The sequence below is a fragment of the Perognathus longimembris genome, chromosome 2, assembly GCF_023159225.1.
Source record: "Perognathus longimembris pacificus isolate PPM17 chromosome 2, ASM2315922v1, whole genome shotgun sequence".
Classification (NCBI taxonomy): domain Eukaryota; kingdom Metazoa; phylum Chordata; class Mammalia; order Rodentia; family Heteromyidae; genus Perognathus; species Perognathus longimembris.
The window spans coordinates 135,264,710-135,404,057 of NC_063162.1; the positions used below are offsets into that span (position 1 = coordinate 135,264,710).

General features: G+C 46.9%; 7 protein-coding genes, 1 non-coding gene and 1 pseudogene across 35 annotated transcripts in view; 7 read left to right on the forward strand and 2 right to left on the reverse strand.

Annotated features, from left to right (window-relative positions):
- Nucleotides 1-5,582: 5,582 nt before the first annotated feature.
- Garin1b (golgi associated RAB2 interactor 1B) lies at nucleotides 5,583-20,330 on the forward strand. Its single transcript, XM_048337920.1, has 7 exons — nucleotides 5,583-5,887; nucleotides 7,021-7,205; nucleotides 7,971-8,223; nucleotides 10,891-11,012; nucleotides 13,910-13,947; nucleotides 17,893-18,060; nucleotides 19,845-20,330. Exons 1-7 carry the CDS (start codon nucleotides 5,642-5,644, stop codon nucleotides 19,856-19,858), a joined length of 1,026 nt encoding a protein of 341 aa, XP_048193877.1. The 5' UTR covers nucleotides 5,583-5,641; the 3' UTR covers nucleotides 19,859-20,330.
- An 8,432-nt stretch (nucleotides 20,331-28,762) lies between these two features.
- Nucleotides 28,763-51,855, forward strand: Calu (calumenin). 5 transcript variants are annotated; one of them, XM_048340183.1, is made up of 7 exons: nucleotides 28,763-28,849; nucleotides 35,521-35,752; nucleotides 40,273-40,466; nucleotides 44,157-44,323; nucleotides 44,743-44,803; nucleotides 47,196-47,395; nucleotides 49,548-51,855. In XM_048340183.1, the coding sequence occupies exons 2-7, from the start codon at nucleotides 35,532-35,534 to the stop codon at nucleotides 49,650-49,652; spliced, it is 948 nt and encodes a 315-aa protein (XP_048196140.1). In that variant the 5' UTR covers nucleotides 28,763-28,849; nucleotides 35,521-35,531; the 3' UTR covers nucleotides 49,653-51,855. The 5 variants fall into 5 exon arrangements, with proteins under 5 accessions (XP_048196140.1, XP_048196138.1, XP_048196137.1 ...); XM_048340181.1 differs by lacking the exon at nucleotides 40,273-40,466 and adding an exon at nucleotides 40,539-40,732; XM_048340180.1 differs by lacking the exon at nucleotides 28,763-28,849 and adding an exon at nucleotides 30,525-30,774.
- A 1,055-nt stretch (nucleotides 51,856-52,910) lies between these two features.
- Nucleotides 52,911-55,635, reverse strand: Opn1sw (opsin 1, short wave sensitive). Its single transcript, XM_048337921.1, has 5 exons — nucleotides 55,254-55,635; nucleotides 54,846-55,014; nucleotides 54,383-54,548; nucleotides 53,683-53,922; nucleotides 52,911-53,118 (listed from the first exon to the last, which is right to left on the reverse strand). The coding sequence occupies exons 1-5, from the start codon at nucleotides 55,597-55,599 to the stop codon at nucleotides 52,999-53,001; spliced, it is 1,041 nt and encodes a 346-aa protein (XP_048193878.1). The 5' UTR covers nucleotides 55,600-55,635; the 3' UTR covers nucleotides 52,911-52,998.
- A 5,666-nt stretch (nucleotides 55,636-61,301) lies between these two features.
- Nucleotides 61,302-61,373, forward strand: Trnap-agg. The gene has a single exon. It is a non-coding gene; the product is annotated as a tRNA-Pro (tRNA).
- A 6,291-nt stretch (nucleotides 61,374-67,664) lies between these two features.
- On the forward strand, nucleotides 67,665-96,209 carry Ccdc136 (coiled-coil domain containing 136). 23 transcript variants are annotated; one of them, XM_048337922.1, is made up of 18 exons: nucleotides 67,762-67,819; nucleotides 68,516-68,623; nucleotides 70,231-70,488; nucleotides 70,576-70,650; nucleotides 75,580-75,903; nucleotides 78,147-78,258; nucleotides 79,018-79,186; nucleotides 80,465-80,605; nucleotides 80,912-81,064; nucleotides 81,306-81,476; nucleotides 81,971-82,150; nucleotides 83,536-83,730; nucleotides 84,195-84,416; nucleotides 86,078-86,578; nucleotides 86,978-87,199; nucleotides 88,204-88,485; nucleotides 88,991-89,308; nucleotides 95,989-96,209. In XM_048337922.1, exons 1-18 carry the CDS (start codon nucleotides 67,762-67,764, stop codon nucleotides 96,097-96,099), a joined length of 3,600 nt encoding a protein of 1,199 aa, XP_048193879.1. In that variant the 3' UTR covers nucleotides 96,100-96,209. The 23 variants fall into 23 exon arrangements, with proteins under 23 accessions (XP_048193898.1, XP_048193879.1, XP_048193880.1 ...); XM_048337923.1 differs by having other exon boundaries at nucleotides 86,081-86,578; XM_048337924.1 differs by lacking the exon at nucleotides 88,991-89,308 and having other exon boundaries at nucleotides 86,081-86,578.
- On the reverse strand, nucleotides 76,576-76,676 carry LOC125347493 (annotated as a pseudogene).
- Nucleotides 96,210-102,486: 6,277 nt separating the features above from the next.
- Nucleotides 102,487-132,221, forward strand: Flnc (filamin C). Of its 2 annotated transcripts, XM_048340184.1 has the most exons (48): nucleotides 102,487-103,166; nucleotides 107,802-108,050; nucleotides 109,654-109,751; nucleotides 109,885-110,035; nucleotides 110,123-110,241; nucleotides 110,381-110,458; nucleotides 110,574-110,736; nucleotides 110,917-111,117; nucleotides 112,347-112,484; nucleotides 112,808-112,934; nucleotides 113,088-113,224; nucleotides 113,414-113,607; nucleotides 113,709-113,822; nucleotides 114,423-114,566; nucleotides 114,710-114,833; nucleotides 114,962-115,122; nucleotides 115,412-115,502; nucleotides 115,598-115,767; nucleotides 116,260-116,377; nucleotides 116,470-116,732; nucleotides 117,423-118,020; nucleotides 118,857-119,030; nucleotides 119,122-119,284; nucleotides 119,542-119,702; nucleotides 120,698-120,865; nucleotides 120,945-121,068; nucleotides 121,691-121,847; nucleotides 121,921-122,110; nucleotides 122,277-122,300; nucleotides 122,403-122,650; nucleotides 123,052-123,150; nucleotides 123,457-123,556; nucleotides 123,840-123,980; nucleotides 124,290-124,418; nucleotides 124,517-124,690; nucleotides 125,424-125,585; nucleotides 125,664-125,867; nucleotides 126,783-126,935; nucleotides 127,031-127,153; nucleotides 127,288-127,530; nucleotides 127,727-127,996; nucleotides 128,094-128,231; nucleotides 128,463-128,578; nucleotides 129,463-129,595; nucleotides 129,695-129,871; nucleotides 130,056-130,274; nucleotides 130,953-131,162; nucleotides 131,290-132,221. In XM_048340184.1, the coding sequence occupies exons 1-48, from the start codon at nucleotides 102,812-102,814 to the stop codon at nucleotides 131,475-131,477; spliced, it is 8,181 nt and encodes a 2,726-aa protein (XP_048196141.1). In that variant the 5' UTR covers nucleotides 102,487-102,811; the 3' UTR covers nucleotides 131,478-132,221. The 2 variants fall into 2 exon arrangements, with proteins under 2 accessions (XP_048196141.1, XP_048196142.1); XM_048340185.1 differs by lacking the exon at nucleotides 123,052-123,150 and having other exon boundaries at nucleotides 102,488-103,166.
- A 3,081-nt stretch (nucleotides 132,222-135,302) lies between these two features.
- Nucleotides 135,303-138,456, forward strand: Atp6v1f (ATPase H+ transporting V1 subunit F). Its single transcript, XM_048340189.1, has 2 exons — nucleotides 135,303-135,503; nucleotides 137,994-138,456. The coding sequence occupies exons 1-2, from the start codon at nucleotides 135,346-135,348 to the stop codon at nucleotides 138,193-138,195; spliced, it is 360 nt and encodes a 119-aa protein (XP_048196146.1). The 5' UTR covers nucleotides 135,303-135,345; the 3' UTR covers nucleotides 138,196-138,456.
- A 132-nt stretch (nucleotides 138,457-138,588) lies between these two features.
- Atp6v1fnb (ATP6V1F neighbor) overlaps nucleotides 138,589-139,348 on the forward strand; it is a 2,628-nt gene continuing 1,868 nt past the window's right edge. Inside the window, exon 1 of the mRNA XM_048340187.1 lies at nucleotides 138,589-139,348. This exon is cut by the window's right edge and continues 35 nt beyond it. Within this exon, the coding sequence (XP_048196144.1) occupies nucleotides 138,963-139,348 (386 nt within the window). The 5' untranslated portion in view covers nucleotides 138,589-138,962.

A 139,348-nucleotide genomic window follows, 5' to 3' on the forward strand; every position in this document is an offset into this window, starting at 1 on the left:
GCTCCACATTAATGTGTTTTAAATGGCCCCTTCTCTATTTAGGGATGTATCTTGTTCTCATCAGGTAAGCTTTCTATCAATTCAGCCTGAAGGTCTGAAAAATGACACGCCTAACATATTTCTTGCCTCTGCTGCAGGCTGTGATGCACAGGTGTTTCTTCCTGGATTTTTTTCCTTGAATTATTTTTCCTGACTTGATCACTCACTTCCTCAGACCACCTCTCTCCAGTTTGTATGGGAGTGACAGAAGTAATCAGTAAGAATATACACAATTATATTAACTTGGCTTTTTTCTCTATTATAAGCCCACACCTAGACATGTTTATCTACTATCTGACTTAACCACTTTCTGTGTTAGGTTGTCTCTAGTTGATTTATTTGGGGGAAGCACTGGGGGGGGGGGTGTCCTGGGATTTGAACTCAGAGCCTGGGCAGTGTCCCTGAATTTCTTTTGCTCAAGGCTACCCTTCGAAGCCATAAATCCACTTCTGGCTTTTTAGAGGTAGTTTATTGGATATAAGAGTCTTACTTTCCTGCCCTGGCTGGCTTTGAACCATGATCCCCAGATCTCAGCCTCCTGAGAAGCTAGGATTATAGATGTCAGTGGCACCTGGCTTCTAATTAATTTTTGCTATCCCAAAGTTAGTATATACTTAACGTCATGGGGAATAGTTGTGTGATAGGCCATCTAACAGAGGCTGCTAATTGCCCACAGATATGTTTCATAAATGTAAATCCCCAGTTCTAGGTAGGCTCAAGGCCATTTAGCTAAAAGCTACATTTCCCAGCTTCCCTGGTATCTGGGTGTGGTCATGTCTCTGAATTCTGACCAATGGGATGTAAGTAAAAGTGATTATGCCATTTCCAGGTCATTTCCTTAAAAGGAATGTATGTGTGCTCCCCTTTCCTTTCCCTCTTCTCACATGCAAATACGATGGCAGAAACCTGAGCAGCTACCTTGGAACTCAGAAATGAAAGCTCTATTTTGAAAATGGTAGATGATGTACTTGTGAACTACCTAAGAGAAAAAAATTGTAAGAGAAAAAACAAATTTTTACTTTAATTTCTATACCCTTTAGCTATATCCTAAGTAGTAATAATTTTGTGCCACTACCTTTACCTCTTTATTTCTATATTTGTATATATTTGTTTATATTTTTAAATTTATATACAAAACTTTAAATAGTTAAGTAGTGAATGGTTAAATTACTTTTTTTAAAAAACAGCTTGTAGAATTGTTTATTTTACTGTGCATAATGTTTTAAGATTATTTCTGCGTGAGGCACAGGGAGCTCATGCTTATACTCCTAGCTGCTGAAGGGGCTGGGATCTGGAAGATCAGCTGGAGCAGGAAAGTCCAAGAGACTCCATTTCCAAATATATAATACTTTCCAATTATAAGCAAGAAAGTCAATTAAGAGCACAAAGCCCTGAATTTAAGCCCTAGTACTGGCCAAAACAAAGGTTAACTTTTGCTACCACCATATTTGAGTGAACTTGACGCCATTTATAGAATTATACGGTCACATCCTTTCCTCCCCAACATTATTTCTACATTGTTCCATTGTCTTATGCCACCTAGAACTTCTGGAAGTTTTGAGGCCAGTCTCACCTTATTCTTGGTGATTCTTGGTGGATCATCTGCTTCTTCTACTTGGGTATTTGTAGTGGGATGCTTTCTTTCTATCCTAAATATTTAGGGATCTCATGAGACCTATTCTGGCCCCAGTAGTGTCTTACACTTAGAATACAGTTACTTCTGTTCTTTTCCCAAATTGAGTTGGTCTTTTATTGTTTCATAAAATAGCTTCTTTCATGTTATTGACCACTCTGGTTCAATTCCATTAGTTTCCTCTTCTTAGGAGACTGTCCATGTGTTGTTTCAACAGAGATGTCTCATCTATCCTTTCTCTCCAGTGGCTGCATCTCTCCCCATCCTTTGCTGTGTTCTGTGGGATGTTCTTACATCTGTCCACCATGTCACTTACTTGGTTTTCTGGCATAATTCACTTCCTGGGGTTTCTGATGGGATTTTTCATCTGTTCCCTTCCCTCTCTCCAGTCTTTGCTACTTCTACTTGCTTGTTTCACAGAGTTCATTTTACATTTAATTTCCACGAAAGTGCAGATATCGCCATCAAATATTTTCTTCTATTTCCTGTAATTATTCCTCTTTGGATACTGTTATGTCCTTTTCTTCTGACATCCTTTGGGAGACGACAACAATATTTCTCATAAATTCCCTGGTAGATCTTTACTAAGAAATAATGGCTGCTTTAACTTGTAAAAACATATTTACTTTGAATCCAATAACACTTTGTATATAATAATTTTTGTGTCATAGGAAGTTAGCAGCTGGAGTACCTCACAAGGAAAAGGTAGGGCAGCATTCTGTAGGACACCTCAACTTCTTCCACTAAAGTGTCCTAAGGAAAGGACTGCATGAGATTAAAAATAAACTAAGGGGTTTTATGTGGTCCTATTAATTACTGATTAGATAAGGCAGCTGTGAACATTATTTCAATTAAGTAGACAATTTTAATAGGCAAAATGCATTGAAACATTAAGGTAGAACATTAACTAAGTGAACCAGATGATAAAAAGGTTGTACAATAATAATGATTTCATTTTGGCTTTGCATACATTATAATGTGCTCTGAAATATAGGGATATGCTTGTTTTTTTTTGTTTTTTTTTTTTTTTTTTTGGCCAGTCCTGGGCCAGACTCAGGGCCTGAGCACTGTCCCTGGCTTCTTCCCGCTCAAGGCTAGCACTCTGCCACTTGAGCCACAGCGCCGCTTCTGGCCGTTTTCTGTATATGTGGTGCTGGGGAATCGAACCTAGGGCCTCGTGTATCCGAGGCAGGCACTCTTGCCACTAGGCTATATCCCCAGCCCGATATGCTTGTTTTTTAAAAAATGTATGAGAGCTGGAAGTGTACCTTAGTGGTAGAGCATTTGCTTAGTGTGTATAAAACAAAAAAAAATCCCAAGCTTAAAAAAAAACCTTTTAATGTTCTAGAGTATGTGTATTGTGTAACAAAATGTGTTTTAAACAATGATATAGATTTGGACCAATTGACCACAAAAATAATAAAGCTTCATTTTCTGGGCCCCTTATACCTATGTCCCTTCTAAGGCCCTTGCAAGACCTCTAGTAATTTTTGTTTATTTTGTTTATTTGTTTTGTTCTTGTTGCCAGTCCTAGGGCGTGGACTCAGGGTCTGAGCACTGTCCCTGGCTTCTTTTTGCTCAAGGCTAGCACTCTACCACTTGAGCCACAGCGCCACTTCTGGCTTTGATCTATATATGTAGTGCTGAGGAATCAAACCCAGGGCTTCATGTATACGAGGCGAGCACTTTACCACTAGGCCATATTCCCAGCCTCAAGACCTCTAGTAATTTTTATCACGTCTCCCTCTCCTTCTCTGTCTCCTTCCATCTCCTCCTTAACCTTCTCCTATTCCTCTCTTTTTGTTTGACAAGGTCTCAATATGTAGCCCAGGCTAGCTTCAAACCTGAGATCCCCCTTGTCTTCCAAGTGCTAGGATTACAGATATGTTCTAGTATGCATGGCTAGCAATTAAAAAGGAGTGTGTGTGTGTGTGTGTGTGTGTGTGTGAGAGAGAGAGAGAGAGAGAGAGAGAGAGAGAGAGAGAGTGTGTGTATTGGTACTGGGGCTTGAACACAGGCCTGGACACTGTACTTTAGCTTTCTCACTGAAGACTGGTACTCTACTGCTTGAATTACATATTGACTTTTAGATTTTTAATATTTAATTGGCAATAAGTCTTATGTACTTTCCTGCCTGAGCTGGCTTTGAACTGTAATCCTCAGATCTCAGCCTCCTGAGTAGTTAGGATTACAGGCATGAGCCACCACTACCCAGGTCAAATTAGATTAATCACTATCACTTCTATACTATGTGTTCATTTCCAGGGCACCATCTCTGACTTAATCCTTACAGAATGTTAGCACAGGAAAATTCCCAACATGGGAAAACAGACAAAAAGGAATATGTATTCATCCAGCCAGGTAGCTATAAAGGCACTTGGGCAGAAGTAACCTAGATGAGCAGGGGAGAGGCAGCAGATGGCAGAATCAGATGGGGGAGGCCTCTAGCATTTCCCTGACTTTATGATGAAATACAGGCTTGTTCTCACTCTGTCTATATATTATCAAATTTAAAAAAGGTTTATACCATTTGTCCTCAACAATGATACATTATTTAATCCTGGAATTTTGTCCAAAGTAAGATACAATTTCTTCCTGAATGATAGCCTGCTTCCTTTGACCTTGATATAGTCAGGACAGGATTTGTACTGGTTTTTTTTCCTCTAGCTCAGGAGGAAGGGCACTGTCGAGCTATGAGATGGTGGTCTGCTTCCTGATCAAGCAGAGCTGTTCATCGCTCATGGGGTGCTATTCCTCCCAAAGGCAGTGTAGGGGTAAGAAACTAATTACTTTTCCTGATCCTTCAGCCTGACCTCCAAAGGAAATAAATCCTGTAGCAGTAACCAGTCAGCTGGAGTAGAACACGGAGCCAAAGCCAGCCGTCCTACAGCTCCTTCTATAAGCAGAAAAGGCCACTGTCTATAAGCCAGCATGTGGGAGGCCAAGCCAGTGTCTTGGGAAGCACAAGAGGCTATATTTCAGGAAGTTTCCCTTTCTTTTTTTTTTTTTTTTTTTTTTGGCCATTCCTGGGCCTTGGACTCAGGGCCTGAGCACTGTCCCTGGCTTCTTCCCGCTCAAGGCTAGCACTCTGCCACCTGAGCCACAGCACCCCTTCTGGCCGTTTTTCCATATATGTGGTGCTGGGGAATCGAACCAAGAGCTTCATGTGTAGGAGGCAAGCACTCTTGCCACTAGGCCATATTCCCAGCCCTCCCTTTCTATTTTTGATAGGTTGCGTTAGAAGTAAGGAAGGGCTGGGTTGAGGGCATAGTTCAGTAGAGAGCGTTTCAAATAGTGAGCACAGGGCTCTGGATTCAATTTTCACCACTGTAAACAACAACAAAACAAAAACAAAGAGCTGTACACTGGTGACTTATACCTTTAATCCTAGCTACTCAGGAGACTGAGATCTGAGGTTCTTGGTTGGAAGCCAATCAAGGTAGACAAATCTGAAAGACCTTTATCTCCAATTAACCAGAAAAAAAAACAAAAACCAGAAGTGGAGGTGGGGCTCTAGTGATAGAGCACCAGCCATAAATAAAAAAGCCAGAGAGGGAGAGACAGAGACAGAGACAGAGACTGACAGACAGAGAGACAGAGACAGACAGACACAGAGAGGCAGACAGAAAGAGTTGAAAGGCAGGAAGGGTATTTTTTTCTTGTCAGCAGCTGGAGCTTCCTAATAGCCATTTTGCTTCCTGCCTGGCCCATTCCTTTCTCAGCAAGTTCTGGATCCCAGAAAAGGAGTAGGGATATCAGGGCACAAATAAGTCACAGCAGTGCTCTGGAGGAAGAGGGAGGCTCCTCTGCACTTCCCTTTCCTGCAGGCCTGCTGTGGTTTTCATGATGTCATCCATTCATCATTGTGAGCTGATTGGTCACCCCAGGGCTTGGCCAGCTGCCCAAGGCCAGAAGGGAAGAGAGAGATCCCAGGACAACTGTGCAGCAGGCCCCTGAGCATGTGCAGAAATGTTGACATCAGTTCTACCTAGAAAATCTTGGAGGAAATCGAAGACAGTAAAAGTCACAAGATCTTATCCAACCTTCTCTTCCCTCAATGCTTGGGGAGAATTCAGGGGCCTCTTGCCTGTGGATGGGGAACCAAACCCTGGAGTAGGCCTGGGTGTGGAGGAGGGACTGCTCTGCCAGATGATTCATTCTCCAGAATTCAACCTGTTTCCTCAGTCAGTGGTGTTTGAAAGCAACTTTGTCCAGGTACTCTTACATGGCTCAGAACAGCACTCCTTGATTCTTCTGTATTCCCAAACTATGACAATCATCTCCACAAATGGAGAAGAAGCTAGGGGCCTAGAATACAAGGCTTCTTGTAAGGGCCAGAGCTTCTACATCAGAGGAGAATGGTCAGCACTTCTCTGCTATGAGGGGAGGGCTTGGTATCTGAACCCTCAATTTGCTTCATTCTCAACCTGGCACTTGAAGCCAGATGAACAGGAGGCAGTAAAAGCAGATGGCCTTTGGGGTCAGGAACTGAAATGCTGACTGGTGGAAAGAACAGCAGCTGGAGACCCAGAGAAATGTCATCTTAGATTCCACTTCTTTGCTTTCTTGTGGGGAGCAAAACCTGCACACTTGGAACCCATTTTCTTTATTTTGTGTGCTTGGGTTATTTATTTACTTATTTTTTACAGTTTTGTTATGTAGTCCAGTGTGGCCTTAAAACTTTTGATCCACCTACCTCTGCCTTCTTAATGCTGAGACTATAGGCCACCATGCCTAGCTTTCCTTTTTCTGTATTTGGGAGATTTGATAGATCTGAGGATGAAATGAAAACACAGCAAACAAAGGTGCCTGGTCTAACCAGCACTTAGTGTGCTTTTGCAGACAGAACTAGAATAAACTGAGCTATGAAACTGGAAGGGACATTCTCACTAGTTGGAAGTGCAAAAAACAGAAACATCATGAGGATGTTTTTAAAAGAAAAGTCAGTATACAATCCAGGGGAGGAGGATCCATAGATAAACAATAGATGATAAGGATGTCCCAGCTTTATAATTCTTGTGAGCAGTTGATATATGAGATGATGAGAGTTTTTAGGCCAACATAGGTTAAAATACTTGTCAACAGCAATAATTTCTTCACCACTGCTACAAGACATCTGGCAATGCCTGGAGACCTTTCTGGTTGTCACAATTTGAGTGGTGGGGGGGAGTCACTATTCGCATTTAGGGGGTAGAGGCAGAGGATGCTGCCAACCAGTCTTCAGTGCATAGTATAGCCTTCCCTACAACAATGAATTATCTTAACAATACTGAGTTGAGAAATCCTAGGCTAAAAGACACTGCTGCTTCTGTCCAATACTCAGGCTGTGTTTGGGGGTTGCATTATAGGTCAAAAGGAGAAGAAACTGGATAAAAATCTACAAATCCTCCAACACCATGGCCCTTGGGGTGACCTCTTCTGTGCCCTGTCTGCCCCTTCCTAACATCCTCCTCATGGCTAGTGTCAAATGGCATCATGGGCAGAGCCAAACATGGAATAGACCACCTACAGCCCCAAAGATCAATCTAAAGAGGTGAGCAACTTGGATGGGAATGCAGGACAAGTGGGTTAAAGGGCAGAGCTGAAGTGAAGGTTGCGGTGGGGGTGGGGGGTGCAGAAAAAGTGCTTAGCCAGTGGTTGGGATACTTGAAGCACTTATGTACAATGCAGACACATTAAAACATTCTTTAAGATTCAGACTCAGTAGATGTGGAGTGTGGCCCTGGAATCTGCCATTCCTACCCTGTCATGATTTTCCTGCTGGCCCCCCTTGGAACCCACTTGAGGGAGACAGCCTAGGAGTTAAGACACTAAAACTATGGGGTTTTGCCATCTTGTTATATTTATTACCTTTAAGTGGTTGTATAAATGGGTTACCATTCAACATGTCAGTTAATGAGGATAATACATTTTGATCACCCCTTGGGTTTTGCAATTTCCTTCTAGACAGCACAAAGGGAGCTGGCTCATATGTCCAACTCATCCATTCATTAACTTTAATGCCTCCATAACTCTACCTAAAGGAAATCTTAAGGAGCTGGCTTTGAATTTACTAATAGTCTATTAGGTCTGTGGGTTTGCCAAAGATTCAGTGGAGAGGTTGGCCAATGAGGGTTTTCCTGGCCTTCCAGGAACATCTAGAAACTCCTGAGATGGTCAGCAGATCGTTTAAGGAGATTATAAACATCAAAGAGGGTTATTGAGGTCTTCTGGTCTTGAGGAGAGTCCCTTATTTTAATTAAGATAGAGTTGCATCAGAAGCAATGGGGTTGTCAATGTGTCTTCCTGGTGCCTTTAGGATTCTCCCATTGAAGTTTGTGGAGCTGCGGGTCTGTGACCGCCTTCAACGCGTCCTGCGGTTAAGGACAGTCACAGAGAAGATCTACTATTTAAAGCTCCACCCAGACCATCCTGATACTGTCTTCCGCTTCTGGATCCGACTGGTTCAAATTCTGCATAAGGGCCTGTCTATTACCACCAAAGACCCTAGCATCCTTGTCACTCACTGCTTGGTACCCAAGAACTGCTGTAGCCCATCTGGAGACTCTAAGGTAACGTAGCACCATTGCCAGCCTTCAGCCATGGCAGAGATGAAAGGAACACCTTAGACCAGCTCCTAGCGAGCAACCTGGAGAGGCTTTATTGAATAATATTCATAACTATAAAATTCACTGTGTACATTCAGTGTATAGTTATGCGACCATGACCACAGTCCAGTTTTAGGAAATGTCTATCACAGAGAAAACTTCCCTCTTGTCCCTTTGTAGTCTTTCCTTATTTCTATTCCTAGCTTTAGGCAACCACTGATCTGTTTTCCCCTCTGCGAAGTCAACTTACTTAGACATTTCATGTAAATTGAATCACAATAGACGGTGTTTTGTTTCTGGCTTTTTTTTTTTTTGGCCAGTCCTGGGGCTTGGACTCAGGGCCTGAGCACTGTCCCTGGCTTCTTTTTGCTCAAGGCTAGCACTCTGCCACTTGAGCCACAGCGCCACTTCTGGCCATTTTCTGTATATGTGGTGCTGGGGAATCGAACTCAGGGCCTAATGTATATGAGGCAGGCACTCTTGCCACTAGGCCATATCCCCAGCCCCCTGGCTTTTGTTTTAAGTACAATGTTTTACAAGTTCATCCATTTAATGGCATGAAACCAACTCTGGGAAGAGTCACAAACCATTAGTAGTTCATTCCTTTTCATTGTAGAGTAGCAGCACTTTGTTACAGACATACCACATTTTGTTTATCCATTCATCAGTTGATGGACTTTTTTTTTTTTGCCAGTTCGAGGCTGTGATGAATACTGCTGATGTGAACATTTGTGTATAAACTGTTTTGTAGACATGCTTTCATTGGTCTTAGGTAGATGCCATTTCCGCGTGGCTATATGGAAAGTGTATATTTAAACTTTAAAGAAATGGGCAAACTCTTCTCCAAAGTAGTTATTTTTTGCATTGCCACCAACAATGCAAAAGGGTTTCAGTTTCTCCATATCCTCACCACCACTGATACTATCTTTTAAAATTATAATCATTCTAGCAGGCATATATGTGTGTATATGTGTGTGTGTGGTTATCATTTGGATTTCCCTAATGATTTATGACATTAAGCCTCTTTTCATAGGCTTTGCTGTTATTCATAAGTTGTCTTCGGTGAAATGTCCAGTCAAATTGTTTGCTCACTTTAAAACTAGGTTTTCCTTTTTATTGAGTTCTAAGAGTTCTTTGAATATTCTGGACCTATGCCCTTTATTAAATATGTGACCTGCAAATGTTTCCTCCCAGTCTGTCTGTAAATAATCTTCTTCTTCTGTCCTCTTCCTCTTCCCCCTGTACTTCCTCCTCTCCTCCTCCTCTTTTTCTGTGCTGGAACTGGGGCATGAACTCAGACCATGGGCACTGTCCCTGATGTTTTGTATTCAAGGATGGAGCTTTACCACTTGAGCCACAGCTCTACTTCTGGCTTTTTATTTTTTGTTTTGCCAGTCCTGGGGCTTGGACTGGGGGCCTGAGCACTGTCCCTGGCTTCTTTTTGCTCAAGGCTAGCACTCTATCTCTTGGGCCACAGTGCCACTTCTGGCTTTTTCTATGTATGTGGTGCTGAGGAATCTAACCCAGGGCTTCATGTATGGGAGGCAAGCACTCTACCGGTAAGCCACATTCCCAGGCTGCTACTTTTGGCTTTTTGATGGTTGAATTGGTGATAAATCTCTCAGACTTTCCTGCTGGGCTGGCTTCACACTGTGATCTACAGATTTTGGCTGCCTTTGAATGATTACAGGCATAAGCAACCAGTACTGGACTTGACATTGGGCTTTGTTAAATGTTTTTCTGCAGCTCTGAAGATGATCATGTGGTTATCCTTTATCTCATTGATGTAGTATTTTACATTAATCGATTGTTTGGTGTTAATTGAACCTATGATCCTATAATAAATTCTTTTAAAAATTTATTGTCAAGGTGATGTACAGAGGGGTTACAGTTACATAAGGTAGTAAGTACATTTCTTGTCATAAATAAATTCTATTTGTTCATGACATACATATTTTTTGTACATTACTAGATTCAGTCTGCTAGCATTTTGTTAAGGATTTTTGCATTATGTTCATGAGGGATACTGGTGTATAGCGTTCTTGTGATATCTGTATAAAACTCTGTCTTTGGCATCCAATTAATATTAGCCTCATGAGTTGGTAAGGAATTTTTATTACTGCTTTAAATACTTGACAGATTCCAACAGTGAAGCCACTTAGGGCTTTTTGTGCCAGGCTTTTGAGCATGAAGAATATAAACCTGATTTGAGCCACAATATGTATTCCATGAGGGCAGAGATTTTTCTCTTTCTACTGCTCTGTGCCTACATAGTATTCAATAAACAGTAAAAGAATGAATGAAGGAATGAAGGAATGAATGAATATGGGCAGACTGTACAAATGGAGTACCTCTGAGATGTCAAAGGCAAGAGGAAATAAAACATTTTTTCAATGTTTATTCAGTTCTTATACGCTACTCAATAAAGTAAGATTTATTAGTAGGAATGGATTATCTACTAAATTATGTTAACAAGTATCAGTGAAGATACCTTTAGAGCATCAAAGGATATTTATATCAATACATGAGATACAGTTTCAGAATCGTCTCCATGGGCAGTCTGGATCATGATAGTAGGAAAATGCAGAGACCCTGAGGCCTCAACCACTTGTTTGTTTGTTCTTCCTACAGTTAGTTCAGAAGAAACCCAAAGCCTCCCAGCCCAGTGAGAGCCTCATGCAGCTGATGGCCAAGGGGGAGAGCGAGGCCCTCTCCCAGATCTTTGCTGACTTGCACCAGCAGAACCAGTACAGGTACATGACTAAAATCAAGCGGTGGCAGAGGCAGAAGGACCATGAGTTTGGGATTAGCTGGGGCTATATAGCAAGGCCCTCCCAGTGCCTTCCCCACTCCACCCCCCCCCCAAAAAAAATCAGACCAGTCTGAGACATCCCTTCCTACAGGGCAGACAGTCTGGGCCGTGAGACTCTTGCTTGGGGAGCACAGGGAGGGGTGGGCCATCCTGCCACACACAATCTTGCCTTTATCCTTAACTCAGGGCAACACTCCCTGGCACCTTTGGCTTTGGCCTCCTTTTCCATACAGCATGAAAGGCTTGATTTCCAGAGTTTTATAAAGAATGAAAAAAAAGAATGAGCTATTATTATTATTATTATTATTATTATTGCTGGTCCTGGGGCCTGGGCACTGTCTCTGAGCTTCATTTTGCTCAGGGCAAGCACTCTACTACTTGAGCCACAACTCCATGTCTGACTTTTTTGGGTAGTTTATTGGAGATAGGAGTCTCATGGAGTCTCCTGCCTGGGCTGACTTCAAACCTCAATCATCAGATCTCAGCCTTCTGAGTAGCTACGATTACAGGTGTGAGCCACTGATACCTGGCTCAATTTCCCCCCTTTTTACAAGAGTTAAAAACTAGGCCAGAAAGATTATGTAACCTGCCCAAGGCTAAGCAAATAACCAAATAGCACCAAGGGCAGGAGAAAATCTAGGCTTTAGTCCAGAGGGGTTTTTTTGGTTGTTTTATTTCCCCCCTAAGAAGTGCGTGCTCATGCACGTGCGCTGATCCTGGGGCTTGAACTAAGGGCCTGGGTGCTGTTATTTTTTAATTCAGTTATAGTTCTATAGAGAAATAACCAAAACATTGTTTAAAACCCTGCCTACAGACGGGTTCCATATATCTACTTACTTGGCTTCTTCACAAGAGCTTCTGTGCTTATTTTCTAAAGTTATAATCTGTCCATGGTAAAGACCTATCTTCTCCATGCCTGAGGAAAACAAATCCCTGTATGTATAGAATACTTAGTGCTGAGTCTAAAGACTGGTTGGTATGAGACAGGAACTGAGAACACTTAGACTAGAGAGTAAGTACTACAACCAGAAGGCAAAGATAAAGTGGGATTTAATGCATGCCATTTGTTTAAGGGCCCAAGTCACTTCTCCAACTGTGGCCTTGTATACTCTGCTTAACTTTTCTGGGTTTTAGTTTCTAGAGTCACAAAATTGAAATAATATTCCAATTTCATCTAGACATTGTCTGAATCCAATGAACTTGTAAACATCCAGCACTTAATGTACTTAGCATGCTACTTAACAAATTTAGAAGCAGGTATAAGTAAACTCTCACTAAATATTAAGTTGCATTATTAACTATGACTAGGGTTGGAAGTAGAAAAGTGTTAAGACAAGAAAAGGACATTGGGTACCAGTGGCTCATACCTGTAATCCTAGGTACTCAGAAGGCTGAGATCTAAGGATCACGGTTTAAAGCCTGCCCAGACAGAAAAATAAGACGCTTATCTCCGATTAACCACCAAAAAAGCCAGAAGGATTACAGAAATGAGTTAATGGTGCCACGCAAAAATAGTTTTAAATTACTAAGAGACATTTTCGTAATTTGGTCAACATCTCATTGACCACAACTCAGTCCAATGACCACACCCAGGGCAAAGGAGGCTTGGAAATTTATTCTCCTTTAGACACTTGCTCCAATAAAATTAAGTGCTTTGCCTCTCAAGGAAGAAGGGAAAAAGGGGTGATTGGAGGCCTATTGACAATGCTATCTCTAGCAGCACTGATAGCCTTTATGTGGCTGGAAGGTCAGAGGAAACAGCTGATAAAGGATGGAGAAGAGTCAGGCAGATTGAGGGAACAAACTTGTGTAAGGCTGAGGCTCTACCTAAAGGAAGAAGTCTGGTGCACTTAGAGAAATAGAGAAAGACCAAATGTGAAAGAGCAGGTGGTGGTAGACAAGACTAAGAAGTGATTAGGAGCCTGGCCAGGCCAGGTCTGGAAAGCCATGCAGAGGGATTAGTAGTTTAGTGGAGTGGGAGCCTTAGCAGCACTTTTTTTTTTTTTTTTTTGCCAGTCCTGGGGCTTGGACTCAGGGCCTGAGCACTGTCTCTAGCTTCTTTTTTTGTTCAAGGCTAGCACTCTCCCACTTGAGCCACTTCTGGCTTTTTCTGTTTGTGTGGTGCTGAGGAATCGAACCCAGGACTTCATGCATGCTAAGCAAGTACTGTACTGCTAAGCCACATTCCCAGCCCCCTTAGCAGCATTTTTAACAGAGAGGTGACTTGGTTATACATTTTGAAAAGGTCATTCTAGCTATTGCAGTGACAGCCAAGTCTGAGACATACCAGTTAGGAAGGTCAGGCAAACAAGTTCTATTCTGGCATATGCAAAATCAGTCCGAGGGATGCAAGGATAAAGGGATGTCATTGTTAACTCGGTAATTGTTCTCCTCCTCCTACTTCTCTTAAATTACCCAGAAGGCATCTCTGAGTGATGATTTTTTTTTCCTCATTCAGGAAGGCTCCAGTCTGGCTCCAACTGTAATCCACTTTTGCCTATTAGCAATAACACATGACTTAACAGTAAATAAAATACATGGTTGAGATGCAGGATGCAACAGACAGAGTCACATCCTTCCTCCTCAGCAAAATTAGCAGCATGGGCTCTGCTACCTAGTTATCCCATCCCTTTTTACTTCTGGAAATTGAATATGCATTGCACCCACCCAATATAGCCACAGCTGGCCCTTTCCATATTTATAGCTGGCTGTCTCTAAAGCTATTGCATCAGACAGGAAAAAGCAAACTAGGATTAAGGTTTGAAATAGGAGTGTAATGTTTCATTCCTTTAACTTGTCATCTTTATTTCCTTGATCCTGAAATGACTGGAGTTCTAGGAGCAGCAAAAAGATGGAGAACAACAAGAGCAGCTCAGGTAAGATGGGGGACGTAGGGCACCATGCCTTCGAGCCCTGCTGTGCAGGGGCAGGAATCAGCTTGCCTGCAGTTCACCTCCTGATTTCCCAGGAGCCATCAGGAATGCCATCATTCCATGGCATAGCTGGAACCCCTTTGAATTCTTTTGTCACCACAGTCAATCTGGTAGCATATCCTATGTATTTCTTTCCTTAAGATTTTTTTGTTTGTTTGCTGTGTGTGTGTGTGTGTGTGTGTGTGTGTGTGTGTGTGCATGCGCACGCACGTGCTGGTGATAGGGCCTAAACTCAGAACCTGGGAGCTATCCCTGAACCGTTTTGCTCAAGACTAACACTCCACCACTCAAGCCACAGTGCCACTTTCTGCTTTTGTTGGTTAGTTGAAGAGTCTCATGGACTTTCCTGCCCAGACTAGCTTTAACCTGGATCCTCAGATCTCAGCTTCCCGTAATCTTCAGCTAGGATTACAGGTGTGAACCATGAGAGCCCAGCTGAAATGGGTTTTGGTTTTTTTTTGGCCAATCCTGGGCCTTGGACTCAGGGCCTGAGCACCATCCCTGGCTTCTTCCCGCTGAGCCACAGCGCCCCTTCTGGCCGTTTTCCATATATGTGGTGCTGGGGAATCGAACCGAGAGCCTCATGTGTAGGAGGCAAGCACTCTTGCCACTAGGCCATATTCCCAGCCCTGAAATGTTTTTATACTCTTCATTTCAACTCTCCAGACCTCACTGGAGCACAGCTTTTCTTACCTAAAGCTTACAGTAACCATTTGGTTATTTTTCCATTGGTTTGTTCAAGTCACACACCAAGCGCCTTTGTAAGTGCCAATCACTGTGCAGGTTTGGGGGGTTACCATGTACAAAGATGCTGTGCCCCTTTAAGGGAATTATGTGGTAGAGCCACACGGGCAAATACAAAAATAATTTTTTTTTCTTGCCGTTCCTGGGGCTTGGACTCTGGGCCTGAGCACTGTCCCTGGTTCTTTTTGATCAAGGCTAGCACTCTACTTCTTGAGTCACAGTGCCACTTCCAGCCTTTTCTGTTTATGTGGTGCTGATGAATTGCACCCATGGCTTTGTGCATGCTAGGCAAGCACTCTACCACTAAGCCACACTCCCAGCCCCCAAAATAATCTTAAAAAAAAATCTTTCCTCCTACAACATTCAAAGCTCATGCCTGGGGCAACAAAGACTCACAAAGAATGCTGGCTCAGGAGGCTGGATGTCTGAGCAGTCGCAGAGGGTGATGTTTGTGTAAGCTGGCTAAACAGATAACAGCCATCTATCTGAGGGAGCATGACATATCCTACAAGTAGCAGCTGGTTCTCTATACCCAGGTTTTAGTCTACTACAAATCTGCTGAGTCTGGCATGCACAGTCCTAGAAAACTTCCTCAGCATTCCCCTCTCACCAGATTCCTCTTCCTCTGACTCATCACCTTCAACCCCAACCTGCTCCAGTCACACCTCCTCTAGCTTTCTGGTACCTCATCTCTGTCCACTACCTTCCCCCAGGCTCTACTCTATAAAGCCTCTGTCCTAAATCCTATACTTCATACCTGCTTGCCCCAATTTACCTCATTCCTTGTCATAAGCGAGCTCATTCTCTATTTCTTTTATAGGCTTAAGGTTTACATCTGTGACTTAGGCTAAATCCTATGCCTCTGAATTTGTCCACAGAAGCAAGGCCAGGGTACACAATGGAAGTTCAATAAATATTAATATAGCAGTCCACTAATAAATTAGATATCTAGATTGGCTTAGAAGACAGCTAGAACATCGTATTATATTTAGAAATTATACATCCTAGGGTATCATCCAAACCAGGACTTACAAATGCACATATCTACAGATGATATAAATAGAGGACATGGATGCTATATATGTGTATATATGATTATAACTGTGCCCTAAACTCTAGGATAATTAAAACAACACTTGGAAGCTCACATTTAGTTTTAGCACTAAGGAGACAATAAGGAGCAATAAGGAACAGTAGCAACAAGAAAATGAAGGTTTCAATTAAGGCTTCCACGAATTGCTGCTGTTTTGGAATACGCACAATATACGCAGGCCTGGGATGTCAAATACTTTGATTTTTAGAGAGGAACCAAAATATTCATAATTTTTAAATAGCACATTCCTCTGTCCCATTAAACAAAATGAATCAGAATAGATTAAAACTTAGTGTGCAAACAAGATGTAAAGGAGGCTGGGAATATGGCCTAGTGGCAAGAGTGCTTGACTCATATACATGAAGCCCTGGGTTCGATTCCCCAGTACCACATATACAGAAAACGGCCAGAAGTGGCGCTGTGGCTCAAGTGGCAGAGTGCTAGCCTTGAGCAAAGAGAAGCCAGGGACAGTGTTCAGGCCCTGAGTCCAAAGCCTAGGACTGGCAAAAAAAAAGATGTAAAGGAGACCAAAATCAGCCTGGAGGTTGTCACTCTGCTCATCACCCTTGTCCTGAGCAGAGTATGAGCACAGCCACACTTAGACTGACGGCTGTGTGTGATCTGTGACCTATTGCACAACACTTAGACTGATCGGCTGCGTATGATCTGTGACCCATTGCACAAGTGACTCATTTTTTTTGTTTTTACACATATATTCAAACATACATGTACATACCCAAAATGCATGAAATGAAGTTAGAGTCGAGGAACAGAAATAGAAAATATTCTGGGTTTCTGGAACTGGAGAAAACAGCTAGAATTTCAGGATACCTGGCACTGTGAAAACCACTATGTCTAAGATGTTCTCTAGGCTGATTTCTCCTCCACCCCAATACTGGGCTTTGAACTTGAGCCAAGTCCCCAGCCCTTTTTGCTTTCAGTTCTTTTTTGGATAAGAGCCTCTGATCACAATTCTCTTATCTATAGCCTCCTGGGTAGCTGGGATTGCAGGTATACACCACCATGCCCACCTTAGTTTTGTTCTTATTGCTGAAATAGTGTCTTGTGTTTTGCCTGACTGGCTTTGGACCATAATCTTCTTGATTGCTGCCTCTGCAATAGTTATGTTTATAGGCATGAGACACCATACCCAATCAAATCCTCCTATCTTCAATTAACCAGCAAAAAGCTGGAAATACAAGTATGGCTCAAGTGGTAGAGTGCCAGATTTGGGCAAAAAACTCAAGGGCACAAGGTTCTGAGTTCAAGACGTAGTACTAGCACAAAAAAACAAAATGTAGATTCAAATTAATTAGGCCTGAGGAGTATTGCTTGAGACAGTGAATTCTAACATGCTCCCAGGTGATGCCAAGGTTTCAGCCTATACTTTGAATTGCTAGGGTCAAGAGGATAACAACGGACTGGTTTGGATCTTCTGAGTTCAAAGCCATTTCCAGTTCTGCTAGTCAAATCCCCTGAGAAAGTTTATTCAGTTAACCTGTCCCAACCATGGTGGTTCTCTGCTATTGCTGGGACTGCCTTGTTCATATGACGTAATGGTAAGAACATGGACTGTTTGACATTGAATACTGACTCTGCTTCCTCATAATGTTGATCACTTGTAAGCCAATCAACCTCTCTAAGCTTCAGAGATCTCCATAAATGGGGATTATGGCAGTGCTGCCTTTATGGAGATGTTATGAGGGAAAAAAAGAGCAGAATGCATGTGTACTATCTGGGCACTGGTGCCTCACGCTTACAATCCTATCAAGAAGCTGAGATCTAAGGATCACAGTTCAAAGCCAGCCATACAGGAAAGTCCATGAGACTCATCTCAGTCAAAAGAAGCTGTTAGTGGAGGTGTGGCCCAAGTAGTAGAGTGCTAGCCATGAGTGAAAAAGCTAAGAAACACCAGGCTCTGAGTTCAAGCCCCAGTATTGGTGAGTGTGTGTGTGTACTTGTCCAGAAAAGCACCTCTTGCCTGTTGGTGCTACAAGTGTCCTATGAATCAGAATCTAAAAACAAAAACGCATTCTTTTTTTCTTGACCAGAGAGCGATAATCCCTGTGAAGATTGTATCCCTTGCACCCGGGACCTCAGTTGGAGGGACTCGTTCACTTTTGGAGAGTGGGAAAGAGAGAACCCTTCTGGGCTACAACCCCTCTCGCTCCTCAGCACTTTGGCTGCCTGCACTGGGCCCCAGCTGGCCCCACTCATAGGTAAGACAACAGGATGGATCTGGGTACCACCATGGGATAACCTCAGGGCTAGGATCAGATTCTAAGGTCCTGAGGGTGATTCCAGAATGATATGGGCTGGGGAAGGGAGATCCTGACCACAGTGACCTCAACCTTCTTTTCTCCTGTCCTGTTCCTCTTTTTTTTTCTTTTTTGCCTCCAACGGTGCAGAGTGAAACCCTGCAGTGTGGCACCTCCAGAGCGCCGAGAGTTCCTGCTAGTGGCTCTAAAGGGACAGGCACTACTAGAATGAAGCGCTTGCAGCAAGAGCTCTTTCTTTTCTTGCTGTGCGGAGGCCCGAGGGCTTCCTCTGGGGAGCTTCTGCGGGCCCTTCTCATTTTCTTCTCCCTCCCTAGAGCTCTTGATGGCCTTCTTTCTGAGGGGTTGGGGGTACATGGAGGGAAAAGCTAAACTTTCCCTGGGGCTGCAGCCTTTCTCTCTCCATACTCTAAGCTTTCACATCTATTATTCAGTTAACAAGCATTCATGAAGCATCTCCTACATGTTATATCTGACAGATAGAGTCCCTGTGGTGGTGGGGTAATTGGAATTCCTGTTATTGTGCCAATACTAGGGCCTGAACTCAAGGCTTGGAGTTCTTGCTGAGCTTTTTTTGCTCAAGGCTGGTGCTTGTGCTATACCTCCATGTCCATGTTTTTACTGGTTAATTGGAGATAAGGGTCTCTTGGATTTGTCCACACAGACTAGCTTTGAACTGTGATTCTCAGATCTCAGCCTCCTAAGTAGCTAGGATTATAGATGTGAACGGACAGCACCATGCAAGTTTCCTCCCCCTCCTCCTCCTTTCCTCAGTACCTGTGTTTGAACTCCACTCAGCTTGATTGCTTGCTTGGCTGGAGCTCTACCACTCCAGACATGCCTCCAGCCCTATTTTTGATGGTTATTTTGGAGATGGACTCTCAAAGAATTATCTGCCTGGGTTGGCTTTGTACTGAGATCTTCTGGATCTCAGCCTGCTGAGTAGCCAGGATTATAGGCATGTGCCACTAGTGCCTGGCTAATTTAGGATGTAAACTATTCTGAATGAACTTCTCTTTAAGAGACCATAATTAACAACTATTAACCATTATTAACAAGAGACCATTATTAAAAATGGAAAGTTTAAACAATTAAAATAAGTGCAGTGTTTCTTCTATCTGCAGTTTTATTTTTTGAAGTTTCAATTACCTACATCAACTGCAATCCAAAAATATTAGATAAAGGCTGGGCACATGTGGTTCATGCCTGTAATCCTAGCTATTCAGGAGACTCAGATCTGAGAATCATGGCTCAAAGCCAGCCTGGGCAAGAAAGTCTGTAAGACCCTAAACTCCAATTAACCATCAAAAAAACCAGAAATGGAGCTGTGGCTCAAGTGGTAGAGCACCAGCTTTCAGTTGGAAAAAAAAAAAAAAAAGCTAAGGGGCAATGCCCAAACTTGACTTCAAGCTACTAGGACCAGCACAAAAGAAAAAAAAAATCTATATTTGAGAGAGAAATCACATGCATATAGCTCCTACTATAATTATTTAATTATTGCTATTCATTTCTTACCATTCTTAATTTGTAAATTAAACATTATCATAGGTATATATATGTAGGGGGAAAACATTATAGGGCTTGGTGCTATCTAAGGTTTCAGACATTCCCTTGCTCTAGGAATAAACTCCATAGATAAGGAGAGACTACTGTATCTATGAACCCACAGAAGAGTTCCCCAGGTAATGAATATACTACTGAACCCCCTCTTCTCTCCTGTCTCACAGGAAATTTTATATGATCTACCCTCTCACACTGGGGAGAGTCTTATGTAGCTCTCGCCCATACGGCTCTGCAACTTTCAGCTGGGTGGGGGGGTACTCTATCTGGACTGTGGGGAGGAGAAAGCTGCAACTAGGGGAAAACTAAAGTCATGATTGCACGCTGACAGCAGAGCCTTTCCCCACTCCAGCTGTGCCTCCCTCCACGCCCTCACCACTTCACATGAGCACAGCCCATCTCCATCCACTGACCAAGCAGGCACAGGAAGAAGGGCATACTCGCAGAATGGCTGGAACCAAAGAGACAGAGAAAAGAAATATAAGGAAAGCAAACCCTCTCCAGTGGAGAGGCGGACGAGAGCAAAATAGAGGTGATGAGGAAGGTGACAGGAGGAAGTCTGAGAAGAAGACAGACACAAAGAGAAACAACGGAAGGAAACAGAAGAGACGTGGGAGGAGAGAGAAAGAGGACCAGACAAGATACCTATCACTGAGAGATGCCTCATTAAGCTTCTATTTATCTAATTTAAAACTTGAAAGTAAAGCCATAGTAAAACAAAAAAAAGTGTCATTTCCTGTCTGCTCAGAGCCTCTGGAACAAGTAGGAGGTTCTTCTTTGGTTCTTCTTTTCCCTCTCCTTTATTTGTTATTTATATTGTGCCAGTCCTGGGACTTGAACTCAGGGCCTGGGCGCTGTCCCTTAGCTCTTTTACTCAAGACTAGTGCTCTACCACGTTAACCACGGATGCACTTCTGGTTTTTGGTGGTTAATTGGAGATAAATGTTTCATCAAGTTTCCTGCCCAGGCTGGCTTTGAACCATAATCTCCAGATCTCAGCCTCCTGAGTAGCTAGGATTACAGGTGTGAGCCAACAGTGTCCAGCAGACTCTCTACTCTGATTTAAGCTTAATGCTTAGCCTTGTTTGCTTCAGAGAAGAATACACAGGCTCAAAAATACAAGTAAAACTGAGGATCCCAAGTTTTACAATTTAGTGTTTATTAAACAGTGTCTACCAGGTGGCCCATGGACTGGCCTCTTGGTTTAAATTGCGCAATATTTCACATTCAATAAAATCCAGACTCTGCATGTTACAGAACAGCTGGCCAACTTCCATTGGAGTTTTTTGTTGTTGTTGTTTTGTGTTTGTTTGTTTGCTCTGTTTTAAGATATATTGGGAGCCATATGCCAGTGATTCACATCTGTAATCCTGACTCGGGAGGCTGATATCTGAAGATCACAGTTCAAAGCCCAGGCAGGGAAGTCCATGAGAATCTTATCTCCAACTAACTACAAGAAAGCCAGAAGTGGACCTGTTGCTCAAGTGGTACAGCACTAGCCTTGAGCAAAATAGTTCAGGGACAGTTCCTCAGGAGTTCAAGCCTCAGGGCTCCACTGCCTGCCACCCCCATACACATACACACTCATGCACACACTAAGATACACTAGGAAGGTCCTCAAGTGGTTTTTAGACAAAAATGGTTGGAGCGGATTATTAGAAGAAATCCAAGGACTAAACCTAGAAATTTCTAATTCTCAAAGATGATGGACAAATCTACAGAGAACTCAAAAAACTAAGCCCCTCCAAGCCCAATAAACCAATTAGGAAATGGGCAAAGGAGCTAAAGAGAGACTTCACAAGAGAAGAAATAAAAATGGCAAAGAAACATATGAGGAAATGTTCAACATCCCTGGTAGTAAAGGAAATGCAAATAAAAACAACCCTGTGATACCACCTCACCCCAGTTAGAATGGCCTATACTCTGAACTCAGGCAACAACAAATGCTGGAGGGGGTGCGGGGAAAGAGGAACCCTTCTCCATTGTTGGTGGGAGTGCAAATTAGTACAACCACTTTGGAGAACAATATAGAGGTTTCTCAAAAAGCTCAATATAGACCTACCCTATGACCCAGCCATACCACTCCTAGGCATCTATCCTAAACAGCAAACCCCAAGATATCAAAAAGACATTTGTACTTCCATGTTTATTGCGGCACAATTCACAATAGCCAAAATATGGAAACAACCCAGATGCCCCTCCACAGATGAATGGATCCAAAAAATATGGTACCTATACACAATGGAATACTACATAGCGATTAGGAATGGTGAAATATTGTTATTCGCAGGGAAATGGTCAGAACTCGAACAAATAATGTTGAGCGAGACAAGCCTAGAACACAGAAAACAAAGGGGCATGATCTCCCTGATATATGACTGCTAACAAAGGGAGACGGACAGACAGTAGAGACCAAGTCTGTGAAACCAAAAACTGCTTGTCAAATAGTATTTCCCACAGGATTGGGGCAGCGACCCAACAGTATGTAACTAAAATCAAACAATTACTCAACACATAAAGGTCAAAAATTGACCTCTCAGGGGAATACAATAGCTCAAAATCTATGTATGTACGTTCATATAAGACTACTGTCGACATATTGTCTAATATCGACATTGCATTTAAAGCCCTAGGCGAATTTTCTTGGGCGCGGCCACGTGGCTACTGTATATGTTCTTGATACATTGTATATTGTATATATGTCTACCTGACCTAGAGAAGGGAAAGAAAAACAAGGCGTAAGATATCACAAGAAATGTACACACTCCCCTACTATGTAACTGTACCCTTTTTGTACAACACCCTGTCCAAAAAAATTGTGTTCAATTAATAAATAAATTTTAAAAAAGATGATGGACAAGTGTTGATAATAAATCAACAAAAGCACTGAAATGAAAACTAGAGGGGAGGAAGGCCAGGAGAATCTTAGAAACCAAATATTTCCAGGAGAAGGGGATAACCATATAAAGACTATGCTGTTGACAGTGGGCCAGAACTTAGGCTGCAGGCTCTAGCACTGCAGAAGGTTCAGTGTGAGAGTGTGCAAAAAAAATCTGATTACAGGGCCCAAGTGAGAATAAGAGAGAAGAAATTTGGCTCTCTTGAGAGTCTGCATTCGAAAGGGAGTTGGCTAATGAGAGTTAAAGGCTAATGAGGAAATTACTGTTGAGATAATTTTGGGCAAGTATAAAAATAGAACAATGGAACCTCCTGAAACTGTATTAGGAAAGAGGGAAAAGGGTCAGGAATTGATTGGAATATATTGCATACAGGCATGGAAATGTCCCAACGCTTAGGGGTTGGAAGTATGGCTCAGGTGGTACAGCCCAAGAATGGAAGTTATCAGATACCCAGTGGAGTTCCAGACAAAAACGTCCTCTACCAGTAAAACTCATGGACTTCATCCCATATATGTGCCAATTACTCCAAAAGCTACAGGTCTAGTTCAGATCACTATGAACCCTAGAAGTCCACTTGGGATCTTTATTTCACCCTAATCCATGCCAAAATTAATTCTATTTGTTCAGAACCTTGAAATTAAGTTATCCTCCCCCCTCTACACCTATTTCCAACGCCATCATTTTAAATGACTTTTGAAATATATTCAGAATCTGACACTGCTCACTACTTTCATTGCTACTACCTAAACCATGATCACCTCTCGCCTTGATTGTTGAAAAAGTCTAATGCCCTTCCTGCTTCAAACCTTACCCTTCTCCGTTCAAAATCTTCCTAAGTGTTCCTATCTACATTCGGGTAATGCTAACTCTGTAAAAGGTAAACTTTACTACATCAAGTAGCATAAAACAACAGACAGAAGTTTTATTACTGACCAACAAAAAGTCTGAAATTGGTGTTTGTGGTAAGTAAATGATACTTTTAGCAGAAATTTGGATCCCTTCTATCCTATGGCTCTGCTGCTTGCAATACATGATTTATAGGGTGGTCATCGAAAATTACATATGACAGATTGTGTGGTCAGTACTGAAAGAAGTGGACATCATATCTGTGGTCTTCCTTGGTCATAGCTAAATCACACTGCAAGGGGCTGTTGGGAAATGTCATCTTCATTAGCAGGATGAAGAGAACCAGTTTGGTAAATAGCTAATGTCTTCCATACCATCTCACAGTAAAAACTAAGAGTCCTTGCAATGGTGTGAGGCCCTACATGGTGGCCTCCGCCCTTCCCCTACATCCCTGCTATCTCTCTGAACATATGTCATCTCCTCCTCTCCTCATAGAGCTAAATCTGCTCCCAACTCCAAAACATGCTCTCAGCTCCAGGCCTTTGCCTTTGCTGTTCCCTTTTCTCAGAATGTTCTTCACCATATTTATACATTTGCCCAGGGTTCCTCTCTCGTGAGCCCTTCCTAGCTACCCTGATCATTTTTTCCTCTCCCCTTCCCTCTCTTCCCCTCCCCTTTTCCCAAGTGCATGGCTCCTAATTACCTTTATTTTGTGAATCTTTTTATTGTTATTATAAAGATAATGTACAGAGGGGTTACAGTTATATGTCAGGCAATGAGTACATTTCTTTTTGGACAATGTTATCCCTCCCCTTCCTAGTTTTCCCCTCCCATCCCCAACCACAAGTTGTATAGTTCATTTTCAACATAGTATCTAATGAGTGAGTACCACTGCTGAATTTGTTCACCCTTTGTCTCTCCATTTCTGTGCTCACACTTATCCTAGCTACCCCTTTAAGATGGCAACATCACCCCCAATAGTCTCATCATTCCCTGTTCTCTTTCTCTATCTTGTTTTACTCTTGAGCACATATCGGTCTTCCCTTTTGCTATTTAAATTACTTCCAGTGTCTTCTCACCTGTCCCTACAAAACAGAGGATACCACAACAGAGCTTAATCCTGCTGCATCCACAGAGCGAGCCTAAAATGGGACCTGGCACACAGGATGCAATACACTCATTTGTGGTGTATTTGATATCACCACATGAGAAGAGCTAAGACATTTGGAGAACAGAAGCCTTTTGTGGTTGACACGATAATGCCTGCCACAAGAAGTCCTTCAATGCTGTGCTCAGACACAGTTCTCAGGGCTAGATGGACAGGTGTGCAGGTTGAGAGCACCATTTCTTCCCCCCTCCACCTCCTTTCTGCTTTTTTGGTGTTGGTACTAGGGCTCAAACTCAAGGCCTGAGCACTACCCCTTAGCTTTTCTGCTCAAGACTAGTGCTTTACCAATTGAGTCACAACTCCACTTCCAACTTTTTGGGTGGGTTAATTGGACTTTCCTGGCCAGGATGGCTTCGAACCACGATGTTCAGGTCTCAGTCTTCTGAGTAGCTAGGATTGCAAGCATGAGCCACCGCACTCAACATGGGCACCATTTCTTAAGAGTTCCACCCCTAAGTTCTTTTCCTCTGCTGCCTATTCTAACTCTAGGATTCCCATGGGACCTAACCTGCCTTTTTGTCCCCCTCCTAAAATCTACGCATCTTCAGCATTTGCAATTTTTCCTCAAGGCAGTTTCTTGGAAACGATATACTCACTGACAGCAAAGGTCTACTACATTTCCATCTTTAGTTACTTGGCAATATGGGGTTTGAACTCAGGGTTTCTTGATTGCTATGCAGGCATTTTACTGATTAATCCTTTTTTATACTCATTATTTTGAGACAGGGTCATGCTTTCTGCCCTTGCATGCCAAAACAGTGATCCTCCTATTTTATACTTTTGCCTGTTGCATGTACCACCATGCTCAGCTATTGCTTTTGAGTTTTTTCCCCTGAGATGGCCACCAATCACAATCTTCCTGATCTCAGCCTTCTGGGTTGCTAGAATTACAGGTGTGCATCACCAACTCCAACTTAAAATAAAATCATGTATATTTTCTTTTTAATTGATAAATACAAATTTTCTACTTTTATACATTTTTTTCCTACTTCTAGAATCTTTTGTTGGCCAGGCATAGTGCCTTGCCTGTAATCCTAGCTACACCAAAGGAAGATTGATCAGGAAGTTTAATAAAAGCCTGGGCAGAAAGACTTCCAGCCCAATCAATAAGCCCAGTGTGAATGTATGGGATTGTGATCTGGGCTCTATAGGAGACTGAAGGTAGGAAGATTCCGTTTGACTTTTGTCAATGGCAATCTGTCCTGAAAACCAGATTAACTCCAAAAAAGGGCGGGGGGGGAAGGAAGGGGGTAGTGATATTCCTCAAGTGGTAGAGAACCTACCTAACAAGTGCAAGTCTGATTTCAAAACTAGTACCTACCCCCTTAAGTGTGTGTGTGTGTGTGTGTATGTGGTTTGTTTCCATTACCCTTCCCTGAGGTTCCTTGATGGCAGAGATGACTCATCACAGGTTAACTAGCACCTAGCACAGTTCTTGGTTTCAAGGAGGTATTTTTAAAAGGTTTTTAAAAATAATTGTTTATGTCTGAGACTGGGACTCAAACTCAGTACCTCTTTTGTTCACTGACTAGCACTCACCATCTGAGTGCCTCCAACCCCTGAAAACACTTTTTGAAATAGTACTTCCAGAAGCAACCTGTTTGCAATTAACACCAGGGAGAAAATGTCCCTTCCTGAAAGAACCAACCACATTCTTCGTCTCACATAGGCACAACCATTAGGAATCTTCCATGGCCATCCATATTCATATTGCCCTCAGCTCTGGCTCCTCAGATTGTCAAGACCTTCCAGTCCCTACTCAAATTTGCCAGCTATGTGTTCCCTGTAGGTTTACCTTTTTGGACTGACCTCATCCTGAGAATGTACCACTCTCTCTAGTCCCTTCTCATTCTTTTGTTTGTTTGTTTTTGTTTTTCCCAGTCCTGGGCCTTAGACTTGGGGACTGAGCACTGTCCCTGGCTTCTTTTTGCTCAAGGCTAGCACTCTGCCACTTGAGCCACAGCGCCACTTCTGGCCGTTTTCTATATATGTGGTGCCAGGGAATCGAACCCAGGGCTTCATGAATACAAGGCAAGCACTCTTGCCACTAGGCCATATTCCCAGCCCCCTTCTCATTCTTACTATTCCCTTTGATGAATAGTCATTGGAACTTTTTGTATGTGTGTGCCAATACTGGGGCTTGAACTAAGGGCCTAAGCCCCATCTCTTAGTTTTCTCACTCAAGGCTATTTTAGTTCTACCACTTGAGCCAAAGCTCCACTTCCAGCTTTTTGAAGATGACAGTCTTGCAGACTTCCCTATCTGGGCTGGCTTTGAACCATGATCCTCAGATCTTAGCCTCATGAATAGCTAGGATTACAGGCCAACTGCATCAGGCTCATTTGGGACTTCTTTAGTCCTGCTTCAGTCATACCTTTCCTTTTCCTTTTCTTTTCTTTTTTGCCAATCCTGGAGTTAAACTCTGGGCCAGGGTTATCCCTGAGCTTCATTTGCTCAAGGATAGCACTCTACCACCTGAGCCACAGAGGCACTTGCCACTTTCTTCTGTGATTCATTTAAGATAAGAGGCTCATGGACGTTCCTGCCCAGGCTGGCTTGGAACTGCAATCCTCATATCTCAGCCTCCCAAGTAGCTAGGATTACAGGCATGAGCCATCTGCACCAGTGTCCATTCTTTAGTGAGGCTTGCATCATTCCTTTCTATGAAGCCTTCTCTGGCTATCACCAAGTATCCCTGTCTATACTTTATTTGAATATAAGCAAGCAGTAGTTGTCAGGCTTTATCTTGGCACTTAAGAGCCAACTAATTATCTTTTTTTTTTTTTTTTTTTTTTTTGCCAGTCCTGGGCCTTGGACTCAGGGCCTGAGCACTGTCCCTGGCTTCTTCTTGCTCAAGGCTAGCACTCTGCCACTTGAGCCACAGCGCCACTTCTGGCCGTTTTCTGTATATGTGGTGCTGGGGAATCGAACCCAGGGCCTCATGTATACAAGGCAAGCATTCTTGCCACTAGGCCATATCCCCAGCCCCCAACTAATTATCTTTATACTTAACTCTTTTGTGAGTCTACCATTTGTCTCAACTGGATTTATAGAACCTTTATGTGCTAAGAACTCGGTTTTTAAAATTCCATTTGTGTTAAATAAGCATTCCTCAATGGATAGTTGCTTTAATTCCATAATACTAAAATGAATAGGTGAATAGATTCTATGCTTCTTTTCTTTTTTTTTTTGCCAGTCCTGGGGCTTGAACTTAGGGCAGGGCAGAGTCCTGGCACTGTCCGTGATTCTTTTGCACTCAGGGCCACTTCTGTTTATGTGGTACTGAGGAATTGAACCCAGGGCTTCATGTGTGCTAGGCAAGCACTCTACCACTAAGCCACATTCCCAGCTCTCTGTGTCTCTTAAAAAGGATATACAACGGATTCCACCTATTCAGTTCACCTAACTTTTTTTTTTTTTTTAGCATTCGCTGCAGATACAAAGGAGAGACAGATGCCTATTTAAACACTTAAACAGTCTAAAACAGATGGCTAAGCAACCTTATATAGCAAAAATTGTCAGTGTACTGAAGATAAAAAGTACTTGAAGGCAAATAAAGCAAATTAGTATTACGCCCGGTGAGATGGGGAAAGGATTCCGCGGGTCCTATTGACTTTTCTTACCCAGAAAATCCGGAAAAGGCACCTATTTCAAGCAGAGAAACAAAGCCCGTGCAGATGTGAAAAAGAGAGGCAGTCAAGCACGCCCGGACCATACATACATACATGAGGGGGCGTGGTGGGAAACTACAGTGGTATAGTATCGTGTTGCAGAGTCTCCCGCAAGACGCGGACGACGTCGGGTCGTTTCTGGCTGGAAAGTAACAGAGCAATCCAGAGAAGTAAATCAGAGGAGCTGGGGCGGAGGGTGGGGGAGGCAGAGTCACTCGCCGTGAACGAAGACGTGGCGGCCAAGCGGCCGCGCCCACACGCCGCGGGAGAAGGGGCTGGAGCCCGCCAACTGCACACGCTCGAAGACCAGGGCTGGGCGGGAATCCGGTCCACGCAACTCAGCGCGCTCTCGGGGACGTGGCGCTTTCCAGCCAATCCCAGCTACGTGATCTGGGGACCAATGGCTGCCCGGGATCGGTACGCGTCAGCGGTGAGTTTAGTGATGATTGGTCAGAAGGATGCCTACAGGGGCGGATGGGGGCGGGAGAGGAGTCGTTTCCGGCTGGGCGGTGCTTGCGCGCGGCAGCAGAGCCGGTGGGTGATCGGCCGCCACGGTGTTCTGTTGCTGTGGGGCTGTGGGGGAAAAGGTAAGTACCGCGGTGCCCAGCGGCTCCTCCGCCGTGTCCTTCGTTCGCTTGTCTTCTGCCTCTTGGCCTTGCTCCCAGCGCGACTTGGGCCTTCCTTACCCGGGGCACGCGTCTCTACTGCGCTGGGGTCCCTGGCCTGAGGCCTTTTACAACGCCAGGGCCCTCGGCTCGCAACCTGGGATGAAGGCCCGGGCTGGCCTTCCGGCTCGCATTGAGAATCGGGCTGCACTCTGTGCAACTCTAGCTTCTGGCTTGGCTCCGTGTAGAGTACTGATGTGTGCCTCTCTTGCTTGTGTCCTTTCCTCCGCCCCTGAGCTCCTCCATTCAGGGAATCCCTCTGATTGCAGGGTCACTTTTGCCTTTTGAAGGTCGGAGGACAGCAGAGTAGCGATATTGCAGCAGCTTCCCGCCACCTCCCACTCACGGGCTGGTTGGAATCTGCCGGCCCCACCCCAAAGGCCACATCCCGCGATTAGGGGTGCATCTGCCAACAGAGTTGTGTTAGCTGACTTCAGGGAAAGCAGGAGGGAGAACGAATGAAGACCTCAGATCATATGTTTAAAACATCTTCCATAATCTTAAAGAGAAGCTGGAATTTTTAAGTCTCGGTTTGATTGCATTCTTAAATCAGCAATGCGGAACAGTTCTAAAAGGTTTATAGAGAGAGATGGGTTCTTTATAGTTTGTTGCTTCTAACCCCAGATCCTAGTTCTGAGTGTGTGCTTATGTACATGTGCGCTGGTACTGAGGACTGAACTCAGGGCCTTGAGGTCCTTGCTTAGCATTTTTGCTCAAAACTGGCGCTCTACCACTTGAGCCACACCTCCGCTTCTGTGTGTGTGTGTGTGTGTGTGTGTGTGTGTGTGTGTGTTTCTGGTTAATTGGAGAAGAGAGACTTTGGATTTCTCTACGTTGCCTGGTTTCCAGCCTCTTCTAAAGATCTCAGCGTCCTGCTAGGATCACAGGTGTGAGCCCCAAGTATCTGGCAGTTTGACTTTTTGGCATGCTGTGTGCAGTAGTAAAACTTGTCTACAACAGCCATGATTAAGAATTGAGTGGATTCCCCGATTGGGAAATTTGTTTGGCACTAAGGCAAAAATTCCTAAGTGTATAAAAGCCCCAGAAAAGTAGGATTGGTTCCGCCCCCCCCCTTTTTTTTTTTTGGCCAGTCCTAGGGTTTGGCAACTCCACCCGAGCACTGTTCCTGGTTTCTTTTTGCTCAAGGCTAGCACTCTACCACTTGAGCCACAGAGCCACTTCTGGCTTTTTCTATATATGTGGTGCTGGGGACTCGAACCCAGGGCTTCATGTATGCGAGGCAAGCACTCTACCACTAGGCCATATTCCCGGCCTCCCCTTTTGTTTTGTTTGTATGTCCTGGGGCTTGAACTCAGGACCTGGGAGCTGTCCCTGAACCTTTGTGTTCCAAGGCTAGCGATCTACCACTTGAGCCACAGTTCCCATTCTAGCTTTTTGGTCTCATGGACTTTGCGGCTTGGGCTGACTTGGCACCATGATCCTCAGATCTCAGCTTCCTGAGTTGTTAGAATTACAGACCTGAGCTTCCAGCAACCAGCTAGAGAAGTGTTCATCTCTTGATATGTTCCTTAAAGACAACATTAATGAAACAGGAATGAGATTACTTCTAACTTGTTTTTATAGTAGTATTTTCTTGAGCTTGGCTGTGGAGAACCTTAGAAACTGGTAAATAATTCTTTGCTAAAGAATGGAACGTGACCCAAGACAAATGTGTATTTTATCTTGTTCAGTAGGTTTAATTAATTACTTAAATGGTAGTAGTCCTTTACACTGAAGAATTTATGGAGCAGTTCAAATGAGGGACCAGATCTAATTTATAGAAAAGTACATTGCTTCAGGAAAACCCAAATATCTTGATTAAATTCAGCTTCTCAAGAACATTAACAGTAAGTGATCCCACAATTATTCTGGTTGACCAGAAACCCACTGCTTAATGCTAACAAGTGGGAGAAATGGGTGTGGTAGTAAAATTCCAGTTCTGTGAGCTGGAGATTAAGCAGAAAAGACATTTCTCTATAATGCAGAAAAGGAAGCACCTCATTGCTTAAAAGTGCCCACTGGGAACTAGAGGTAACAATCTGATAGCAATTTAGTCAGTACCTAACTGTACTGACAGTTATCCTGTGATTCTAGACTTTAGTACAAGTCCACCAATAGGCTATAAAATAATCTCATTCCTTTATGGTTTGGTAAATCTTTATACTGATAAACATTTAACATTTCTCTAGAGGCAAAGTAAATTTACAGTAGTTCATTAAAACAATCTAATGAGGTTAATTGTGTGCCAGAGAAGTCAGTTGACTGTATGAAAATAAAAATTTGGCTGAGAAGAAAAGCTCTGAGAATAACAAACTATTATTCATGCCTCATTAGTTCTCTAACCAAAAGCAAGCTGTCAGAAACTTAAAAATTTTTTCTGCTACAGAATCAAAAACTTTCTGGCAAGAAAAGAAGTTATAAACTGGGTGTGAGTGGTTCATGCCTACAATCTTCACTACTTAGGAGGCTGATGTGTGAAGATCAAAAACAATCCAAGACACTTATCTCTAACCAGCAAAAAGGGTCTGGAGTAGAAGTGTGCCTCAAGTGATAGAGTGCCAGCCTTGAGACAAAAGGCAAGCAAGAGCATAAGACCCTGAGTTCAAGACCTAGTCCTAACACTAAATAAATACATCCCAAAATTCTGGAAAAGCTTCTTTTTGATTGATGAAGCTATTGCTCCTCAACTGTTTTCACTAAGGTCAAGTGTTGATAGATGAAACTTTAATACACAACTAATTACAATAGGAATTTTATACAAAATGTAGGTATGTATAATGTGCATGCATGAAGTATTTGAGAGTTTGGTAATTTTTCCTTCAGTGCTAAGTGTATAGTTTTAAGATCCTAGATGAAAATACCTATCTACTATGATCACTTACTTGGAATTGGTCTGTATTGGTTCTTTAAAACTTTTATAGAACTTGTTTGGACCACTTTATGATAACAGACTATTTCAAGTTGTCTCCTTAGTTTTGCTCTAGATTCTACATTTTTAGAGGAATTTCTGTATCTCAGCTAATATAAACTATTAGTTTCCTATGTAGTTCTTACTACACTATTTTGCACTTTGTAGATATTAATACATTTTACTGTATTAACTGGTGGTACTTGGCAGCAATGGGGTTTCTGTCTGTCTGTGATCCAACTCCAGTTGGACTGGCTAAAAGCCAGTTACAGGCAAAAGTGTTACTTTAGTTTCACACAGGCACTCACAGATCTGTAGCAAGAGTTCATAGATTTAGGACCTAAGTGCCCTGTAGCCTAGCCAACTTTCCAGTGGCTATTCGTGGCTACATTGTTTTCCCTTTCTCTGGTAGTACTGAGAGGTTAATACTGTTTGCACGTAAAGAATACAGAATCATCAGCAAAAGAAAAAAAGCAAAAAATAATTTGTTTCCATATCTTTGGAGTTCATTTTAGTATATATATTATTTTTATATACATATGAAGAGGCAATTGAGGCATTGCACCTGTGTGTTTCTCTCCTAAGACTATTCTCTTTTGGTCTCACGGTATGTGAGTAGGATCCTGTGTACTTTGTCATATCCCAGTGTGTTTAAGATCTAACTTCCGCATATCAAGAGAGAACTTGTGCCATTTGTCTCTCTGATCTTGGTTTACCTCACTTAATGTAATCTAGTTCCATCCATTTCCCTGCAAATGACATTATTTTATTCTTTCTAATGGCTGTGTGAAATTTCATTGTATCTATGTAGATGCCACATTTTTTGGATCCACTCATCTATTGTGGGGCATCTGGGTTGTTACTATATTTTGGCTATTATGAATAGTGCAGCAGTGAGCATGGGTGTGCAGATGTCCTTATCATAATATCTTGGTTCATGATGCTCAGGGTAGATGTCTAGAAGTTAAGATTCCTTTTCCCCCACATCTCTGCCAGCATCTGTTGTTCAAATTCAAAACACTGGCCAACCTCATTGGGGTCAGATGGAATCTCAGGGCTGTTTTGATTTTCATTTCCTTGCTCTTAACCATCACATTGTGGGAAAGAATACTTTTTTTGAGAATAGACACTGGGCAAGTGACACCCCCCTCTTCCCACTATCCTAGAGGCACTTAGGCATTGAGCCTTTGTGCTCCTCTCCTAAGAATATCCTCCTTTGGCATCCATCCTTGTGTGAATACCTGTAAGAAAGCTACAACTTTTTTTTTTCTTTTTGCCAGTCCTGGGGCTTGAACTCAGAGCCTGAGCACTGTCCCTGGCTTCTTTTTGCTCAAGGCTAGCACTCTACCACTTGAGCCATAGCGCCACTTTATGTGGTGCTGAGGAATTGAACCCAGGGCTTCATGTATACAAGGCAAGCACTCTACCACTAGGCCATATTCCCAGGCCCAAGGAAGCTAAAACTTTTAAACTTAAAAGAAAAAAACCTTTTAAAAAGCTTTTTTTTCTTTTTTTTTTTTTAATATCACAAGCATTTACAAGACCATACTCTCTGAAGATTAAGGGAGGATCTTACCTTACCTATTCGGAGCTTCTGGTGGTTGTCAGCAGTCCTTGGCATTCCCAAACATGTAGAATATATTACTTCAGTCTATCTTTATAACAGGACATTCTCATTCTGTGTGTGTGTGTGTGTGTGTGTATCAAAATTTTCCTTGTCTTATAAGGACACTCATCTTTGGGTTAGAGTCCACCCTTAATAATCATGACATCATTTTGATGTGATTACATCTGTAAAGACTTTATTTCCAAATAAAGTCACATTCATAGGTGCCAGGGATTAGACTTAATGGGAGATGAGAAAGAAATCATGTAAAATTGCAAGTGACTTATTCTCACTGATGTCTGTGGGAGTGGGCATCCAGAGGTCATGTTCTTCTGGGAAAAGAGTAATTAAAATATGAATGTCTAGGAAAACCTCTCCTTTAAAAAAAAAATTTTTTTAAAGGATTTTGGGACTCCTTTTCTACTCTATGTGGTAGTGGAGAATTTGTAGGGTGTTAGACAAGTTTCTGACCCTCCAGCATCTCTGCAGTTTTGTTCCATCGAGTGTTCTAACCTTTTTCTTGTTCATTTAACTCACCTGTAACTGTAGAATCTGATGAGATGCTAGAGTAGGGCGTAGGGATCTGTACTTTGAATAGTACTATTTCAAAAATACTATTCAAGTACTTTGCCAAGTTCTTTTGCCTAGGCATTGGGAAAGACGACTGTACAGAAGATCAAAGAACAATTTGATTGATTTATTTGGTCTTTGGAGGTGATTCAAGGTTAGTCTGTGTGTAAGAGACTAAGTGCTATAGATCTAGGAAGCTGCTGAGTATTTCATTATTTTCTTACGTGATGATCATCAGAATCACCTCATCATCAGAAGCACTTAAAGCTACTAATAATTGGATTTAGCTTCAGAGATTCTAAACTTATATAACTCTTCCTAGATAATTATAATAGCCAGGCAGGTTTGAGGACTAGACTACTGATACAGTACAAGAGCTAAAAGATTGTTTGGGACTGATACCTTATGTCTGCAATCCCAGTTATCAGTGGAGATTCATCTGGACAAAAAGTTCTCAAGACCCCATCTCAAATAAGGTGAACATGGTTATTCACATCTATAATCCTACAGATTACACGGAAGGCAGAGATTGGAAAATCTTGGCTAGCTAGCAAAAAGCAGGAGGCCCTGTCTAAAAATTAACCTAAAGTAAAAAGGGTTAGAGTTATGGCTTGAGTAGTAGAGCTTTGTCTAACATGCATAGGTCCTGATTTTAAAAAAGTAAGGAAGGAGATAGAACAAGAAAGAAGGAAGATAGAGGGAGGGAGAGAGGAGAGAGCAGGAGAGCACTGGTGGCTCTTGCCTGTAAGCCTAGCTACTCAGGAGACTGAGCTGAGGATCATGGCTCAAAGCCAGCCCTGGCAGGAAAGTCCATGAGACTCTTAACTCCAGTTAACCACCAGAAAACTGGAAGTGGCACTGTAGCTCAAAGTGGTAGAGCACTAGCCTTGAGCAAAAGCGTTTAGGGACAGTACTCAGGTTCTGAGTTCAAACCCCATGACTGACCCTCCCCCCCCCAAAAAAAAAGTTGATATCTGAGGATCACAGTTTGAAGCCAGCCTAGGCATGAAGACTATACTATGGAACTCTTATCTCTCTAATTAACCAATCCAGAAGTGAAGCAATGGGTCAAGTGTTGGAATGCCAGCCTTGAACAAAAAGCTAAGGGACAGCACTCATCTCTGAGTTCAAGTCCCAGCATTGATTGGCATGAAGAAGAAGAGGAGAGGGGGGAGATTTAGTCAGGATTTAAATCTAGATCATTTCACTTTAACTCTTAGCAAGTTGGGCAAAAGAATGTTCTTTGGTGTCTTTTGAAGAAAAATTACTTACAAAATAGCCATTTAGCTATAACTTCAGTGTATAATCAGCTGAAACTGGTGAAAATTTCCTACTAAAATTGGAGTTCATACCCTGCCAGATTATTTTGTAGACTAACAGTATTTGATTGTTATAAATTACTCAGACTGATGTCAAATTAATAATTTAACTAAGTTGTGACATTTTGGTTTCTTGCTTTATTGTTAAGCATACTGCCTCTTGTATTAACCTCCTTTCATTTTCTTTAAGATTGGATTATCATGGACCTATGGCAGTTTCTTCTGTGTCTGTCCCTGTGCACAGCCTTTGCCTTGAGCAAGCCTACAGAAAAGAAAGACCGTGTACATCATGAGCCTCAACTTAGCGACAAAGTTCACGATGATGCTGAGAGTTTTGATTATGACCATGATGCTTTCTTGGGTGCTGAAGAAGCAAAGAGTTTTGATCAGCTGACACCAGAGGAGAGCAAGGAAAGGCTTGGGTAAGGTACCAGTTCCCGGGTGGGTAGGTAGAGTTACACTGTCTTTGTAAATCAGCTAATTCATTTTTTCTTTTCCGGTTTGGTTACTTGTAAAGCTGCGCTACATCTTCTGAAAGCTAACCACAGACTTGCTACCACTAAAAATGAATTAAGTACCTGTTTCCTGTTTTCATATATCTTACTACTGAAAAACAATTTGTAACTCATTCTATAAAGCAAAATCATTTTTGCATAAGATTACCCAGATGATATTCATACAAAGACTGTATCATCTTGATCCCAGAACATGGCGGGGAGGTGGGGGGCAGGCGGCAGGAAGACTTCTCATCTTTGCTGCTTTTAATTCTGGAAAACTTTCTGTGACTTATTTATTCATTGTTGCCCAAGCCATATCTTTGAGTGGCTAGTGACTGATATATTTTCTGTAAGGTTTAGAGTCCCCCAAAGTGTCCTTCAACAAAAGCCAAACCAACTTTAACCTTTTAGGAGATTATAGCAAGTAGCCAGGTGTGGTACACACTTGTAATCTCAGGACTTGGGAGATGGAAAGTTTTGTGTTCAGTGCCAGTCTGAGACCCTGTCTCAAAAAGCCAAGTACTAGGGATATAGTTCAATGGTAGAGTACTTGTCTAACATACACAAGGTGCTAGGCTTAAACCTAGGGCCTCATACTAAGTGCATACTAAGCAGGCACTCTACCCATGAACTACATCACCACTCCGAAAAGAAATGGTCTTATTGCCAGAGTTTGAGTTACTAATTCAGTACTGGCTTAGTCATAGTGAGGCTCCATGATCTCAGCAGACGATGTAGTAGAATACTCCCTGGTTATTTCAAACTGGAGGACTGATAATATGTTTTTTGGCTATTTCAAAGTTTTGCTCTTTAAGAAAATACAGGTCAGCCAGGTGCCAGTAGCTCACCCATACAATCCTAGCTACTCAAGAGGCTGAGGTCTGAGGAGAACCAGCCTGGGCAAGAAGATTCATGAGAGTCTTTATTTCCAGTTAAGCACCAAAAAAGCCAGAAGAGGAGCTGTGACTCAGGCAGTGGAGCACGAGTAGCCTTGAGCAAAAAAGCTCAGGAATAACTCCCAGACCATGAGCCTCAGGACCAGCACGTGCGCACGCGCACTCACACACACACTCACACACACACATACACACACACAAAATACAGGTTAATGTTTTTGAAAATTTCTGCTAGTAAGCACTGCGAGTGCAACTTCCTAAACTACACATAAGAAATGTGTATAGTAAGTTGTACCACATAGCAATTTTTAATAATGCTTTGCCATCATGGGTTATGCTGTAAGATATTATTATAGTTTGCTTTGGGAAAGACCTTGCTATAAATTTATTCTTTCCTCTTGTTAACTGCTGGCCAAAGGGTACAATTTTTTATTCTTCAGCACTAATAAAAGTAATGAAAAGATTTTGCTGTAGAGAATGGAAAATGGCCCCTGGAGTGGAAAGTCCATCTAGAAAATATATATTTAAAAAATTATCATTGTTCTGAGATGAACATAGTAATGCATGCCTGTAACCCCAGCACTTGGGAGGTTGAGGCAGAAGGATCATGAGTTCAAGACCAACCTGAGCTTCAGAATGAATTTCAGTTTAATGTTGTAAGTCTGTTAACATTCCAGGCTGAAAATAGAGATAGGTAAAGTTGTTCTTAGTGTTTACATCATGCCTATTAATGTTGTACATGTCCAGCCTGCCTTTAGATCTCTACAAATCTCTTAATAGAAATATTCTTTATTTTTTGCCAGTCCTAGAACTTGAACTCTGGGCCTGGGTTGTGTCCCTAGCTTTTTTGCTCAAAGCTAGCACCCAACCACTTGAGCCACAGCACCACTATTTCTGAGTAGTTTATTCTGAGCTTTTTTCTGAAATAAGAGTCTCACAGACTTTCCTGCCCAGGCTGAACCATGATCCTCAGATCTCAGCCACCTGAGCAGCTAGGATTACAGGTGTGAACTGTCAGTGCCCAGCTAGAATTACTTTTAAGTAATGGAAGGCCCTTAGATTTGGGATTATTTGAGGTAGGTGATGCTTTAGTGATGATATTTTGGTTCTTTAAGGCAGATAGTAAAATAGTTTGCTAACAGTTTCCTTTTCGTCATCAGTAAATGCTATCAAAAATTCAGCACATAAGTAGACTGTTTAATTTATAGTAAGAGGATAACACTAGGGTTTTTTTTATGGAATGTATAAGTGAACTAGATACTGTTTTGCTTCTTCCAATTTGGAGTTAGTGACACATATTCCTGATAGATAAAGTGACTACTGTTGGAAGCAAGACTCAGGTGAAGCCAAGCACAACGACACAAGGAATCCTAATAATGCAGAGGCAGAGGCAGAAGGACCATGAGTTCTAAGTCAGCCTGTGGGCTACATAGTGAGACTCTTCAAAATGGGAGGGAGTGGGAGAAATCCAGATGAACTTAAAATTTAAAAATGTAATGTGTCATTCCTAAACATCATTTTGGTAGGTAATTATGCACTAAAGGTTGGAAACTACAGACCATCGATCCCTTTTTCATCAGTCTGTAAGGCAAATGATTAAGAAAAAGGTCATTGTTTTTAATCTGCATTTAGACAGATGATATTTAAAAGACTTGAGGAAACATTTAAACAATTGTAATGTGTAGTTTTTAGTACCGGACTAAGCCATTTGAGCTATGAAGCTGCCTTCATTAAGAAAAGCCCATCTGGAACAGTCGTCATATGTCCTTTTTTATCTGGATGATCCTTCAGGCTATTTATAGTAGTTTTAAATATATATTCTGGGGAAGGGAGGAGTTCAGATACCTTGCCCATTTTTTTTCATAATAGGAAAGTGGCACTGTTAGTAACATCTACCATTTGTACACAAATAGATCTCATAAACAATGCAGAAATTTTCATTCTGTTGATACTGAAATGCTGTAAAGTTACAGAAAAAATATGTCTTCTGTCCATGTAGACAAAGGAAGAGTCTTATTACTTTACCTTTTCTGTTAGCATTTCAAATAGTCTGAACGATTGCAAAGTCTTTGAAGGAAAGGCTTGTTATTAATAGTGTTAAGGAATAGTTTCGGTTAATGCTACATCAATATCAACGTGTGAGTCTGTGTTAATAGTTTTGCCAGTACTCTGATTCTGATCACTTACCTATCCTATATTCATGAAATTAACACAAATTGAGAAAAGACACCATTTGCTTCCAAGGGACCATCTTTTTTAACCATAGCTAGGAATTTTTCAAGAGTCTGCCCCTTTTTTGACTTTTGAAATAGGGTCTTACTGCACAGCCCTAAGTGGCCTTGAACTTAGGCTCCTTCTTCCTGCCTCATGCTCCTTGTTCAGGGATTATAGGCATGTACTACCAGGCTCTGTTGAGGTAATACTTCTCTCGGAAGTTTTCAAATTCCCGTTCTGAACTGTGACTTTGTGTATGTGTAACTTTATATAGGTTGTCTGAGCCTCCAGAAGTAGTGATTGTAACTTTACAAATTTTGTGTCTTATGCTTCTTTTTATTACAATGCCAAGGATCAAACCCAGGTCCTTCCTCATGTATGCTGGGCAAGTCAAGTACTCGACCACTGACCAATACCCACTTCATGAACCTGCATTTAAATCCCTACATGACAAATTTGGAAGAATTCCATTGAAGGAGAATTGGATAGATTTTTTGCTGGGGGGAGGTCAGTCGTGGGGCTTGAACTGAGGGCCTGGGTGCTGTCTGAGCTTTGCTCAAGGCTAGTGCTCTACCATTTTATGCCACAGCACCACTTCTGGGATTAATTCTTTAGTCTTGTGTTTTGCTTTGTAGTTACATACTAACCACTCAGCTTATTAACAGTCTCATAATTGTACCACATCATTTCCTCAGTTTTTTCTTTTCATAATTATACATAAAAATACAGTTTCACATGGCATCATGTATAAAAGTTGGCTGGCACCTTTTAGATAAGCATCCTTCTATCTGTATCTTTACCAAATAATCTTGAACTATATGCAATCCTAGAGCTATTTTCTATCTTTATATTTTTAACAAAAGTGTTGCCTTTTTTTAAGCTACTTTTTTAAGTCTACTTTAAATATTTTGAAAATTTTTTAGAAAACTAATTGGTAGTGTTCTGATTGTTTACCAAGAAACGGTAAACATAATAAAGGAAAATATAAAGACTTATGTGTTGTTTGATGTGATGGGTCAGAACCTAGATAAACATGAGTTTTCACTCCTGAATTCTGACCATATGCTCAAACCTTATTAAAGAGACTGGCTGGGTTTGCTTTTAGACCCAGTGACCAGCCATAGATTTGTTACCCAGATGGCTCATTGTAGACCAAGAATGGGCTAGAGAAAACATTTCAGTTGCCTCTCTGTCTGGCAGTTGTGTTTTGAAGACAATTTTTTATTTCTGTGTGTTAGCTCTGGGCAACACAAATGGTCACAGCACACACCTGGCTAACCTCCAGAGCCTTGTGTCCTTTTAACCTCTCGCTGGATTTCTCTGCATTTTCTACAGAAAGATTGTAAGTAAAATAGATGACGACAAGGACGGGTTTGTCACTGTGGATGAGCTCAAAGACTGGATTAAATTTGCACAAAAGCGCTGGATTTACGAGGATGTAGAGCGACAGTGGAAGGGGCATGACCTCAATGAGGACGGCCTCGTTTCCTGGGAGGAGTATAAAAATGCCACCTACGGCTACGTTTTAGGTAGGTCCCTATTATCTGGGGGAAAAGCCTTGTGGAGCCGGCACCTTGAAACGTAACTGTTTTGTCTTGTAGAATGATTGTAGATAAAATAGACGCGGATAAAGATGGGTTTGTGACCGAGGGGGAGCTGAAATCCTGGATTAAGCACGCCCAGAAGAAATACATATATGACAATGTTGAAAACCAATGGCAGGAGTTTGATATGAATCAAGACGGCTTAATCTCCTGGGATGAGTACAGAAACGTGACTTATGGCACTTACCTGGGTAAGGGGCAAGATGTCAGCCTGGCCAAGACCATGATCTTGAGTCAGAGAAACAAATGGGTCACGTAGTAAATGAAACGAAGAAATTGTGCCTACTTAATGATGCTGAATTGATTGCTCTTTGTCCTAAAGATTTTAAATTTGTATACTGTGTTTTAAATTTTTAAATTTTTTTTGAAGTCTCACATTTTCTACATCTTTAGCACTGAAAATACATTTTTCTGCTTTTCATCTTCGTATTCCTCATAGGGACCATTTTGAGTAAATCTCATTTAAAAGGCTACATTGTTACAGTAACAAAAAGCAAGGGGCCTTGAGTGGTCTTTTTGCCATGGTCCAACTAAATAGGCATAAAATTCCAACCAAAGTAGATTTCTTTATAACCAGTAAAAATAGGAGGAATACTACTCTTTCCTTAATACAATTCCAATAAAATAGCTGTCAAGTGTTTGTGCTTTACTGAAGTTTAGAAATTAAAATTTCCCATTTGTTTTCTCTGGCACATTAATTTATCAGCCAGCTTTGCAAATGCTTCAAGGCAAATAAATGTTACTTTGATTATTTTGTTGATTTTGTACCCTTTCTCTTTATTTGGGCTACCAAATAAAGTTAGTAGTTTTCTTTGCTTCAACACTTAGATTTACCTTCTGCTGAATACTAGGGGGCAACCTTACAGAGTTGATGACCTCCAGAGTGTTTTTTATTAATAGAGACTTCTCAATTGTACATGGTTACTATTTGAGGCAAGATTGTATAAATGATACTTTTTACGATTTTATTGTGGAAACTAGGCAAACTTACCGGTTAAAGGAAGCATTTCCCACCACTGGCTAACTGAATATATAAAAGTTTGTTTCCCCATTAGATAGCCAGCTGTCCATGCTAATTTCAGGGTTACATGTGTTTCTAGTGGAGAGACTTATTTTTGTGTAGGGCTTGTTCTCATTCCTAATTCTAAAGTGGCAGCCTTTCTCAATATTTGACCCTTAGCCAAGAACCAAACATAGCCACCCAATTAAGAACACATGTATTAAAGAGCCAACGCAGATGGAGAGGCATTGCATGTTTCTCGCTCTCTGGCTGAGGCCCAACACCCTTCTAATTTAATCAGAATTAATTACAAAGCACTGTGTAGACTAGGGTATTGGTGATCTAAACAAAATGGTGCGTTAATAAATCTCAGGTCAGATCTAGGCACTCACTTGTGCCCAGAATGTTGCTTCAACTGTGTATGATTATGTGCAAAAAAAATCTCTATTGACTCACTGGGCAGATGATTCAATGTAATGGGTATTTCTACTGCCTGAGACTACACACAAGCCAAAGCTCCTTCTGGAGAATTGATGTCTTTATAAGGCATCTTTCCCGGGAGGTCTACAAGTGAACAGTCCTGGGGTGGGGGTGGGAGGGGTAAGAGTTGGCTGAGACAAATGCTGAGAAGTTTGGTGAGAATGTGTTGATCCAGTTTAAGTATAAATCATCTCGGCTCTTAAGGTTTGTTCAATGAATTTATTATCCACAAAAGAAAAATTAACAGTCACCACCCCATTCTGTAAAATGCAGAATACTAAGTTCGGCCTTTCTATACCAAAACTAGGTTATGAGTCCACCTGCAGCTATGTTTCAAGGCCAATGAGGGCTATGAATTGTTGCTTAGGGCAAAGACCACATTCCAAACAGGGCTATAGGAATATACATTTCATTATTAAAAATAAAATATTGCACCTTCCCTTTTCCATTCTTCTCTTTGTGCATGTTGCCATTAGGCTTCTTGATTCCAGCCACCTTTTACTGGAGGCAACGGAGAGGCCTCTTAGCTTAAGATGCTAGTCTGAAAGTGTAAGTTTACTTCTGTAGCCTTTCTTCTATGTTGCATACTTGGTACTGAAATTTAGCATTTGTTTAGAAGGGATGGCTTTGAGAAAGATGGTATTTTCCTTAAATTCTCCATCTCATCAATTACAGCTTGTGAGCATACATATATGTAGTTCCAAAGCCTTATGACTCAGTAAGCTCTCTTAATAAATACTTGATACTACTGAGAAAGAAGTTTCAAGCTCTTTAGCTCTAAAAAAAAAAAAAGCAGTTTTTATTTTTTAAAAACTGCTGAGCTTAGAAAGGCAGAGCTATGGTGTCAAAGTCAGCAGTAATTAGGTGGCAGTGTTAAAAGAAGCACTGAGTCTTTTTTAGAAAAGTAGTGCCATGTCTTTATTTAGTGTGTTGTAGGAAAAAAAAAAAATCTTGCCTTTAATGTGGTATCTTCCACTTTTCAAAATACCTTTACATCTGTTTGATTCATAAAGCAACTCAATTTTGTACTCCTTTTCTACAGTTAAATTCCTTCACATTTTTTCAGTTTATGGACTGTAAGTCTTGTTTGTCCTAGATGCTCATAAACTGCTACTTAAGCAGTTCAACATCATAAGTGAAGGGTGAGGGCTAAATGTAAATGTGTTTAGTGAAGAGACTTGTTTTTCTGTAAGGCTTGTTCTTGTACCTATAACTCATAGCAGATTTCTGGGGTGGCTGAAAAACAAGCAAACAATGTGACCTTTCTAGCGCTGGTTTTCTGTTGCTTGAATTGAAATGTCTTTAAAATAAGACAAAGGCCTTTGATATGTAGCTTCTTAATAGAAGCCTAATGTTTAGTAAAAATAGCAATAGCTAGCTGGGCACATACCTATATTCCTAGCTACCCAGGAGGCTAACATCTAAGGATTACAGTTTAAAGCCAGCCTGGATGGGAAAGTTCATGAGGCTCTTATCTCCAGTTAACCAGCAAAAAGCCAGAAATGGAGTTGTGGTTCAAGTGGTAGAATGCCTGCCTTCAGCGAAAAAGCCAAGGGACATGCCCAGGCCTTGAGTTCAAGCCCCAATACCAGCACACACAATCACAGAAGGAAAGAGAGTGCTTCTTAATCACTTAGATAAACCTTATGTAACAACCCTAGAGGCAAGCCCTCTTAATGAGGCACAGTTAAGTTACTTGCCTAAGGCCACATACCAGGTAGGAATGGTGGAGTATAAACCCAGGCAGTGTGACTTTAAAGCCACCACTGCCTCCTAGGTATAACTAGAGTATTTAGTCCTTCTAGTAGTCTTAACGTAGTTAACAATGAAGCATTACTGAGTTAGATAATTCAGGAACTAGGGTTCCATGTTGTATGGCAAACATTTATATTCAGTTTGGACCTGATTCCAAGGCATGATTACTGAAGCCTTAGCTCAAACTAAAGGACTTTATGCTACTGCTTATATAATCAAGAATAATTTCTTTATTTTGCTTGGTTTAATTTTATCTGTGTAATCAAGAATTACTTCTTCATTGCTTGGCTTATTTTGCTTGGAAAATTGATTTCCTGGCCCACACATTTTCATGTTTTCTAGAAGCCTCTTATGGTTTGACCTAAATTTTTGTTTTCTAGATGATCCAGACTCTGATGATGGATTTAACTATAAACAGATGATGGTTAGAGATGAGCGGAGATTTAAGATGGCAGACAAGGATGGAGACCTCATTGCCACAAAGGAGGAGTTCACAGCTTTTCTGCACCCTGAGGAGTATGACTACATGAAAGACATAGTAGTGCAGGTGGGCCAGATCAGAGGTTTTGAACAGAAACTTTCTCATGCTACTGCTTATATTGGCTCTCAGTCTTTCCTATGTGTTTGGAGTACTGGCCAGATTTGCAGTCCAAGTGCCATCACTTTTTCTTAAGTATGCTAGACTTTCAGTTTAGTATGATAATAGTTTCCATCAAATAAAGTATTTTGCTATTTATTTTACTGGTAGCTTCATATAGTAAAAATGGGAGGAAACCCTGTTTTTTAAAGTATTTCATGATCAGTGGCCAGAAACTGAGTAATAATAGCAATACTCGGAATTCTCAGAGAAGACAATTTTTAACTAGAAAAACATACAGTTTCCTATGGCTTTTAACTGTGTAAACACACTATATTCTGACAAATTCATTCAGAAATTAACTCTGTCTTTTGTCCTTTATTGTATAGGAAACAATGGAAGATATAGATAAGAATGGTGATGGTTTCATTGATCTTGAAGAGTATATTGGTAAGTTTCTGTCTCTAGTGTTTCTCTTAGAGGAAACTGAGATGCTTTGGAAGATGTAATCATCCATTGAAACAATGTACCTCCCGCATCAGCTCCTAACACATCGTTAGACAGCAAGATGAATGCTGAATTGTGACAAGTATCTATACAGCATTATTGAGTCAAAATTAAAGTAAGCCACATATGTAATTTTAATGTTTCAAACAGCTACATTAAAAAGTAAAAAGCAGGTGAAATTACTTTTAAGAGTACATTTAATTTATGTAATAATCTGAAAATTTATAATTACTATTTATTATCAATATAAATTGTCAAGTGTTTTTTCACTCAATATAATGTTTCCTAATTTGGGCCAGCCACATTTCAAAAGCTCAGCAGAGTGTTTAGGCAGTTTTTTCTTTCAGTTGTTTGTGGGCGGGTTGTACATTAAATCTTTGAGGCTACAATCTCTTCAGTAGAGCTTTGTTTTATTATCCTCCAATTAAGTTTTAAGATTTGTTTTTAAGATTTATTTTTCTTTTTTTTTTTTTAGTGGACACAAAATGACACATTAATGAGGCACAATATGATATATTGAATATACACATGTACTCAATATACACGTATCAAATTATATATAATGAGTAAATCAGGATAATTAGTACTTTCATCTCCTCAAACATTTTAATTCCTTTGTGTATGGAGCATTCAGATTTCTCTGTTCTTGTTCTTTATTGTTGTAAACTATAGTTGCTCTATAGTACTGAAGAATATAAGAATTCTTTCTCCCTCCTCCCTTCCCCTTTACAGTCTCTAGTGAGCACTGTTGTCCCTTCTATGAGGTAACTTGTTTAGCTTCTGCATATGAATGAGAATGTGCAATATTTGTCTTTCTGAGTCTGCCTTATTTTCCTTAACAAAATGATTTTTTTTTTTCTGTACTAAGGTTTGAAATCAGAGCCTTGGGCTTGGTAGACAAGTGTACTACTACCCAGCCACACATTCGGCCCATAAATATCTTCCAGTTCCACCTATGTTGCTGCAAATGACAGTTTATCATTTTTATAACTGACTAAACAATGTTGTGTATATGTACCACATTTTCTTACCCCATCCATCCATAAATGGACAACTCTCTTGACTGTGTTTAATTTTGCAGATGTCTCTAAGATGTTGAGGCCCTCTATACTATTTTCTTTTCTTTTTTTTTATTGTCAAACTGATATACAGAGTGGTTACAGTTTCATACTTTAGGCATTGGATACATTTCTTGTACTGTTTGTTACCTCCTTCCTCATTCCCCCCTCCCCTTTTCCCTTTTCCCCCATGAGTTGTTCAGTAGATTTACACTAAACAGTTTTGCAAGTATTGCTTTTGTAATCGTTTCTCTTTTTTACCCTGTGTCTCTCGATTTTGGTATTCCCTTTCAGTTTCCTAGTTCTAATACCAGTATACACGGTTTCCAATGTACTCAGATAAGATACAGAGATAGTGCAGGTACAACCACAGGAAGGGGATACAAGAGCCTCTATACTATTTTCTATAATGGTTGTAATAACTTACATTCCCAACAGCAGTATATGAGAGTTGCTCTATTTCTACATCCTCACCAGCATTTGTTACCAGTTGAGTTCCTTGTCTAGTCTTGGTATAAATATCTTATCAGCTGAGTAATTTGCAAGTATTTTCTCTTATTGGTTGTCTCTCTTCACCGTTTTTTTTGGGGGGGGGGGTGTCAGTCATGGAGCTTGAATTCAAGGCCTGGGTGCTGTCCTTGAGTCCTTTTCTACTCAAGGCTAGTGCTTTGACACTTTGTGCTACAGCTCCACTTTTGGTTTTCTGGTGGTTAATTGGAGATAAGAATCTCACAGACTTTCCTGCCTAAGTTGGCTTTGAACCATGATCCTTAGATCACAGCCTCATGAGAAGCTAGAATTACAGGCATGAACCACCAGTGCCTAGCATCTCCACTCTTGACAGTTTTGCTATGCAGAAGCTTCTTAGTTTGATAAAAAGCTCTTTTTATTTCTTTCTTTTTTTTTCCTTTAGTTATTTTTCCTCTCTTTTTACCTTTATAGGGGTTTGAATTCAGGACCTCACACTTACTAAGCAGACATTCTACTCCTATCCAGTTCTCTATTTCTTAATTCATTTTTCTACTTCCCTCTTAGAAGTATCTCCTTTGTCTTCATAGCATTCAAAATCAACAGCTAGAAGTAAATTCTCTAGTTTTGAGATCAGTAATTAGTCCCTAGAAAAATACCTTGTTTGCTAAGATCTCTCTAGCCCAAGATACTTGTATAACAACTATTAAGTGCTGAAAAAATAGATGGGGAAGGATTAGACCAGATTAGCATGAGGGCATTCTTTGGAAAATGACCCATCTTTTTTGTATGTATTTCTGTGTACACAGGTGACATGTACAGCCATGATGGAAAGGCTGATGAGCCAGAATGGGTGAAGACGGAGCGAGAGCAGTTTGTGGAGTTTCGAGATAAGAACCGTGATGGGAAGATGGACAAGGAAGAAACCAAAGACTGGATCCTCCCTTCAGATTATGACCATGCTGAAGCAGAAGCCAGACACCTAGTCTATGAATCAGACCAAAACAAGGTAAGTCTGGTCAGCCTAAGTAGTCTAACCATGATCCAAGTCTATCTCTAGGGAATTACTCAATACAATTTAGTAAGATAGAGCATTGTTGGGTGATACTGACTTAAGCCTGCAATCCTAGCTATTCAGGAGGCTGAGACCTAAGGATTGTGGTTCAAAGCCAGCCCTGGTGGGAAAATCCATGAGACTCTTATCTCCAAATAAGCTATCAAAAAATCCTGAAGTAGAACTGTGGCTCAAGTGGTAGAGTGCTAGTCTCAAGCAAAAGAAGCTTAGGAACAACCCCTAGGTCCTGAGTTCAAGCCCTAGAGCCAGCACAGAAAATAAAATATAGAAACTAAGTCCTTTGCAGTAAGTTATAAACCAGTTTCCTTTAAAGCCTATCACTGTGGTCTTTCTCAATTATCCAAGGCATTCAGTATTAAAAATAGTGGTATCTCAAAGTTATTAAGTGACTGAGCCATTATCTCAATGTTGACCCATGCTTTGTCTATATAAGGTTAGATTTCTCAGTTCACGAGTAGAACAACATCAGGAGTGGAAGTCAATGTGGAGAGGCAGTGTAGGGCTTCATGAAGGAGGTAGGTACTGTGCTTAGAAGTCAGGAAAGTTTTACATTGCAAATATAAAAAGGAACTAAAAGAACATGTACTTGTAAGAAGTTCAACAAGCAACTATGAATAGATATTGCTGAGTAATAAGATTTTAAGGGAAGGCTGGGAATATGGCCTAGTGGCAAGAGTGCTTGACTCATATACATGAAGCCCTGAGTTCAATTCCTTAGCACCACATACATAGAAAAGGCCAGAAGTGGTGCTGTGGCTCAAGTGGCAGAGTGCTAGCCTTGAGCAAAAAGAAGCCAGGGACAGTGCTCTGGCCCTGAGTCCAAGCCCCAGGACTGGAAAAAAAAAAATTAAAAAGTCAAGATTTTAAGGGAAATAGAAAAGTAGTTTAGATCAAGTCTTGGAGGATAAAGAAGTAACTCTTCCTTATTGCAAACTTTTGAGAGCCTCATCTCCCACCTTTGTTGACATTAAATTTGGAGCTACTTGGTATATTATAGTATGTAAAATACTGTTAACTTAGAATAGTCATGAATTTATTCTGGCCACCACCCTATGCAACTACATTTGCTTCAATAAAATTTAAAATTAATTTACTCAAAAAAAAAAGATGGTTATCTCTAAGCCCTGGCACCTCTTCAGCAATTCAGAGATTCTTAACAACCAAATTTAGTCTGCTTTTTGGAGGTTTTGGGTGGTGATGGTGGTGGGTTTTTTATTTCTGTGGTACTGAGGGATCAAACCCAGGGCCTCATGCATGCTAAGCAAGCAATCTACCCCTAAGCCACATTCCCAGCCCCTAAGTGTTGTTTTTAATATTGTGTCTTCTAGACTGATTTTTGTTGTTGTTGTTGTTTTAAGTTCAATTTCTTATCTTACCAGGATAGGGAGCATATCTTATGGGCTATATGAAGACCACAAAATTACATGATGTGGTCCTGCCAAGGCAGCCATAAGCAGACATTATGTTCAATAAATCTAGGAGCTTTTTTTTTCATAACAACATAAATATCAATTTCAGAAACATCCCATGCCAAATGGCTTTTTCAGAAGAAAGATTTCCCACTCCTGTGAGCCAGTTTAAGGATTACACTCTTGTGAGTTCTCCACTCACTCGAGCAGACAGGGGCCCAGTCTTGGACTGTGTGAGACGCCGTCCTTTGGAAACCTCAGTGCTATTTAGGATGTAGCAACCTTCCTTGGGTGTGTCTCATATGGTGAGGACAGAGTGATTGGCAGATTTCATTCTTCCTGTTAGACAGTGACTTGAATCACTTTGAAGGGTTGCTCATTTGTTATTGACCATCTTGTATCTAGCAGATGTTCCATGTTTTGTTCCAAATGAGTTTATTCCTTGGGAAACTAACTCTCATGGGGTTGTTGAGCTGTATTATGCCCATGGTTTGGTTTGGACTTAATCAAATGAGTTTTTATTTCCTCCGCATGTGTGTATGAAAGGGGAGGGGGCCAGTTAGCATTCAGTGGAAATTAGAATCTCAAGTCCTGATATAACACCTGCTATTTCTGTGGCACTTTGAATTTGGAATGGAAATATAGGCTGCTCAGTTCACTGCTCTCTCTAATTTCAGGATGGCAAGCTAACAAAGGAGGAGATCGTCGACAAGTATGATTTATTTGTGGGCAGCCAGGCCACAGATTTCGGGGAAGCCTTAGTAAGACATGATGAGTTCTGAGCTGCAGACACGAGCTCCTATTTCTTCAAAAGTAATTTATTTTTACAGCTTCTGGTTTCACATGAAATTGTTTGCGCTACTGAGACTGTTACTACAAACTTTTTGAGACATGAAAAGGCATAATGAAATAATGAAAACCATCCCGTCCCTATTCCTCTTCCTCTCTGAGGGCCTGGAGGAAATCATGCTTCTGAGGAACAAGTCTAATTAGTACACTTGTGTTTGTAGATTTACACTTTGTATAACGTATAACATGGTGTGTTTATTTTTGTATTGTCTCTAGTTGTGAGTATGATATGAAGGATCAAGATCCTCAAACCACACTTCTAGGCCAACATTAGCTCTTTACCCCTTATATAGTGTTGTTTTTTTTGTGTTTTTTTTTTATAATTCTCATGTAACAAATTTTTAAGCCTGAGATCAATAAGAATGCTCAGTAGAGTAAAAAGGAAAAATAGATTCTCCCTGATTTTTATTTAGAGACAACACTTCATTTTGCCTATTGGAAAGTCTGGTGTTTCAGAAGTTGTAGAAGCCATGTATTCCCTTCATTTCCTACAGGCCCCACAATTAAGCCTGCCATGATGTGAGCAGTGACAGGTCCCTGTGCCAGCAAACACCCTGAATCAACTTGACTTCATTTTTTTGCCTCTTGTAGTACTAGCTGTTTGCTAATTTTGTCAAGCACAGCTGTGGTGGGATGAGTGTCTTGAAAAATCAATCAAACAGCTCTTTTCAGAGCTATTTCCAGCTCTTTAGAGAACTGTTTCCAATTAGAAACAGCTAGAAAACTAAAGGAAAAATACAAGTGTACAGGGCATACATTTTTTTTCCTGGGTGTGTGCCTCTTGAAATCACTGTAAATACCTGATCCGCTTCCTCTTCCCCTAGGAATCTTGGCTTCACTATGATTAAAATTCGATCCAATCATGTCATTTGAAGTGCCTTTAACAAGAGAAACAATCACTAAGTGAGCATTTGTTTAAACCTTAAAAAACTAGAGATATTTGGATAACCTTATATGAAAGTTTAGAACCTCCCAATGTAGTGGGGTCTTTTTTTTTTTTTCCTTTTTCTCTTTTGGACAATAATTAAATAACAGTATTAGTTGTAAGCTTGGTTGCATTGTTCTTCTCTTGTGGGGCTGGTTTCTAATAACCACATGCTGCTGACTACCAGAGATCCTCATACCTCAAAGCAAGCCACTCACTGCCCAGGCTTCTCTGTGCCCTAGAGAGCTTGAGCTCAGACTTGAGGATGGAAGGATCTGCCGAGAGGGTTCTTTGGTTTCAGGACCACTTCTCACACTTTCTGCTTTTGACCCACCATACCCCTTCTTTTCTTCTCCCCCTTCGCTTTACAAACAAAATAAGAGGAGTTTCATGGATCAGCAAGTTGCTAATCCTTATCAAAACCACCCTCTGTTCTCAACTCCATTTTACCCATATTTTATATAACACGAACTATGTCCATTTGGGTTCCTTTCTTACCAATGGACTTCTTTTGAGAAGAATTATTGTATTCTTAGCCCTCAGGTTACTAAGATAAATATATGTACATATAACCTTTATTATTTCCTATATCTCTTTGGATAATACATTCAGGTGGTGCTGGGTGATGATTATATCTGAACCTAGGTGTATACCCTTTGGTCTTCCAGAATCCTATTGAGGTGAGCTGCTTGGTGTGGGAAAGGGCCACGTGTTTTGTAACCTCACCAGGCCTTTGCATTGAGCTCTTGATAGCAAATAAACTCTTGAACTTAACCTAAGTATAGGGTAACTAACATTCTCTGCCCTCCAGATTTCCCCTCTGTAAAGAAGACCAGAGATAATTTTATCAATCTTAGCTTAGAGAGCATTCATCAGGTGCACAGAGCCCAGGCCTGATGTGAGAATCACCCACTTAGACAGCAAACTGTTCTGCTATGCTAGCAGCTTTGGGATTGGGCACTGAGCATTGAGCGCTGTGCTGTTACCGCTGAGCTCCTTGATGGGGGATCTGGCGCCTTGGTTTTGATTTACGTCAAGCCTGAGGCGAGTGAACAGTGGCTGCACATCCTCAGTATGTGTTCTGTGAGTGCTAACTCTCTGGAACTTGGATATTGGTTATTTTTTTTATGGAGTGTAAACCAAGTTTTATATTCTATGATGCAAACAGGTACCCATCTGTTTCTAAATAAAACTGTTTACATTCATTAGGAGTATATGTGTATTTCATTCTCTTAGAAATGGAACTACTTAGAATTATGGGTTCTATAAAATGTCACCATAAAGAAATCTTACAGAAGGTTCACCTGAGAAAATACTACCTTCTCTCCAATTGCTATTCCTTTCCTCCTATGTCTGGAATCTTCTACCATCTTCTCAGCTGTAACCTTTCTCTACTTCTCAGGGGTCCTATCACTGGTAGAGTCCAGTTCATTGCATAATTCTCTGATAACAAAATATGACATTCTTTGTGTGATACATACACATTTCGGGTTTTATTTCTGGGAGTCGAAGGAGAATGCAGAGTGTAAAATTGTAAAATAACAGCACTTTGGTATCATTTATAAATGGTACTAAAACATGCAAGTATTTTTTGAAATATCAGGAACATTAAACTTAGTAACTTTAACAGGTAGGAGGCTTATATTAAAAGGCATACATTGTTCATCCAAATGAGTGGGAAGCATCTGAAATCATCCTAACACAGGAGCTGCCCTGCCAAAGCCATATCTACTGTTAACAGAGGTAGACAGCAGGAGGAAGTTCTTGAGCAAGGACCTCACCCTCAATCTCAGATTTGAAACACAGCAGTGATTTGGATTTCTTTTTTTCATTTATTTTTTATTGTAAAGGTGATGTGCAGAGGGGTATATACATCAGGTAATGAGTACATTTCTTTTTTAACTTGTCACTTCTCCCTCATTTTCTGCCCCCCCCCCCACATCTCTTCCATTTCTAAGATATTGTGTGTTCTCAGTTCCCTGGTAAGAGAAAGAAAAATGTTCCATCTACTGAAAAATTAACCATCCACTCGTACGGTTCTCCAAATGCTGTGAAGGGTTCCACTTAGAAATAGGAACTGTTTATTAATGAGATAGCCTTTGGGTGTCTGAAGGAAAGGTTCCAGTGGGGAACAGGAAAATAAAAGTTGACTCCCCAAAGTACATTCTCTCTCCTTCCTGCCTTTTTCCAACCCTTGGTTGTTTGGTTTTTTGTTTTGTTTTTTTCCTAATTGTTTTGGGTTGTTTCTTTTGTTTGTTTGTTTTTTTCCTGTTAGGTAGGTTTTTGATAGAAAAGAAATTAGAAACTTAAATGTGAAGTTGTAGTTCCTGCCACCAGGCTAATAGAATGGGTCCTTAGTTGGGACCAACTTTGCTGGACGAGACTGTTGAAACTTCTGTTTTCTGGGAGCTGTACATCTCAGATTCATCTGTCATAGGCTTTCTACACACCATCTCCATGATACAAGCTCGGAACTACAAGAAAAAGGAATTGGGAAGGACCCCTCTTGGCAAAAGGATACAGAAGATAGCATCAAGGATGGGGGGGGAGTCTTATTTTTGATGTCTCCTAAACCTCATAGAACATTTCAAACCCAGTATCTCCTCATGGTTTTGAGTATGTCTCCTTCCTGGAAAAGTAGCTAACCTCATCTAATATGGCTTGCTTCTGCAGGCTGGAATAAACATGAAATGGAGGAAATGTATAACTTGTCTAGTAGCTTTTTAACAAAACAGGAAGCTTAGGACTGGGGATATAATATAGCTCAGTGATAGTTCTTAGTGTATGTGATATTCTGGGTTCAATCCTCAGCACTTGGGGGCAGAACCTTTTTTTTTTTTTCTGGCTTAGGCTGTAGCTTAGGTTCTGTTATTTTAGCTACCACATTTTCCTTCCCTGTGCTTACTAAGACCTTTGTGGCCAACATGGAATTTCTGTAGCTTCTGGAAACCTGAATAAGAGTCCAAGGTGCTCTGAACTAAAAGGCACTAATAGGGAAAGCACCAGTGTTTGATGGGAGTGTGCATAGATGGATTTACCTGCTTATTCATGAAGCAGTAGATGATAGGATTGTAGACACAAGAGCTCTTGGAGAAGAAGGCAGGGATGGTCACAAGCCGTAAGTCCAGCCCGTGGTTACGGTTGTTGACTATGTACATGGCCAGTGCAGCATAGGGCACATAGCAGAGACAGAAGGATCCCACCATCACCACCACCATGCGGCTCACCTCCCGCTCCGCCTTCTGAGTTGAAGCTGACTCTTGCTGCTGGGCTGCCACCTAGGCAGAGCACAGAGAGGATTACATCCCTCTTCCTCAACTCCCTGATCTTGGCCCTTTTCTGTTGGGAAGCATCCACTCTGCCTCTTTTTCTGGGCTCTCTCTTGAGGAAAGCAAGATGAATGTGGCTTTCTAGTGTATGCCTTTGTTAGGTATCACATGCCCCTGCCCCACCCCCTGCCTCTGTTCAAGTGCTAGAAATTGAATTTAGAACCTTCCATCTATCAGATAAGCATTCTGCCACTGAACCACACCCCTGCTACATGCATCTCTTGGCACTGAGCTTGAGCAAGGATGCCTCCAACTTATTCTTCATCCCATCATTCCCTTTACCCTACTTTCTTTCCTATTTTCAGATACCTCCTCTATCTGGCCATGAACACTTCCAGATACCTTAGGTCCTACAGCATTCTTGTCTCTCCTGGAGCTCACTTCTCCCAGACCCTCAAAAACCACTCACAGCTCGGAGAGTCCTCAGCAGCTGAGAGTAGGAGAAGCAGATTAAGGAGAGTGGCACGATGAAGCAGAAGAGAAAGAGGAACCAGGTGTAGTACTCGCTGTGATATTTGGTGCCCACGGTGTACCAGTCAGGACCACAGGAGCACTGGAGACCCTCAGGGATAAACCTGCAAAGAACCCAACACTTACCCACAAGACAGGCCCTCACTTGGGATTCAGTTAGTAGAGCTGAAACTGTTTTCTACTTCAAACCCAAAAATAGCCAGAAAGCTTCAGCACAGTTTTTCCATCCTCATCAGCAGATGCTACTGTATTTCCACTGTAAATGTTGGCACTCATTTCCTTGAGCCCTTTCGCCTCACCTGCTTCACCTAACAGGTCAAAAACAAAGCTTATACCCTGAGCGCTTTTTCCACCCACATCAAGCCTGAGCTCAAGTCAACACCACCCCCCTGAACTCTCACCGGCTCCAGCCAAAGAATGGTGGAATGGAGACGCCAATGCCAATGGTCCAGGTAGCCAGGACCACTATCAGTGCATGCCTGGAGTTGAAGCGGAAGTTGCCAAAGGGTTTACAGATGACAATGTAGCGCTCGAAGGCCAGGAAAGCCAGTGACCAGCCTGTGACCAGACCTGTGGCAAAACGTGAGACTGGGTAGAGTCCCACACAGCAGAGCAGAATACTGATGAAGTGAAGTAGGTCCAGAGAGAGGGTTCAATTGATGTTTGGAGTAGAGTTTAAGACTCAAAACATCTTGTTTTGAACAGACTTCGCTGACCTTAGCGCCCCCTCTCCAACCCAAAATCTAGTCCCAGTTTCCAATCCTAGGGTAGTATCCTTTGCCTCTCCCCAACTCCCTTCCCCAAAGTACCTGCTACAGATCCCAGGAAGGCCTCCATAGCGCAAACATGGCGACCAAATAAGAAGTATCCATGACAGCTGGCGATGAAGACAGTGAAGACAGAAAAGATGCAGAAGAGAAAGCCCCCCAGGGACACATTGACCAGAATGTAGTTGAGTGGCTGTCGCAACTTTTTATAGTGTAGTGTAGCCACCAACACTGTGGCATTGAGTGGTGTCCCTGCAAAGAAGACAAAACCCATGAAGGCTGCCTGGAGTTGGAAGGCCCAGACAGGGGCAATGTGGTACTGAGGTCCATCCCAGGGGCCCACGGACGAAGTGTTCTTGAACAGATAAAAGTCCTCCTCCCCTGACATCTTGTTCCTGAGATGCCCCCACCCCCTTTGATCCCTCTTATACATCGTCCTTCCACGATTCCCCCTCCCACAAGACCTTCCTCTGAAGACACTTTAGGGCCCTGTGAATGATCCTAAGCTTCCCACAAAGTCGGGGATTAGAAATCCCTAAACCTGTTTGTGTTCCCAAAGCTGATTTTATGTTCTTTACAAGATCAAAGATTGGGGTCAAAGAACCTGGTTGTGCAATCCTGATTCTGGGATTAAGTTAATGTGGGTTCCCTGCAGCTTGACAAGTGTTGACACATATCCAGTGAAGACGTGCTACCTTCATCCCCATGAGTGAAATAATAGAAAATACCCCTCTCCTTTTGGCTTTTGGCACAACTCTACCCTACCCTGTGTGGAAGGTGCCTTTTACATCTTCCTTTCCAGGACTGGGAACATGGCCTAGTGGTAGAGTGCTTGCCTCGCATACATGAAGCGCTGGGTTCAATTCCTCAACACAACATATATAGAAAAAGCCGGAAGTGGCACTGTAGCTCAAGTGGCAGAGTACAAGCCTTGAGCAAAAAGAAGCCAGAGACTGCTCAGGCCCTGAGTTCAAGCCCCAGGACTGGAAAAAAAATTATTTGAATTTACTTCTCCAAAGAGGCTCTGAGGACCAGCCCCAAGCTACAGAAAAGGGAAAGAGTGGGAGTCACCTGGAAACACCTTGCCAATCTTCAGGGAACAGGACAGAAGCAACTTGACAAGGTGTAGGGTTTCAGGCCATTCCTGAACCAGGCTACCCCCACTTCATGTTGAACCCACCTAAAGAATGTACCTTTCCTGATCAGCAGCAGCCAGGTTGCTCTGCTCTGCTCATACTATATCCATGCTGACCCTTGTCCTTAGCTCAGCGGCCCTGTTACCACCCCACCCACACACAGGATTCTGTGAAAATGAAGAGCTGCAACTAAGGGTCCAGAAATCACAAAGCCATCTAGGCTCTACCCCACTGCCTGGGCAGGACCGGGCTGAGGACAGGGCTAAAGGCCACTTTAAGGTTCCTATCCCTCGGCAGGCACAGTCCATATGTGAGTCTGACCCACGTGTAACAAGTCAGCCTCAGCTGTCTTCAGAAGTCTCTTAAAGTGCCTACCTCTGCACGTGGTTCTGACAGGAGTCTGCCATAAACAAAAGATAGTCCAGGCCCTCTTCCTCCCGCTGTGCTGGCTAGGTCGCCATACCTTTGGCCTCTCCTGGCACTGTCCTGAAGCTTTCACTGACAGTTCCATCAAACCCCATCCCACCCCTCCCATTGGCAGGGATAATGGGCCTAAGCTGGGAGCAATTGATGGGGCAGATGCCTGTGAGAGGCTCAAACCAAAAGGAATGTCACTCGAGTCCATGACCTTGCAAAGTTACTGAAGCCGTAAAGAGAGGGAATGAGATGGAGGAGGTGAGCAATGAGATTAAAATGGGAGACATTTGAGTTCATATAACCTACACAGTGCCCTTCCTGGGATAAAGCCACTATATTTGTTTGGTGACATTCCAATATATAGGCTTTACAGAAATTGCACAAGGTTTGTTGAACACATCAGGGTTTTTCAACCTGGGCACCACTGACATATAGCATCTGATAATTCCTTATACTGTGACTGGCCTGAATGACAAAGACACTTGACAGTATCCTTGGCCCCTTCCCATTAGATGGCAAAACCACCACCTCCACCTGTCACAACTAAAAGTGTCCCTGAGAGACACAACCCTTCCACTTGAGAAACAACATGAATATATTAGATATAGAAATGGTATGAACATATTAGACCACAACTAGAAAACATGAATTAAATGTCGGGACAAAAGAAAGAGTTAAGGGAAAAAATTAAGGAGTTAAAAAGTAAGGAGTCAGGGGCTGGGAATATGGCCTAGTGGTAAAGTGCTTGCCTTGTATATGTGAAGCCCTGGGTTCGATTCCTCAGCACCACATATGTAGAAAAAGCCAGAAGTGTCGCTGTGCCTCAAGTGGTAGAGTGCTAGCCTTGAGCAAAAAGAAGCCAGGGACAGTGCTCAGGCCCTGAGTTCAAGCCCCAGGACTGGCAAAAAAAAAAGAGGTTGTAATCAAATTAAAATATGATCACCCTGTGAACTCACAACCCAGGGCCACACACTGAGCTCCCCGCTTTCTAGAAGCTACTTATTTACATTATTCAAAGTGGCCAAAGAACCAATTCAGACCAACTGTTCTTGAGACTATGACAAGCAAGAATGCTTCCCTAGAGACATCACAAATGAGACATTGGCAAGATATAATAAGTGATGTCCTCAACAACATATCAAAGCAGATACAACCACCAGCATCACAAGATCCTCAGTATGGATTCAACTCAACACAAATCACAGCTTGGATCTGGGCCCGACTCAGCGTCATCAGGAGGAGACAAATAACCAGCTTTCACAGGGCTTCTCTGATCCAGAGAAATCTAGGCTATATGGAGACTCAAATTGCATTTCTCTGTAGCCTAACTATTCCTTCTTTGTGCTTAATATTTTATTATTTATCTGTTCATGTATTCAGAGGTCAAAATTCAAAATATACAAAAAAATATGTAGTAAACAATACATTTCTTTCCCATCCAGTCTCTAGTGACTCAGTTGCTCTTTTCATTGGGAGCTAGGGTTGGATTGTTGCTGTGTCTGTGTTTTAGTACTGGACCTTGAACTCAGCTGGCTCCAAACTGTGATCTCAGACGGCTGAGTAGCTAGGATTATAGGTGTGAATCACCAGAGCCCAGCTTGTTGATACATTTTTGATGTAGTAAAGCAGACAGTGAACTTGACACATTAGGACAATATTGTCTATTGAACACTGGCCCATACATAAGGCTTTCCAAACAAATAGTGTGGAAAAGAAAGGGTAACATACTCTCGTGAAAATGAAAGATCCCCCAAGGATTGACTGATAGTCATCTTCATCATGCCTGAGAGGAGAGCAAGGAAGCTTAGGAGGCAGATTCTCCCTAGAAAATTCCACCCATTTTTGCTTCAATGCAGAGACAAATGAGCAACAGAGGACCTAAAGTCCTACTGCAAGGAGCAAAGAAGAGCACAGTAATAAACTGAAGTCAGGGGCTGGGAATATGGCCTAGTGGTAGAGTGCTTCCCCGTATACATGAAGCCCTGGTGTTCGATTCCTCAGCACCACATATATGAAAAAAAACCGGAAGTGGCACTGTGGCTCAAGTGGTAGAGTGCTAGCCTTGAGCAAAAAGAAGCCAGGGACAGTGCTTAGGCCCGGAGTTCAAGCCCTAGGACTGGCAAAAAAAAAAAAGAAAAAAATATATAAAAATAATAATAAATTTTAAAAAAACTGAAGTCAGATGGCAATGGATTTCAACAAGGCACCATCCTCCCTGGCTCCCACCCCCACCACGCAGGTGGTTGTCCTAATAGCAGAGATGGGATTACAAATATTTAGTGTAAAGGATGCTTCTCCAGAGAGGCCATGCAAAGAACAGTGATCCTGCCCCAAATTCAACAGCACCCCTCCCCCAAACAGAAGTACTTGCCTGGAACCCAATCTGGGTGTCAGCCCTGAAACATTTTCAGCAAAGTCCTCCTAGAAGCCCCAGCTTTGAGTAACATCACTCGCTGGAACAATTTGGAGAATGTGTGCTGAGGTCATAGAATGATATATTGAGTGTTCTTTATTTATAAGCTAGTCTAAATCTTGGGAACAGCTACTCAAAAAAAAAATCTGATTTGAGAATAGATGAGCACTTACCTCCCCACTTCTCTCTTTCTTTCTCTCGTTATCTCTGTCTCTCTCTGTCTCTGTCTCTGTTTCTCTGTCTTTCTCTCTGTCTCTCTGTCTCTCTCTCTTTCTCTCTCTCTCTCTCTCTACCTCTCTCACCATAATTAGTCAGCAGTGTCTGATTCAGACACTCCTGGATAGCAACAACATGACTTGAGAATAAAAGGAAAACTGGCCCAAACCATTCTCAGGAAGGAAGGCCATTCTTCTCACCTATCAGAGAGGTACCGGTTCACGAGGAAGAGGAAATCTGCCTCACAAGATGGAGGGAAAGGTCCTCCAGGCCTTAGCTCTATGCCAAGCCAAGTAGTGAGGATTCACCTGAACAAACACAATCCGGAGGCTTTCATTCTTTTCCTACTTCATTCATTCCAGGACATTCTCAAAGTGATGAATCCAGATACAGCTGTGTAAAGGATCTAGTAAGTTGGTCTGGTTAGGTACTTACATAGGCCAGTTTGGTGGAAGTGCCTGGGGATCACTCATGCTGTCAGGATAATTGCCAAGCAGGGGACACAGGGTTAGACCCAAAGACCACTAAGCCAGCAGGGTTCTGGTAGCTCACACCTAGCTACTTAGGAGATGGAGATCTGAGAATCACAGTTTGAAGACAGCCTGAACAGAAAAGTCTATGAGACTCTTTATCTCCAATCAACTAGCAAAAAGCCAGAAATGGAAGTAAGGCTCAAGTGATAGAGACAGCCTTGAGTGAGAGCTAGAGGCCCTGAGTTCAAGTCACTCACACACACAAACACACACATACACACACACACACACACACACACACATGTCTAAGTCAGGTCTCCACCTCCGTGGAACTCTTAGCTCACAGAGAGCACCCCACTCCCAGTCATGAGCAAGGACTCAGGTGTCCTGGATGTGGTACAGGCACAGAGGGCAACTGGTTGAGCCCACTAGGGTCTTCTACATAGTCTCACCCTCCACCTTCTTTTGGGAACCCCTTATCTGAAGGATCCCTAGATTACCCTTAGTTGTAATCAGGTTGCATCTGGGCAGCTTTCCTGGACAGAAATGAGCTGAGCTCAGCCGGGTAGGCAGATAGGGACCAGGATGTATGCCTATCTCTGGGCTTCTAGAAAATCTGGTTTGCTGTGTGTGCATTTAAAACAGGCTTCAGATTCAGCAATATTTGAATAAGCTGATTTGGACAAGTTTATGCATTCAGATACATATGAAGACTATGCTGAATTTAGGCAAGTGTCATCTTACAGTGGGGTGACATGGATCTCAACAGGTTAACTCGTGAGCATGAAGTGGCTCTTTCCTCTCTGGTAGTTCCTTGCCTTGGGTTGCTGTTCTTTGTACAGCACTTTACAGTTTACAGGCCCACATACAAACTCTCCCCTCATCCCTACCATCATCACCTTGTAGGGTGAGTAGGGCAGATGTTTTCTTTCCCAGTAGGCAGATGAGAAACCTAAATAATTTGGCAAAAGTCACCTAGCAACTGTGATCTGGGAAGCAACAGGCTTCTGGTTCCTCATTACAGAGTAGCAGGTGGAAAAATCTTTTCCTGGTAGCTTATCCATGACTTGAGAATGACCGGAGGATCATAATTTGAACCAAGAGCATCCCAACAGACCCACACAGCCCCGGGGTTGCTCAGGAAAAGGTAAGTACTAGGGTCTGGTCCCTTCCCTGATTTTCTTCCACCCACTCACTTGTAAGAATGGCTCCTTCCTGGAGCACTGGGCAGAGAAGCATCTGTGTAGCTGTGCTATGGGCTGAGGAGAAACAAGAGAGAACCCCTGGAGTAAGGCCTACTGGAATACTGCCGGCCTGGGCTGGCAGCCAGACTGGAAGGAGGAGCAAAGAGGAAGCTTCTAGGAACCACAAAGTGCTGCTACTAATGGTGATGATGTGGCAGAGAGGACACATCTGGCCAGATATAACTGCCAGTGGCTCGTTGGTCTAGGGGTATGATTCTCGCTTAGGGTGCGAGAGGTCCCGGGTTCAAATCCCGGACGAGCCCTTTTTATTCTTTTCTAGTCCATGTTGGCTGGCTGCCACACAGACTGCCCACCCTTTCTGGATGGAATTGAAGGGGTGTGGTGTGTGGTTAAAGGATCCTGAGGGCAGGCTACCAATTAGTCTCCCTGCTGGCCATAGTCTGTAGTGGCGTCCATTATTTCCATCAAGACACACTGGGCAGAAGAAGACTGGCACAGCCTCTGATGCAGTGTGTTAGGCAGAAAATCAGCCTGCTTAGGTGGCTTCAGGTGAAAAGCCAGTGATAAGGACAAGCAAGGGACTGAAACTGAACTGAAGGTCAAAAACAAGCAAGTTCTCCATATAAGACCCAAGCTGTGAATGAAACACACTCGACTCAGGTTCAAAAGCTACAATTAAATCTTACAATTCTGAGACCAAGGTGTGTGTGTGTGTGTGTGTGTGTGTGTGTGTGTGTGTGTGTGTGTGTGAACTGGGGCTTGAACTCAAGGCCTGGCTACTGTGCCTAAGCTGTTTTACTCAAGGCTGGCACACTATCATTTGAGACACATCTCCACTTGCAGCTTTTTGCTGGTGAATTGGAGATAAGAGTCTTATAGACATTTCTGCCCAGGCTGGCTTCAAACTGTGATCTTCAGATCTCAGCCTCCTGTGTAGCTTAGGATTACAAACATGAGCCACCAGTGCCTGGCATAGAAACTATGGTTTTTGTATTATTTTTGTTTGTTCTGCTTCATTTCTCTCACAACTCCTTCACATAGACTCTCTTCACCCCAGACAGCAGAGTGCTGTGTTATATAAGACTATATTGAGGATCGAACCTCTATGTACATTTTCTCATCCACTCAGCAGCTGAAGGCTATCTAAGCAGGTTCCATAGCTTGGTTATTGTGCACAAAGCTGCAGTAAACACTGGTGTGTGATGTGTTTAGTGGGTGCTGACACACATCCCTTTGGATATATACCCAACAGGTGTATATCTTGATTACAGGGTAGTTCTATTTTCAACACCTTAATTCTAGTTTACATTCCCACCAAGTGTCTTTTCTTGCCAACACTTGTTGCTGGGAGTGCGTGTGTGTGTGTGTGTGTGTGTGTGTGCGTGCGTGTGTGTGTGTGTGTGCTGGGACTTGTGCTTTTGCTTGGTTTTTTTAATCACTCAAGGCTGGTGCTCTACCACTTGAGCCACACCTCTACTTCCAGGTTTTTGCTGGCTAGTTGAAGATAAGAGCCTCTCAGATTTGTCTGCGGAGATTGGCTTCAAACCATGATCTTCAGTTCTCAGCCTCCTGAGTAGCTAAATTATAAGCAGGAGCCACAGGCACCAGGCTATTGTTCGTTTTCTTCATGATAGCCATTCTGACTGGGGTGAGATGGAATCTCAGTGTCATTTTGTTTCCCAGTTCCTTTATGGCTAAGAATATTGGACATTTATTCATATATTTATTAGCTGCAGAATAATGTACTTCTATTGTCTATTCAATTTGCTTTCCCAGTTATTAATTGGATTATTTATTCTTTTGGGGCTTAAATTTTTGAAGCTCTTTATAGATTCCAGATTTGAATCCTTCATCTGGTGAATAGCTTGTAAAGATTTTCTCCCATTCTGTGGGTTGTCCCTTGATTCGGGTAACAAAAGTTTCTTAATTTAATTTTAATTAAAATTTAAAATTTAAATCCTATTTGTCAATTCTTGCTCTTATTTCCTAAGTAATTGCAATCCTATTCAGGAAAAAATTGTCTATTATGTCTTCAAATGTTTTCCCTATGTTTTTCTGTGCTAGTTTCAATTTCATTTCCTATATTAAGAATACGGATCTAGGGGCTGGGAATATGGCCTAGTGGCAAGAGTGCTTGCCTCCTACACATGAGGCTCTCGGTTCAATTCCCCAGCACCACATATATGGAAAACGGCCAGAAGGGGCGCTGTGGCTCAGGTGGCAGAGTGCTAGCCTTGAGCAGGAAGAAGCCAGGGACAGTGCTCAGGCCCTGAGTCCAAGGCCCAGGACTGGCCAAAAAAAAAAAGAATACGGATCTATTTGGATTCAAGAGAGATAAGGTAAGAGAGAGGGCTCTAGTTTCAGTCTTCTACATATGAATATCCAGCCTTCTCACTACTATTTTTTGAATAAACTGCCTCTTCTCTAATGTATGTTTTGATCCTTTGTAAAAAACAAACAAACATCAGGAAGCTCAAGCTATGTGGGTTTTTATTTATATGAGAGCTATGTGGCTTTATTTGTGAATCTTCTATCCTATTCATGGCTACTGTTTGGGGCCAGTATTATGCTGTTTTTGTTACTATGGCTCTGTTATTTATAATAGGATTGATTTGGCTATTCAGGGTCTTTTTTGCTTCCATGTGAATTTTTTTTATTGATGTTTCTATTTCTGTGAAGGAGGACATTAGGGTTTTAGTGAAGATTGCACTGAATTTGTAGATTGCTTTTAGTAGTATAATCATTTTCACAGTATTATTTGGCCAACCCACTGAACATGGAAATTATTTTTATCTTCTAATGTCTTCTTCAGTTTCCTTCTTTGGTATTTCAGAGTTTTCATTGTAGAAGTCTTTTACATAGTTAATTTATCTTCAGAGTTTTTTATGCTATTGTGAATGGGGTTGTTGTTTTTTTCTGATTTTTCAGTCTATTACTTGTTGGCATATAAAAAAGCTACCGATTTTTTATGTTGATTTGTGTTCTGCTTCAGGTGTGTTTTTGATGGAGCTCAGGATCTTTTAAGTATAAGATATCAAAAGTATAATATGTCACCTGTAAGTAGGAATAATTTGGCTTCTTTCTTTCTTATTTCCAGCCCTTTGATTTCTTTCTCTTGTCTTATCACACTGGCTAGGAACTCAAGCACTTCATTGAATGAGTGGAGAGACTAGTACTCCTAACTTACAGGAAATTGCTTCTGTTTTCCCCCATTTACTACAGTGTTGGCCATAGGTTTGTCATAGCTTTTATAATATTGAGGTATGTGTCTTCTGTTCCTAGTTTCTTCAGAGTACTGAACATTAAAAGGAAAGGTACTGAATTTTGCCACAGATTTATTCTTCATCTATTTAGATAACTGGATGATTTTTGTCCTTTATTGTATATGTGGTAGTACTATTTTTAATATGGGAAACTGGAAACAGCCTAAATTCTCAGGAGTGGATAAAAGGATAGCTAAATTGTGGTTTTCAGTGATGAGAAGGCATTCATGAGCTGGAGAATTTGAGGGAAAATGCAGAAGAAACTGTCAACATAACACCATTAAGATAGATGTCTAAAACACACAATTCAAAATTATGTACTACTAGTGGATACACATACATAGTAAGACTACAAGCAGCATAAAATCAATGTAGCAAGATCTGAATAGTTCTATTTCAGTCCTATGTACATGGATACTTGTGTTGTTCTCTATAATATACTTCGTGTCTCAAATATTTGTTTTAATTTTTTAATAAAAATTTAGAAAAAATTACAAAAATTAAACCAAAGCACCTAGGCATTTTGAAATAAGGGTACAGGGGAATAAATGGCTGCATCAGTCCTCAAAGAGGATGATGTCCTGGGATGGGATTAGGAAGGAGGCTGAGCCCTGAGTCCAGGGATTAGGAGGATTAACTAGATCATCCCCCTAAGCTGATCACCTGGCTGAGATGCCCACCACTTAGGCTCTTTGGAGATGCAGCCCTGGACCACAGCTACCCTTCCCCCATATCTCTTAATCTCTTCCCTCCTGTCCTCTAATTTTGCCCTCACCTTAACCCCATACTGATCGGAATAGGATTTACCTGTTTGGCTCCTGATGCTACACTAGCTCAGGTCTCCCTTGAATAGTTCCCCAAATCAAAGTTGAATGGTAGCTTGAACTCTACAAGCCAAAGAAAGATTAGTCCCAGTACTCAGGATGAGAGTCCCCTAAGAAAAGCTTAGATTCCCTGGTGTCACAACTGACCATTTCTTTCCTGTCCCTCCTTCCATTTACTAGAGTTCAGCAGTTAAAGCCAACTTCTTTTCTGAGCTTGCTGAAGAGGCAGAACCAGAGAGCGCCGGGCTGGGGAAGAACCATCACCAATTGCAGAATTGGTCTCTGTCAGTTCTCCAAGTCCCCCACATCAGCCCCTATCCATTATTCCTCATAATTGCCCTGCTCCCTAAATCTAGATAGACCCTCTGCAGAAGAGGTCTGCGTGGGCTTCAGACAGCCTTTCTCCATGACTGGATCACCTTAGCCACAGGACCTGAAATAGGATTCTGTCCTCTGGGACATAGATGAAACATCTTTCATATCTGTTTATCACCTGTCAGATTATCAGGCTTTCAGGCTGGAAACATGGCCTAGTGGCAAGAGTGCTTGCCTCAGATATATGAAGCCCTGGGTTCAATTCCTCAGCACCACACATATAGAAAACAGCCAGAAGTGGCACTGTGGCTCAAGTGGCAGAGTGCTAGCCTTGAGCAAAAAGAAGCCAGGGACAGTGCTCAGGCTCTGAGTTCAAGGCCTAGGACTGGCAAAATTTTTTTTTATAAATATGTATATGTTTATATATCAGGCTTTCAGGTGGAGATTAGAAGAAGAGAGGAACGAAGGGTAGAGGAGGGGAGTCTACTGTGTGTGTGTGTGTGTGTGTGTGTGTGTGTGTGTGTGTGTGTGCCTATATGAGGGTTTGAACTCAGGTCTTGGGAGTAAGTGGTCCTTTAGCTTTTCTTTTTTCCTCAAGGCTGGCATACTTGAGGCACATTTCTAGCCTTTTGCTGGAGATAAGGGTTTCATGGACTTTGAGGGTCTCATGGGCTGGCTTTGAGTTGCGATCCTCAGCTCTCAGCCTCCTGAGTAGCTATGATTACAACTGTGAGCCACCCGTGCCCTACTATCCAAAAGTGTCTACCTTTTATATTTATTTATTTATTTATCCTGAGCAATTTTTGCTCAAGGCTAGTGCTCTATACTCGAGGCATAGCTCTACTCCCAGCTTTGGGGTAGTTAATTGAAGATAAGAGTCTTATGGACTTTCCTCCCTGAGCTGGCTTCAGCACTTAGCCTCCTGAGTAGCTCGGATTGCAGGGGTACCCCACTTGAGTCTAACTTTTGGACAACATTCTTATTAAAAGGAAACACTTCAAGTATAAAATCCTGGGTTCAATAAGGCAGAGCGTTAACTGTGTTGTTGGAAGAGTTATGTTTACTTCTTTATTCTAACAGGTCCTCTGTTTTGTATCTGGGGATACCAGAAAAAAAAGGGGGGGGCCTAAGTGTTGCCCAGAGGAACAGATGGGGCAGAGCACAATAGGGGCCGACAATGTCAGAGGAAGCTGTCTAGGGGTCACTCCCAGCCTAAGAGTGAAATCTGGTATGTGCAGGCAAAGGAATGCTTTCTTGGGCAACATGTAGCGCTCGTGATCTTCGGGGCTGGTGGGGGGGCGGGGGGTGAACACAGTAGGTAAGACCTTGGGAGCAGAAAAGCAAGAGACGGGACGTGTGTGTGTGTGTGTGTGTGTGTGTGTGTGTGTGTGTGTGTGTGTGTGTGTGTGTGTGTCCTGGCTTAGGAATTGCCCAGCCATTTTCTGGAGTTCCTGATGGGTTGCCATCTACCCCGTCTGTCCTGAATGATTCCTGCAGAAATGTGAGAATCCGGCTTCTGGCAATCAATCGTTCCTTAACTGAAGGAACCTTTTAATGCGCGAAATAGGCTCCATCTCACACTTCTTTGAGAAGGAAAATCAGCAGCGCAGGCTACGGTGGGGCGTGGCTCGAAGGGCTGGGACCGAGGGGGGTCACCTGCACTGAGCCTGCGGGGGGGGGGGGGGGAGGGATCCCTGGCTCTAGGGTGGTGACCTTGTGCGGGACCCGGAGCTGGCACATCTCGGCCTCAGTTTCCCTCTTGCAGCCCTGTCGTGGCTCTGGGGTGACCGCTTGGGGTTGACTGTGGACGGGAGAAGGAGCGCGCGTGCCTGCGCCTTGGGAGGGAACTGTCCGTCCTTGGCTGGTCGGCCCCAATCACCGGGCAGAAGCAGGCCCGGTCACCGGTCACCGGGTGCCGGCGGTGCCTCCGCGCAGCTGGCCTGGGGCGGGACCGGTCCCCAGAACCAGGGGGTTCTGCCTCCTTTGGTGGCGGGGGATGGGGGCAGAGGGAAGTCATTGGCCCCAAGTAGCTCTGGTGCGCCGGTCCCAGCCCCGCAGCTCCCCCCGCGCGCTCCCGCAAACCCGAGGCGCTCAGGGTCGCCAGCAGCAGGCAGGGAGGGCTTCCGGGCGGCGGCGGGCAGCCCAGGCAGGCCCCGCCCCCTCGGCGCTCCCTCCCTCTCTCCCTCCTCCCGCCCTCCCTCCCTCCACCCTGCGCACCTCGCACCGGGTCCCCGGCCCCGCGGCTGCAGCTTCGGCTCCGGGAGGCGGCGGCGGCAGCTGGAGCGGCCATGGAGGCGGGTGCCGGGGCTGGCGCGGGAGCCGCAGGCTGGAGCTGCCCGGGCCCAGGTCAGAGCTGCCCCTCCTTCCGCTCCCCACGCCCCCTCCCCAACTCTCCTCTCTCCAGACCCCCGGAGCTCCCCCCGCGTCAATCCGGGGTCACCCCTCCATCCCGGCCTCCACCGGAGCCCGGACTCCATCTTTCGGCCTGGGGCTTCGCCTCCCAGGCCGTGCACTCCGGGGGCTCTTCCCCCTCCAGGCTCTGCAGAGCCTGTGCAGCTCCTGAGCATTGGGTGCGGGTGGGGTGGGCGAGGCCTGGGGGGGAGGGGCGGGGAGGGAAAGCGGAGAGGAAAGGGGGAGCAGAACCCCTTTGCGCACGCCGCCCCTCCCCACCGTGCGCCACCGCAGCCTTGGCGCCCCTTCCTGCATCCTGATGTCGCCCACCCTAGCCCCTCGCTCCCCGGCCTCCCGGCTGAATTGACACACACACCCTCTTTCTGTCTGTGCTAGGGAGAGGATCTTGGAACAGGGGTGTCGAAGAAGCTGGGCAGCGTGGGTCTGGGGTCCCCTCCATAGGCAGAGCATGAGAGGTGGCTGAGGGAGGAGAAATTCAGAACAGGGCAGAGTGAGTCAGGCATCAACACTGAAATTACAAATCCCAGCGCCCCCCCCACACACCCCAATCCCCCCTGGGGTGACAAGAAGGCATGTCCCCTTATACACCACCCCTCCCATCCTACAATGCCTCCCTCTCCCTGCTCTCAGGACCCACAGTGACCACTTTAGGCTCCTATGAAGTATCTGAGGGCTGCGAGAGGAAGAAAGGCCAACGCTGGGGGTCCCTGGAACGGCGTGGGATGCAAGCTATGGAGGGTGAGTTCACTGAGAAGGCATTTTGCTCATCCCTCATCCTTCCTCCTTTTGACCCCAGAGCCTTGGGCCCAGCTCTCTCCATTCACCTTAGGCCCCTCCTCTTTGGTGGCTGAACTCCAGCCCTCCCCAGGGTCCAGACACTGATGGAAGTGTCCCTTTGGGGCCCTAATTGCCCAGCTCGCCAGACTGTGTGTCCCGGGGGAGCTGCCAGGTGGAGAAAGAGGCCTGTTGGACAGAGCTTTGAAGCAGCCTTTCAGCAGGGGGTTTGTTCTCACTGCCTGTCGACCCAGATCCCAAAGCTGTCTCTTATTTTTAAAAAGCAAGGACATGAGCATGTGAATTGCTTCTCTGGGGCCACCCATGGTAACTTCTCATTGAAGCCTGTGGTTTCAGTTCTCTAGCCTATCTTACTGCTTGAAAGAGCATGGGGAGGGGGTGGGGGAAAGAGATAGGTGCAGCCAATTTCCATACCCATGCAAGCACCCCCACTTCACCCGTGTGACTTGGGAGCTGCTGCCAGCATGTTGCCCAGGACTTCCCATAAAGTGTCCCCAGCCCCCTCTTCACCTTTAATATGGACAACTCTGCTTCTCTTAAGGGACTATGAAACATGGAGTCCCTCATGAACTGTAGAAAGTAAAACCGAAGATTCAGAATTTCAAGACAATACAATCACCACCAGACAAGATTTTGCTATTTATAGGAACCGCATTGCAGTAAAGAAAGGGGTGCTCATCATCCAGAAGCAGAGACCAGCACCAAACCCCCATTTTAGAAATATATTAAGATAGCAGGCTTTTATTTGCACACATGTTCAACCTAAGACCAATCCTGAAAACTATCTTGAGTCAGCAGGAGAGAGAGAGGTAGACCTCATGACATCCCCAGGGAGAAAACCCTGCTGGATCTTATAGCACATTTTTTTTAAAAGGTATTTGATAACATATATTTGAAAGGGTCCCAGTATCTGTCTAGTAAAACACTTGGATTTGTTTTATTCAAATCTTTTCTTTCTCTACCTACAGACGGCCATGTTTTCTTGTTATGGAAAGGCTAATGTCTCACAAACCACCTGAATAATTATTTAGCTGTCTACAAACCCTCAAACTAACAATTGCCTCATTTGGCATAAAGACACATCAAGAGTCTGAACCTTCTTCTTCTTTGTAGCTGTATCAGGGTTAAACTCGGGGCCTTGAACATGCTATACAGCTTTGCTTTAGCTACTTTTCTGGTAGGGTCCTGAGTTTGGGGGTACAGCTAGCCTGAACCCTTTATCAACTACTTGTTCCACTACCCAGAAACCAGAATACAAATACCAGGTATCCTTGTGCAGGGTTTTCATGGCTGAGCCAGCACCAGGCTGCTTTGGAGCAGAAGGGGGCCACCAAGTTCAATGCTGGGCCCCCAGAGAGGTTGAGAAGGCGGGGAGGAAAGCCTCCAAATGACTCCTCATGAGTATAGGTCCTTCCTGGGGCTCCTTGGGGGACACCAGGTGGCACTCTTCTATCATCTGGGCCGTGGGGTGGTAAGATGGAGGGCTCTGGAAAGACTATGGACAGGAGGTAGGTACTACTAACTCTCTGGTGGGATGGGGGTTCTCCTAGGGGAGGTTTTACTCCCAGCTCTGTATGAGGAAGAAGAGGAGGAAGAGGAAGAGGATGAAGACGTGGAAGAAGAAGAAGAACAACAAGTTCAGAAAGGTGGCAACGTGAGCTCTCTGTCAGTTGGCAAGCACCGGGGCCTGAGCCTCACAGAGACGGAGCTGGAGGAGCTGAGGGCTCAGGTGCTCCAGCTGGTGGCAGAGCTGGAGGAGACGCGTGAGCTGGCAGGGCAGCATGAAGATGACTCCCTAGAGCTACAAGGTGAGCATCTGTGACCAGAGTAGGGGGACCAGGGCCAAAGGCTCTGGGCTCCCCTGAATTTAAGCCCAATACCCCCTCCCACTGCAGGACTCCTGGAGGATGAACGACTGGCCAGTGCCCAGCAGGCTGAGGTGTTCACCAAGCAAATCCAGCAGCTCCAAGGTAATCCCCTGATTCGGACTGAGGCAGGGGTAGCCAGACTCATCGCTACCCAAGTCTTTTTCTTCCCGAAACTTAGCAGGTGAAAGTAACCTACTTCAGTATTATTGCCTCCGTTTTCTCGACCCTTCTTACCCTTCTCTTCTTGTCTCTCCATTTTCCTCATTCCCCAGTTTCCTTTCTTTGTATTACTATCTGCCTCCTCTAACTTCCTATTACCTTTCTTACCCTTCTTTCTTACCTGTACCCCAGGCTTACTTTTTCCTTTCCCTTCCTCAGCCCCCTCCTTCACTCCACATCCCTGTCCTCTGTTCTCCTGGTCAACAAGAACAAGGGTGGGTGGTCAAGATTGAATTCTAAGCTAGATTTCTTTTTCCTGCCCCTTAAAGGGCATCAGTGGACAAGCAGGAAGGCAATGCAGCACGACTGAAGTACATACAATACATCGTTAAAAGAAGTAGATGACAGTGCTTCTTGGGCTCCCTTGGATCTGAGCTTGTGGCCCCCCGAATCCCTCTGGCAGGTGTCCCACATTCCACTGCTGTCACCAAATAAAGAGGAAGCTTTTGTTACTTTTGTGGGCTTCCAGAAGGTTTAGGGAAGTTGTCCTAGAAAGCAGCAGGGATTCTGTAGGTAGAACTAAGATCAAACCAAATGAAAAGTATAAATGGAAAAAAAAAAAAAGGCCTGGAGTGGAACAAGCAAAGCAAAGAGCAGGAAGGAAAGAGAAGGGGACAGAACACGGAAGCAAAGGAAGCTGCAGGAAGTGTGGCAATGAAGAGGAGAAAATAGCAGGAGATGTACAGCAGGATAAAGAACATAGACATTGGTCTCAGATCACCTAAATTCTTAGGCCAGCTCAACCACTTATAAATTTTGTGATCCTGAGCAAGCCATTTTTTATCTCACTGAGACTTTGTTTCTTGCCTATAAAATAGTACACAGTCATTTGTCGATCAACTATTTATCAAAAGTCTTTGTATTTGAAGGAATAGCTATGAGAAGATTCTAGTTGGTCTTTGGTGACTCATGCTTGTATTTCTCAAGAGGCTGAGATCTGAGAATTTAGGTTCAAATCAACCCAGCAGAAAAAGTCTGTAAGATTTGTTTTGTTTTGTTTTGTTTTGTTTTTTGGCCAGTCCTGGGGCTTTGGACTCAGGGCCTGAGCACTGTCCCTGGCTTCTCTTTGCTCAAGGCTAGCACTCTGCCACTTGAGCCACAGCGCCACTTCTGGCCATTTTCTATATATGTGGTACTGGGGAATCGAACCCAGGGCTTCATGTATATGAGTCAAGCACTCTTGCCACTAGGCCATATTCCCAGCCAGTCTGTAAGATTTTTATCTCCAATTAGCCAACAAAAGCCAGAAGTGGATTTGTGGCTCAAGTGGTACTAGCCCTCAGTGAAAAAGGCAAGAGAGAGAGTGGAGACCCTGAGTTCAATCCCCAGTACTTGCGCTCTCTCTCACTCTCTCTCTCTCTCTCTCTCTCTCTCTCTCTCTCTCTCTCTCTCTCTCTGCTCTCTCTGTCTCTCTCTCTCTCTCTCTCTCACACACACACACACACGATTCTGGGAGAAAATAAATAACAAGTTCAGATGTCACTAAGTGAATGAACACAATATAAAAATATGATAAATGGAAAAGGGAATGAGATGGGAGTTTATTTTAGATTAGCCTGAAAAGTCTTCTCTGAGAAAAATGACATTTGAACTGAATAATGAGGAGCCAGCAATTGGAGATCTGAAGGAAAAACATTCCAGGCCCAGTAGGTGAGAATGAGGCATGGAACAAAGGCCACTGTGGCTGAAGCAAAGCACATGGTAAGATAAAATTCTGACAGCCAGGCAGAGGCAGATTACCATAGACCTTGTAGGTGAGATGAGAGGTCTAGATTTCATTTTAAGTGCATCAGAAAGTCTTAGAACTAGGACTCAGGTGGTAGGATCTATGTTACATTTTTAGGCTCTTTTTTGTTAGGTGAGGTGTATATATGTATGTGTGTGTGCGCGCACATGTGCATGCATGCCTACGTGTGTAGTGTTCACTTTGGAGATGGAACCAGGACTTTGCATGATTGGCAACTGCTCTACCATTAAGCTACAGCCCCAGCCTTTAAAAAGGCACTCTAGCCATTGTGTGGAATCTGGAGGGAGGGAAGAGAGTAGAAACAGTCCTGTCAGGGACATGAAGGATGACTTTAACTGGAGAAACTGGGTGAATGGTGACATTGTTTATTGAGATGGGAAAGACTTGGCAAGAAACGAGTTTGGGGACTAAGGGACCCATTTAAGATACTTTCTACCTGATGAGTTTTACATCTAAGTGGCGTGAAGGAGGCAGTTGGGTATAGAAATCCGGAACCAGGGGAGAAATCAAAGCTGAAGACAGAGACAGCATTAGAGCCCATGACAGATGACTTCCCTGATGCATGGAGAGATACCTACCAGACAAGAAGAGAAAAAGATCCAGTCCCAGACATACTCCCATATTTAGAGATCCAGTAGAAGTGAATGAGAGAAACTGAAGTAGAAGGAATTCTTAAAGTATGCCATGCCCTGGAAGCCAAGAGCAGAAAGTGCTTTAAGGAGATCACGAACCAGAGTGCCCACCGTGGCTAAGGCAAGTGAGATGGCCACTGGAGTTGGCAAAGCAGAGAACCCCGAGACATTTCAGTGCAAATACAAAGCTGACTGAATGGACTGAAGAGAAAAAGAGAAGTCAGATGAGGAATGTGACTGCAGATAACCCCTTACAGTCATTTAAGAGAAGGCAAAATGGGGTAAAGGTAGAGGTGTGTGTGTTTGAGTCAGGCCCAGCTAGATCTTGTTTGCATGATGAAGGAAACGATCCAGAGCCACCGGGATTGAAAATGGTAACCTTTGCATGGAGGAGGACTATTTCTTTCCCAGTAAGTGGAAAGCCTGAGAATCTGAACTGGTGGAGCACCTGTAAGACTCTGAACTCAAACTCCAGCACTCTGCAATCAATCAGTCAATAAACAAACGAATGCTCTGCCAGGAAAAAGGAGTAGGGCTGTTGCTAGGGGTTCTAGGCCATGTATCACATCTAGACCAGCGACTGGGGGCCTGGGGAGGGCGCCACGAGCGCCAAACCCCAGCCGGTGAGGGGCGCCTGAGACCATCCTGGCGCACGCGCGCTGCCCGTTTCCGCCAAGAGGGTGCGCGCGCTGCTCCAGAGGTATCAGGCGTTCAAAGGCCGTTCGGGCCGCCACAGCCCCTTTGGGGCCGGGACCGGCCGGGCGGGAGGCCCCCCATTGAAACCGCTTGTGGGGGGCCGGCAAGATGGAAGCCATAACTAGTGAGTGAGAGCCGACCTGCCTGCCCCAAAGCCGGATTCCTGAGCCCTGGGCCTCGCCCCGAAGGTCCCATTTGCCCCCAGTCAACCGGGCGCCAGCCCTTTAGAACCTTCCTCGGGCCTTTCCAACCGCCGGCCCCTCCAGGTTCTGGCTGGGCCTCACCCCACGGGGGACCTCTACATCCTCACGGCGCCTTCCTCCTTGACCAGTGGAGATGAGAGGGCCGTTACTACAGCCAGACTTGAACCCAGACATCAAGGGAGGATGAGGGAGCTGGAGCTGGCTCTGTCCCCTCCTCGGGCTCGTGGGCCTTCCTCCCAAAGGCCAGCCTCCTCCCCCATTGACCGTGAGCTTCTGGTCCTGGATCTCCCCTCGGGAGTGGAGGCGTAGCAGGAACTTTCCTCCCTTCATTAGGAAGGCAGAACCTAAGTTAGACTACTGACTTGGGGATAGTGATCACTGGTTCCTAGAAAGTAGACCAAAGAGAGAGAGGAGGCAGCTAGAAACGTTACAGAGCAGGAAGGATCGGCACAAAGCACATGTACACTCACAAGTGTAGGGATAGGAGGGCTGGGCGAGTGGTTCAAATGGTAGAGCACCTTCCTAGAAATGTAGCAGCCTTCCCTGAGATGCCCTGTCCAGTCAGTGTTTGTATCTACAGTATGTTCAAATTTGTCTTCTGGCTTGTTGTTGCTGTTTTTGAAATTGGGTCTCGTTATGCTGCTCATGCTGGTCTCACACTCTTGGGCTCAAGTGATTCTCTTGCCTCAGCCTCTGGTGTGTTGGGATTACAGGCTTGTAACCCTAAATTTGTCTTCTAAAATTTCTTTCTTCATAATAAATGTTTATTTTGGAGCCAAAACTTGGGTTACAATCCAAGATGGCACTGACATTGTCTTCTTAGTGAGTGGCAGATAGTATCATACGGTGATAGCAGGAGGGAGGGAGAAAAAATGAGAATGAGAGAAGTAGCATGGCAAGAGAGAAAGGAAGAGCCTTTTAAAACATCTTCATTATATATTTTCACTTCTCTTTAAATAGCTATGTTATTCTATTAAACCACGGTCAATTAAAACAGCCTGTTTATCAATCAGCATTTAGATTATGATTCCCTGTTTGGTTATCATGTGATGAACTTACATTTGAATTTCAGCCGTGAACTCTAAATGCACACTATCTGGGGTCCAGTACTTCTCACAAAGCAGTATGAGAGGATTCTGAAGCTCTGTAATTTCTAAGCTCCCACGATGGATTGGTGAAAATAATCTTGGGAAATATTTTTTCCCCAGGAACTTTGTAGAAAGACTTAAAATGCTTCCAATTCAGTTTGATTTTAAACTCTCAAGTGATTTCTTAGACGCACTTTATACTTTGTATTCATAATAGCCCATTACTGCTCTCCATGTGGAGCCTCAACAATTGCCTTCCCACCTTGTAAACGGTGGTAGAGTCACACGTTCCCTTTTCATTCCACACCATAGGATGCTCCACTTTTCTGTTGGGGTCAAGACTAGATTGCCAGGAGTCTCCACATGAGAACTGATCTGTGTGCTTCTAGAATGTGATAGGTCGGTTCACTTATTCTCTTGACCATCTCAACCTTTTGACTTCGCAGGTGAGCTGCGGCATCTACGGGAGGAGATTTCCCTATTAGAGCGTGAGAAAGAAAGTGAACTTAAGGAAATAGAACAGGAATTGCATTTGGCCCGATCTGAGATCCAGAGTCTGCGGCAAGCCGCAGCAGATTCCGCAACTGAACATGAAAGTGACATGGCATCCCTGCAGGATGATCTCTACCGGTTGCAGAATGAGCTCGACGACATGGAACGCATTCGAGGGGACTACGAGATGGAGATTGCTTCACTCCGTGCAGAAATGGAATTGAAGGGCTCTGACCCATCTGACAGTTTAAGTGTCTCAGAATTCCCTGTGATACAAGGTATGAGAACGAATCCCCCTCCTGGTCCGTCAGCAAAATTGAGAAGAAGAGGACATCATAGATAAGGAAGGTGGTTAAAAGAAAAAAAGCAAGGTGACATTATGCATTAGGATCCTCTAGAAAAATCCCTCAGATTCAATTCCAGACTGTAGGAGAGGCAAACTTGCCCAGCTCTTACATAACTTGTCTGTGGTAGCATAAGCAGAGGCACTATGGAAATCTACCCTGGGGATTTGTACCCAGGGAATCATTGGTACTTTCTGAGTTGACTATTGAAAACATCTTCCTGGAAGCCTCTCGAGTTCTTTGATGAATGTGCAAGGAACTGTCACCTTGTGAACCTTTTCCAGTTGCATCAGCATCATGGTGCTTTGCCTGGACCCCTTTAGGGCATTCTCCAGTCTTTTTGCCATCCCCAAAGTAAAGGTTTTAGGGGTCAACAAATCAGAGTACAAGAATGGCTGGAAATGAAGAGATTATTTCTAGTAATGCATGAGCTACTCGAAAGCATTTAGCCTGATTTCAGATAGTCTCCCAGCTAGTTGCTAGAATTCATGACAGGGAGTTTGCCTTTATTTTAGGCTAGATTTATGATCTGAGTATAATGAAGACCATATATTCGGCCAGATCAAGCAAAGGCAATCCACAAGGAATCAAAGCACTGGGAGTTTTCCCAGTGAGGCCTTTGGACTGGTGGTGCTGGGGGAGGGAGGCTAGCACACGCAGAGGCTTTGGTAACAAACTATAGAAATGATCCCTGAAAGTATAGTCTTAATGCAGAGGCTTTGGCTACAGTGAATCTGACCTGAATTCAGAAACAGGTGCACCCAGTAGCATAATGAATTTTATTTTCATTATTCTCTCTGTAAGTCTTATTCCTGAGATATGGAACCCAGTTGATTAATAAAATCTTACCCTTAGATGGGATACCAAGGCAGAAAGAGGGCTTGGGGCACATGTAGAGAAACTTGAATGGTTCCGTTAATAGTAATGTACCAATGCTTCTTAATTGTGCCAAGTATACCATGGTGATCTGTTTACAATTGAGGAAACTGGGTAAGAGCTCTCTCAGGGTACCTTGCACTATCCTTGAAACTTTTTTGTAGCTCTAAAACTATTTTAAAATTTAAAGGTTTTCTAAAGAAAAACATCCTTTAAAACTCTATATGGCTAATTCAAGGATTAAATGAAATACTTATCCAAGGCCAAAACCATCAAGTCTAAAGCTTAGTGCAAGGTTAGTTATTAAGATTATCAATTCCTTCCTTCTACGCTAATCTTCAGTAGTCTTAAAAATTTCTGATTAGAATAAAGAAGAAACATTAGAAGTGATTTTCAAGAGGTTGAATCTTCAGAAGGTAAGATAGGTCTTATGTTGTAATTAGAATAAGTTATTGTTCAGTCAGTATTATTAATGGCTAGGAGATACGATTCTTAAATGTGGGTGTTTGTATCAGCACATTAGAAAAGAAAATAATGGTGACGTACTTCGGGACACAAGGTGGGCATCTCAAGTGGACCTCTCCTAATGCTTATGGATGATAGGTGGGTCATTAGAGTGGGCTTTTCTGTCAGTAGGTAAAAGACAGTGGGAAAGAATACTTGGGGCTAAAGGAGTGTCCCTGTAGTGGAGTCTAGCATATGAGAGGCCCTGGGTTCCATGCCCAGTACCACCAAACAAAACAAAACACAGGAAAAGCAGGCAAGTATCTTCAATTGTTTCTAAAGAGCAAGGTCTGTCCATGTAACCTCTGGCAGTTCTCATTGCTCAAAGTCTGTATTAAAAGCATAGCAAAAAGGCAATTACAAATAGTTAAATGGAAGCTTTAGGGCTAGGGCCTGGCTTTGCCTTAGGTCCAATCCCCTATACTACAAAAATAATAACAGTAAATAATAAGTAGAGTGGAAACTTTTAACATTACATGCCAAAATTATATTTAAACTCTGAAGAATTCAAGACCCCACTTTGTTGATGCTTTGAAGATACGCTAAATGGAGTGCATCTTCTGGAAAGATAAGAGAAAGGGAGGGTAGCTACCTGAAAGGGGACAAAGATGCATCTCACTGTGGAATTTTAAGGGCTCTGTCTTCTAAGCTTCTGCATGTGGTATTTGTTTTTTCTGTCTCCAGAAAAAGAGCGCCTCTTCAGCCCTCTGATTTTAGGTTTGGGGCAGGAAAATGAGGGGCTGGGTCATGAGTGCTCTCCATCCATGCGGGTCTTCTTCTCTGCTTGTCTTCTGCAGAAGAATTACAGCAACTGCGGGAGCGCTACCACTTTCTGAATGAGGAGTTCCGGGCCCTGCAGGAGAGCAACAGCAGCCTTACCGGGCAGCTTGCTGAACTGGAGAGTGAGAGGTACAGCCACGAGAGGCACGGAGGGGTACCTCAATGTGAGCTATGCCTTGAGTGTTCCCCAGGAGGCAGAGGCCAGCCTCAGGAACAACCCAGTTCTTTCCATGGTTGCCCAAGCATATAGAGACCAGCTAGAGGCAGACATAGCATTCCATACAATTGTCTCAGGACTAGAAGTGAATTCTAAGATTTCATTTTCTTCCATTTCTTGCTCTGCCCTAGAGTAGAGCAGAAAAGATTCCTTGTTTCCCACACAGATGTGATTCAGTTTAATGGCACAGAGCCTTGAGGTTGGAGCTGGCTTGACACTAGGTCCATCTTTGAAACCAGCTTGACCAACACTCTTAGGGCATTGCAAAGCCAAACATGCCTGTGCAGAGGAGCTTCAGACTTTCTGTAATCTCCTACACTTGGTGTTAGCTGGAAGACTGAGAAGCAATCTGTATCTAAACATGTGTATTTAAGAAGTAAATCACAGGGCTGGGAATGTGGCTTAGTGGTAGAGTGCTTGCCTATTATGCATGAAGCCCTGGGTTCAATTCCTCAGTACCACATACACAGAAAAGGCCAGAGTGATGCTGATGATGTCCTAGCCTTGCAAAAAGAAGGGACAGTGCTCAGGCCCTGAGTCCCAAGCCCCAGGACTGCCCCCCCCCAAAAGAAGTAAATCACAGTAAGAGGTCCTTTACTATCTTGGCCTTAAACTGAAGCCATCAAGGCTATGGGAAGAGCTGTCAACACACTCTGGGTTCTGGGTTACAGGACACGAAGAGCAACGGAGAAGTGGCTGGAGTCCCAAACACTAAGAAGTATGATGTCAGCAGAGTCTCAGACTTCAGAAATGGACTTCCTGGAGCCTGATCCTGAAATGCAGATGTTGCGCCAGCAGCTTCTGGGAGCCGAGGAGGAGATGCAAGACATACAGAATAAGGTAGGCCTTGGGGAAGGGGAAGGCAGGCCTTTCTACTGGCTCCCTTTCACCACCTCCCAGAGAAGGCATGCAGTGCACCATGGCAAGAGATGGTACTGCAGGGTTCTGCTAGCTTCCCTGATGTAAATACAATCATATATCACATGGTGACATTACAGTAAAAAATGGGCAGCATATGGGTGTGTACACATATATATGTATACATAAGAATGAGATGGTAGTCCCGAGAGATTATGATGGAGCTGAGATGTTATTATCACCTAATGATGTCATAGTCTAGCACAGACAAATCTACTGTGCTGCCAGTCCTAAAAATTTATGGCACACACAATTATGTACAGTATATAAGACTTGACAATGACAATAAATGACTATGATCATTTCTGTATTTATTATAGTAAACTTTGTTTTGCTACTTTAGAGTATATTCTTTCTACTTACAAAAACAGAAAAGTTCACTATATGCTGGGCGCTCGTTAGGCTCATACCTCCTAGCTACTCAGAAGGCTGAAACTGGAGGATTTTGGTTCAGAATTACCCTGGGCAGAGCTGGGAATGTGGCTTAGTGGGAGAGTGCTTGCCTAGCATGCATGAAGCCCTGGGTTCCAGTCCTCAGTACCACATAAACAGAAAAAGCTGGAAGTGGTGCTGTGGCTCAAGTGGTAGAGTGCTAGCCTTGAGCAAAAGAAGCTCAGGGACAGTACCCAGGACTGGCAAAAACAAAACAAAACAAAACAAAAAACCCACAGAATTACCCTGGGCAGAAAAGTCTGTGAGACTATGTTCAATTAACCAGCAAAAAACTGAATTAGAGGGATGGTTCAAGAAGCAGAGTACCAACTATAAGCAAAAACGTTAAATGAGAACATGAAACCCTGAGACCAAACCTCAGTACCAGAACACACACACACACACACACACACACACACACACACACACACACACACAGTTCTTTTGATTTAATCTCATACTCTTGTGCGTGTTCTTGGCCCACAGAGCAATAGGCTATAATATACACAGACACAGGATATGTGTATATGCGTATAGGTGTATATGCACACACATGTTATACAGCCTAGGTGTGTAGTAAAATATACCATGTAAATATTCTATGATGTCTGCACAATGATTCAGTGGTCTAATGACATGTTTCTTAGCACAAGTCCATGTTAAGTGAACATGCCTGTATTTCAGTCCAAGTGTCATATTTTCCCAGCCTGTTCCTGGAGTACACATGGCTCCTACCATACATTGGTCTCCCTGTTCTATTTCCTGCAGTGTAAGGACTTGTGTTGTGAGGTACAAGAGCTACAGCATCATCGCCGGGCCAGCGAGGAGGAGCAGAGGCGGCTGCAGAAGGAGCTCAAGTGTGCCCAAAATGAGGTGCTCCGGTTTCAGACTTCCCACAGCTTGGCCCAGGTAATCTCTGTGGGGGGAGGCACAGGGAAAGGCAAGAGAGCCTGTGTGCCGCTGCTGCTTCTGGGAAGGCTTGGGTACCACAAGTGAGTCTGGGCTCCACTACTGGAGACCAATTGCAGAAGCCACATGGCACGGTATCTAGAAATGGTGGTCATTGTTGAGTGTCTACCTCACTGAAGAAACCAAAACGTTGAAGCAGGGATGCTTTCCAGAATATCTGCACCTGATAAAGGACCAAAGTGGCCTGGAGTAGTGGCCTGCTGTTTTTTGAGAATAACCGATCTACCCACATCCTCCCCACTGCAGAACGAGGAGCTGAAGTCCAGGCTCTCTACCCTGCAGCAAAAGTATGATGCTAGCCAGGATGAGCAGAATGAGCTCTTGAAGGTGCAGATGCAACTTCAGTGCGAGCTCCGGCAGCTCAAAATCATCAAAGCCACAGAGAGCCAAACTGAGAAGGTAACAGCACCCGAGGTGAAGGGACAACCGAGGTGCAAAGAGCACCAGTGTGAGATTTGGGGGAAGGAGAATAAGAGTAGAGTTAAAAATAATTGCAGCCACCAGCTAGGCAGCACCCTCCGGTGGGAGGCAAGCCATGGGAGGAAGAAGTGAACGTGCAGTCCGCCACTGGCTGGGAGTGAGTTGGGACGATGAGCAGGGTCACAGAACCCAGTGGCGCGACCCGACATCCTGCATGCAGGAGTTGATGTGCCGCCTCCAGAAGCTCCAGGCCCAGCACCAATGCATCGTGAATGAAAAGGAGAAGCTGCTAGAAGTGCAGTGTCATCTGCAGGAGAAGCTGCGGTCCCATGAGGCAGAGCTGTATTGTCTCCGGGACATGGCAGCCTCTTTGCGCGAGAGTGATGAAAAGGTAAAAGGAGGGCTTAGATGAGGGAGACTGTAGCCAGGCAAGCTCTTCTGTGAGGGTGAGCACAGAGGACTGCGTCTGATGGGAGTTCTGTGGAGGAGCTGCTATCAGTGGGCCGAAGAGGGGCACAGAAAGGCGATGCTAGAGTGCCTACCTAGGTAGTGAGGCCTTGACTTCAATCTCTGCAGTTGCTGGGGGTACTGATCTCCTGGGATATAGGGTGCTCACAACTTCCTCTGATATTTTAAATCAGAAAACCAGCTTATATAAAGGAAGCTCCTTTCCTTCTCCACCCCCACCCCCCAAAATACCCAGTGTCACAAAGTCAGGGTTGCAAGACTGTTAAGGATGGGTCCAACTTGGGTCTCCCTGGCTGGGATGAAATTGGGACTGGAAAGCAAAGAGTAAGGGAGGATCAATCCATCCCCTGCTTTCTGCAAGAGCAGAAAGTAAGGCAGAGGAGCACCTAGGGTGATGGCTGGACCTTCCCTGCCCAGAATGTAGGGATGCAACTTGAGCTTCAGGAGATGAAGGGATTATACCACGCCAGCAAGGAGGAACTGCAGCTGCAGAAGCACATGTATGACCAACTGGAGCAGGACTTCATGCTTTGCCAGATGGAGCTGAACCAGCTTAAGAGCACCCAATCTCTTCCCGAGGATAAGTGTTCCAAGAAGGTAATTGTAGTGCGGAGTGATGTGTGCTCTTGGTACCTGCTCCGGAGAGAGGAGATGTAAAGGAAAGGTGAGGCCATTCAGCTGAGGGTAGGAGATAGAGGCAGAGCATGTCTGCTCACTTTAACCCAGTGTCTTGACTTTGACTTTAAGCCAGATTAGCACAACTGGATCCCAGTCTGAACACTCGACTATTTTTACATGTCTGTATACATTTGGACACTAATATTACAACCATGGTGATATCCACGTTTGTGGAGAGGAAAATATGCATAGGTTCATGTACACAACTATTGTTGTTTGGGACTAGAAAGAGTGGGGCCAGTTTACTGAAGTAGGTTGCAAGTGTTCTTTTTAGGGGATGTGATGTGTGCCTAGAATACTGATTGAGTATTGGAAGGACTAGACTCCTTTTACATGGAATATATGCTCAAGGCTTGAATTTTTGCCCCCCTCAAATCAAGAGTAATTTATCTCATTTCCTTCTAGTAATAAATCTTGTTAGTGATACATAAGGCTTTTTTCACTTGTTTCTCCATAGTGTATAAAATACAAGCCATTGCCATTTACTCCACTGAGTAATTATAGATTCAAAGTGGAAAGGTGTTGAAGCACATTGGGGAAAGTGCACAAGAGTCTTGGGTGCTAGTGGAGCTGGTTACATTCTGCTAGAATACCCACCCAGCAGGCTTTGTCCCAGAGAAAGGCCTTCAGGAGGTAGAAGCCTTTCTGTGCCCAGGCTTATATTTCCCCTTTCCTCCACTCCCATTCAGTCTAAGGGTCCAGAGAATCCATGACTTGCACTTCCTCTCCCAGTGGAAATGACTTAGAGGAAAGGAGACATACAGTGACAGAAAGCAAGTCTTTAGTCCTACAACAACAAACATGGAGACTCATTTGATACCCGAAGATACGGTTTGGAGGAGCATGAGGTTTAGTCTTAGCCCAAATTTAGCAATAGTTCATACTTTTCTAAAGATTTTAAGAGATGACCAGGAAAACAAAAATGGGAAAAGTCAGAGTAAAATTAAGCCCTTATTGATAAGGAGAACACAGTTACCTACAAAAACAACTCATGGTAAAGAGAGTAGCAGGGTAAGAAGATGGTGTACCACAGGAAAGTATAGAGTAAGGGAAAGGGAAAGAACATGAAGGCAGGGAGAAGGGAAAGGAGGGTATCACTAGCACCCCTTCTTAAACCATGCTCAAAAGGGAGCCATCAATGGTGCAGAGCAGCCTGCTGGGGTTCCCCTTTAGCATGGAGGCCTGGTCTGCACAGATGGTCAGTCCAAGATGACTGGACAGGGAGGTGCAGAAGGCATTCTGTCTGACCCACACAAGTGTACCTTGCAAGTAACCATTCACGGCTCCCCCCTCCCTACCCACAGTGTGATGCACTGATGACCAGGCTGACAGAATTGCAGGAAAAGTTCAAAACCAGCCAGAAGGAGATGGGGAATCTGCAGATGGAGCAGTGCGAGCTCCTGGAGGATCAGAGGAGGCTGCAGGAGGAGCAGGGCCAGCTGCAGGAAGAGCTGCACAGGCTCACGTTTCCACTACCCAAATGTGGCCTCTACCGTAAGGTACCCACTGCCAGGGCACGGCTGCTAATCACGGGAGGCTGCTTTGAGAAGTTTCCCTGCCATAGCTGACCCAGGGGAAATGAGAAAGATGGGGGCGTGAATGCTTCCCTCCTTTCTCACCAATCTCTCCACACTACACAGCTCCATAGGGTTGATTAGGGCTTTTTTTTCTTCTTCATCAGGGCTTTGCATCTGAAAATATATTTTATATTCTGGAATCTATGATGCATTTTATATCTAGATAGTTAGTCTATCTGCAGAAATGCATCTGGAAGCACTTCGTAAACAACAAAAGGTGCACATAAACAGATCATTGGTAGTCAATTAGCAGGTCTCAGTAGAAAGACCCTCTGTCTTCAGATAGGCCATGTGAAGCCAACATAGAGACAGCCCAGCAGGAATGAGGCCCAACAGAGGCTTTCCCTTTAACCACCCCTTTTCCTTCCTCCCTTCCCCCCACTCAGAGTCAGGATCTGCTTAAAAAGTTACAAGACCTGTGTGAACTACAGCTACTGTACCAAGGCATGCAGGATGAACAAAAAAAACTGATACAGAACCAAGAGTGTGTATTAAAAGAACAGCTAGAGCTGCACAAAGAGTTGCGAGAGGTCAAAGACTCTAATTTCCAGGAACTGTTGAACTATGAAGATGCCAGATGTTCTAAGTCCTCAAATTCTGAGAATAAGGTAACCATAGCAAGAAGGGAAATGGCTCTTCTGAGCCCAGCAGCATTCCGGAGAAAGAGCCCCATGCAATAGACCGAGTTAGGAAAGTCTGGTAGCCAGGATACACAGGGTGGAAAAAAAAATAGTCAAAAGCCCCCCTTTACTATCCAGGACTACCATGTGGCCTTTTTCTGAAGGCCTCACCCAGAAGCGTGCCAGCTGAAATGCTGTGACCATATAGAATAGTGTTGGCATGGCCCACAAGTCTACGTTTCACCATTAGACACAAATCCCACCAATGTGTCATTTTCAAGATGCACAGAATTAGTTCAATGTTTGAACTAACCTTAACAGTATTATCCTTTTCACCAGTGGCTCACGCGCCTATAATCCTAGCTACTTAGGAGGCTGAGATCTGAGGATCACGGTTCAAAGCCAGCCCAGGCAGGAAAGCTCATGAACCTCTTACCTCCAATTAAACACCAAGAAAAAAGCCAAAAGTTGAGCTGTGACTCAAATGAGATAGATCACTAGCCTTGAGCACAAAAGCTCAGAGACAGTGCTCAGATTCAAGACCCAGGACCAGCATACGCACACACAGAGTATCCTTCTCTAGTCAGCTGAAAATTGTTTTCAGTCTATAGCCTTTTTTGGGGCAGTAGCTTAACTGGTAGTGCACTTTGTTAGCAAGTGCAAAGCTCTGTATTCAATCCCAAGTAAAACACATACACACACACACACACACACACACACACACACACACAGAACTAATGAACTTTATGTGATGAATGGTAGTACATGCTTGTAATCCTAGTACATGGGAGGCAGAAGGATCAGTTCAATTATTGAGTAACCAGGGTTACATAGCAAGACCTTATATCAAATATGAAGACAAACCACCTATTGGTGTCTCACGCCTTATGCCTGTAATCCTAGCTACTCAGGAGACTGAGGTCTGAGGTTCAGAGTTTGAAGCCACCCTGGGCAGGAAAGTCTGTGAGACTCTTATCTCCAATTAACCACCAAATAACCTGAAGTGAAGCTGTAGTTCAAGTGGTAGAGTGCCAATCTTGAATGAAAAAGCTAAGAGATGGCACCCAGCCGCTGAGTTGAAGCCCCAGTACCAGCACTTACACACACACACACACACGCACACGCACACACACACGAAACATAACCTTTTGAGACTTTTTATGTGACAAATCCAGGCCCATTCTCTCCTAAGGAAACAGCCTAACAGATAGGTTCTTAGCACTGCCTGCATTTATGTAACACATTCAAGGCTCTGGCATGACTTTAGCATTAGGGGTATATGGGTGAGACTGAGCCTAAAGGTCAGAAAAATGGACACACCTGACTGAGCAGAGGGCAGAGGTGGGAGCCAGGGTGTTCTTGAGACCCACTGCACGCTGCTTCAGAGAGAGAGCTCATGCCAGAATGCAGAAGCCAGAAGAAAGGAGAGCCCCCAAATCATGGTGTATTTGCCTTGGGGAGATTTTCCCCAATGAGCAGGAAGCTAACACTATACCAGTCATCTATGGGCTACATCCAGGACAAAGGCCTGGAGAGACAGGCGTAGGCGTGGACATAGGTCAGTGCATAGTCATCTGCCCTGGGTGAGGGGCAGCTAGGAGAACTGAAATGTCTCAGAGTAATGGTGCTGTCTCCTGCCCCCACCCCAGCAGCCCAAGTTGCTCATGGAACAACTGCAGGCTCTGCAGGTGCTGTATAACACGAGTCAGACGGAACAGGAGCTTTTGCAACTGGAACATGGACGGCTCTCAGAGGAGCGGAAAAGGCTGCAGGCTGACTTGCAGCTCTGTCTAGAAGAAATGCAGCTGCTTCAAGTACAGTCCCCTACCCTAAGAAAGAGCCTGGAGGTCTACAGGAAGAGCTGTGGCAGCACTGACAACTTACACAGGAGTTATGACAGCGGCACCCCCGATGAGAATGAGACCTATCAGAAGAGTTACGATAGCAATCAAATCAGCAATGAGAACTTCCTCAAGAGCTATGACAGCGCCACCAATTCCAACGAAGGCTATCAGAAGAGTTATGGCTCCAGCAGCTGCAGCATTAACCTTAAGAAGAGTTACAGCAGTCCTACTAGTTCTGACACCTTTCAGAAAAACTATGCCAACAGCATCCCTGAAGAGGAGCCAGCTGATCCTGAAGACTTAGAGGTAATCATCACCAGGTAACAGGTCAGGCAGAGGAACAAAGGCTCTTACCTTTCTAGGAAAATAGCACCAGGGGAAGGGTTTAAGGAATGAGATGGAAGTAGGTTCCAAGCTGATCTAGGAATCTCTTGGAAGTAAGTAAGGCTTCTGTCCACAGCAGCCTTGCCTTCCCCTCAGCCTCTCTCCTACAAAGATTTCCTCACTTGGACAGAGGCCTGTCTGGCTGTAGGCCCTTGATGGACTCAGTGCACACGCTCCTCATAGGAAGAAAGACAGCTCCCCCTCCCCCCGGGCAGCTCCAGATCCTCGTAGCCACTGTTTTGTATTTAGGGAAAGGCCTGGCACACGGGGTGGAGGCCAGATTCTTCTTGAGGTGCCATCCTTGCTCCCCGCCCTCCACAGCACTTTGAGGAATTGGTGGCCAAGGTGCTGACCAAGCTGCAGGCAGTGCAGGCCCTGTACCAGGTGAGCCAGGAGGACCACAGCCAGCTGCAAAAGCAGATGAACAAGCTGCTGTGCACGCAGATGGAACTGAAGGATGAGCTGATTGACTGCGAGAGGGAATTGAAGGCATGCCTGGATGGGTACGAGAAACCCGCAGCTCCCCACAACGACAAGAATGAGGTAACATTTGTCAGGCAGCAGGGTTTCTCCTAGGAGTCCCTAAAGACACAGGAGGTGATGGTCCTTTCCAAGAGACTACAGAGAGAAGGGCGGAACAGGGAACCGGAACCCCAGGAGGACAGGCATCTCTGTGGTGGACATTGCTCAGGCCAAAAGACACTTCTCTAGGGCCTGCCATGGCATGATGGGCTCCTCATCCACACACCTTTCTTGGCACTCTTCTGTTCTTCCCTTCCCCTCACTTGTATGCTTTCTCTTGCCTTGTGTCCTAGAGTACTTCCTTCGAGCCACTTTCCCATTATGAGTACAGCTTTCCTGTCTTTCCAGCTAGATTGTAAGCATGTCTGTTTCCAGAGGTGTAGGAGCCCAGAATACTGGCAAGTTTGTGAACAGAGTTCCTTAAGTAAACTTACCTATTAGAGGGAAAACAAAATGGGTAAAGTAAGAGCTCCTGATAAAAGAATTAAATAAGGAATTATATAATAAATCACATTTATTATGTAAGACAGATTATATAATTATATTTATTCCATATAATATATAAGAAATGCCTGAGGCTCAGATAGGTCTTGGTTTAAAAACCATAATGTGGGCTAGGAATGTGGCTTAGTGGTAGAGCGCTTGCCTAGCATGCATAAAGCCCTGGCTTTAATTCCTCAGTACCACATAAACAGAAAAAGCTGGAAGTGGCACTGTGGCTCAAGTGCCAGAGTGTTAGTCTTGAGCATAGAGAAGCTCAGGGACAGTGCTCAGGCCCTGAGTTCAAGTCCCAGGACTGGCAACAAAAATTTTAATAACCATAATGTAAATCATCATTTTTAAAATCATATTAGGTATAAATCTTTAGGCACCTCAAGTCAGGGAAAAGCTACTTGTAAAAGCATGTTGTACATTTCCCTGTGGGCTTTAGCAGGGAGAATCCTGAATCATGGATCCCCCCCACGTAGGGCCTTTGCTGGCTGGGTGGGACCAGCTCTGGGTAATTGACCCCCCACTACCAACAGATCAAAGAGCTGCAGACGAAGCTTCGGGAGCTGCAGCTGCAGTACCAGGCTAGCATGGATGAGCAGGGGCGGCTTCTGGCAGTGCAGGAGCAGCTGGAGGGGCAACTGCAGTGCTGCCAGGAAGAGATCCGTCAACTCAAAGAGAGGAGGCCCTCCTGTGGCAAAGATACCAGGGCAAAGAATGGCAATAAGAATATGAACAAGAATGCCAATGGGGTTAAAAAGAAAAAGGCAGTTAACCAGTGTGCAGAAAATTCTGAAGACGGCTTTGATAAACAAAAGGTGAGTTGCAGCCTTAGCAGCCAGTTAGGCCAAAGGGTGGAGGAAGCCCTGGGAAGAAGAAGCATCTCCATTCTCATTTCTGCCAGGTGAGGTACTTGTAGGAAGGCTTCTGGGATCCTTAAGTGTCTGTGGGAGTTCCATTTTAGTAGGATGGAGAGAGCAACTGTATAGGGAGAATGGAATTTGTTCCAAGTTTGTATACTTGTAAGTGAAAGAGGATTGGGTATGATAGGAATCCCCTAGTTAAAGTGCAGATCCCAAGAATCTGAGGTATGGTAGTTGATTGGAATGACTAAATGGAAAAAGAGATATGTTGGCCCAAAGAGCCTAGATGTGACTACCTTCCACATTATGCTGGGGCGACTAGCTTGCAGTTTCTGACTATAGTGCTGCCCCTGGCACTGTGACACGATGCAAGTAAAGTTTTCTGGAAATACTACAGCATTGTCATGAGAGTAAGATTCTTAACAGCAGCCCCCATCCTACCCTACCTCCACCCCCACAGAGTCTGGAGGTTTTACTGTACTACAAGGCCAGCCAGACGCAATTAGAAGAGCTAGACTGTGAGAAAAAGAAAGAAGAGACGAAAGAAGGAAAAAAAAAGAAACGATTGCACGCCATGAAGGAGACAGGTTACGACCTACCTGCTGGAGAGATTAAGTCAACAGATGAATTTGAAAAGTACAAAGAACCAGGGAATAAGGAAGATGAGGAGGAGGAGGACGAGGACGAGGAGGAGGAGGATGAAGATGAAGATGAAGATGATGACTCGTCTGAAACAGCCGAGGATAGCAACCCTCTTAATATTTCTGACAGCAAAAAGGTAACCACAGCCAAAAGGCTAAATCAAGGGGAATGAGCCTTGGACTCAGGTTCCCCAGTATTCATGGGTGGCCCTACCAAGGGTGGGCCTCTAGAGAGAAGAGGACAGTAACTGTAAGGTCTGGTGTCACTCGGGGGAAAGTGGGAATGGAGGAGACAAGAGAGCAATGTCTCCAAGGAAAATGGCAGCCTTTGGCCAATTAGCTATGGGATTGTCTCACAATGACCACCTTTTCTGGGAGCCAAAGTGGTGTCTTTGGAATCCCGTGTCTTCATTTGCATAGTAGGCCTTGTTACCTTTCATGTTGAGCGTGTTCCCTTACTCCTCTCATTGGCACTGCGGAAAGACCTTGACAGGATGGGGCCTTCTGGGCATTTCTGTCAGGGCAAGTCTGCCCATGGTGCCCTGTTAGAGTCTGTCTTTGTCTATGCAGTTAGTGTGGGGAGGGGGAATGATCTCTCCATTGTAGGCTTGCATCAATCACTGGGTTCCACATAGTGCAAGATGTGAGGGTGGGGTCTGGTGGTGATCAAAAATGATGGTCAAAATTTTGGTCTGTTCAGCAGGAGCATTGGCCAGTCGATGCTAGCCACCACCCCAACTCTTTAGCTGTGAGATTGGAATGGAGGTATTTAAGTGTATATGCCCGGATGGCGGAGGCAATTTGCCAATGGCACAGGTGTATTTTTTTTTCCTTTAACAAGCAGTGCATCTCTATTGGTATGCACCAGCTGTATTCCTGCTTCAGGTGCTCTTGAGTTTTAAGAACTTCCTGGAAAAAGTCCTCAGTTTACATCACACATCCTTTCTGTCCCTTTAAACACAGGAAAGGAAAATGAAGTCTCTTGGGATAAGAATATCCTGTCAACTCCAAGGATATCTGGAATTTTCCAGCAGTTCAGCCTGCTGTGCAAGCCAAGGATTCAGTCTACAGTTCCCTGTTAATCTCATGGCAGGATTGTTGCTTAGGATGTAAACCATAGGAGCAACTGTAGCCTTTCCCCAGGGTTATATTTCTTTGAACACATCCTATCCCACCACAAGCTGGCTCAGAGCCTCATAGATTTCTTGACCTTGGAGACATTTCTAAAGCCCAGTCTGATCTTTGTACTTCAGAGTAGAATCCATTGCTTGTATCTGCACATGATTTTGCCCCAGAGGCTCCTGCATCTTTTTCAGGCAGTTCAACTTGCAGGTTCCATATCTCTCCAGAAAGTTGTTGCAGGTAACTAGCTCTTCTCTACTGTTACCTTGTTTTAGTGCATTTTTGTTTCACCGCTAAAGCAGCAGTCTCCTAAAGGACTGTAGGAACTGGAGCTCAAAATTCAAGAAACTTGATGGAAAGCAGGATAGCCAGGTGGCCTGGCTGAAGACTGGCTGTAGGAAAAGTGTCCACTCTGCTCCTCTAAGGAAGTCTACTGTATTATCCTTTGAAACATCACCTTTTTAGAGTGTGTGACCCTCAAGAAAAGACTAGATACAACTAACTAGTGCTTGACAAGATAGGAGAAGTATATGACAAGACAAAACTGGCCTTGCTGCCTGATTTGGACCTAGCTGGCTGCTTAACCCATTCAGTTTTGCAACTTTTGCAGGCTGCCAGTGGGACGTGCTCCTCTGCTCAAGGCCCAGGAAGCAGAGAAGACATGCTACTGCTTACATGGGTTTTAACCTCTTGATTCTTCTCCCCTTTCCCTTTGTTCTCATCTTCATTACCTGTTGGATTGTGTTTGTTTCTTCATACCACGTCACATCTCCTGGTCTCTTGTGCTTCTCTCTCATTTGATGTGTTGTAGCCATCCCCTGTCCCCAATCCCCCCATCTTCTCCTTGCCTCTCGTAGGCCTGGTGGTCATATCAGCTCTGCTCTGGTGCTGGTGGGCTGAGACATCATCCTAACACAGGTACTGGTATTGCTTTCTCTCTTCTTCCCTACCCAGCTGCTTGCTTCTTGCTTTGGCCATTGTACAATAGGTGATGCTCAGGTCTAAGTTTCAGCTCTGGTTTTTTTTCTTGGTCTGCTGCAAAGCCTGTAACTTCTTAAGAATGTCATTATGACATACATTATACACAGAAAACTGGAATGCTTACCACAGGTATGAGTTTGTTTCCTTGACTTGGAGAAACTTGGAGAAACTCATCTCTGTTGCTGCTGACTACTGTGTGTGTGTGTGTGTGTGTGTGTGTGTGTGTGTGTGTGTGTGTGTGTGTGTGTGTGTGTTTCTGGGGAGTGAACTCAGAGCCTCACAACTGACTTGCTAGAAAGGTGCTCTAAAGATAATTGAGTGATGCCACCACCCTTTTTTGTGCGTGTGTTAGTTATTTTAAAGATAAAATCTTGCTTATGCCTGAACTGGCCTGGGTTGTGGTCCTCCTACTTGTATTCTCCTTTGTTGCTGAGAGTGACAGTAGTATATTATTGTGGCCCGCCATTGTGCTTGCTTTCCCCATAACTGGGATAATGGTCAGGCTCCACTGTACCCAGGCGTTGGTTGAAATGGAGTCTCATGAACTTTTTGTGGGCTGACCTTGAGCCATGATCCTCTGATCTCCAATTCCCAGTAGTTAGCTTGAGCCACCACAGATGGCACAGATTAATTCCTTCTGATGAGCTGGTGTTTGTTTGCAAGGCAGGACTGGACTATCTTTGGTTGTGTTTAACCTGAGTCACGCTTTTACTTCTACCCAGAATGGCAAATGGCAAAATAAGAAATCACTCCATGTCTTGGTGGGCAGGAGAGGAAGTCTGAAAGTTCATGATCATTCTGATCCTCCCAAGAATGTGTGTGTGTGAGTGTGTGTGTGTGTGTGTGTGTGTGTGTGTGTGTGTGTAATGGAGCTTGAACTCAGGGCCTCATGTTGCCACTTGTTTGTTTTGTTTTGTTTTTCTCCCACTCGTGGATAGTGCTCTATCTCTTGAGCAACACCTCCAATGCAAGTTTTTTGGTTTTTTTGCTGGTTATTTGGGGATAGAGTGTTGTGGAGTTGTCTGCTCAGTAAAATCCTCAGACCTCAGCCTCCTGAGCAACTAGGATTAGAGGCCACTTGTGCTGGGCTCCCAGAAACACTTGGATGATAGAAAACTAAAGCTGAATCCATGACACATAATGTTCTTTCTGAACCTAAAAAGTTCTCTGAATCTGGTCTCCAGAAAACTTAGACCAAATATAATGTATAGTTCTCAGTGTATCCCCTTTTGGGGGCCAGATTCCAGATTTCTGGAAAGAATATCATACTGGTAAGACCATTTTACTAGCTAGAGATATGGGTGTTTTCAGGAAATCAAGTCTTCTGCATTCTGGGCACCTCTTCATTGAATCAGTTCATATGAATTTGGTCTGCTCACAGGATGCCCAATTCAGGAGTCAGATTGTCTCATGCCTTTTAGAACCCATAAGCTGTTCTCTATTATTTTGGAACTTCTCCCTTATGCTCTCCCTCCCCTCCCCTCTTGTGTTCTTAACAAATCAAGTATGGTTAGCTTAATGCAGAGGTTCAGACTGGCAGCTGAAATATGTGTTGGTGGCATCTCACCATTTTCTCTTCTACCTTTTTTTCCCCTCCTCACTTCTCCCCCTCCTTCAGTCTTCTTTCTTTTAGGCATTCCAGTTATTACTTCATTGATAGTCAGCTGCTTTAGTGACAGAGGTCTCTCCTTGTATCTGTTCTTTCCTTCTATGCTTCCAGAATTCTTGAGTCCTGAGGGGATAAGATTCAAAGCACTCCATCACAGCCTTTTGCCAGGTCCAATCAGAGTGTAAGAAGGAACTGCTAAGGGTCCTCTTAGGGGCCCTGTTATTCCCAGAGCTCTGTCCAAACCCGTGTTCAGCTCCTGTCCATAGTCAAATGAAAGTATGCCTGACACAATGCTTTGGTTATCTCTTTCCTCTTAGGGGCTTTGCTCCCTCTCAAGGAGCAAAATGTAAACAAAGAATAGTTAAGGTCTGACTTCCTTTTAGTTTTTTGTAAGGATCAGATGAGTTAATGTATGTAAAACACTTATAGATTATAAAATATAACAAAATAATAAATAGATCATATACTTCCATAATGCATACTATGTGCCTGGCATTGCTGTAATCACTTGCCATATGTTAACTAATTTAAATCTTTGTAGCAACCTTATGAGGAAGCTCTTACTGTTGTCATTTTATACATGATAAAACTAAGGCTAAGAGAGGAGTCAAAATTAGGAGGACTTAATATTAACAGTATATAAATTTGAATCCTGGCCAAGTGTGATGCACACTTGTAATCCTAGCACTCAGAAGGGAAGGGACAGGAGGATCAAGAGTTCTAGGCCAGCCTGAGTTATATAGGACAACCTTGCCGAAGGAAGAAAGGAACAGAGAGAAGGATGGAAAGGGAGGAAAAAGAAATCGTTCTTCTCTATATTCTCTCTCCTCATTCCGAGAACATTTCCTTGATTGGCCCTTGGTAAGCGGAAAGACACCATACTTCTGTTCATGAATCTTCCTTTCTCACTAGTTTAGCTCTTTTTGCAATACCATTAATTTACCTTATATCTTACTTATGAAAACCCTCTTGAACATTGCAGATGTTAGTGTGTCTTCCCTGATATCTATTAGCATTGCATTGTTTGGGTTCAGAGGCAGAACCTGTCAATGCTCCTATTAGACTAGAGTCCACAGTTCTAACCTGTGAAGTTTGTTGTTTTGAATGTTGGCGCTGAGCTTTCAGAATCTTCACCAGCTCCCGGAAGACAAATCCACCTCCCATGCCTTCATCCACGTTACAAGTGAGGACCCAGCCTAAAGGGTGTCACCCTGCAGGGTTCTCCTTTCAGCTCACTGGCCACCTAACAAACATTCCCGTAGCTGACTGTTCTGTTGCTCTGCTTCTACTTCCCAGTGTTATCTGCCAGGATTTCCAGGAGGATCTCATCAAACACCTTGATGAAGTCCCCAAATGTAGTTTCCTTCTCATTTTGGTAATACAGTCCAAAAACTTCTGATTTCTAGAAGCCCTTTGGGACCCAAACTATACCTTTATACATCCAGTCCAGAACCTTGCTCCTACCTGATGTAATTTACCAATTCACAGTTATGGAATTCAGCTCTTCCTTTAAGAACAGACTGAGTTTTTAGCAATATTCATTAGGAAACAAATATCTGAGCATGTAAACATTTTTTCTAGGTCCTTTCTCAGTTGTTTTCTTCTTTACTTGGTGGTAGTACTGGGGTTTGAACTCCAGGCTTTGCACTAACTAGGCAGGTGCTCTACCACTTGGACCACACTGCTAGCCCTTTTTGCTTTAGTTACTTTTGAGACATAGTCTTGCTTTTTACCTGAGCCAGCCTGGAATGTGATCAGCTTATTTATGCTTCCCACTGTAGCTGGGCTAGCAGGTACTCACCACCATAGCCAGCTCTTGGTTGAGATGGGAGTCTTGAACACGTTGCCTAGATCGACTTTGAACTTTGATCTTCCTGATCTCAGCTTCCTAGGTAGCGAAGACTATAGGCATGAACCACCACACCTGGCTTATTTTTTTTATTTGCCTTTTGGCTTATTTGGCAATCTTGTTTTGTACAACCCAGGCTAGCCTTGACCTCAGAGTCCTCCTGCCTCTTCCTCCCAGGTGCTGGCATTGCAGATAGGCACCACCTCGCCCTGCTTAGTTTATTTACATTGACTATCCATTCTATATATCCATTTCCAACATTATTTTTCTCTCCCTTTCATATGTTCTGTTCTTCTTAGTAACTATTTCTACAACCTCAGGAGACTTTTTATTTGCCCTTTGTAGTTCACTTAACATCATCTTTTTAAATCAATTATTCTCTGAGCAAATACCTTTTTAGCTTTAATGGGCTCCATCCACTTTTACCAACAGCTGTCCTTCTTTTACCTTATACCAGAACTCATGGCTCAAAATCCAAATTCCATCTTTCAAGCACTAGAGTACAAAGAGTAGCAAAAATAGGAACCGTTTTCTCAAATATGTATTTTCTTATCTAAGATTCCTAATGGGCACTTTTTGGATAACTTCTGAGATGTTATTTCTGACCATGAATCAGCAGGGTTTGCCAGGAGCCAGCAGTGTCTAGAAGCCTCTGCACATTAAAACATGCATCAGTAAGTGAGTCTTTGAACCAGGAGATGTGGGAAGAGTGTATAATGGCTGACATTTGCCTCCCAGGGCTGGTAACAAGTTGCCTTGCATTTCCTTCAAATAACATCATTCTGTGCAAAGGTCCGGCTGTCCAGGCACCTTCGGTTCACCTGTACTTTGCAATGTTCTTTCTCCCCTTCAGTCTCGGTCTCCTTTTCCTTCCTCTTGATTCTGAGTCAATTCCCCCCACTCCCCACAAAGCTCACGAGGTGCTGCTGCTTTCCCCAAAGGGCCTGGATTTTCTCACTTTTCTCAGGCATTGCGTGAAAAATCAATGAAAACTGGCTGTTATATGTAGGGTGTAGTCTCATTTGGTGGGAAGAAATGGAGACTTAAATTCAGGGATAACCGAAGGTGATGTGTCCAGTATCTAGTAGTGCCTGGACCAAGGGGCCACAACGTCTCCATTGGTTACCCAGGGAGTGAGAGACGCTAAGCCATGATATCCTGAGCTGTCTTGGTGCAGTACTAGCAGGCAGGTGATGTCTGGCTTAGGGAAGAGTTGAGAAGGCTGGGCACTCACTATTTTCCTTTGGTCCCCACAGAACATGTTTGGGATGTGGAAGCCTATGGTATTCTTGGCTATTGCAGCTGTGGCTCTGTATGTGTTACCCAACATGCGACCGCAGGAGACAGAATTCTGCCTCATGGAGTAATGGCAGACCTGGACCAGCCCTGAGGGCATATCCCCAGCAGCCGCTACCTTCACCTTTGAGCAGGATACACTGTGCCAGAGCTCCCACCCCACCCATGGGTCCCCTGCGTCTCCACCTCCTTGCCTCAGTCACTTGGGCTGGAAAGGCTTACAGGAGCTGCTGATGACTCCCACTTTCTGGCTTATGTAAGAACCTGGGTTCCTTGTAATTAAATTGTCAACCTAACTACCTAAGATGTCATGGCTTTTTATTTACTAAATGCTTCCTTATGACCAGAACAGAGCAGTTTCCCTTCAACCAAGTCTCTCACATAAATAGCCTATGAGCCCGGCATCAGTGGCTTGCACCTGTAATCCTAGCTACTCAGGAGGCTGCGATCTGAGGCTCGTGGTTCAAAGCCAGACCAGGCAGGAAAAGTCCTTGAGACTCTTATCTCCAATTAACCACCAGAAAACCGGAAGTGAACCTGTGGCTCAAAGTGGTGTAGAGCCTTGAGCAAAAAGCTCAGGAACAATGCCCACATCCTAACATCAAGCCCCACAGTGGACAAAAAAAAAAAAAAGTATGATTTCTTTCGCTCTACATATGACCTCAGGTATGAGATGGGCCCCTGCACTGCCAGTGGAATTGTAGAGCTTGATCTGGACTTTTTAACCCTACTTCAAGAAATGCCCCCTTGCATGTAGAATTGGAAAAACTTGGGTTCTAAAGGGTATGGGTGGGGATACAAAAAGACCAACTCCATCTATGGAGTTCCAGAAAAAGCTGGAAGTAGCACTGTGGCTCAAGTGGTAGAACACTAGCTTTTAGCATGGAGAGGCTCAGGGATAGCGCCCAGGCCCTGAGTTCAAGCCCCAGGATTGGCAGAAAAAAAAAAAGTCACCTCTGTGAACCCAAGCCCTAGCAACAATGGGAAGCTGTGACATGCTTCCCTAGGTTGGAGTGGGAGGGGGAAAGAGAGAAGAGAAGAAATCTGTAGCAGAGCCATGAGAAAGTGGAAGGCTCTTCAGTCCCTACCCCTTCTGCCCACCTGCCAGCTTCCCAGCAGGTGCTCAGGTGAGGTAAGCCCTCAAGGTCAGCCTCCTGGAGCTCAGAGCAGGCTAGAGGATCTAAGAAGGGACAACACTGCCGGGATAATTTGTGCAAAATCCCTTTTTCATTCCTGCCAAGGCCCTTATGATTGGTTGTTCTTTTATCTAGAGTTTTTTTTTCCCCTTTTTTGTTGGTCATGGGGCTTGAACTCAGGGCCTGGGTGCTGTCCCTGACCTCTCTTGCTCAAGGCTAGCACTCTACCGATTTGTGCCACAGCCCTACTTCCAGTTTTTGAGTGGTTAGAAGAGTCTCGTGGGGACTTTTCTGCCCAGGCTGGCTGTGAACTATTCTCAAGCCTCCTGAGTAGCTCGGATTACAGGCATGAGCCACTGGTACATGGCAACCTAGAGGATTTTGGGTTTTGTTTTTGGTTTAGTTTTTTAAGACCTGGTCTCACTATGTAGCCAGTGCTACCTTAAAACTCACAACCCTCCTGCCTCAGCCTCCTCAGTGTGTGAGCCAGGTGGTAACCAAGAGCATTCCCAAGCCATGGTGACAGAATGGCCCCCATAACCACTGGTTTCCTCTGGGTCCTTTTTTCTACATCCTGTCCACCTGATGGAGCTCACGCCATCGTCTGAAGCAATGAGTGCACACAGTACCTGAGCCAAGCTGCTCCCTCTTCAGTTTGAAGTCCTGGGCTTGATTCTGTGTTGCCAGAGCAGGCAGAAGAGATCTCTTTTTGCTAAGTGTTCCATTCACTTGAGCTAGCTTTAAAAGGCAGGGACTAGATACTGACTTTCAGGTCTACATGGGATGTATTTAGAAGCCCTAGGAAGGCATACGCCCCAGAGTGTGAAAAGCAAAAACCAAGGACCTCAAACACCTTCAGGAACCTCCACCTTTTTTTTCTTTTCTTTTTTCTGGTAGTACTAGAATTTGAACTCAGGCCTTCAAATTTGATAGGCAGGTACTCTACCACTGAGCTATAAAGCAATCCTTTTTGGTGATGGCTTTTGAAGTAAGATCTCACTTTCTTCTCAGGCAAAGCACCTGGACTGTGATCTGCCTATTTTAGCATTGCTAGGATGACTGGAATGTGCCACTGTGCCACGCTATTTGTTTGAGAAGGGGATCTCATGAACTTTTATGCCCAGGCTGGCTTTGAACCACAGTTCTCCTGATAGCCTCCCACGTAGCTAGAATTGCAAGCAAGAGGTGCCTGGCTTCTCCCAGCTTCCTGCTGCCTTCTTTCTACCCTCTCCCTGAAGGTTTGGCCTCTCTGCCTACCCCACCACCTGCCAATCCTGCTAAGGACCAGATGCTATTGGAAGCATCTAAAGATCACTAAACTGCTACTTCTGATTCTGGCAAGCTGAGTGTTAGGAAGCAGGGAGCAGGCAAGGGAACAATATGGAGTGCCAGGCTATGGACACAGAGCTGAGGGCTCATTCCTTAGTATTTACTTGTTCTCACAGAGTCCAGCAAAGAAAGCAAACTAAGTTTTCTAATTCTCCATTAGAAGCTACACACCATGCTAGTCTTCTTTCATGTTATTTCTTCACACACTTTTTAAAATCCCTTTGGCCAGGTATGGTGGCTCAAGCCTCTAATCCCACCTACCTGAGAAGTACAGATTGGAAGAATAACAGTTTGAGGCCAGCCCAAGCCAAAAGCTGGAGAGACTTCATCTTAACCAATGGCTAAGCACAATGGTGTACACATTTCCCCAGCTACACAGAAAAATGCAAATTGGAGGATCAAAGTCCTGCCTCACCTGGGCATAAAGTGAGACTCTCCTTTAGATGTATCATCTCAGGGGCAGAAGTGGAAACATGGGCTCTTGGTGGTGGTGGTGTTTTTGCTTTTTCACTTGTTTTGTTTGTTCTTTTGCTATTTTGGAGGGAGAGAACTGGGTCACAGAAATGGAGAGAGGGAGGATGAACAAATATAGGCATGATACTCAATAAACACTGCATGAAAAAATGAACTAAGCAACTTGTAGGCAGGGACAGGAGGAAGAAACTGGGGGAAGGCAAAGGAAGAGGTGAGGTAACTGTCCAGAAAGAAATGCACTCAATACTTGACTTATGAAATGGTGACCCCTCTCTACAGCACCATAATAATAAAAAAAAATTAAATCCTTTTGAGCGTATTCCTACCTCTAATTTGCAGGTGAGAAAATGGAGGCTCAAAAGAGTTCCATAGCCTACCCAAGGTTACATGGTCAGAAATGAAGAGAAATGCAACCTGTGGGTCTTCCCTTCCATCACCTTTCCTGATATCCAGGCCAGAGGAACAATCTATCGATGCACCTGCCATGAACCTGGCTGACCTGGAATCATCACAGGGGACGGTGGGAATGTTCCTGCTTCCAAAAACCAATAGTCTCAGGCCAGGCACCAGTAGCTTACACCTGTAATCCTAGCTACTCAGAAGGCTGAGACCTGAAGATCACAGTTCAAAGCCAGCCCACACAATAAAGCCCATGAGACTACCATCTCCAATTACCTACCAAAAAGTCAGAAGTGGAGTTGTGACTCAACTGGTAGAGTACTAACCTTGAGCACAAAATCTCAGGGGCAGCATTCAGGTCCTGAGTTCAAGCCCCAGGGCCAATACCCCACCCCACCCCCCAAAAAAAATCACACACATGGTCCTCTGGGTTTGCTCAAACAGATTTTGCTCATCCCAAGTATGGCCAATATAGGAGACTGACAAACACTCCCTCTTGATGGGACAGGCAGGCCAGGTGAAGATTTAGGCAACCTGGTCTCCTGAGATAGGTCGACAGGTGGTGAGTCAGGGGGCTAAAAATGGCCTGGGGCCTCAGCCAGGGTTGCCACACATACTCAGCTGATGAAACCCCCTGTAAGCCCCTGGGTGCCCCTGCCTCCCTTGAGGAGGAACACATTAGCTCTCCTCAGGGAGGGGGCCCCATTTGGCAGCCTCCGGGACAGCATTGCGCACGGTCTGTTCTGCCCGCATGGCCAGGCCTAGGACCTGGGCTCATGGGCTATATTGAGGGCTGAGTCACCAGCCTGCGCCTGGGTAGGCTGACTGTGACTGGCTGCTGAGGCCTGAGTCAGGCCCCGATTTATCCTGGAGAGCAACAGGCTCAAGTTTCGGACAAAGAGGGTGACGGGAACCATCCTTTGCATTCTGCACCCTGCTCTGCCAACTGACCATTCAGTCCCTGGGTACTGCCCACTGGCCTCTCTTGTAGTGAGAAAATGAATTGAGGAGGGGCAGCAAGGGAGGCTCTCCTTGCAAGGTTTTTCTCTGCTAGCTCACTTTCCTCTGAATGCTTCCACCTTACCAGGCCCGTGGCTGACTGGAGGCCTCTGACAATGCCCACTAGAGAGGACTATGAGTATTGGAGTTTACTAAGGGATTTTCAGCTACTGCCTTCTTCCTGCTTGACCCAACAGTTCAGAGAGGTATCCATCCTTTTCCAAATCTGTGTCTCAGTTTCTTCATCAGAACTTCAGAAACAACACTGAAGCCCTGAGCTCCTACACCTCTGGTTGGCTCAGAAGTCTGCCTTTACACACACACACACACACACACACACACACGTATACACACACACACACACAGTGTTCCCTTGTGAGATCCAAGCTGGGCATCCAACACTGGTGCCTGCTGGGTGGTTTTGGCCATGAAATAAAGGTGGCTTGGGGAGAATGACAATTCTGGAGACAGAGAGAGAGGGTTGCCAATAGGAGAGTGGAATTCCTGAGCACAGAACATGAGCCGCAAGGACCGAGCTATTTATACCTCGCCTGTCACTATCAGGGCCCCAGACAACCCCTCCCCCTCCAGCCATGTACAGCAGGTCCTTTTTCTATTCTTCTCCTTCCTTATCTAAGGACCAGGCAGGCAATCTCATTAAGTGTGAAGGGAAAGAAAAGATTTCCTGGATCCTTGTCATCATAAGCACTACTCCCAAGGAACCCCTAAACCTCTTAGTGCAAAATGGGCACTACCTTCCTTCTGCCTTTTTGGAGAGAGCCCCCCAAAAATACCTACTCCTTTTCACCAGCCCTGGAAGGAGGAAAGGAATAAGGTAGAATGAATCATCTATAAAGTCACAAGAACCTTCCCAAACATCAATAATCACATATCCTGAGTCAAGGACTACCTGGATTTGAGAACTTTCTTAGGCTCAGGCATGACGTACGGAGTGTAGAAGAGTAGGGGAAGCATGGCGGCGGGTGTGTGTGTGTGTGTGTGTGTGTGTGTGTGTGTGTGTGTAGGTATGGGATACACTCATACTACTACCAAGTTACCAACTATCCCAGGCCAGCTTCTTTGTGTGCCTCAGCTTCTCTGCTAACACCATTCTCCAGCCCTCTACCTGTTCTGGGCTTGCCCTGAGCCCAGTCCTGCCTAGGCATCCTGCCTGGTTCCCAAGCTCTCCCTGCCCACTGCCCCTGGCCCTGCCCACCTGCCCCAGTCACGTTTTTTCCTTGGCTGCTCCACCAGGGCTCTCCCTGGTGTCTGGCTTACTGGTCTTTCCCTAGGAGAATCTGCCCTGTGGCCCAGATGGGCATACTGCCCAGGGGGCTCCCCGGTATCCTTTTCCTCATCACCTCAGTTGAGTCAAACTGGGGAGAGTGTACATACAGGGTGACTCACTGGGTACCCTTTTCCTGAACTCAGCTTCATTCTGAGACAATGAGGCCAAATAGGATGGTGACAGGGACACTGAGTCAGGAACCTTGGTCTTTCCCCATGTGACCTTGAGTTTAGGCTTCAAATGAGGCTTTCTATCAGAAAAATGGAAGGATAAGGGGAGCCCTGAACCCCAGCCTTCTCCCTAATTGGCCTCCCTAATTCCCAGCTTCCTCTCAGGCCATCTCAACACAAGCACACACACACACACACACACACACACACACACACACACACACACACACACTTCCCTTCTCTGGCCACAGGTGGACTAGGCTGGGCCAGGAGCCAGGAGGACTCCCAGGCCCTGTCAACAGCCTGGCCAACTTGTCTAGAAAATTCTGTCAACACCAGATCAGTGTGTTTGGCCCTAATCACTGGCCTCAGTTTCCCCACTTTCAACCCCAGTGAACTGTGGAAGAAGCGTATTTCATCCCTGACGGGTGGGACTTAGTTTTAGGATGTTGGGGGGGGGGAGGGAGGGAACATACCGGCCGTGGGGACAGTAGCCCCCACCCCCCCCAATCGGCTGCTGGGCTGGCGCGGGCCGCGTGGGGGAGGGGCGGGCGGAGGCGGGGCCGTGGGGCTCGGCGGGGGCCCCCACCCGCAGGCCGGGCGGCATTCCTGGGAGGCCGGCGCTCTGACGTGGACCCCAGGGCCGCGGGCGCGGCGAAGGGGGGGCAGCGGCCCAGGGGCTTCTTAAACCCCCCGCCTGGGCCCAGGCCGCACTTCCCGAGCACCGCTCCGCCCCCGGAGGGAGAGACAAGAGAGAGAGAGAGAAAGAGAGAGAGAGAGCGAGCTCGCGATCCCCGACCCGCGGCAGAGAAGCCCAGGCCCAGAGCCCCGCCAGCCAAAGCGCAAGACAAGTTTGAAGAGAGCGCAGCGCAGCGCTGCGAGTCCCGCGGTCCCGCCCCGACAGCGCCCCGAAAGCACCCGCAGCCCGGGTCTCCCCCCACACCCACCCACCCACCCACCCGGCCACACCATCCCCGTCCCCACCAACATGATGAACAACAGTGGCTACTCGGATGCCGCCGGCCTTGGCCTGGGCGACGAGGCGGACGAGATGCCGTCCACCGAGAAGGACCTGGCTGAGGACGCGCCGTGGAAGAAGATCCAGCAGAACACGTTCACGCGCTGGTGCAACGAGCACCTCAAGTGCGTGGGCAAGCGCCTGACCGACCTGCAGCGCGACCTCAGCGACGGGCTGCGCCTCATCGCGCTGCTCGAGGTGCTCAGCCAGAAGCGCATGTACCGCAAGTTCCACCCGCGCCCCAACTTCCGCCAGATGAAGCTGGAGAACGTATCCGTGGCCCTCGAGTTCCTGGAGCGCGAGCACATCAAGCTCGTGTCCATCGGTCAGTGTGGGCCACAAGGGCAGGGCCACGGCGGGGGAGGGGTGGACCCCAGGGGAAGGGGACACAGGTGCCCGATGGAGGGGGGGGGGTTGAGGTGGGGGAGAAAGCTAAGAGATGGAGCCCAGTGCGACACCATACAGGACAGTGGCCTGGTCTCTCCCAGGACAGTGCCTTGACACACCTCTTCTGTACAGCACCCTGAATCCAGACCTTCCCGTTCAGGAACCCTAAAGCTCCCCCCCCCCCCAACTGATGCCCCCTCACAGTTCACGGTCCCCTTTCCTCCCATGCTGGGCAGGACAAGGCCAGTGTCCATTGCTGATTGCTGAGGAGTGTCCCTTCCACCCAACAAATGGCTTCTCCACATGGGAGGAGCAGGTCTCATCCACCTCCCACAGCTCAGGGCTCTAGCTGGTGGCCGGCTACTCCACCGGGGCCCTCGGCACGCATGTGCTCAGCAGCTGGGTTCAGGCCTGGCCAGAAAGCAGATCCCAGTCTCAGAAACCTAAAAAGGCGCTAAGCGATGGCAGCGAGCCTTAACCCCTGCTTGCCCTTCCCCGGCTTCAGTTGCCTGGTGTGGGAGGGGGCTCTCGCTTGACCATGCCCTGCCCAGCCCACCCCCGATGCCCGCCTGGGATTGGCTACTGCTAATTGGCGGTCTGTGGGGAGGGAGGGAGGGGAAGGCCTTGGGCCTGCCTGCTGAAGGGAGGAAGTCATTGAGTGTAACCAGATTTGGAAGGTGTGTCAGTGCTGGGTGGGGGTGGGGAGGCACTCTAGCCTGGGGAGACCAGAAGCCCAGAGTGGGCTATGAGTGGCCACGAGGCTGCCCTGTCCCTCATCACCATATTAAACTAGTGGGCCAGGGATGCCCGTACCACCCAGCCCTTGGTGAGCTTTTTAAGAGCAGAGCCCTGTTGTGATATACAGGAGCCCCCCCCCCCCCCAGTGCAACTTAGGGCCCCAGGAAGAGTGTTCCACATGTAACCAGGTAGTCCCTCACCCCCCCACACCCTCACACACAGGGTACCCCCAGAGACTTCTCAACATAATAAGACTCTGTCCACATAGGGCCATCTCCATACCTCCTGAATTAGCAACTGAGGTCAGTCGGGGGCCCTTGGCCCTATCCAGTCCCCTCCCTAGGCCTTACCTCCTCTTGCCCCACTACTGCCCCCCCCCCCTCCACACCCTGCTCCGGCCTGGAAATAGCCCTGTCTCCGTGACACAGCAGTTGTCTCTGAGCTTTCCAGAAGGACAAGCCTGAGGGCAAGGGGTGGGGGAGGGGGCATTGGTGCCGTGGGGCTGAGGGCTAGGAGAATGGGAGAGGGGGGTGGAAAGGCTCGGAGGGGCCAGCCCTGGGGCTGTCATCCCCCCTCCTTGATTCCCTTTCCCCTCCGGAGTTGGAAAGGCAGGACTGGTTGTCCCAGGTGGGGTCTCCAGGGGAAAATCTGAAGCCTCTGCAAGACGGGATAGGAAATGGCTCGGCTGCGGGGGAGGGTGGCCCCTCTCCAGGCCTCATCCTGCCCGGTGCACCTCTCCCCGCCCCCACGGCGGGCCCGGCTCCAACCCCCTTGGCGGAGGGGCCTGCGAGTAGTGGGAGGGTAGACGTCGGTGCTGGGGCGGGTGGGGGGGGGGGAGCTCCATGGGTTCCCGCTGAGAGGAAGGGTTGCTGGCTCTGTTTGGGCTGAGCGGCTTCCCCCTCCCCTCGCCCCCCGCCCCACCCCCGAGGCTGACGAGATATGCTGTCAGCAATTCAGCTGCGGGGCTGGGCTTGGGCTGGGGGACGGGATGATGTAAAGGGGCTGCCCGCTAGGAGCGGGCCTCCTGCTTTCTTTCCCCCTGTTCCCCTGGTTCCATTTAGTAGTGGCTAGGAGCCATCCAGAGAGGTTCCTGCAAGGCATTATCTCCTGACTGAAACTGAGCATCGGGGCACCTGGGGGAGTGTGTGTGTGTGGGGGGGGGGGTAACTCCAAGATTCCCAGCTTGACTTTCTAGAAGGGAAGTCAGAGCCTGGGCTGGGAGCTAGGAGCTGAGATGTTCACCTAGAGGAAGAGTCCTCGCCGGCATTGAAGGAGCTGTGTGCCCTTCTCACCCCCAGCAAACCAAAAGCCCCCCCAACTCAGCTCCTCCAAACAAAGAGGCCCAGGAGGCAGCTCTGTCCCGCAGCTGTTCCCCAGTTGCTATTCCTTCTCCTGGAGCCAACAGTTGAGGGAGGGGCTGGAGGGGCTAGCAGCTGTCCCAGCACCCCCCTTGGCCCAGCCCTCCCTCATCCCCCTCCACTGGGCAGCCGAGGTGGGGGGGAGTTGGGAGGGGTGTCTCCTCCTACCCAGGTCGAGGTATTCCTAGGCTGGTTTGGTGGGTGTTGATAGGGGAGACACTTAGGTTGAGTTGAGCCCCCACCCCCAACCTCTGCCTAAGGAGAGGGAGGTCATTGCTCCTAGGGTGGGACTCTGGGCTTCCTCCTCCTCCCTCCTGCCCCAAGCTGGGGACCACTTGCTGTCTGGCCCAGGGCCAGTTGCTAGGGAGAAACCTCTCTCTCCAGCAAACATGAATGACCCTGGCCACTCCTACCCCTTCCCAGCCCCACTGCTTCAAGGGCTGGCTCCTAGGGCTGCAGTTGACAAGAATCACTTGTGAGTGTGAGCCCCAGCCTTGGCGTCACCGACAGTTTGGAGGCTGGGGCACAGGGGCATCTACACTGTGTGAAAGTGTTGTGGGCCTGTGTCTGAGAGAGTGCAAAAGCACCGGGAGGCCGGGAGTGTGTCATGGAATCCGAGGGCTGCCAAACCATTGTGCAGCAGTGGAGCCAGGGGAAAGGGGCGGGCTGGGGAGCTGCTGGGGAAGGAAGGATGAATCAGTGACAGGGTGGGGAGCCAGGGCCAGAGACCCAGCCCCAGGAGCCAGAGAGACAAATTCCCTCTCCCAGGACAGATGGGGGTCCAGTGGAAGATGCTAGGGGCTCTCTAGGCCCCTGTCCCCTAGTACCCCCAAGATCTGGGGAAGGGGAGCAGGAAAAAAATGTGTAAGGGGGAATCCTCCAGCCCTAGCCTCTCCTACTGCTCAGGCAACATCAGTAAACAAGATTGAGTCTCCTGCCGGCCCCCTACTCCCCAACATCCTAAAAGCTGTGCTCAGATCCACATTGCCCTTTGCAAATAAGCTGGATTCCAAAATCTGTACTCTGGATATAAAAAGAGAACTGGGGCTTTGAAATCTCCAGGAACCAATTCTGCTTCTCAAGTACTCTGAGGAACCAAGTACCCTGAGACTTGAGTCCTACTGGGCGCTATTTCCCCTGCCTCTTGTGAGATCCCACCAACCCCATTTGCTCACTTGACTTCCAAGCCTCTGGCCAGCATGCATTGCGTGGCCTTTCTCCTCCCCTCCCAGAATACCCAGAAGCCCTTCTGGCTTTCAGGGTAGAAGGTAGGTAGGACCAGGCTGGTCCTACTGCCTCTTTACTTTCACCTTTCAAAAGATTCCCTTATTTAACAACTTTTATTGAAACACTTGCTAAATTCTAGGTCCCAGTACAGAAAGATAAAACTCAGGGGGCTAGGATGTAGCTCAGTAGCAAAGTGCTTTTCTAGCAAGTGCTAGGTTCAATCCCCCCTCCCCACCAAAATAGAAAAGAAAAAAACAGTTTTTAAAAAACCCTCAGGGTCAACAGTGAAAGAAGCCACACTAAAAGACAAGTAAATAAATAAAAGATACTGTATGATCCTGTTTATATAAAAGTATAGATAATACAAAATATAAGTACATAGGGTAGTGGATATAATGGTACACACTTGTAATCCCAGCCACATGAGAGGTGGAAATCAGAAGAGTGGCAGTTTGAGGATAGCCCAGGACAGAAGTTAACAAGGCACCATCTTAACAAACAAACAGTAACTGTTTCATGCCTATAATTCTGCAAATTTCAGCTATACAGGGGGCATGTGTTCTGCATCCACATTGATCCCAGGCAAAACAAACAAACAGGAGATTCCAGGCCCCCAAAAATAACAAAAGCAAGAAAGGGCTGGGGTATGTGGGGGGTAGAGTATCTGTCTAGCAAGCAGAAGGCTACAAATTCAAACTTGAAAGAAAGAATGCAATGAAGGAAGGGAGGGAGGGAGGGAAAGAAAACAGATCAGTTGTTATCTGGGCCAGTGGGACAAGGACAGGCAGGAGGGACAAGTCAGAAAAGAGTATGCACAAGAAAATTTGGTCAGTGATGATTGTGTTTGTCATTCTTGATTTGTGGTGATGGCTTTGTGCATATTTACTTATTATCAAATTTTCCATTAAAGCTTGTTTCATGTCAGTAAAACATTAAGAAAAGAAAACAAAATAGTGTCTGCCCCAAGAGGCCTGAAACCCAGTGGGGCGGAAGACTTAACTGTTGCAGTATAAAAAGGGGTGCATGTGCAGGAACGCAGAGTGAAGCAGCCTGGTTTTTAGGGAAAGCCGACAGGACTTGGCATTGGGCCAAGGAGGGAGCGAATTTGGGAGGCAGAGAAGTGAGAGTGGGCTCTAGAGGTAGGAATCTGACCCATCTAACCAAGGAGCCTGCTTAGCCTCAGTGGCTGGGCGGATGAGGATAGGCACAAGGTCGCCCCCCTAACCTGGTGTGTTGCTTCCACTCTGCAGACAGCAAGGCCATTGTGGATGGGAACCTGAAGCTGATTCTAGGCCTGATCTGGACACTGATTCTGCACTACTCCATCTCTATGCCCATGTGGGAGGATGAGGATGATGAAGATGCCCGCAAACAGACACCCAAACAGCGTCTGCTTGGCTGGATCCAGAACAAGGTGCCCCAGCTGCCCATCACCAACTTCAATCGGGACTGGCAGGATGGCAAGGCTCTGGGTGCCCTGGTAGACAACTGTGCCCCCGGTGAGTAAGCCAGCAAGGAACCCTTCTCCAAGAAGGACAGTGGAGACGATCGAGGACACTGAGGCTCGTGATTATTCCCAGGGCCTGGGGGTTAGGATCATCTGTGGGATTTTTCTGTTTTCCAGACAAGATTTCCTACTAGAGTCAGGCCCTACCTGATGGGTGGGGCAATATCTCCAGGAAAACCCTCATTTTATAGAGGCAAGTCCAGAGAGGGATGATGGTTTGTCCAGGATCACACAGCCTGAGTGGCAGGAGCCCAGGGCCTTGACTCCCTGTCCCCCTTTTTTTTTTTCTGTCATGGGGCTTGAACTCAGGGCTTGGGTGCTGTCTCTGAGATTTTTTGCTCAAGGCTAGCGCTCTACCACTTTGAGGCACAGTGCCACTTCTGACTCCCTGTTCCTTTGCCACATGGATACCAGTAAGCCAAGAGAAAGGAGATGCAGTGGGAATTGTAGCAAGAAGGCTTGGCATTAGACCCAGAGAAAACTCTTCTTTGTGAGACCCTGGGAAGCCTAGAGAAAGGGTTGAGGCAGCCTGGTACTGTCCCATGATAGATGACACAGCCCCACCGTTTCTGGGTATAGGCCCTGACCTGGTTAGGCTGGAACCAGATCAGGACCCCAGGAAAACTGGGGCAACATAGTCTAAAGCTTCAAGCCATGTACGGATCCTTTCCAACCCTCATCTCTTGAGATGTTTTTTTGTCCTGAGCTGGTCAGCTCCGCCTGAGGAGCTGCAGCGCTTAGGGGATCCTCCCCCTCCCCGAGGTCAGCTGGGGAGCAGGGGTGGGAGGGGGGGGCATGAAGCCTGGGAAGCATTCCCAGCTGCTGAGCCATGGCCCACAGCTGGTGTGCCTGCCAGCAGTGAGCTCAGCTGTTCCAGCCAGTCATGGATTCCAACCTATGAGCCGCCCCCTCCCCACCAATAACGCATCTCCCCCTGCAGCTCTGGCCTACCAATCACCCTCCGACCCTGAAACTTCACCGGGTGATATGGGCTGCCTCAGCATCCTTCCTGCTAGGAGGTTGGGCTCTTGATAGCCATACAGGAGGATCTACCTATCTGCTTCCAATTGGTTAATGCCTCAGTTTCCCCAAGTGGGTGGCTAAGAAGAGAGAGGAAGTCCTATGCCCTAAGGCTGGTGTGGCTGTGCTTAGGTCGCTGGGACTTTGGGCAGTTGTGAGGAGGGAAGAGGTCAGAAGTGTCTGTGGGCCAAGGGCTCTGACCTCCTCTTCCCTCCACCGAATCAGCTGGCCTGAAGCAAAAGGGTCTTAGAAGGGATTTCTCATCGGGGTTTGATGTCAAGGGTCTCTGCTGGGTTCTACGCAGGCAGGAGACTGGCTGGCAGTGTGGTACCAGGCTGCGCCAGCTGAGGCAGAAAGGCCTTATTGTTGATGCTAGCGAGGACTGCTGTGTCTCAACATAGGGGTGATGGGTTGCAACATCAGGGGACAGAGGGAACAGAGGGAACCTGGCTGGGTAAGGGCCTAGAACTTTCTTTCTGGAAAAGGTGTGAAGCTGCGGCTTTGGAGGTGACAATGTTCTATACGCTGGCTGGCTGCATCTCCTCACTGTTGTATCTAACCTTCTACTTCTCAAGGTCTCTGCCCTGACTGGGAGGCCTGGGACCCCAACCAGCCTGTGCAGAACGCCCGGGAGGCCATGCAACAAGCCGATGACTGGCTCGGGGTGCCCCAGGTACACTGGATGGGGCATGGGACTGGAAGGGGAAAGTGGAAGGGGGTCTCTTCAAGAACCTGGCCAAGCTGCCAGTAGGACTGGGGCTGCTGAGGAGAGGGCACCTTGTAAGCATCGTTTCTTTCTGTGACAGGTGATTGCCCCTGAGGAGATTGTGGATCCCAATGTGGATGAACATTCTGTGATGACATACCTGTCCCAGTTCCCCAAGGCCAAGCTCAAACCCGGTGCCCCTGTTCGCTCCAAGCAGCTGAATCCCAAGAAAGCCATCGCCTATGGGCCTGGTACGTGCTGAGCTCTGACAGTCCTCCTGGGGCTGTGTGGCCGGTGTGAAATCCTGTGAATAATCTCAGCTCTGCTTCTGCCCCCAGGCATCGAACCCCAAGGCAACACCGTACTCCAGCCTGCCCACTTCACCGTGCAGACGGTGGATGCCGGTATGGGCGAGGTGCTGGTCTACATTGAGGACCCTGAGGGCCACACTGAGGAGGTATGGAGAGGTCACTAGGATAAAGGAATTAGTGTAGAAGTGGCTCTACCAGAGGCCTTGGGATGGGAGTAGGGGAACATTGTGGGGTCAGCAGGTTCTACAATCACTGTGGCTTCCAATCTTCTTTCTTTCCCAATAGGCCAAGGTGGTTCCCAACAATGACAAGGACCGCACATATGCCGTTTCCTATGTGCCCAAAGTTGCTGGGTTACACAAGGTATCTGCCCAGCCCACACCCCACCCCTGCCAACCATCCACCTCTCATCCCCTCTGGCTCACATTCTCTCAAAACTGCTTTCCCTTACAAGCTAACCTTTGACCCCTACCCCCAGGTGACTGTGCTGTTTGCTGGCCAGAATATTGAACGTAGCCCCTTTGAGGTGAATGTGGGCATGGCCCTGGGAGATGCCAACAAGGTGTCAGCTCGTGGGCCTGGCTTGGAGCCAGTGGGGAATGTGGCCAACAAACCCACCTACTTTGATATCTACACTGCAGGTAAGGCAGGCACCCCAGGGCATGTGAGACAGGCAGTCCCCAACAGTGAGGGTGGGGTGGGGTGGGGGTGTGAATAGCTGGGGCAGAGGTCCCTGGTCGAGGCTGGGTTGTTTCAGGATGAGGGAATTCCACTGGCTGAGTGTGTCCAGAGTGAGTGCTCACAGCCTCTGTCCCTTGCAGGGGCTGGCACTGGTGATGTTGCCGTGGTGATCGTGGACCCACAGGGCCGGCAGGACACCGTGGAGGTAGCCCTGGAGGACAAGGGCGACAGCACATTCCGTTGCACATACAGGCCTGTGATGGAGGGACCACACACAGTTCATGTGGCCTTTGCCGGTGCCCCCATCACCCGCAGTCCTTTCCCCGTCCATGTGGCTGAAGGTAAGGGCCATTCACCTTCACCAAAGCCAAACAGAGACTGGCCACCAAATTCTGCATCTGAGGGTTGGTAGGAAACAGCAACTCACAGCTAGGGGGAAGGAGAGTTGGGTAGATTCAATTACCCAGGGTCCCACCACACATACACACACACACACACACACACACACACACGCACACGCATGGCAGAGGCTGCAGGGTCAGGCCATCAGAAGGGGGACCACGTGGAATGCGTGAGAGGGAAGTGGTAGGTCCATATGATGAGCCCAACCTGCTTGTCAAGCCCTCAGTTGGTGACACCCCACTGGTTCTCTTCCTGCATCCAGTGCCCCTGCCACCGCCCACTCCCTCCGTGCCCATCATTCACCAAGCCAAGAGAGTGGCGCCACGTTAGTACTCGCCGGTGGAGGTGGGGCCAGGCATGGCCAGAGCTGACTGGCCTCACCTGTTTTGTGTAGCATGGCCCACGCAGTATGGATTTGCTCCACTCCATGGCATTCTGTGACAGGCCAGGGTTCTATGCTATTGCCCGTATTCTCTGGCAGCTCTCGTCTCCTTGCTGCTTGCCTGGTGATTTCTATGATAGCCGTTAGGTTCTGTGTCACTGCCTATGGCAGGGCTGGTTCAGTGTCATTGCCTGTTTCGTGGTGCCTTGTGGGTTCTATGCCATGTGATGTGTTCAGTAGGAGGCAGAGTGGTTCTTGGCAGGCTGAGGTCCCCACCGTGCCTGCTACCCATGGCAGATTGGTTTCCGTGCATTGCCTGCGCTCAGTGTCAGGCTTCACGGGACATGGAACAGCTGTTGTCCCATGGGGTTGCTGGATGTCCTGTGGCATGACTGAGTTTCTGGAGTTGTTTTGGTCATTCAGGGAAGGCCCAGTTGACTGCAGATGGATAGCCTTAGGTAAAAGGTCCTTGCCTGTTTGCCTTAGCCTGCTCAGCCCAGGCTCTGCCATGTCTTCATCCCAAATAACATGGGCTCTGAGGACCCCAGCAGGAAGAGTTTCCTATAACCTCCCTGACCTGGGGTCTTCAGCTAGCTCCTTGTTCAGTTTGGTCTCCCAGCACCCCCAGTTGTATGGGGACACAAGAGAGCACAGGGCACGATTGCATGAGGTCAGGGCCTGGGCCTGTGAGGATTCCGGGTGCGCAGTGAGGGGAACAGGGGTGAGGAATGGAGACTTTTGTCTAGGTTCCCTCAACATCTCTCACTTCTTCTCTCTTCTTCTCAGCCTGTAACCCCAATGCCTGCCGTGCCTCTGGGCGAGGCCTACAGCCTAAAGGTGTGCGTGTGAAAGAGGTAGCTGACTTTAAGGTGTTCACCAAGGGTGCCGGCAGCGGGGAGCTCAAGGTCACAGTCAAGGGGCCAAGTGAGTATCAGAGCCCAGGGCTGGGGGGACTGGGTAGTGGTTCTGACAACCTGAGGGGCAAAGACAAGAAGCATCCTCTCCTCAGAGCTCCGAAGAAATACAGCGACCAGAGGCACCACAGATCTCAGGCACACCATCTCTCTGCCTCAATTTCCCAGCCTCCACACTAAGACTAATTGTCTCTGCCCTGTGTCCTGCACAGGGACGCTATATGGTCCCCACCCTGAGTTTCAGCTCTGCCCACTAGTAGCACTCCCCTCAGGTTGGTCTGGGTCGTAGAGGCTTCTCCAGAGGATGTTGATTGTACCCCTCTATCACCTCAGAGGGCACAGAGGAGCCGGTGAAGGTGCGGGAAGCTGGAGATGGTGTGTTTGAGTGTGAATACTATCCCGTGGTGCCTGGGAAATACGTGGTGACCATTACATGGGGCGGCTATGCCATCCCCCGAAGGTAAGCACCGTGTCCCCCCTGCAAGGCCTTCCTGCCTGCGCCACGGCTGGGTGAGAGAAGGGGAAGTGGCTGCCTGGGCACTGAGGGGAGAAAGGAAGGTACCTATGGAAGAGGCACTTCCTGGCTCTGATGCCACCTTTCTCTTTGCCATAGTCCCTTTGAGGTCCAGGTGAGCCCAGAGGCGGGAACCCAGAAAGTGCGGGCCTGGGGCCCTGGTTTGGAGACTGGCCAAGTGGGCAAGTCAGCTGACTTTGTGGTGGAGGCCATTGGCACAGAAGTGGGGACTCTGGGTAAGTGGCTCTGACATGATGGAGGGACACTAGAGAGTAGCTGGGAGCAGAGGATGTCAGTGCTAAATGACGTCTGGATGAGCAGGGAGATGATACACGGGGATGGGAGCTGGGGAAAATATGAGGGTCTGCACTGAGAGTCCAAGCTACCCCGGTGCCCTCTGAGCCTCCTTTTCCCCCCAACCTCAGGCTTCTCCATTGAGGGGCCATCACAGGCCAAGATCGAGTGTGATGACAAGGGTGATGGCTCTTGTGACGTGCGGTATTGGCCCACGGAGCCTGGGGAGTACGCCGTGCATGTCATCTGTGATGACGAGGATATCCGTGACTCACCCTTCATCGCGCACATTCAGCCAGCCCCGCCAGATTGCTTCCCAGACAAGGTATGGTCCCGGCTCACGCATATTGGCTGGGCTGGGTTGGAGTGGGGTGTACTGGGCCTCTTCTGGTCCCCAACTTAGCCCTCTTCTCTGGCCCTGTACAGGTGAAGGCTTTTGGGCCTGGGTTGGAACCCACTGGCTGCATCGTGGACAGGCCTGCTGAGTTCACCATCGATGCCCGGGCTGCCGGCAAAGGAGACCTGAAACTCTATGCTCAGGTGAGGTGCCACCAGCCTCCACTGACGGAGGGACCCTAGAGAGTGACTGGTGGCGGAGGATGTCAATGCTAAAGGACATCTGGATGAGCGGGGAGATGATAGACAGGGGTGACTGGGGTGTGTGTGGGGAGGGGGGAGGTGGTGGGGAAGGATGAGGCAGAGGTGATAACATCACAAAAAAAGAAAGGAAGACTGAGACTCATGAGTCCATAGTACCATGGAAAACAGAAAACTGTTTGCTTACTGATAATAACCAAAATCTTATTCTTGTACTGAGAATTTGAAGTTGAAAAGTAATTTTGCCAAATAGGACATTACTTTCAAGTCAGTTTGTAGGGGGTCCATGGATCCCCTAGAAGTTAATGACCATATCATTATTCAACTTTAGGAACAGTAGCTTAGCCTAGCTTCTCCCTGACCAACACAGGGCACTGGGCTCAAAGGTCCTGATGTCAGTGTGCCTGGTGGGGGGGGGGGGCGGTTGGGATATGGCATCTGGTGAGAAAGGAATGGTGCAGGCCGCCTGAGGCCAGCAGAGGGCGCAGCGAGACACTGAGGCCACTCACCGCAGCCCTATAAACTGTTCTGGTGATGCCACAGGATGCAGATGGCTGCCCCATCGACATCAAGGTGATCCCCAATGGCGATGGCACTTTCCGCTGCTCCTATGTGCCCACCAAGCCCATTAAGCATACCATCATCATCTCCTGGGGAGGTGTCAACGTACCCAAGAGCCCCTTCAGGGTGAGTCCTCCATGATTGGGCCCATGCCACCCTTGCCCACCCCGAGGCCCTTACAGAGAGGCTGAGGCTGGGCTGAATGGTATGAGGAGGAGGATAGGACTCGAGGGAGACCTACCACTCTGAGCATCAACCCCTGCCTACAGGTGAATGTGGGAGAAGGCAGCCACCCCGAGCGGGTGAAGGTGTATGGTCCTGGTGTTGAGAAGACAGGCCTCAAGGCCAACGAGCCCACCTATTTCACAGTCGACTGCAGCGAGGCAGGGCAAGGTGTGTATGTGTCCCTGGAACAGATTCTGCTGGGAGGGTTTGAATCCACTCAAGACTGTTTCCTGGGCCACAGCTCAGAACCGTCAGGTGGGGGACGCTCGCTCACGGCCCTGTCTGCCTCCTGTCAGGTGATGTGAGCATTGGCATCAAGTGTGCCCCAGGTGTGGTGGGCCCTGCCGAGGCTGACATCGACTTCGACATTATCAAGAATGACAATGACACCTTCACAGTCAAGTACACTCCTCCAGGGGCTGGCCACTACACCATCATGGTGCTCTTTGCTAACCAGGTACCCTAGCCTTCACCTATTTGTGCGCGTGGGCCTACATGCTGGAGGTATTAGCAGGTATTAGCTGGAAATGCCCGACTTCAGGAACAAGATGGATGCCAATGGACCCCTTCCTATGCATGGGCACTATGCCACAGATGACACAAAGGGGGCCTCTCTCAGAGCTCCCCTCCCTGTCCATACTGGGTCCTTGGACATCCAAACTAGCATCTAGCCCAGCACATGGGTGTGCCCCCCCTCCCCCCCCCCCGCCTCAGGTAAAACCTTGACCATTCCTTTTCTACATCAGGAGATCCCTGCCAGCCCCTTCCACATCAAGGTAGACCCATCTCATGATGCCAGCAAGGTGAAGGCTGAGGGCCCTGGGCTGAACCGTACAGGTAGGTGTCTGAGGAGGGGATCGGATGAGCATGAGGTTGGGGTTGGGCTTAGGTGACCTCCAAGCCCTCACCACCATCTCTGGGTGGGCTTCTAGGTGTGGAAGTCGGGAAGCCCACTCACTTCACCGTGCTGACCAAGGGGGCCGGCAAGGCCAAGTTGGATGTGCACTTTGCTGGGGCAGCCAAGGGGGAGGCCGTGCGGGACTTTGAAATCATCGACAACCATGACTACTCCTACACTGTCAAGTACACTGCTGTCCAGCAGGTATGTTCCACTCCTGTATGCCCTCCCAGGTCCTGCCGAGCCCTGATCTGAGCGTCCCTCATCCACTCTCATAGGACCAGCGTTAGATCCTTGGCTTTTCTTGGCTCCTTTCCCTTGCTGTGGAGAGAGGGGGGGGCGGGGGAGAATGGAGGAAGGGGGGGAGAGAGAGAATGAATGTGTGTGCACATGTGCCAGTCCTGGGGCTTGAACTTAGGGCCTGGGCACTTGCCTCTGAACTGTTTTGCTTGAGCCACATCTCCACTTCTGGTTTTTTGGGTTTTTTTGGTGTTTAATTAGTCTCATAGACTTTCTTGCTCTGATGGGCTTTGGACTTCAATCCTCAGATCTCAGCCTCGTGAATAGCCGGGATGATAGGCGTGAGCCACCGGCACCCAGCTTGCTGTGGATTTCTAAGCCTCAGGAGTCTGCTTCAGATACAATGCCAGAATATATCTAAGCCCCCCAACTCTGTCTTTCTGTTGTACTCTATAGGGTAACATGGCAGTGACAGTGACTTATGGTGGAGACCCCGTCCCCAAAAGCCCCTTTGTGGTCAATGTGGCACCCCCACTCGACCTCAGCAAAGTCAAAGTTCAAGGCCTCAACAGCAGTAAGTTGGGTGAAAGCCAGACCTGGGGGATGAGGGGTGCTGGGGTGTGAGGCTGGAGCCTCTGCCCACCATGTCCCTTGCCCTCCATACAGAGGTGGCTGTGGGTCAGGAACAGGCATTCTCGGTGAACACACGAGGGGCTGGTGGCCAGGGGCAGCTGGATGTGAGGATGACCTCACCTTCTCGACGGCCAATCCCCTGCAAGCTGGAGCCAGGGGGTGGAGCTGAAGCCCAAGCTGTGCGCTACATGCCCCCTGAGGAGGGGCCCTACAAAGTGGACATCACCTATGATGGCCACCCGGTACCTGGCAGCCCATTTGCTGTGGAAGGTGTTCTGCCTCCTGACCCCTCCAAGGTGAGCAGATAAGGACTGGTGAGAGCCAGGAGTTGGGGGCTAGTGTGGAAGATGAATGAATCATGGACAGAGGACAGAGGGCTTAGGTGCATGGAGTGGTCATAGCCAAGGGTCTAGGTCAAGGACCATCCTCCACCCTAGGATCTGCCTTGGACCCAACTATGTTGTCTCCAAGCCTGGCTTAAGTATCAGTCCTGAGCTTAAATCCCAGGTCCACTAACTAGGACAGATTATTCTCTCTTTCCATCTCAGTGTCTTCGCCTGAAGTAGTCAACTCTTATTTGTTTGTTTATTTATGCAGAACTAGGGTTTAGATTCAGGACCTGTGCTTGCTAAGCAAGCACTTGAGTCACATCCCCAGCTAGAATTTACAATTCTACTTGTGTGCTCATGGCTATCACTCTACCACTTTGAGCCACAGCTCCACTTCTGGCTTTGGTAGTTGATTGGAGATAAAAGTCTCACAGACTCTCCTGCCCAGGATGGCTTTGAACCGCAGTCCTCAGATCTCAGCCTCCTGAGTAGCTAGGATGACAGGCATGAGCCACCAGTGCCTAGCTTAGAATCGTCAGTTCTTAAGTCTACAGTAGTTGCTACAGCTGGATGCTTAGCTAGTTGGGAAGCTATGGGAGTGGGCAGCTTGCAAGGGACCAGGTGCAGGGAATTCACACTCTTACCTCTCCCCCCTAGGTCTGTGCTTATGGCCCTGGTCTCAAAGGAGGGCTTGTGGGCACCCCTGCACCCTTCTCCATTGACACCAAGGGGGCTGGCACAGGGGGTCTGGGGTTGACCGTGGAGGGCCCCTGCGAGGCCAAGATTGAGTGCCAGGACAATGGTGATGGCTCCTGCGCTGTCAGCTACCTGCCCACAGAGCCGGGCGAGTACACCATCAACATCCTGTTTGCTGAAGCCCACATCCCCGGCTCACCCTTCAAGGCTACCATCCAGCCTGTGTTCGACCCAAGCAAGGTGCGGGCCAGTGGGCCAGGCCTAGAGCGCGGCAAGGCTGGGGAGGCAGCCACATTCACTGTGGACTGCTCCGAAGCGGGTGAGGCGGAGCTGACCATTGAGATCCTATCCGACGCTGGTGTCAAGGCTGAGGTGCTGATCCACAACAACGCCGATGGCACCTACCACATCACCTACAGCCCTGCGTTTCCCGGCACCTACACCATCACCATCAAATATGGCGGCCACCCCATACCCAAATTCCCTACCCGTGTTCACGTGCAGCCAGCTGTTGATACCAGTGGGGTCAAGGTCTCGGGGCCTGGTGTGGAGCCACACGGTAAGAGGGGAGGAGGAGGAGGAGCGAGTGGTCCTGATGTGGGTAAAGGAGCTGTAGCGGGGGGGGGGGGGGGAGCGCGGATGAGGGTTGAGGGAAGGGTGGGCTTTGGGGACAGTCCAGTTCATTGATGATGTTATTGTGCTGGTACTGGGGCTTGAACTCAAGGCCTTACACTCTTGCTTAGCTTTTTCTGCTCCGGATCAGCTCTCTACTACTTGAGTCATACCTCTGCTTCTAGTTTTTTGTTGGTTAATTTGGAGATAAGAATCTCAAGGACTTTTCCACCCGGGCTGGTTTTGAACAGAAATCCTCAAATCTCAGCCTCCAGACAAGCAAGGATTATAGGCGTGAACTATTGGTCCTAGGCCAGTCCTGAGTCTTTACAGGCCAAGATCCCCTAAGATAGAGCAAAGGGTCTAGTAGAGTTGGAGATTGACCTCTGCTCTTGTGACAGTAAGGCATCTTGGGCATTTTTCCGGTGAGATATTTTCACGCATCTGCTGAAGAGTTTCCTGACTCAAGAAAGCTGCTAGGGGGCAGAGGGCAAGCTTTAGGGTAGAGAATGACAAGAGTCCGCAGGTAGTGGCATAGTGGCATTAGTGAGCTACCTGCAGAGAGGCCAGTCTCCAGACCTTGCTGGTCCACAGCCTTGATGAAAGGGACACAACTGATGTGGGCAGAGGATTTCACGGAAAGGTGAAGGGAGCCAATGCAGAGGCTGTGTGGACAGGCCAAAGCTCCCAGGGGTGCAGCAAGGTAGCTGGGCCCCCTTGGAGGAGCAGCTGTAGGGTGCAAGGCTGACACCCACCCTGCTGAGCACTCTTCCCCAAATCCAGGCGTCCTGCGGGAGGTGACCACCGAGTTCACTGTGGATGCAAGGTCCCTAACAGCCACGGGTGGCAACCATGTGACAGCTCGTGTGCTCAACCCCTCGGGAGCTAAGACAGACACCTATGTGACAGACAATGGGGACGGCACCTACCGTGTGCAGTACACAGCCTATGAAGAGGGTGAGGCCGGTTGGGGAGAGGTCACACATGCGTCCATGGGCAGGGGTGGTGAGGGCTATGCGCTCCTTGACTGACTGTAGCCCTCTTCCAGGTGTGCATTTGGTGGAGGTGCTGTATGATGAGGTAGCTGTGCCCAAGAGCCCCTTCCGGGTGGGCGTGACTGAGGGCTGTGATCCCACCCGAGTCCGGGCCTTTGGGCCAGGCCTGGAGGGTGGCTTGGTCAACAAGGCCAACCGCTTCACTGTGGAAACCAGGTACCCTTGGCCTAGCCTAACCTTGATCTGGAGCTGTGGCCACTTGGACCTCAGCTACTTGCCCTTTCCATTTGTCCTGTTTGTTTCTCACCTACTCTATTCTTTCCCAGAGACTAAATCTCCCTCAGTATCCCCAGATACTCGCTCCTCTTCAGATGGGCCCCCAGCAGCCTGCCCTGTAATTCCTTCCTATCCCCCAACTTCTTCTGTCACCATTCACTGGTCCTTGTTGAACTGACAGCAGTGTCATCTTACAGGGGAGCTGGCACCGGGGGCCTAGGCCTGGCCATTGAGGGCCCCTCAGAAGCCAAGATGTCCTGCAAGGACAACAAGGATGGCAGCTGCACTGTGGAGTACATCCCTTTCACCCCTGGAGACTATGACGTCAACATCACCTTTGGGGGGCGGCCCATCCCAGGTGCGCAGAGGACATGGGGCTCAAGGAAGGAAAGGAATATTGTATCATGTTGGCTCCATGGGGGGCACTGAAGGGTGTGGAGATTCATAGAACAGGCATTGAGCAGCTGGGGGCAGGAGCCCAGACCACACTGAAAGACCTAGGGGCTGATCGCCTGGCCCGGCCCAAAGGCAGGACTGTGGGTCTTGTGGATGTGACAAGGTCTTAAAGACCCTTGCCTGGAGTGCCAGGCCTTGATCATGCAAAGCCACTGACTAGGTTCTGTCACTCAAGATAGTCTAGGCTGCCACTGCCACTGGCCCACTGGCTGCCCTCACCTTGTGCCCATTCTTCAGAGTTCTCCTGTACCTATGCCCAAGCCACTGGGTACATCAAGTCTTCAGTTATTATAGACACGTTGGGCCTACTGAAACTGAACATTTTCCCCTTGTCGAATATGATGCCTTCTCTCTCTCTCTTTCTCTGTCTCTGTCTGTGTGTGTGTGTCTCCTTCTTTCTTTCTTCCTTTCTCACATTTTTCCTTCCTTTCTTCTTTCTTTCTCTTGTGCTTCTATTGGGACTTGAACTCAGGGCCTCTTACTCCTGCTTATTAGCTTTTTCTGCCCATGGCTGGCACTCTACCACTTCAGCCACACCTCCACTCTATTTTTTTACTTTTTGTGGGGTTTTTTTTTCCTAGCTAATTATAGATAAAAAATCTCTCAGATTTGTGTTCTTGGGCAGGCTTTGAATCTCAGTCCTCAGATTGCAGCCTCCTGAGCAGACAGATGTGAGCTTCCAGCACCCACTCACGTCTTTTCTATTCCTGTCAACTGCAGTGTCAAAAACATATTCTCACCAGGCGCTTTGGCGATTTCTAAGCATTGGGGTGGGTTGGTCTGGCCTCCCTGTGGGCATCTTGTGGCCAGGAGGCTGCCTTCTCCTTGGATCCTCAGCATTTGGGAGCCCCCTCCCCCCAGGCAGGAGGGGAGAGGCTGACATTCTCGTCCTCATAGGGAGTCCATTCCGAGTGCCAGTGAAGGATGTGGTGGATCCTGGGAAAGTAAAGTGTTCCGGACCAGGGCTGGGGGCCGGCGTCAGAGCACGGGTACCCCAGACCTTTACAGTGGACTGCAGTCAAGCTGGCCGGGCCCCCCTGCAGGTGGCTGTGCTGGGCCCCACAGGTATAAAATGTCTGGAGCAGAGGAGGGGAGGTGGGATGGGGTGCCAGGAGAGTCTGCTGACCCTGCTTCCCTTACCCAGGCGTGGCTGAGCCTGTGGAGGTACGTGATAATGGGGATGGCACCCACACTGTCAACTACACCCCTGCCACGGATGGACCCTACACAGTAGGTGTCAAGTATGCTGACCAGGAGGTGCCGCGCAGGTGAGGACCAGCATGGACTCCCAGGCTGAACATTGGAGGGCTTCTCCTGGGGCCACACCTGCAGGGCCACCTCAGGGATTGGGGAGAGCCCCTCCTACCACATGCGAGTCTCATCCTGTCCGGCTGTGCCATCTTGCACCTCCTGGAGGTGGCACAGGCCACCTCAAAATGACCACCTAGGACTTGTGGGCAGGGATGGAAGGGGGAAACTGGAAGAAAGCAAAGGAAGGGGTGACACACAGCCCCCAGAAAAGTAATGTCCTCATTACCTGACTTATGAAATGGTAGTGCCTCTGTACAACACCTTAATAAAATTATACTTTCTAAAGTTTAACTGGAAATCAGATGAAGACTTAAAAAAAAAAAAAAGCTCCTAGGCAAAGTGCAGAAGGCCCGAGAAAGCCTGCTGGACTTCTCAGGGAATGGACTTCCTCCCTGGGAATAGAGAACAAATGTTCAGACTAAGTCAGAAGAGGGGTCCTTGAGGGGCGTTACCCAAGACTGAGGGTGGGACCTGGCTCTTGGCCTTCCTCCTGGCCTCTCAGAGTCACCTCCTATCCATGGGTGGGGAAGTCCCCACCCCCAAGCCCCCACCAACACTCTCTCCTCTCTGTCCCTCAAGCCCTTTCAAGATCAAAGTGCTTCCAGCCCATGATGCCAGCAAGGTGCGGGCGAGCGGCCCTGGCCTCAATGCCTCTGGCATCCCTGCCAGCCTGCCTGTTGAGTTCACCATTGATGCTCGGGATGCTGGAGAGGGACTTCTCACTGTCCAGATCCTGGTGAGTCCAGGGCCAACCGCCTTCAGGTCTGGCTCTGGGCCTAGACAGGTCTTGACTTCCATTCCCCTTCTAGGACCCTGAGGGTAAACCCAAGAAAGCCAACATCCGAGACAATGGGGATGGCACATACACTGTGTCCTACCTGCCAGACATGAGTGGCCGATACACCATCACCATCAAGTATGGCGGCGATGAGATCCCCTACTCACCCTTCCGCATCCATGCCCTGCCCACTGGGGATGCCAGCAAGTGCCTTGTCACAGGTAAGCACCCAGTCTGCATCCCTACCCTTCTCATCATCCAATCCCTTCAGAGTGCATCTCATTCCCCTGTCCAGTCTCCAAGAGACTGCTAGCCAGAGAGCCTGTTCCCATCCCCCCTGCCCACCCAGGCTCATGCTGAGCCACTAACCCTCTTCTCTACTTTCAGTGTCCATTGGAGGCCATGGCCTAGGTGAGTATCCTCTTCTCTTCTGCTGTGGGTTGAGAGGGAGGGGCATTGCACAGGGCTGGGCACATCCCCCGTGGCCCCTGACCTGGCTTTTCCATGTGCCAGGTGCCTGTCTGGGTCCCCGAATCCAAATCGGAGAGGAGACTGTGATCACAGTGGATGCCAAGGCAGCAGGCAAGGGGAAGGTGACCTGCACAGTGTCTACACCAGACGGAGCGGAACTGGATGTGGATGTGGTTGAGAACCATGATGGCACCTTTGACATCTACTACACAGCACCTGAGCCGGGGAAATATGTCATCACCATCCGCTTTGGGGGCGAACACATCCCCAACAGTCCCTTCCATGTGTTGGTAAGCTCCTGGACATGGGAATGAGGAGTGGCAGATGGGTGGAAGTGGAATCCATTCCTTGTAGTAGAAGCAGGGGTCCCCAGAAGTTGTCCCCATGGAATCACCAGGCATGTCCCCAGATGTGATAGCTACACTGTTCCAGAATCAGGCCTTTGCTGCCCTTGCAGCCTCCCTAAATGAGAAGTGAGCACAGTCCCGTGTATGACCTCAGCCCTCCTGAGAGGAGCTCCCTGTGGTCCTCTCTCATCTCTGGCCACTGTGTCTTGGGCTCCTTCTCAACAGAGATGGCCCTGCAGAACAAGAGACATTCACCCTGGAGTTCAGGTCACTGGAACATTCTCTGAGTTAGATCTGGTCCCTTGGACACACCACATCCTGTGCTCCATACCTTGCCTCTCCAGGCGTGTGACCCCCTGCCCCGTGTGGAGGAGCCTGCTGAAGTACTACAGCTGCGCCAGCCCTACACCCCTCCCCGGCCTGGCACCTGCCCCCCACACTGGGTACTGCCATCTCCCACAATGGGCCTCCTCCTCTTCCTCCCTCTCCTTCCTTTCTCCCTTCTAGTCTGTTGCAGCCAAGGTTGGGCCATGGTTTAAGAGCTTCTTGGGGAGCAAGTGGGCATTAGGCGGGGCACAGAGCCATGAGCTGGGCACAGCATCCTTTCTCTTGAAACTCATGCCCTCTCTTACCTTTCAGGTGCTACCATTAACCATCTTTTTCTTGTCTCACTCTCCAGCATCACTCATGAGGCAGGCCACACTTTGGGCCTTGCCTAACCAATGGCTCTTCTCTCTCACCTGCCACAGGCCACAGAGGAACCCGTGGTGCCCTTGGAGCCTTTGGAGTCCATGCTGAGGCCCTTCAACCTGGTCATCCCCTTCACTGTGCAGAAAGGGGAACTCACAGGTACTTCCCAGGGCCTCCTGGCAGGAGGGCTCAGAAGGCAGGCCGACCTCTTATTTTAGGGAGGGAAGCTAGAGTCTAGAGAGGGGAAGCAAAACTATTCCAGGTCATACAGCAAGTTGGGCAGAGCTAGAATGCAGGCTCAAGCTATCGTCCTGCTGCTCCAGGCTGTGTCTTAGTGTCTAGCCTCTCTGGTGAAAGCGAAGTCATATAGGGGCAGGCCCAAGGGCAGCAAGAGCTTGTAGTAGAAAACGCTTGGGTTCTGGTAACCGTGTCTGCCTTGCAGGAGAGGTGCGGATGCCCTCTGGGAAGACTGCCCGACCCAACATTACCGACAACAAGGATGGCACCATCACGGTGAGATACGCACCCACTGAGAAGGGCCTGCACCAGATGGGCATCAAGTACGATGGCAACCACATCCCTGGTGAGTTGGGATCTGGCTGAGCTAGGGTGAGAGGAGCCAGCACCACATCGGTCCTGCCTTCCTTCTTTGAGTAGTACCTCACATGTTCTGAACATGAGGCATCTAATGTCCAGGCTTCCACAAGCTTCTTTGAGCACCTGACATGTCCTGACACATGGAGAATCCAATGTCCAGGCTTCCACAAGCCAGGTGCCTTTGGCAGAGATGCAGGACTCAGCAAAGAAGCTTCTGGAAGATGCTGAGTTCCAGGGTGGTCCCAGGTAGTCTCTGTCCCTATGCTAACCCAGCTCCTGGTCTTTCTCCCTACAGGGAGCCCCCTGCAGTTCTATGTGGATGCCATCAATAGCCGCCACGTCAGTGCCTACGGACCAGGCCTGAGCCATGGCATGGTCAATAAGCCAGCTACCTTTACCATCGTCACCAAGGATGCTGGGGAAGGTGAGGAGAGCTTCAGGCAGGGGGGAATGGTGGGTGCCTGGCTGGGGGGGCAGGAGCAAGGGCAGGACCTCTGAACTCAAATCTACTTCTACTTAAAGGGGGTCTGTCACTGGCTGTGGAGGGCCCATCCAAGGCAGAGATCACCTGCAAGGACAACAAGGATGGTACCTGCACCGTGTCCTACCTGCCCACAGCACCTGGAGACTACAGCATCATTGTTCGTTTTGATGACAAGCACATCCCAGGAAGCCCCTTCACAGCCAAGATCACAGGTGCAGTGGACAGACAGCCTAACACACACACACACACACACACACACACACACACAATACCACATACAACCACATATATGTGTCACCACATATATGTGTCAGCCCAGCAAGTTTAGTGCACTCAGAGTACTTGAGGAGAAGCCCCCCAAGGAGGAGGAGGGCATCTCTGCAAAATGGAAGGAACACCCTTCTCCAGAGTAGGCAAGAAACATTCAGCCATGCTTTAAAAGACATGACCTGGGAAGTGGAGGTGTAGCTTCACTGGTAGAGTACCAGCTACAAAAAGCCAAGCAAGAGTATGAGGCCCTAACTTCAAGTTCCAGTACTGACACATGTGCACACGCATGAGCAAGTACACACACACACACACACACACACACACACACACACTGACCTCATTTCACCCGAAGCCCATTCCAGAGAGGCTAAAGCAATTGGGACGGAGCCTCGCAGCACACAAAGAATATGTGGTCTGGTCTGTTGTCTCATTTCTCTCACACTCAGGAATAGACAAAGTTCTGTGCAAGGATTCTGTCCACACCAGGTGGAAGCAACCACGGAAATTAGGATGTTGGGTCTTCCTGAGGTTGCTGACCACGGACACAAAAGGCAGCCTCTGCTCTCCCAGGCCTCGGCCTCTGCTTGGGTGTGGCCTCTGAGCTCTGCGGAGTCTAGCAGGGTCTAGACTCACCATCTGACCTCACAGCCCTCTGACGCCCCAACTGCCCCACAGGTGATGACTCCATGAGAACCTCGCAGCTGAATGTGGGCACTTCCACCGATGTGTCGCTGAAGATCACCGAAAGTGACCTGAGCCAGCTGACGGCCAGCATCCGTGCCCCCTCGGGCAATGAGGAGCCCTGTCTGCTGAAGCGGCTGCCTAACCGGCACATTGGTGAGTGTGGCGCCTCACAGTGCATCGTGGGAGGGAGCACCCCAGGGGCACCCTGCCTGATGACTCTCCTCTCCACAGGGATCTCCTTCACCCCCAAGGAGGTTGGGGAACACGTGGTGAGCGTGCGTAAAAGTGGCAAGCACGTCACCAACAGCCCCTTCAAGATCTTGGTGGGGCCATCAGAGATCGGGGATGCCAGCAAAGTTCGAGTCTGGGGCAAGGGCCTTTCTGAAGGCCACACCTTCCAGGTGGCAGAGTTCATCGTGGACACTCGGAATGCAGGTACTTTAGAGATCCCCACGCCAGCTGTGACTATGAGTATTCAGTCTGTCTTTCCTACCTAGCACCTCCCTCTTCACCTCTTCAGCCATTCCTTTCTCCCTGGACTTTCTTTCTTTTTTTTTTTTTTTGTCAGTCCTGAGGCTTGAGACTCGGGGCCTGAGCACTGTCCCTGGCTTCTTTTTTTGCTCAAGGCTAGCACTCTACCACTTGAGCCACAGCGCCACTTCTGGTTTTTTCTATATATGTGGTGCTGAGGAATCGAACCCAGGGCTTCATGTATGCAAGGCAAGCACTCTACCACTAGGCCATATGCCCAGCTCCTCTCCCTGGACTTTCTGACCCCTGTTGGGATTAACAGTCTGGAGACTACCTGGGGCAAGTGAATAGCCCATTGGTTCTCCTACTTTTTAAAGTTTGTATTTATTTATTTTTATTTTGGGCTTGAACTCAAGGCTTCAACCTCTCCCTTAGCTCTTTTGCTCAAGGCTCACTCTCCCACTTGAGCCTCTACTTCCAGCCTTTTGCTGGATAATTGGAAATAAAAGTCTAACACACTTTTTCTGCCCGAGCTGGCTTCAAATCACAATTTCCAGATCTCAGCTTCCTGAGTAGCTAGGATTACAGGTGTGTGCCATTACTGCGTGACTTCTCTTACTTTTAAAAGAAACCTCAGCCATTTTGACCTTTTTAAAATTTTTCTTCACTCACTGCAACCCAAGGAGACCAGCTTATTCTAGATCATTCCCTGGTGGGTCTTGGGAACAATGCCTAGCCCACTGTCCGTCCCCCACGGTACCACTTTCCTTTCTAGGTGAACACTGTAGTTTGGGAACTGGTGGCCTGGGGGGGGCGGGTGTCAGTGACATGTGAGTGTCCCTAGGTTGAGGGAGATGTGACCCACACTTTCCCTCTCAGGTTATGGGGGCCTAGGGTTGAGTATTGAAGGCCCTAGCAAAGTGGACATCAACTGTGAGGACATGGAGGATGGCACGTGTAAAGTCACCTACTGCCCCACGGAGCCTGGCACCTACATCATCAACATCAAGTTTGCTGACAAGCATGTGCCTGGTAAGGCTGGGCTAAGGCTGGGCGTGGGAACAGGGCAGAGCCTGGGAGGCAGGTGATCTCCTGACCCGCCCTCTGCTCTCCCTCCCCCCTCCCAGGAAGCCCCTTCACCGTGAAGGTGACAGGTGAGGGCCGCATGAAGGAAAGCATCACCCGCCGTAGGCAGGCACCCTCCATTGCCACCATCGGTAGCACCTGTGACCTCAACCTCAAGATCCCAGGTAGAGCCAGGAAGGGTGGGGAAGAGCCAGCCCAGGGGGTGGGACTGTGAGGATGTAGGGATGTGCCCTCAGGGCCTTTGTCCTGCTTGCTCACCCCCTCAACTTCTCTCCCTCTGCCTCCTGGCACCCCACAGGGAACTGGTTCCAGATGGTGTCTGCCCAGGAGCGGCTGACACGCACCTTCACACGCAGCAGCCACACATACACCCGCACCGAGAGGACGGAGATCAGCAAGACTCGGGGTGGGGAGACCAAACGCGAGGTGCGCGTGGAGGAGTCCACCCAGGTTGGCGGGGACCCCTTCCCTGCTGTTTTCGGGGACTTCCTGGGCCGGGAGCGCCTGGGCTCCTTCGGCAGCATCACTCGGCAGCAGGAGGGTAAGTAGAGAGCACTGGGCTGGGCCTGAGTCCCCCCACAGGGCGGCCGGGGCCTCCCCTCCTGCCTCAGAATTCGAGGCTGAAATCAGCAGGCCCCAACCCTGGCAGACTCAGCCCAAGTGGCTCGGGCTGGCCTGAGGCAGGGAGAAGGAGTCACAGGTTTGGCCCATTGTCCTGACAGCATCCCCCTCTCCAGGTGAGGCCAGCTCTCAGGACATGACCGCACAGGTGACCAGCCCATCAGGCAAGACAGAAGCTGCGGAGATCGTGGAAGGAGAGGACAGCGCATACAGTGTGCGCTTTGTGCCCCAGGAGATGGGGCCCCACACCGTCGCTGTCAAGTACCGTGGCCAGCACGTACCTGGCAGCCCCTTCCAGTTCACTGTGGGGCCACTGGGTGAAGGGGGTGCCCACAAAGTGAGGGCTGGAGGCACAGGCCTGGAGCGAGGTGTGGCTGGCATGCCAGGTAAGAGGGGAGGAGAAGGTGGGGAGAGAGGTGGGGTCAGGGCAGCCTGTGTGAGGGGTGAGGGTGCTCCAATGCCACCCTGCTTCCCTGTATCTAGCTGAGTTCAGCATCTGGACCCGAGAAGCAGGTGCCGGGGGTCTGTCCATTGCTGTGGAGGGTCCCAGCAAGGCCGAGATTGCATTTGAGGACCGCAAAGATGGCTCCTGTGGTGTCTCCTATGTTGTGCAGGAGCCAGGTAGGTGCCCTTGCTGGAGGTGGGGCTGAGCCAACCCCACCTTCCAGACTGGGTTTCTGCTCACCAGTCAGGCAGAAGATCCCTAGTCACCCCTCCCCAGCCCTGCTCCTCGTCTGGCCCATCTCCCTCCCCACCCCCGTGGGACTCCATCCTGGGAAGGACGTGGGCGAGGGTGGCTCAGCCCCACCGCTCCTCATCCTGGGGAAGACGCTAACCAGCCTCGCTCTGCAGGTGACTATGAAGTGTCCATCAAGTTCAACGATGAGCACATCCCCGACAGCCCATTTGTGGTCCCGGTGGCCTCCCTCTCGGATGACGCTCGCCGGCTGACAGTCACCAGTCTCCAGGTGTGTGCTCGGTTTGGTCTCCTTGTCCTTCCTGCTGCCTACCATTTCTTACTACCGAGTGTGTTCCACTTCCTCCCCAAAGGGCTAATGACTTAGGAGAGTGGAAATACCAAATCGGTATAGAACTGGTAAGCTGGCTGTAGAGAGGGGCTCCTACATAGGCACGCAGCCACCAGGCTTGAGCTATGCCTCCTCCAACCACTCTGCTTCCTCCTGCGGTAACTTCTAGAAAGATGACGACTTCCAGCTATCATTTGAGTATGTGTCACACAGACAAGCCATGTGTTCAGGGGACATACTGTCAAAAAGCTTGTTAAATAAAGGGCAGGGAGAAGACCTTGCCCCTGTCCCCTTCTAGGTGTCCCAAGTACAGTTGTCAGTCTACAGAGGTCCCTCCAGTGACTCCCACTATAGAAAGGGGTTCCACTTCCTTCCCATGCCCACTTCCTCCTCTTCCAGACTCCTTGTGCTCACTTCAACCCTTCTCATTGGGCCACCATCTTGGGTTAAGTGCTCCCAGGCCAGTCTGATATACTCAGGTTTCCATACCTGAGCTCCAGGAAGCTCAGTCCACAAGCACTGCCAAACTCCTGCATCTGTCACAAAGCCTGCTTTACGTAATGTCTGGCCTCTGCTTCCTCAGCCAGGACAGGGGCTCATCAACCCTCATCCCCTTCAGTACCCGGCATGGCTGGTACAATACCGACATCTTAGCAGGTGGATGCAGGAAGTCACAGGCCAGCCCAGGCCTCCTACCCCCTGAAAGCTGCTCTGACAGGCAGGGGTCAGGCCTGGGGACAGTGAGAGAGCAGCACTGGGCTGAAGAGATGACCACTCCAGTCCCAGCCTCCTCAAACTCTACACATTTCCCATGGCCTTTGCAGGAGACAGGGCTCAAGGTGAACCAGCCAGCGTCCTTTGCGGTGCAGCTGAACGGAGCTCGGGGCGTGATTGATGCTAGGGTGCACACGCCCTCAGGAGCCGTGGAGGAGTGCTATGTCTCTGAGCTGGACAGTGGTGAGCTGGCCCTGCCCCTGCCATCCCCTGCCAGGCAAGAACCAACTGGAGAGGGGTGGAAGATAGTAGCTAACCATATTCCTACTCTCTCACCCACAGACAAACATACCATCCGATTCATCCCCCATGAGAATGGCGTCCACTCTATCGATGTCAAGTTCAATGGTGCCCATATCCCAGGAAGCCCTTTCAAAATACGTGTTGGGGAACAGAGCCAGGCTGGGGACCCAGGCTTGGTGTCAGCCTATGGCCCTGGGCTCGAGGGAGGCACCACTGGTAAGTGCCTGGAATTAAGGAGCAGGGGTGGATGTGTGGGATGTTCAGGTATTCTCAGTACCGCTTTGCCCCAGAGGCAGAGACCCAGCTCTCTGAGGCCCAAGGTCTTTGCAGAGCTTCCGTAGCAGGGAGGGGGGCGGCTGCATCTCTTTCTGCCTTTATCCTCGCTCCCTCTGACCCCCAGGTGTGTCATCGGAGTTCATCGTAAACACCCTGAATGCCGGCTCAGGGGCCTTGTCTGTCACCATTGATGGTCCCTCCAAGGTGCAGCTGGACTGTCGGGAGTGTCCTGAGGGTCACGTGGTCACTTATACTCCCATGGCTCCTGGCAACTACCTCATTGCCATCAAGTACGGTGGCCCCCAGCACATTGTAGGCAGTCCTTTCAAAGCCAAGGTTACAGGTGAGTGCCCTAAAGTGGATGGCTCCAAGTGGCCATTCACATCTGGTTTTATTCTGCCTCCAAACATCATGGTCCAATTACGAGGAACGTAGGTGGGCCTGGCTTTATGCAGAATTCCATTCTGTGAACTCGTGCATAATCCAACTTATCCCTTTTTGATTAATCTTTTTTTGTTTTGTTTTGTTTTCCTGTGCTAGTACTGGGGCTTGAACTCATGGCATTTCACTCAAGTCTGGTACTTTATCACTTGAGCCATAGCTCTGCTTCTGGCTTTGTGCTAGTTAATTGGAAAAAAAGATTCTCATAGACCTTCCTGCCTGGGCTGGCTTTGAACCGTAATCCTCAGATCTCTGCCGCCTGAGGGGCTAGGATTATAGGTGTCAGCCACCAGCATGCTTATGTGTTTCTTTTTAAAGCAAAACTCTTGCCCTGTGAGTTAACTTCAGTTCCAGCAGAGACCACTGTGTGGGGATAGGCAGGAACTGGAGCTGGCAGTGCAGACATCTGCTGGGAAAGGCTGGGCTCCTCAAAGGTCACAGCTAAGGACAGGGAGGGGGAGTCACACAACACAGGCACTGTAGCCCCAAAAGTCCGTAAGTGTGCATTGGGGGCCCACGACCTAGGGAAGGGCAGGAATGCCCTCTGACTGGGATCACCACCATCCTTTCTGCCCCTTAGGTCCCAGGCTGTCTGGAGGCCATAGCCTTCACGAAACATCCACGGTTCTGGTGGAGACTGTGACCAAGTCCTCCTCCAGCCGGGGCTCCAGCTACAGCTCCATCCCCAAGTTCTCCTCCGATGCCAGCAAGGTGGTGACGCGAGGCCCCGGGCTATCCCAGGCCTTTGTGGGTCAGAAGAACTCCTTCACTGTGGACTGCAGCAAAGCAGGCAAGTTCAAAGGGAGAGAGGGCTGCCGGGGAGAGGGGGGCTGAGGGGAGGGGGGAGCAGGGAGTGGGGGACAGGGTGTGGCCTGAGGAACAGATGTGAGCCTGCCCCTCTTCGCCTCCCTCTCCAGGCACCAACATGATGATGGTGGGTGTGCACGGGCCCAAGACCCCCTGTGAGGAGGTATATGTGAAGCACATGGGGAACCGTGTGTACAATGTCACCTACACTGTCAAGGAGAAAGGGGACTATATCCTCATTGTCAAGTGGGGTGACGAAAGTGTCCCCGGAAGCCCTTTCAAAGTCAATGTGCCCTGAATTCCAGAAGTGCCTCCCCCAGCCTCAGCCCCTACCTTGGCCAAACACACACACACACACACACACACACACACACACACGCCACACCCAGATGCACACTTGCAGAACCAGACGCTACAAACACCTGCCTTGGGTGTGCTGTGAATGGCACGCCCTCCCACCTCCCTGTGCCCCTGCGTGGAGAGCCTCTGTCTCAGAGCAGGGCTTCTCTCCTAAAAGGGGCACAAGGACAGATGACTGGAGCCAGACTCTGCAGAGTACAATGGGCTGGGGGCCCAGGGAAGCCCCATGTTCTCCAATGGGGCTGAGGCCAGTGAGGTAGCATTGTGTTGTGGTTGGGGGGGGGATTGATTTGTGAGAGAGGTTGCCCACAAACCTCTTGCCCCTGAGGACTGTCATTGGCCCCTTCGGTGGCCACAGCCCAGTGCGTTAAAGACTTGGACAAGGAAGCACAACTGAGAAGAAAACAGACCCAGATCAAGCGGCACATGGAACTTCCTGAGCCCCATGTATTCCGTCCAAGCCCGGCTTCCTGGGGGACTGATTTCTCTTTCCTCTCTCTCTCTCTCTTTCTTTTTCAATCTCCCTCTCTCTCTTTTTTTATTTACTGTTGCACAGCTCTGCCCCATGGGGGCCTTTTTTACACACTGCGAGGCCCAGCTTTCTGGGGGGCTTTTGCACATGTTATGCGGCTGAGGAGCCGCCCAAGTGGAAAACTCCAAATAAAGTATGGCTGTCGCGGAGGCTTGGCTGTTCTGTGTGGGTGTGTTCTCTTGCTGATGACACGAAATCAGGGCTTGGGAGGGACAGAGGAAGGGTAGCTGCTCCTAGGAGGCCTGACCCAGACTGAAGGGTAGGGCCTGGAGAAGAAATGAGGTCTAGGATGTTGGCAGGAAACTTGAAAAATGAGGGTAGGGTGGAGATCAATCTAAAGTGAGTTGGAAGATTGGTGGGTGGTAGCAGGGAGTGGACTATTCTGGAAAGCTAGCTGCACTAGGACTACTGGAAGGCCAGTTTCCCCATGGCTCACACTTCAGATTAGGACCTTATAACAGTGAGCACCAATTCAAATAGGAATGATCCATATCCAGGTGGCAGGTAGGACCATATGTACCCCAAAACTTCACTCTGGGGTCTGGGTCAAACCTGGGCCTATGGCTTCTCCACCTCTAAGCCTCACTTGGATAAGTTTCCTCCTGGACTCCTTCTACCATTGTCTGACGTAATCTGACCTTGGCTGGCTCCACTGTTGCAGCTCAAGGGGGGTCCCACAAAGGGGTCCCTGAGAGGTCTAATGTAGATATGAATCAGTATGGGAATGAGCAACTGAGTTGCAGAACAGGGCAAGACATTTCCTCAGTAGGATCAGAAGCAATACACCTGTCCTTGGACACTTGGTGGTAGTGCTACCAGACAAGACCCAAATCACAAGTGGTTCCAGCTCATTAGGAAAAGGGAAGAGAAAGGAAGGAAACAGGCCAGACTCAGTCTTCCACAAGTGAGGACTGTTTATTGATATAGAACAGTGAGGGACACAGTCTTCCTGTGGGCTTGGAGATGGGGGAAGGGGAGGCTGGGTTGGAGTCAAGGGTTTTATAGGCTCTGAGCAAGGAGACAGGGATTACATGAGTTTAGAATATAGGGTGGTGACTGCAGGTGCAGGCAGAGAATAGAGTATGTATTCCCTTATCCAAGGTCTCACACTTTTAATGTTCAGACATCTCTACACCTGTCTTGCCCAGACAGTCTGACCTTTACAGGATACAGTTTTTAGTCTTCCAGCCTCTTAACCCTTTCCTGGCCTCACAGCTTGGCCTCAGAGCCTTATAGACTAGGTCCACAATGGAATGTTTAGAGCCAGGCTCAGGCCCCACTGCTGTGTCAGGCAGTCTGCACATATCTTTCGTGGGTTGCCTGGTATTGGTATGCTCCTGGGAAAACAGGGTGGGGGTCAATCCTTCGCTAACCCTGATCCTCTTCCGCTCTTGGCTCTGTGGCCTGTCTGCTTCCTCAGTCCTCACCTAGGAGGAGGTACTGCCCCCAACTTTTCTCTGGGTCTACCCCCTAAAACCTTTCCAGAGCTTCTCTTTATCACATGTCCGCCTTTCCCCTGAGATGTCTTACCTTCCCCTGAGCCCTGCAGGAAGCTCTTAAAGACAGAATCATTTTATGAGGCTTATGTCCTCAATCTCAGAGTAGCTACATTTGATAAATGATGATCGAATAAAGGAGTAATGGCAAAAAGTGGCACTGTCCCAGCTCCTTATTTCACCTGACAAACCCATTAAAAGTGAATTCATTCCGTTGTGTACCCAACCACCTGTGACCACTGAGGACCTGTGTGTGCCAGAGACTGGACTAAGTGCCCCTACACCTGCCCCATCCCTCCCCATTCTCTGCCTGTGGTCAACACCAGGGGGCCTGTTTGTCGAAAGGGAAGAGTGGTTCTGTCCTCTCTGACCTGATCAAGAAATGCTGCTCCTCTGCATCTAGCTATACAGGCCAGATGCTTACATTTCCTGATGCCTCTCTCTTCCCTCCCCTAACACCTATAATCAAAAAGTCACTAGTATGCAGTATGTCTCTAAGTATGACTCAACTCCATGACTCCATCTGTTCCACATCCCCCATTATCACTACCTGAATCCCAGCTACCATCACCTCCCACTACAATGTCCCCCCAGTTTGGTTTCTCCTTTTCTGGTCTTTCCCTCTGCAAGCTGCACTGTTACAGTGAAGGTTCTAAAGCATAAATCTGTCAGCATCACCCTCTTATTATAATCAGAAACCTTCTGTGGCTTCAGGAGGCTTTGCCATCAAGAAACCCCAACTCCTTATGTTCTCTAGTCAAGCCCTCCTATGGCTGGCTCTCATTGTCTACCACACTTTGTTTCCTTTTCCATCCCTTCCCCATGCTGGTCCTTCAGGTCTCAACTTAGATGAGTAACCCTTAGGAGGAAGTGTTCTTCAAGAGTCCCTTCTGTCAGATTCTACCAAGTTAGCTTTTAGTCCTCACATTTCAGCAGCTTGTGTTCTTTTATTCCCAACTTAGGACTCAGGGCCTGAGCACTGTCCCTGGCTTCTTTTTGCTCAAGGCTAGCATCTACCTCTTGAGCCACAGGTTTTATTGTTTAAACAGAACATCAGAGACATGGCAGTATTAGTATGTTGACTCCCTGTATCTTTTTTTTGCCAGTCCTGGGGCTTGAACTCAGGGCCTGGGCACTGTCCCTGAGCTTCTTTTGCTCAAGGCTAGCATCTTTGTCTTTTCAATGGCTGGGCATAATGAGATATCAATGTCAGTTTAGAGCCAGCCTGGGGATACACAGTGAGACCTTATCTCAACAGAACCAACAACGAAACAAGACAAAAAAAACAATGAAAAACAAAAAAAAAAGCACCCCACATAGTGTGTTTTCTTCTCTAAGGTCTCAGAATCTAATAGCACTTGTTCCAAAATATGTCCTGACAGGTGTGGCACATACCTGTCATCCCAGCCCTTGGGAAGCGCAAGCGAGGAATTGCAAGTTGGAGGCCGACCTGAGCTGCATAGCGAGACCTTGTTCCAAAAACACCACAAAAGCTTCGTCCAACAAATGAACCAAGGAAGGAATAAATGAACTGCAGAACAACAGTGAGAGCCCGGCACCCGCACAGCCTTCTGGGAATCGTAGTTCTCTTGTTCGGCCTCTCGCTCTCTTTAAGGCGCAGGCGTACTTGGGTCGAGGCGCATTGCTGCTAATGCGCATGTCCAAAAGGTAGTAGCGGTAGTGCGCCTGTCTGAAGGGCGGGGCATCGGCGTCGCGCTGACGGGGCGGGGTTTCGGCGATTTCTGGGGCTCGGAGCTGAGCGCTACCTGCCTGGGGGAATGGCGGGGAGGGGTAAACTCATCGCGGTGATCGGGGACGAGGACACGGTGACTGGCTTCCTGCTGGGCGGCATAGGGGAGCTTAACAAGAACCGCCACCCTAATTTCCTGGTGGTGGAGAAGGATACCACCATCAATGAGATCGAAGACACCTTCCGGTACGGTGGCCTGCGAGGCCTGACTGGGCCCTCCTGCCTGGTGCGGGTGAGGGGAGAGGGTGGAGGTGCCTTGGGGACCGAGGTGTCAGACCCCCGCGGGGATGAGGACGCGGTCTTGGAAGTCCGTCCGCCCTCCTGGAGCGGAGGCGCCAGTTTCCCTTGGGTTTCGGTGGGATCCGAGCTGTGTCCGGTCCTCACATGATCCTGTGTCAGGGAAGAAGGGGAAGAGAGCTCGTGACCTGCGGTGTCGGGAGGCCTGGAGTCCGACGGTGGACTCGCCCAGCCTCAGCGCTGCCTCTGGGCCCCGTGATGGTCACCCGCAGAGCCGTCTACGGGGCCTTGCAATCTACTGGGTTCTTTTGCACCTTAAAGGAACCTTTCTGTATCTTTATCCCCCAAAGGCTCACCGTCGCCCCTAAGGAAGGGGTTAATCCCACTTACCAGCGAGAAAACAATGAGAAGAGACAGCTCGGATTTGAACCCAGTAGCAAGCAACCCTTTGTGCCTCTTTTAAGCTAGTACCCACTCTGCTTGTGTGATGCTCAGCCTGCTTTAAATTTCCCTTTATCTTGAACACAAGGGCCACCACATCTAGATTGTCTGGCTTTCTACTCAGATATTGTACTTTAAGCCACACTTCCTGCCTGGGGTTAAGGATAGTAGCTTTGAAGTGTGGGTGCAGGCATGCCCTTTCATCAAAAAGGTGTCTTGGTGACTAGAATTAAGATGACAGCCTCTTGTTGTTTACTTCACTCTCTTTCTGGGGCTTCTATGCCAAGTCTCAGAAATAAACTGCTCTCACTTGTTTTCCCTAAACAGCCCAACCCAGAGATGCTAGCTGAGACTGGTTCTCTGCCTGGGGTAGGATAGGCTCTGCCCTGGGCAGCTGCTATCCACTGATCTGTAAAGAGCCTGGTAAAGTGACCCAAGTTGTCTTGGAGAAGGACAAATTTACTTCAAGAACTTTCCAAGCCAGGCACTGGTGGCTCATGCCTGTAATTCCAGCTTCTCAGAAGGCTGAGATCTTAGGAATGTGGTCTGAAGCCAGCCTGCACAAGGAAGTCCATGAGGCTCTATCTCCAATTAACCATCAAAGAGCTGGAAGTGGAGGTATGACTCAAGTGGTAGAGTGCTAACCTTGAGTGAAAAAGCTAAGGGACAGCCTGTGCTCAAGTCCTGTTCAAGCCCCAGTATGGGTAAAAAAAAAAAAAAAGAAATTTGCATGTTTCCAACCAAAGTGGATCTTAGACCATCAAATCTAACCTATTCCAGTGCTCAATAGTTTTTAATGAGTAAGTAAATTAATGGATTGGGGGTGGTCACAGTGGCAGGTTCTATCTGTGGAAAGTATGATTCCACACTCCACACTCAGCATTACTGAGTTTCTTTTCTCATCATGTGTCTTTGCCTCATTTCTCCATCTCCACTCATCAGTCTAAACCTTGAGGAGTTCAGTGGTCTCATCAGCCTTATTTTGATTTTTTTTTTCTAGTGCTGGTCCTAGGGCTTGAACTCAGGGCCTGGGTGGTATCCCTGAGCCACAGCTCCACTTCTGGCTTTTTGGCAGTTAAGTGGAAAGAGGGACTGGCTTTGAACTGTGATCCTTAGATCTCAGCGTTCAGAGTAGCTAAGATTACAAGTGTGAGCTACCGACACCTAGCAACCTTAAAACACTGAATATCCGAAAAGTATGCGTGGGGGCTGGGGATGTGGCCTAGTGGCAAGAGTGCTTGCCTTGTATACATGAGGCCCTGGGTTCGATTCCCCAGCACCACATATACAGAAAATGGCCAGAAGTGGCACTGTGGCTCAAGTGGCAGAGTGCTAGCCTTGAGCAAAAAGAAGCCAGGGACAGTGCTCAGGCCCTGAGTTCAAGGACCAGGAAAGGCCCCCCCCCCCAAAAAAAAAAGTATGCGTGGAGAAGTCTCGTCTCAATCAGGTCTTTACACCTCAATGTCTTCCTCCCCTCCCTGTCAGTAACAGAAGGAAGATTATCTTTCTGGAATTTCTTTTGTTGTTATTGTTGTTTTGTTTTTTAATTAAAATGTTATTGACAAGGTGATGTACAGAGGTGGAATTTCTTTATACAGATACAAAGGGGCACCCATATATACTTTTTTTTTTTTCTGGTCCTGGGGCTTGAGCTCCAGGCCTGGGTGCCATCCTGAGCTTCTGTGCTCAAAGCTAGCACTCTACTGCTTGAGCCACAGCTCCATTTCTGGGTTTTTTTGGTGGTTAACTGGAGAGAAAAGTCTCATGGACTTGCCTGCCTGGGCTGGCTTTGAGTCATGATCTTCAGATCTCAGCTTCCTAAGTAGCTTGGGTTACAGGCCCAGCTTCATTCAAGGAAGATTAAAATGGACAGTTTAGAACAGCAGCTTTTCCCTTTGTCCTCCAGGCCCTCTGGGTCACTCATTCCCCTGCCCAACTTCCAGCGGGCTGCAGCAGCCCCTGGGCCATCCTGGACTTGTGTGTGGTCTCCCCCAACAGGCAGTTTCTCAACCGCGACGACATCGGCATCATCCTCATCAACCAGTACATTGCAGAAATGGTGCGGCATGCCCTGGACGCCCACCAGCGCTCCATTCCGGCCGTGCTAGAGATTCCCTCCAAGGAGCACCCCTATGACGCGGCCAAAGACTCCATCCTGCGCAGGGCCAAGGGCATGTTCACTGCTGAAGACCTGCGCTAGGGAACCCCTCGGCCCCTCATCCCTTACCACTTCTCTCCTGGCTTGCCATGGAAGTTTCAAGCCCCTGCCTGGTTTCCAATTCCCACCCCTTCCCGCTCCACTGAGAAGGCTAGGGGAGGTACTTCTATATGATGGTGTGTTACCATTAAAATCTAGTTTGGTTAGGGGACAGGAAACCCATCTTCTCTCTCCACTACCTCTGTTCCATACTGTTACAGTGTCACTGTTGATATTAAAATAATACTCTTGCTTCTGTCCAAATGGGCTGATTGCTTGAAAAGACACATAGGGCATAAGGCTGTTGGGGAATAATAGACTGGAATGGATGGAATCATTTCTGCCAAAGAGCCAGGCAGAGGGAAGAGTTAGGCTAGGTGGCCATAACTCAAGGACTGGCCATATGACTGGTCCCTGACTTCCCTACCTCAGTCTGTATGGGGTACGGACTGGTATGCTGCCCACCCCCCCCCCCCCCCGCCACCCCTCCAGAACCAAAGCAGAAAGCCCAGGAAAGCTAGGAACCTGTCATTCTAGATGGAACCTTGTTTCTGCCAGAGGCTGGAGGATGAAGGCATTTGAGCAGTGGACTCTGACCCCAGGCTACCTCAGGAGGTGAAGTGTGCTAAAGGTGGGACTCTGGCCCTGTGTGAGGTGAAGCTTGGTTGCCAGGTGACTGCCCAGGGTGGCCACCCACTGTTGGGAGGACTGCCTGCTGTGCTCATCCCTCAGCCGTAGCCACCCCTGGTTCTGCCCCTTGCCTTGCCACCATGGCGCGGCAGCTCAATATGGATACCATGCGGCAGAATTTCTGGAAGGAGGAATATCTAAGGGAGATGATGTTACGCTGTGAATGGCACCGCAAGTATGGGTCATTACTGAAGGCCAAGCAGAAGGCTAAGGCTGCAGCCCGCCTGCCCCTCAAACTGCCTACCCTGCAGCCCAAGACCCCACTCTCAGCCCCATCTGTCCCCAAAGCAAGCCCTGCCAAGGCCCCCAGTCCTGTCCCAGAGGCTCTTCCTGAATCAGAAATGTACCCTGTAGAGCCTGCCATCCGGGCCCTGCTGTATGAAGGAATCTCCCACGACTTCCAAGGCCGCTACCGCTACCTCAACACCCGGAAACTGGACATTCCAGAGAAGCGCTACTTGTTCCC

Excerpts from the sequence above, each read along its gene's own strand:
- Opn1sw (XM_048337921.1), bottom strand. The coding sequence starts at position 55,599 with ATGTCAGGGGAGGAGGACTTTTATCTGTTCAAGAACACTTCGTCCGTG. Across the intron at positions 55,015-55,253 it reads CTTCCTGGGATCTGTAGCAG|GTCTGGTCACAGGCTGGTCA; the intron begins GTACTTTGGGGA and ends GTTTTGCCACAG. Across the intron at positions 53,119-53,682 it reads ACTGCTTCATGAATAAGCAG|TTCCGAGCTTGTATCATGGA; the intron begins GTAAATCCATCT and ends TTTTTCTTGTAG.
- Ccdc136 (XM_048337922.1), top strand. The coding sequence starts at position 67,762 with ATGGAGGCGGGTGCCGGGGCTGGCGCGGGAGCCGCAGGCTGGAGCTGC. Across the intron at positions 84,417-86,077 it reads CCTCAAATTCTGAGAATAAG|CAGCCCAAGTTGCTCATGGA; the intron begins GTAACCATAGCA and ends CCCCCACCCCAG. Across the intron at positions 86,579-86,977 it reads CTGATCCTGAAGACTTAGAG|CACTTTGAGGAATTGGTGGC; the intron begins GTAATCATCACC and ends CGCCCTCCACAG.
- Garin1b (XM_048337920.1), top strand. The coding sequence starts at position 5,642 with ATGTTGACATCAGTTCTACCTAGAAAATCTTGGAGGAAATCGAAGACA. Across the intron at positions 5,888-7,020 it reads TTGAAAGCAACTTTGTCCAG|GTCAAAAGGAGAAGAAACTG; the intron begins GTACTCTTACAT and ends GTTGCATTATAG. Across the intron at positions 7,206-7,970 it reads CCAAAGATCAATCTAAAGAG|GATTCTCCCATTGAAGTTTG; the intron begins GTGAGCAACTTG and ends TGGTGCCTTTAG.
- Flnc (XM_048340184.1), top strand. The coding sequence starts at position 102,812 with ATGATGAACAACAGTGGCTACTCGGATGCCGCCGGCCTTGGCCTGGGC. Across the intron at positions 113,225-113,413 it reads CACAGAAGTGGGGACTCTGG|GCTTCTCCATTGAGGGGCCA; the intron begins GTAAGTGGCTCT and ends CCCCAACCTCAG. Across the intron at positions 122,111-122,276 it reads CAGCAAGTGCCTTGTCACAG|TGTCCATTGGAGGCCATGGC; the intron begins GTAAGCACCCAG and ends CTCTACTTTCAG.
- Calu (XM_048340183.1), top strand. The coding sequence starts at position 35,532 with ATGGACCTATGGCAGTTTCTTCTGTGTCTGTCCCTGTGCACAGCCTTT. Across the intron at positions 40,467-44,156 it reads CACCTACGGCTACGTTTTAG|ATGATCCAGACTCTGATGAT; the intron begins GTAGGTCCCTAT and ends TTTGTTTTCTAG. Across the intron at positions 44,324-44,742 it reads TGAAAGACATAGTAGTGCAG|GAAACAATGGAAGATATAGA; the intron begins GTGGGCCAGATC and ends TTTATTGTATAG.
- Atp6v1f (XM_048340189.1), top strand. The coding sequence starts at position 135,346 with ATGGCGGGGAGGGGTAAACTCATCGCGGTGATCGGGGACGAGGACACG. Across the intron at positions 135,504-137,993 it reads GAGATCGAAGACACCTTCCG|GCAGTTTCTCAACCGCGACG; the intron begins GTACGGTGGCCT and ends CTCCCCCAACAG.